The 135,865-nt window shown below is 33.8% G+C and overlaps 13 protein-coding genes and 1 long non-coding RNA gene across 24 annotated transcripts; 5 read left to right on the plus strand and 9 right to left on the minus strand.

Annotated features, from left to right (window-relative positions):
- Positions 1 to 21,188: 21,188 nt before the first annotated feature.
- Positions 21,189 to 25,742, minus strand: LOC118032950 (uncharacterized). Of its 2 annotated transcripts, none has more exons than XM_035037758.2 (5): positions 24,523 to 25,742; positions 23,730 to 24,026; positions 23,048 to 23,227; positions 22,074 to 22,292; positions 21,189 to 21,746 (listed from the first exon to the last, which is right to left on the minus strand). In XM_035037758.2, the coding sequence occupies exons 1-5, from the start codon at positions 24,979 to 24,981 to the stop codon at positions 21,345 to 21,347; spliced, it is 1,557 nt and encodes a 518-aa protein (XP_034893649.1). In that variant the 5' UTR covers positions 24,982 to 25,742; the 3' UTR covers positions 21,189 to 21,344. The 2 variants fall into 2 exon arrangements, with proteins under 2 accessions (XP_034893649.1, XP_034893648.1); XM_035037757.2 differs by having other exon boundaries at positions 23,048 to 23,230.
- Positions 25,743 to 35,306: 9,564 nt separating this feature from the next.
- Positions 35,307 to 35,869, plus strand: LOC118032884 (photosystem II 5 kDa protein, chloroplastic). Its single transcript, XM_035037669.2, has one exon. The coding sequence runs from the start codon at positions 35,397 to 35,399 to the stop codon at positions 35,715 to 35,717; it is 321 nt and encodes a 106-aa protein (XP_034893560.1). The 5' UTR covers positions 35,307 to 35,396; the 3' UTR covers positions 35,718 to 35,869.
- A 625-nt stretch (positions 35,870 to 36,494) lies between these two features.
- Positions 36,495 to 40,941, minus strand: LOC118032883 (sulfite reductase [ferredoxin], chloroplastic). Its single transcript, XM_035037668.2, has 8 exons — positions 40,615 to 40,941; positions 39,409 to 40,185; positions 39,025 to 39,321; positions 38,697 to 38,894; positions 37,532 to 37,666; positions 37,291 to 37,407; positions 37,039 to 37,197; positions 36,495 to 36,914 (listed from the first exon to the last, which is right to left on the minus strand). The coding sequence occupies exons 1-8, from the start codon at positions 40,798 to 40,800 to the stop codon at positions 36,708 to 36,710; spliced, it is 2,076 nt and encodes a 691-aa protein (XP_034893559.1). The 5' UTR covers positions 40,801 to 40,941; the 3' UTR covers positions 36,495 to 36,707.
- A 10,052-nt stretch (positions 40,942 to 50,993) lies between these two features.
- Positions 50,994 to 56,115, minus strand: LOC118032931 (calcium-dependent protein kinase 7). Its single transcript, XM_035037735.2, has 9 exons — positions 55,527 to 56,115; positions 54,496 to 55,068; positions 53,653 to 53,776; positions 53,387 to 53,530; positions 52,980 to 53,132; positions 52,775 to 52,890; positions 52,412 to 52,579; positions 52,052 to 52,282; positions 50,994 to 51,534 (listed from the first exon to the last, which is right to left on the minus strand). The coding sequence occupies exons 2-9, from the start codon at positions 55,015 to 55,017 to the stop codon at positions 51,388 to 51,390; spliced, it is 1,605 nt and encodes a 534-aa protein (XP_034893626.1). The 5' UTR covers positions 55,018 to 55,068; positions 55,527 to 56,115; the 3' UTR covers positions 50,994 to 51,387.
- A 4,731-nt stretch (positions 56,116 to 60,846) lies between these two features.
- Positions 60,847 to 61,818, plus strand: LOC118032935 (uncharacterized). Its single transcript, XM_035037745.1, has one exon. The coding sequence runs from the start codon at positions 60,847 to 60,849 to the stop codon at positions 61,816 to 61,818; it is 972 nt and encodes a 323-aa protein (XP_034893636.1).
- A 3,644-nt stretch (positions 61,819 to 65,462) lies between these two features.
- LOC118033009 (uncharacterized) lies at positions 65,463 to 67,223 on the minus strand. The gene is made up of 2 exons (XM_035037838.2): positions 66,772 to 67,223; positions 65,463 to 65,910 (listed from the first exon to the last, which is right to left on the minus strand). The coding sequence occupies exons 1-2, from the start codon at positions 67,115 to 67,117 to the stop codon at positions 65,615 to 65,617; spliced, it is 642 nt and encodes a 213-aa protein (XP_034893729.1). The 5' UTR covers positions 67,118 to 67,223; the 3' UTR covers positions 65,463 to 65,614.
- A 2,365-nt stretch (positions 67,224 to 69,588) lies between these two features.
- Positions 69,589 to 75,389, plus strand: LOC118032887 (translocation protein SEC62). Of its 2 annotated transcripts, XM_035037677.2 has the most exons (6): positions 69,685 to 69,838; positions 70,026 to 70,080; positions 70,826 to 71,140; positions 71,819 to 72,020; positions 74,305 to 74,533; positions 74,921 to 75,389. In XM_035037677.2, exons 2-6 carry the CDS (start codon positions 70,069 to 70,071, stop codon positions 75,183 to 75,185), a joined length of 1,023 nt encoding a protein of 340 aa, XP_034893568.1. In that variant the 5' UTR covers positions 69,685 to 69,838; positions 70,026 to 70,068; the 3' UTR covers positions 75,186 to 75,389. The 2 variants fall into 2 exon arrangements, with proteins under 2 accessions (XP_034893567.1, XP_034893568.1); XM_035037676.2 differs by lacking the exon at positions 70,026 to 70,080 and having other exon boundaries at positions 69,589 to 69,838.
- Positions 75,390 to 75,985: 596 nt separating this feature from the next.
- On the minus strand, positions 75,986 to 80,941 carry LOC118032934 (nuclear transcription factor Y subunit A-1). Of its 9 annotated transcripts, none has more exons than XM_073409710.1 (7): positions 80,625 to 80,941; positions 79,460 to 79,732; positions 78,917 to 79,008; positions 78,693 to 78,761; positions 78,210 to 78,344; positions 77,387 to 77,551; positions 75,986 to 76,811 (listed from the first exon to the last, which is right to left on the minus strand). In XM_073409710.1, exons 2-7 carry the CDS (start codon positions 79,608 to 79,610, stop codon positions 76,374 to 76,376), a joined length of 1,050 nt encoding a protein of 349 aa, XP_073265811.1. In that variant the 5' UTR covers positions 79,611 to 79,732; positions 80,625 to 80,941; the 3' UTR covers positions 75,986 to 76,373. The 9 variants fall into 9 exon arrangements, with proteins under 9 accessions (XP_073265811.1, XP_073265799.1, XP_073265878.1 ...); XM_073409698.1 differs by having other exon boundaries at positions 78,902 to 79,008; positions 80,625 to 80,940; XM_073409777.1 differs by lacking the exon at positions 80,625 to 80,941 and adding an exon at positions 79,140 to 79,251 and having other exon boundaries at positions 78,902 to 79,008; positions 79,460 to 79,598.
- Positions 80,942 to 91,457: 10,516 nt separating this feature from the next.
- Positions 91,458 to 92,685, minus strand: LOC118033010 (uncharacterized). Its single transcript, XR_004684757.2, has 2 exons — positions 92,547 to 92,685; positions 91,458 to 92,438 (listed from the first exon to the last, which is right to left on the minus strand). It is a non-coding gene; the product is annotated as an uncharacterized lncRNA (long non-coding RNA).
- A 3,579-nt stretch (positions 92,686 to 96,264) lies between these two features.
- Positions 96,265 to 99,767, minus strand: LOC118032932 (uncharacterized). Its single transcript, XM_035037736.2, has 2 exons — positions 99,593 to 99,767; positions 96,265 to 97,210 (listed from the first exon to the last, which is right to left on the minus strand). Exons 1-2 carry the CDS (start codon positions 99,604 to 99,606, stop codon positions 96,451 to 96,453), a joined length of 774 nt encoding a protein of 257 aa, XP_034893627.1. The 5' UTR covers positions 99,607 to 99,767; the 3' UTR covers positions 96,265 to 96,450.
- A 2,056-nt stretch (positions 99,768 to 101,823) lies between these two features.
- LOC118032960 (chaperonin-like RbcX protein 2, chloroplastic) lies at positions 101,824 to 104,746 on the plus strand. Its single transcript, XM_035037767.2, has 5 exons — positions 101,824 to 102,725; positions 103,369 to 103,460; positions 103,891 to 103,948; positions 104,258 to 104,323; positions 104,408 to 104,746. The coding sequence occupies exons 1-5, from the start codon at positions 102,387 to 102,389 to the stop codon at positions 104,528 to 104,530; spliced, it is 678 nt and encodes a 225-aa protein (XP_034893658.1). The 5' UTR covers positions 101,824 to 102,386; the 3' UTR covers positions 104,531 to 104,746.
- Positions 104,747 to 115,013: 10,267 nt separating this feature from the next.
- Positions 115,014 to 117,924, plus strand: LOC118033011 (zinc finger CCCH domain-containing protein 56). The gene has a single exon (XM_035037839.2). It carries the CDS (start codon positions 115,479 to 115,481, stop codon positions 117,543 to 117,545), a length of 2,067 nt encoding a protein of 688 aa, XP_034893730.1. The 5' UTR covers positions 115,014 to 115,478; the 3' UTR covers positions 117,546 to 117,924.
- Positions 117,925 to 120,715: 2,791 nt separating this feature from the next.
- LOC118033021 (putative pentatricopeptide repeat-containing protein At3g01580) lies at positions 120,716 to 124,072 on the minus strand. The gene has a single exon (XM_035037861.2). The coding sequence runs from the start codon at positions 123,959 to 123,961 to the stop codon at positions 121,376 to 121,378; it is 2,586 nt and encodes an 861-aa protein (XP_034893752.1). The 5' UTR covers positions 123,962 to 124,072; the 3' UTR covers positions 120,716 to 121,375.
- Positions 124,073 to 130,071: 5,999 nt separating this feature from the next.
- On the minus strand, positions 130,072 to 134,259 carry LOC118033020 (dicarboxylate transporter 1, chloroplastic). Its single transcript, XM_073405721.1, has 4 exons — positions 132,991 to 134,259; positions 131,201 to 131,422; positions 130,416 to 130,953; positions 130,072 to 130,328 (listed from the first exon to the last, which is right to left on the minus strand). The coding sequence occupies exons 1-3, from the start codon at positions 134,086 to 134,088 to the stop codon at positions 130,591 to 130,593; spliced, it is 1,683 nt and encodes a 560-aa protein (XP_073261822.1). The 5' UTR covers positions 134,089 to 134,259; the 3' UTR covers positions 130,072 to 130,328; positions 130,416 to 130,590.
- Between the last annotated feature and the right edge of the window lie 1,606 nt (positions 134,260 to 135,865).

The raw sequence follows: 135,865 nt of genomic DNA on the forward strand, positions 1-135,865 counted from the left end.
TTCACTATTCACACGACACTGTTCACACATGCAAAAAAAAAAAATCAAAAATATTTGTTTCAACATTTTATAGTTTTTCTGCGTAGTTTTTATGTTATTTTGATTAATATTGGGCAGTATTTTTATACAAATCCGGTATTAAAATACCGGGTTTTCGGCAACAACTTCTAAAAATACAAAAAAACAAATTAAAAAAAATATATTTTTGTGCATACGGCCAAGTGTTTCAAATCTAAAATATCATATCGTATTTTTCATATGTCAAAAAACAATATTTTAGCATGCATTTTGGCTTTAATAACCAGTTTATTAAAGTAAAGAGAACATTGACCAAAATCTCAAAAACAACAAAATATTTTATTTTGTTTGATTTTAGTATCAGGGATTATGAATTTATACGTAAATCATATTCCTGATATTAAAAAGATATTTTCTTTTAACGACTTCGAATAGTTAGTTTTTTTTACCCGATAAAGATAAGGATCTCCTTACAAAGGAGGACTTTTCTTAAACCATAAACGAACCAACAATTCAAAACCAAAACGCGATTTTAAATTTTATCAGACATCAAAACAATGCAGCCTACTTTAGGTAGGGCGTAGTTGGGGTGCTAATACCTTCCCTTTACGCAACCAGTCTCCGTACCCGATCTCTAAAAAGACCAGTTAAGGTTCCTAGTAACTAGAATACTAGGTGGCGACTCCTAGTCTATATTTTCACATATAGAGACAAGAATTCCTTGTCTCTCCCCATTTGCCAAGGAATAAATATTCCGATTTGTCCTTGAGGGTGGACGATCGCCACGCCGCCGCACACGTGCGACACTCCTGATGAAGGAGCCTATGCATACTCTACAATTGCGACACTATTGGAATATATTATGTCATATTTATTCTTCAAAGACGGTTCAATATCGTTATGTTTGAATTTTTTGACTTCTTTAATTTGCTGCATATAATAAATAAAATTAATTAATTAAGGATCATGTATTGAAATTTTTTTTGCAATTTGACAACAATAAAAGAAATTGTTAGGATGACAAGGAATTTACCTGAATTTTTTCTTTCCACCACTCATCACTAGCTGAAAATTGTTCCTAATTTAGTACTCCAACCGACACCAATTTCAGAAACCAGCATATTCCATATCCTCCAATGCTTTTTGCATCCATCTCATTTGTTTTTCAATTATGTTTTAGTGAATGCATGGCCAGTTTGTTCTTGGAATGATGTTATAAGAAATTTCCACCCTGTTTTATCAAAATAAGTATTAGCTCTCATTCCCATATCAATGACTTTAATACATATATCACAAAATATATGCAACATTTCCTTTGACCAAGCAACCTTATCCATAGATTCAACATCTTTCATGGTATCTTTTAAAACATTTAACAAAATAAAACAATCAATGATATAATTACTTAGAGGGACAAATATAACCGTGAATTCTACCAATACAGCAAAAGAATCAATGTTTTTTTTTTTTTTTATCATGCTTCTTGTTGGTGATTCCTCTCTTTAGCTGAAATTGCTCAAGTCAAAATTATAGCTGAAATATCTGTCGATTTAAGCTTTATGTTTTGAAAGAAGTTTGAAATTTTATAGTTCCAATAAATTAACAAATGAAACTTCTATTTTATCTTATTATGGTTATCTTAAACAAGTGAGATTGGATTCATTTATCAATGACATAAACTGAAGCACTTTAACAAATATTCTTTAATTTTCAATTAAAGGCAGCAAAATCAATTAGGCTTTGGAGGGAAAAAAACACGCAGGCTCATAAGGCAGTGGTAAACTATAATTGATCACCATAATAGGAAAATGGTTGTGGAGAGTTATTATAAAGTTCAGCATTACCTAGGCATTTTTGTCAAAAACAGAGGATGACAAAAACTAATTGCTCATTAAAGTAAAAGAATCAAGCAAAGCACATTATCATAATTACTTTTCCCCTCAACTAATCAGATCACTAATGGGACTACAACAATTTATAAACAAACACTTGTAAAGAACTCATGAAGCAGCAACAGAGTAAAACCTCATTCAACCAACTAGGAAACCGATTTCATCACAGAACACACATATAATTAATCATCGTAAACAGAATTCATGAAGTAGAAAACAAAATAAATTAAGAGCTAATTAAAATAAATCTCAATATGTAGATAAGTCAAATTGAACTTACGGTTCTCTCTCTTGTGTGTGTTTCCCCAACTGATGTTTTTCTGCAAACTAGAAAAATAGAATTAATAAAGCGGCACACAAATTAAATTAAACAAATTTTTCCAAAGACTAGTTGTTTATACAAAGACAGGTTGATTCAAGCATATATACTACTTCTATAAGACTCCACAAAGACAGTAATACCTCAATAGACCAACCAATCACAATAATATAGCATTGCTCACTCTCAAACACGAGCTACAATTCAGAATTGCATGCTGAAGTAGGGATTCTTTCAATTATTAAATTAACACAATTTATGTTGGTCATCCTTTACCTCCTATCCTAATATTATTGGGTGAAATATGAAATGGCTAGCCAATTCTCTAAGAGTTAATTTCATTAAATTTGAAGACAAAGAAAAGGTAAGAACTTACGGTTCTCTCTCTCCTATGAAGTTTCCCCTATTGGTTAATATCTTCTGATTTTTTCTACAAACCAGAACAATCAAGACCTCTCAGCACAATTTATAAGCATGAAGGTGATAGATCTTCTTTGAAAGAAGAAGGGAACAAAGGGGAACATGACAAATGATCTACTGTGGTTTTGGGAAAAAAATTTCCAGATATGAATAATGAAGCCTCTCGAGTTGTTTTGGGAAATATTTTTGCAATAGTTTCGAAGTCTTTTGGCAGGAGACAAGAGAAAGGAACAGAGGGGAACGAGTGCTTAGATTTTAAGAAATAAGGACATGATTTTTCTAGATCTAAAAATGGAGCCTTTGGATAATTTTTTCCGTGGTTGTCTTTTGGCAACATACAAGAGAAGGGAACAGAGGGGAACTCCTGAAAATTTCAGGAAATAGGCGAGATTTTTCAAGATCTAAAATGTGAAAATCCGCTAAATTATAATATGAGTAAAATAAATAAAGTATCGAATAAATTAAATAAAAAGATTTTAAGTATTGTAATTGGATACAATAGAATAAAATATAAGATGTTATGGTGTGAATTAAGTAAAAAGAAGAGTTGAGTGACAAAAATAGAAATAAGAAGAAATGAGGGCCAATGTGTAAATAGGTAAAAGTTAGACTATAAATGCTTCATCTTTTCCTCTTTTAGCCGCAAGCTTGAAACAAAGAAAGGGGGAAGAATTGTGTGATTTTCTACTTAAATGCTCATTGATTTCACTAATTAAAGTGAGTAATTAGAGTGATTAGCTTAATTAAACATCAAGAGAGGGTTGGTTTTAAGGTGGTGAGTGCATTGAAGGAAGGATTTCAAGCTAGGGTTTGAAGAGGGAGAATAAGAAAACTTGTTTTTTATTGCATTCTTTCCTTAAATCCTTATTAAAGTGAGGTAAATAACATGTTCTAAATGACTAATTCCTTTAATTTTATGTTTGATGAAGGATTATGCAAAATGATGATTATGTGAAGTTGTGGATTTATGTTATAATTTATAGGAATAATGCAAATTATGTTTGAACCATGTTAGAAAGCATGAATTATGATTGGGTAAGTGTTTAATTTTAAATAAAAGAAACAAAAATTAATTTTCCCCATTTTAATTGAATATTTGGCCAAGAGAGGAATAATTTAAGGGATTTGAGGTTTAATACAATTGTTTGGAAAATATGGGAAGATGAAAGTTTATAAGTATTGTTATATGAATGGAGTAGGAATTTTTCAAGGAGAAAAGAAAAATATTCACTTCCTTCCCTAGGTTGTTTTTGGCTAAATGGAGAAGAAAATTAGAGAATGGAGTTTAAATGATATTATTGAGGAGTGTTTGGCTAAATGGAGAAGAAAAAATTAGAGAATGGAGTTTAAATAATATTATTGAGGAATCTTACTAAATTTAAGACAATTGATGTTGATAAGTTAAATTGAATAGAGACTTTTGTGGAATAATAATAATAATAATAATAATAATAATAATAATAATAATAATAATAAGTAAATGTTTCAAAAAGGGGGGTTTATCCCCCTTGAATTAAAAGTCAATTAAACTTAATTAAGGGTATTGGATTTAATCAAAGAATATGTCATGTATATTAGAATTTTACCAGTTCAAATGAATGAACAATGATAAAGTAGTTTTTGTTGGTGCAGAGGAGGCCGCAGGACCTAATCAGCAACAAGGGACCTCTTTATTCGCACAGACACTAGGTAGGTGTTCAACACCTTTGAGTAATTAATCAGTTTATATTTTTTATTGTACAAGGAATTTTATAGATTATAAATATTAGTGCTGGTTACTAGAAATAATGTCCTGGTGAATGGGCAAGCCTTGAAAAATTATTTCCTGGTTACTGGAAATAATACCCTGGTGAATGGGTAGTTACTAAAAATAATGTCTTGGTGAATGGGCAAGCCTTGAAAATTATTTTCTAGTTACTGGAAATAATGCCCTAGTGAATGGGCGAGCCTTAAAGATCATTTCCTGATTATTGAAATTTATGCCTGGTAGAATGACCATGTTAAGAAAAATTAATTTTTCAAATTAATGGAATAATCACTCAATGTAAAATAAATAATAAAACTTTGAAGTTAAATATGCTGGGTTATGGGAGACACTCTTGATATTTTTATTTTAGTAGATTTATCCCTATGTCTAGAAGAGAATTTATGAAATTAGAAATTTTAAAAAGAAAATAAGACAATTAATTCTATGATAAGAAAATCACCTTAATGTATATAAATAATTAGTCCTTAATCAGTTACTTATTGAAATGTGCAATTGTTTTAATCATGTTTAATGCAATTATGTTTTTAGGTACATCGCAGCCTCGATCTGGAAAGTAGATGCTCGGATAAATAATTTTGTTATGTGATTAATATAATTGGAAGAACTAATATTTTGTTGTAATATACGTCCATATCTAAAATTGTAATGTTTAACTTATTATCTTGTGTATGATGTAATTTATAAGATTATTATTATTAAGTTGAATTATGGTTGGTTGTATATATATTTGAACAAAATATTAAAAAAAAAAGAAAAGACAGTGCATGTTAAGAATTTATTAGTTTTATTGTAGTGTTCTATAGAAAATAGAATCGAGATATTGAAATATACTTGAGTTTTTTTTTGAAGTCCAAATGATAGGACGAATATTGTGATTGATGTTACAGGTTGAGAAAAGGTTGAGAAATGATTGAGTCGATAACTTGATATCTAAAGAATACAAAGAAAACTTTGCTGAAATTTCAAGAAATATATATATATATATATATATATATATATATATATATATAATTAGTAACTACGAATATATATAATATATTTTTGAGTTTACAAATTGAGATTGTTACATAAAAATAGAGACTCTTGGATTATTTTGGATACTTTTTGTCGTGGGTGTCTTGCAACAGACGAGAGAAGGGAACATAGGGGAATAAGGATGAAAATTTAGGAAATGGATGGATTTTCCAGATCAATCTCAGTGGAGGCGAGAGCTCCTCGATGGAAACGATTGTGAGTGTTTTTTGGGAAATTATTTGCAATGCTAATCTGTTGTTGGTGAGAGAGAGAAGATGAGGAAAAAAGCAATTGGGAATTGCTTATCATAAATTGAGGTTGGACCTCAGTTTATGGTGGGACCCTTGAAAATTTAAAGTGTGGTTGATGTTAACCAAACAGGTGTAACCCATCTTTACAAGCAAACACAATCGTAGCTATAGAGCTAAACACACACAAAATATATAATGGAGGTTTTCTCCCAGCCTCTTCTGGTTCAGCTAATATGGAAAGTTCAATGTTAGCAAGAAATGGAGGGGAGCATTTTCCAATCACAACAAATATTTTGTAGCCGCCTGATGCTTATTTGGGTCTGAAAATGTCCAGCAGGAGTTGAGCACTCAGGATGTGTTTGAGAAGATAATATCATAGTTTTAAAACCCGGACCGGCCCGGCGGGTCAACCCGGGACCCGGCCGACCCGGGCATGGACCGGTCCGGGTGGAGGCCAAAACCCGCTTGGGAATTGGCCCGGCCGACTCGACAAGACCCGGTCAACACCCGCCCCAAACCCGTTGGCTTTTTTTTTTTGCTAAAACGACGTCGTTTTGATTTTTTAAAAAATAAATTTTGACCCGGCCGACCCGGCGACCCGGTCAAAACCCGGAACCCGAGCCTTGGACCGGGCCGGGTCTTAAAACTATGGATAATATTGGTTGTAGTTTAAAGTGTTTTTGTTTGAAAATTTATTAAAATAATATTTTTTTAAAAAATTATTTTTAATATTAACATAAAATATTAAAAAAATTGAATATAAAAAATTTAAATTTTCATAAAACATAATTTTAACCGCCATACCAAAAACTGTCTTCATCCTGAACTCTATACGAATCCGTTTCTGGTATTCCGTTAGTTAGTTATTGTCAGTACGGCTTCTTGTACTTAGCCGAAGAAAGCGAATCCTTTTTTCCAAGCAAGAGCGTAATGATTGAAAAAAATTAGCCTTTTAAAAAAAATAACAATAATTGGCTGGCTAGATTACTTTGCAACTCGTTAAATTCAATAAAAAATTAATTCAATTTATGTGATAGAATTTAATATTTAATAGTCGAATATAATTACTTTTTTTTTTCCTGATAGATAGTTGATTTTAAGTTGAATTACAGTAAAATCCAACACGTAAACGGACTAGTTTCGTATTTAAATCCATATGCACTCCGTAACCCTTCTGGAAAAGAATTTGAAACTGAGAAGGAATGTATATTACTAAACAAATACGGATAGGAATTTTTCATAAATACATACAAATTAACAACTAAGATGAAATTCATATAGAGATAGAGCCTATCAAGTTGCTAAGACGTTGGAGTATTAATGGATTTTAAATATATCCATATTATTAAATAAATAAATATATCTCAAAAATAAAAAAATCCATCTGCGTTCAAGGGATGTGTGTGTGTATATATACAGGTCCCAAAATCGATAAGAGTCAATATCCTTGTCTTGTTGAGAGTTAATGTCGTCGTCCGGAGAAGAAAATTGTTCGCAGAGTCCTACAATGCAGTTTCTTGAGGAACCAAAGCCACATGAGCAGCCTTCTGTTTCCACTCCATCGACATCAAACATCCCTTCAAACCCTCCTGCATCACCATCGCAACCCCTGATTGCTTCAAACCCATCACCACCCCAAGCCCTGATGGCTTCTAACTCATCACCACCACCAGTGCCGCAGCCACCTACCATGAATCCACTGTTTCAGGCACTTTCTACCCCTACTCCACGACCACCACCACCACAAAGATTTGCTAATTATCAAGATAACGATAGTTATTTCAATAGTTTCCCACCTGGATATAGATTTCGCCCTTATGATTATGAGCTGGTGTTGCATTACTTGTACAATAAAGTCAAGGGTCTGCCATTGCCTATGAACAGGATTATTAATGTTGATCTCTATCAATTCGATCCCGAAGATCTTGCAGGTTTTATTTTCAATATAAACCGACTGAAGTGTTGATTAAATTTATATATACATGTTTAACTTTGATACTATAATTACAAATATAATTTTTATCTGTTTATATGAACAGCTCAATATAGTCATCATGGAGAAAAAGAATGGTACTTTTTCACACCGAGGAACAGAAAGTATAGAAACGGAAATAGACCGAACCGAGCGGCAGGTGGTGGATATTGGAAAGCCACTGGAGCTGATAAGGGAATCACGTATGAAACACGTGTTATTGAAGCTGGTAAAAGAATCAAATATAAGAAAACGCTTGTTGGACACAGGAAGGCGCTCGTTTATTATACCGGAAAGCCTCCAAAGGGTGACAAAACCAACTGGATAATGCATGAGTTTAGATTGGATGACCCCCCTCTTCATGTCAGAAATAATAGTGACGACATGAGGGTACATGGATGTTCTTCTGTCTCCAATTGACATAACAGCATTTGCTTATTCTTAACATGGTTATTAATCAGATTTTTTTTTTTCTTTGTTTTGGTGCAGCTGGATGACTGCGTTCTGTGCAGGATTTACAAGAAAAGCCAGAAGAAATCTAATGCTGGTACCAATGTCAGAAATCCGCAAAGTAATGAGGAAATTCCTTTATTGACAATCGATGATGATGATGAAGATTACATAAACGATCATGATTATGATCCAAATCATCTCTCTGCTATAGAGGCTAGCTTTGCCGGGGAGATTTACGGCATGGTTACTAATTCTTTAGAGAATCCATTCCCGATACGTGATGAGTTAAGCCAACAACAGACTGGTACAAGCATAGTCCCAGATGCTAATAATTACTTCTTTATGCTTCAAGATTCACAGATCCCTGGTTTGGAGGAGACATTTGGAACTCCTACCCCGATGGACTCCATTAATCCTGAAGACCGGTCATCCGAGCAAATGGGACTCCAAGATGAATTTCTGAATCCTACATACTCTTCTTCTTTTAATATCCCTGACCCTTTTTCAAACCTCTATTCTATCATCCCAACTAATCTTCCATTGAATCCTTCTCCTCTTGTCAACATTTGTCCCGTGAACACTGCTCCTATTCGCAGCCTTCCTCCCATGAATATTGCCCCTTCCACTGGCGACCTTCCTCCCATAAATATTGATCCACTTGCTGCTCCCTTTCCTCCGGCAAATCCTGCAAATAGTCAGCCATCCTCGGAGATAATGAATGCTGCTCCCAATCATCCTGGAGAGCCACCTCAGCATCGATGATTAGTGTTAGGTTTTCTAGGATCTTGAGAAATTAGCTGATAGACAATGTATCCAATAGTTAAGATTTATGTAAACTAATGTTTTTGACAGATTCTCTATTTTTAGAGATTTATCGACATGGTTTAGGCGCATTGTCCAAAAAAATAAAATTTATCTTTCAGGTGCCCTGTTTATGGTGGTTACTTTGTGGTGGTTTTTATGATAGTTTTTTGTAAGATTATTTTTTTATATAAATCAGACCCGGAGCTTTTATCGAATACCTTGCGGTAATTTTTATGATAAATTTTTTTAATTATTCTTATATATAAAATCAGACCGGGAGCTTTTAGCAAAATTGTTTGTTTTCCATTTGCATGGTAATCAACAAGTAATCATTCTTATCAACAAGTAATCATTCTTATCATACATCATATATTAATCTAGGCGTGTCCAAAAGTTTCATAGTTCTGAATCATCAGGGCAGTAGATTGTAGAGCTAACTCAAAAGAAAAACAGGTTCACATCACATGAACAGCTTAATAAGAAAACTCCATAGCTTTTGAGCTCAAATTTCATTCGTATCAACAAGTAATCATTCTTATCATGCATCATATATTGATGTAAGCGTGTTCGAAGAATTTCATGTCTGAACAGTTAGGGTAGTGGATTGTAGAGCTAACTCTAAGGCAAAACCGGTTCGCGTCATATGAACAGTCTAACAAGAAAAACCATAACTTCTGGGCATAGATTTTGCCGCACAATCCTACACTTTTTGGATTTTTAACTTAATTTTGGTTTTTATAAAGATTGATTTTTGACAGGAGTAAACTACGGATTATTTACAGATAAAGTACGAATTCTTATGTGAAAACTCTTGTCAACAACAGTTCTAGTTTTTTGCTTTTTGTCTTCGTCCGCCTGATTAATTAGGCCGGAGGAAGGGCACAGATCGATCCCAACTCATATGGATTTTGTTAATGGTTTCAACGTTCAGACGAGCGTGCAAGAGTGAGTGATCAAAGTGTGCATGCATGATTACGTACCTTTGTCTGTTTGAATCTCAATTATTTTACGTAATAGTGGAATACTCCATGGGCGGACTTACAAGCTCGGTAATTTTTCAAAAACAAATCACAGTATCCCTCCTTAATTTTAATAATTAACTCGAATTTGCCTACTTATTTTTAAACATTTTCCCCCCATATTTCTTGAAACTTCTGAATCTGTCCCTGGTATATCTTGATGATAATTGTGCTTGAAATTATCATTAAATGAATTACTTGTTAAAGAAATAAGCTTGTGCTATGACACCTTTAAAAACACTGTTTTATCCTTTTGTTTTCCTTACCAAGTGATCATAAATAGTCATGGGCTCAAAACTTAGATCGATATCCAAAAAAATTGCACGAGCTTGCCCGCACCTCTTCGTGGACTCAGGTAGCCCGAGCCAAGATGTTGGGACGCACCCAATGGTGTGTGTTTGGTTCTCTTAGACCCTTATTTTCCTTTTTAGCCTGATAACATGGCCTGACATCTCGACACCAATGTATGTTTTAGGTCTATCTACTTCTCCCATTCATGCAAGTGGAAATGATTTTTTGTCTTATTAATATATATAAAAGATATTTTTCATTATTTATTAATATTCATTAATACATATATAAGAAATAATCTTCATCATTAATGCTTATTAATGCATGTATAAGAGATATTTATTTATTATATAAATGTTATTCTATTAAAATTACTCTTCAAACCCCTCAACTCAAGAAAGAGATAAAATTTAAGAGTTATAAATATCTAAGATAAAAAGTTCAAGCTTTTTACATTAAAAAATACATAGATTCAACATAAGAATAACCTTGTTTTAGAATTTAATACTCTTTAATATATTTATTTATCTATTTTTGTAAGATTATTGATTTTATTATTGGAGGATCCTCAAATTTTCTCAAAAAAAAAAAAAACCTTTTATAAATATCTAAAAACATTCATAAATATAGTTTTCTTTGGATTTTAGAAGAGAAGAGAAATATTTGAATGATCACTTAATTGGCCCATATTACAACCACTAACAAATGTTATTCCTTTAACATATCTTATTTTCAAAACACCATCACAAGCGATCCAAACATATGGAATAATTGATACATCAAGCGGTGGCAATGTGCATATATGCTTTGCTCAATTTTTAATATATATATATATATATTATATATATATATATATATATCTGATAGACCAAAAAAAAAAATGCAAGCTGTGAATCATTAGTATAAATGTGACAGTTTCCTTTCAGAACTCATACATCGCTAACTCTTAATTAAGTCGATGTCCTAGCTCCCAAGAAGAAAATGATTTGAGATTTAACTTACATTCTGTAGCAGCCATTTTTACACACTTGGACTTGTTTCCCTTCTCCTCCTCTGTATAAGAAGGCAAGGAAATCATCTCCAGCTGAAACCTTGAAAGTGCAGTTTTAGGCAATCAACATGAGGCCATGAAGAGGGTCTCTTTTGCAGTTGATGAAAGAATTACGGGAAACTCTAAATCTATCTATCTGAACGATTTTCCAGTGAGTTGGTGATCGATATTGTCTAGTCTAGCATAGTCCGTCTATCCATCTAAATGATCTCTCCCCCTAATCTTCCTTCTCTTCGAGCCATCGAGATTATCCAGTCTGTCAAAACGTTTTCCTCCTGATCTCCTTTCTATTTGTAGTTGTTTTAGAATAAAGAAAGAAGAAACAGAGTATTGCTGCAGACTACAGTAAAGAAAAATAGAAAATGAGAGCAATATATTTTTGAAGTTGAAAACTGAATATAATATTAACGTCTGAAGCATTACAATTTAAAGCTTGATTAATAACAACCCGTTAACATCATGGTCCTAAGATTGCGCCATGATCGCAACCATAGATAACATAAGAAATAACTGAAAACAAAGAAATAGAAACAGGTTTGAAATATTTTTCAAACCACTAAACAATGTTTATTACTCCAACAACAACAATTCTAAACACGTTTTCTAACACTCCTCCTTGCTTAAGTAACTTCAAACTTCAAGTTTTGTCCTCAAAAATTCAAACTTGCTAACTGGCAGAGGCTTGATGAAAATGTCTGCAGCCTGATTTTTTGTTTTGTAGTAGACAAGAACAATAGCTTCATCTTTCTGTACTTCCTTTAAGAAGAACAACTTAATTTTGAAATGCTTAGTTTTGCCATGAAATACAGGATTATAAGAGATAACAATAGCAACTTGGTTGTCAACAAGAATCTCCGTGCTTTCCTTCTGCTCCAACTTAAGATCAATTAAAAATTTTCTCAGCCATAAAGCTTGATTAACAGCAGTTGTTGTAACAACAAACTCTACTTCAACAGTGGATTAAGCTACAGTTTCTTGTTTTTTCGAGCACCATGAAAAAACACTAGAACCAAGTGTGAAACAGTAGCCTGGAGTGCTCTTTAAATCATTAATGGAACCTCCCTAATCACTGTAAAAGAAACCAACCAACTTGAACTCGTTGCTCCTTGTGAATTTAATGCCAAAATTACATGTGCCTTTGACATATCTAATCACCCTCTTTATAGCCATGAGATGCAATTCACTTACATAGTGCATAAACCGAGACAAAATGCTTACAACATTCAAAATGTTAGGCTGAATTGTTGTGAAGTACATTAAGCAACCAATTAGACTTCTAAAATGTGCTGGATCAATCTTATTTGTTTCATCTTCTTTATAGAGCTTTTCCTTTTGGTTCATAGGAGTGCTCATTTCTTTGCATTCTTCAAGTTTAAACTTCTTCAGAATCTCCTTGATGTATTTCTTCTAATAGATAAAAACTTCATGTTCATCCTGTATAATTTCCATTCCAAGAAAGAAAGTCATCAAACCGAGATCTGTCATCTCAAAAACCTCCATCATTTCTTGCTTAAACTTCTCCATAAGACTTGTGTCGTTTTCTATCATAAGCAAATCATCCACATACAGTGAGATGATAAGAATGTTAGTGCCATTTTGCTTGACATACAGTGTGATTCAGAGAAGCTTTTAGCAAATCCCAAGTTCTACAGATGTTTATCAATTGTACTGTACCAAGCTTTTGGAGCTTGCTTCAATCCGTAGAGAGCCTTCTTAAGAAGACAGACTTTGTCTTCTTCTTCTTCTCCTTCTTTTTCATAGCCTTCTGGTTGCTCTACATAAATCTCCTCCTACAAAAAACCATTTAAGAACATTAACTTGACATGTAACTTGTACACCTTCCAATTCTCTTGAGCTGCAACTACAAGTAAGAGCCTGATAATGTCGAGTCTAGCTACTAGTGCAAAGGTATCTGAGTAATCCACACTAAATATTTGAGCATATCCTTTGACCATGAGTCTGGCCTTATGTTTATTGATTGAACCATCAACATTAAGCTTGGTTCTATACACCTACTTAACTCTAATTACCTTTCTGTTTTGGGGTTGATCAACCAACTCCCATGTTTTGTTCCTTTCAATCATGAACAACTCCTCTTTCATTGCAACAATCCAATTTTGATTCATCTTGGCTTCTTCAAAATCTGCAGGTTCACACACACGACAATGTTGCATATTTGATAAACATCAAAAAGTAGTCTTGTGCCTATGATGGGAGTGTCATCTATCATAACATTCTACAAGTCTTCTATGTTTTGATCCTCTGTGTCCAAACCAAAAAAGTTGATCTTTTGCTCTTTTGAGATTGAATTCATCTTCTTTGCATTATCCTAGTTCCACTCTTCGTCCTCCATAAAGTGCACATCCCTGCTTATAACAATTTTTCTAGTTTATAGCTTGAAAAATTTATAAGCTTTTGTAACCAAGCTGTAGCCAATAAAGATGCATGGAAGTGCTCTTTTATCTAGTTTATCTCTTTTGATATGTGGAACAAGAATGAAGCATAAACATCCAAAAATTTTAAGGAAGTTCAAAGATGGTTTATAACAATACCATGCCTCAAAGGTTGTTTGATCCTTTACAGCTCTTGTTAGAAGTCAGTTTTTGCAAGAAAAAACAGCAATGTTTGTTGCTTATGCCCAAAACTTCTTTGGTAGATTTTTCTTATGTAGCATATATCTTGTCATCTTGAAAATGAATTTGTTCTGTCTCTCATTGACTCCATTTTATTGTGGAGTGTATGGAGCGGTTAATTGATATTGAATGCCTGCCTCCTCAAAAAAACTGTTGAATGAGTTAAAGGTGTACTCCTTGCCATTGTCTGGTCTAAGAATTCAAATTTTACAGCCACTCGTATTTTGAACTTTGGCTTTAAAGTTCCGGAAGACTTGAGTCACCTCTGACTTGTGTTTCAAAAAGAAAATCCAACACATACGAGAGAAATCATCAATGAATACAACATAATAAAGACTGCAAATTAGAGAAGGCGTTCTTTGTGGGCCTGCAATGTCCGTATGAATCAATTGTAGCTTCTTTGTTGCTCTCCATATTACTTTGGGAAATAGTTTCTTGCTTTGCTTTCCAGACTGACATGCTTTGCAATTTGGAATGTGATCATCAAGTTCTGGAAGATCATTTACCATCATCTTAGATTTCATTTGTAATAGCCTCCTATGATGATAGTGCTCGAGCCTCTTGTGCCAAACTTCTGTAATATTTTCTTTAATTATGAAGGCAGTTTACTCCTCCTATAATGGATTTAGAGCAAAGTTTTTCCCTTTCATTTTTACTTTGAAAATAGCACGACCATCTTCATCTTTAATTAAGCAACTTTTGTCTTCGAACATAACTTTATAACCTTTTTCAATTAGTTGTCAAACGCTAAACAAGTTTTGATCAATCTTACAGGTTACTCTCTTCACTCAAGCTGGTTCCTTGAGATCAATTATAATATGATATCAATTTGTTGTTTTTCAACAGAATAGAGACATAAAAAATAAAAAATAAAAAGCAGCAAATATAAAGGTTGTAATGTGACTGTAGAATCATAATGCTTTTTATTGATTGAATCACTCTCTTATACAAGAGTATTGATAACTAATTGCATAAAAACAATGACATGATTTAACAAAGAAAGAGATATTCTGCAACAACTTTATTTGCAACTAATTTCCTAACTTGTTGAAATTAATCTTGATTCAATCTTTTCAGCTCCAAAAACCATTTCTTTAGCAGCAAATGAGGTAATCTTCAACATACCACTCAAATAGCAGTATTAAGCGCGTGTTATAAAGCTCACTTTATTGTAAGAAGGTTCACATAAAAAAAAGAAAGCATTGACTATTTCAAGGCTAATTATTGTTATTTGCCTTCTCACCACTTCTTACCCGTAATTAAAGTCTCCATCAGATGAATGTCTAGAATGCTTTCCTTTATAGTGATCTTTTTAAGGTAATCTATATGAAACCTCTTTTAAATCTTGGTCAACAAGAGTAGAAGATTGTTTGTTGACTTAATAACTATCTATACGGTCTTAAACAAGCCTCACAAAATTGGTTTCGTAGATTCACCTATGAGGTCCAAAACTTTGGCTTCAAATAATCCAGGGCAGATTACTCACTGTTCACAAAAGTTCAAGATGATTCTTTTATTGCCATATTACTCTATATTGATGAAATGGTTAAAACAATAAATAATGAAAAGGCTATCAGAAATCTTAAGAGGTTTCTAAGCACTTGTTTTAAGATCAAAGATCTTGGGCCCTTAAAAGATTTTATTGGGGTAGAGGTCTCTCAATCCAAGGATGGTATTGCCATTAATCAATGAAAGTATGCCATAGATATAGTAGAGGAAATTGGTCTGCTTAGAGCCAAACCCGCCAAATTTATAATGGAACAAAATTTGAAATTAACCCCCTTATATCGTGATCTTCTCAAAGATCCAACTCATTATCGCATATTAGTTGGAAAACTGATTTACCTCTTCATCACAAGACCAAACATTATATACTCTATCTCCACCCTTAGCCAGTACATGCAACAGCCCAAAAAAACATACATTGATGTTGTACACCATCTTTTATGATACCTAAAATAAGCTCATAGTCAAGGACTATTCTTCCCTTTACTTTGACAGTAGAAACAAATCGGGTATTGTGATGCAAATTAGGCTAGATTCGCAATAATGAGATGATCAGTCACTAGATAACTACATGTTTCTTAGCAAAGCACTTGTATCCTAAAAAAGCAAGAAGAAATTAACAATAACAAGATCTTTAGAAGAGGTTGAAGTACAAGCTTATAGCAGCAGTACATGTGAGCTCACTTGGCTGAGATACTTGCTGAAAGATTTGTGTGTTGATAATCATGAGCTAGCAAGGTTGTTTTGTGACAATCAAGCAGCCTTGTATATTGTTGTAAACCTAGTATATCACAAGTGAACTAAGTAAATTGAGTTCGATTGCCATACAGTTCGTGAATGCATTCAAAATAGGGAAATTGAAAAAGTATATATACAAACAGGAAAACAAGTTGCAGGTATATTTACAGAACTTTGAGATAAATTGACAAAACTTTGAGATAAATTGACTTCCATTATCATCTAGGCACGTTAGGAGCTCTTGACATTTAGAAGTCAACTTGAGGGGAGGTGTTAAAGGAAGTAGAATTATCTCATTATAAAAAATAAAAAAAAAGGGGTCAATAGCATCGGAAATTAGGAACGGAATATTTCATATGCAAATTTAGCAACAGATTAGTAACGGATTACATATATACTAATTTTTTTAATATTAGCAACGGATTTAGCAATAGAAAATTGGTTGCTAAAAAATAAATTAATATATTAAAAATCAGTAACGAATTATCCATTGTTAATACGGTGGCACACGATTTACAGTCACTGTGCTGATAAAAGGTCATTATGCTGATAAAAATAGGAGAAAAAATTTGAATTATATAATAAAATAATAATAATAATAATAATGTGTCAATAATTAATTGGTACATGTATATCTTGCAAAAAATACAAAAGAACCTTCACCCCATTATTCTGTCCCTTTCTTCCTTTTCTAGAAACCCACCCCATCTTCTATCACTTTTTTTTAAATTATTCTCCATGAAAATGTAATTCCACAATGTCCTTTTCCAATACCCCCACTTTTGCTTTCTTTAACTTCTTTTGTGTTGTGCTCCCAAGAAATCCACTTGTAAAAAACAAATTTCATTTTGCAAGGAATACGGTACAACAAATTAAGATAGGTATAATTAGAAACCCATATTTGAGAGATTTTATTTGTAATTTAGATATAATATAATATATTTTTATTTTATTAACTAATTTCATCGACGAGGATAATAATTTTGTTTGATTTTTTGCAAATTATTTTGTTAAATATGGTTGTCATCACATGCTAATATTTTTAATTGTTAATGTAATGTATTTCATTTTAAATTTGTTAACTGGGTGAGGTATGAAAAACAAATATTCAAAGGGGGGGTTGAGCTTTGTGTTGAACAGGTATACAGAACAAAGCATTGAGAATGTTGCGGAAAATAAAGGAAATTGGGAATTCAATTGTATAGTTACATGCATTAAAGATAAATTTAGGCTTACAGACATTGTTTACATATAGAGAATAATAGTGGTATAGCGGGTTTTATTATAGTAGTTTAGGGTTTTGGTTTGAAATCATTGCCAACCTATTATGTTAAAAGCAGGGATTAATGATAAATATTTGTATTTCTTCGAACACAAAAAGGTTCAAATGATCAAGAAATTCAAATAAACTTTTGCATTTATGATTGCTTTATTTTGGTAGCCCTTTAAGCGATTTTCATCCTTTCTAGTGTTAAATTTCTAGATTTACGTTTGGTACTTCCAATAGAGTTAACATATTTTTAACTGGTTTTTTATGAAATTTTTAGTTTGTTTTTCAGTATATAGAATAACCCATTATATGACATCTAAAATGGTCAAATGTTTATTTATCTACTTAAGTGTAGGCTTAAAAACTTCATTTCAAGGAAAGAAAAAGGATTATATAACATATTTCTTAGCACTATTATTCTTATTCAGTTTTTATTTAATTTTAGATTGTTGAACCCATCATCACATCACATTACTTTTTTTATATATATCAAATGTAAGAAATATATAGATAAAAAAACAAAGCTAGAGAACTAGCAAGTTATAAAATATTTACAAATAAAACAAAGGAAAGGAACAGGCTCCCTTGAACGTAGAGGAAAAATTCCAACATAGGCTACATGTAGTCTAGGACAACAAAATGTGCAAGGGAACAAGCTCCCATGCACAACCATACATCCAAAAAAGCATCTAATAACAGCAGATCCTACTTAGCAAACAAAGGGAACAGCCTCCCTTGAGAAAACCCAAGCAAGCATGTCTATCTGGACAAAATATAAAACAAAGCCATGGAAGTAAAAGCCTTAAGCCAAGGATCAACCTTCCAAGAACAAGTAAGCCCCTAGTAATCATAGCAGGGACAGCCAGCAACCAACACCTTCTGAACCAAGCAAACATAAAGCCACAAAGGAAGCAGAAAGATCAAAACTAAAAACAAAGTCGCTTACTAAAGAGCAAAGGCATCACCATCAACAACAAACTGAGCACAACACCAAAGGAAATTCCAAATTACAACAACCAACTAAACCAAAAGCACGAGGAATTCTACCAAACTATAGAGAAGAAACAATAAGCCATAAATGAATAAAGCCAAGTGGGCAGATTATCTGCACCAATAAATAAAAAAACCAGGAGGTGGACCTGCTGCCCATAGATTTCCTAGTTTTTTCCTAGCAGATGTACCAATAGCAGCATCAGACAAGATAAAAGAAGTATCATGTGACAGTAACCCTATACGCTTAGGCGGATAACGTTCTTTGTTCATACTAGAGGAAGGACCAAGCTTCCTATTTCCAGAAGAATCAAACCCAGATGAATCTGCAGGATTGCTACGAGAGGGCATAACAAGCAGGTTAGATGTGACATCTCTAGGAAGTTTTGCCTTTTTCCTCCTTCTATCAGCTTTCCAAGTTCTAGTTGTAGCCCCAATGCAAGAGCCACCTAGGGAAAGGCATAAGACAGGTTTCACACTAGCTATTTCCTTCGAAAGGCTAGCTTTTGTTTGTTTTATATATATATATATAATATATATATATATATATATTCTGAGGATGATGAACCAATTATTTGTAAGATTTGGGAAGATAAGACTAGAATTGCTTTGAACCAGCAGTTGACACGAGCTCGTAAAAAAACTATGTCTGACAAAAATACCACAAATATTATGGATTGCATTAATAAAGGTCCGTTTGGATACACAATGACGATTGAAATAAAACGATTAAATAAATTTGGTCCACCCCAGAATTTCAAAGAAGATCAAAATCTGCAAGAAATAATCGGCTAACTAAAACAGATGGTAAATTAAGCACTCATTCTGGAGGTATGGTGTCATTTGCATCATATCGAGCTAACATGGTGAGGATTGTTTATATTTGTTATAATGGACTTCAAATTTTTTATATTTATATTTTCTAATATTTTTTATTTATTGATAGCAAGAAAAAGCAGGTGGAAAAAAAACCTCTATGGGATAATGTATTTTCGGTGTTGCATCAGAGTGTCAAGCAAGCCTGAAACATTCATATATAACAAGTCTAAAAAAGTTGTTGTAAGTATTTTTTTTTTAATGTAATTTAATATTATTTAAAATTTAAATGAATTTATTATTATATTTAATTTTATTGTAGGAGAATTACAAAAAAGAGATGATTTCAAGATATGGAGCTGATCGGGAAAATCATCCTTCATTTAATGGAGTAGCTTGGTGTGTGGCTATAGAAAGAGTTACAAAGGGTAGAATATATGGTGCATCTGGTATGCCAAAATCCATTGTGAGTATGAGTGCTTCATCACAATCCTATATGATGGAATTAACACCTCATAGCACATCAATTCAGGCATTGAAAGAGAAAATAAAGAAAAAAGATAGTCATATTTTATCATTACAGCAAGAGATGACCTCAATCAAAAAATTTCTTAGTAACATGGGATACCAAGCTTAGGCATCAAATATGGACCAAGGTATGTCGGCACCTATGGCTTCATCTATGCCGTTACATGTGGTTCTACATATGACGACACCTATGTATCCCCTATCTAATTCAGTATATCGACCTAAGTCTCAACCACCATATATCAATCCCACCTTATGATGGTCAACATTGTTTTGGTTTGTTTCCCCCACCACCCCAATCACCACCTTTATGATAGGATATATTTATTAAATTGTGACTTATCTATTTTGATGTAAGTTTAACGAGATTTAGAAATTTATTATGAAATTTATTTTTATTTGAGTTATTATTTTTTATAAAATAATTTATAGTATTAATTTATGGTCTTTATATGTTTATCTATAATTTTTGAAATGTCCACCAATAATTAAAAAAACAATTCAATAGATGGGAAAAATAATTTAAAAAATTCAAACAAATCAGCAACGAATCAACAACAAAGTTTCCATTGCTGATTTACAATGGATCAGCAGCATAATATCCGTTGCTGATCAGCAATGGTGATTAGCAATGGAATATTCGTTGTAGATTTATACAATCAATAACCGAATTTCAACAACGAATAATTTATTACTACACAATCAGCAATGGATAATCTGTTGCCAAAAAATTAGCATTTATTTTTTGCATCTGAAATTATCTGTTGCTAATTTCATTACTAAGTTTTACTAGCAACAGATTTGATATTTTCCGCAACAGGCTAGTTAGTTGCTAAATTGGCTCTCTTTTTTAGTAGTGTCTCTAATAAGGCAAGATATCACTGCACAATATGCAGGGCTAACATCTTAGGCAATAATCTGTCATTGTATATTAGCAGAGTGATAGGCATTTATGTTGTAGATTTCCTGATTTAGTTTTCTTCCCTGTATAAAACTCTTGTATTGCAGAGATGTAATAATATATAGAAACAATCTCTTGGCTCACTTATCAACACTATTATTCACAGTAGTTAAGGGAGGGGTTGAAGCTCATTAAATGAGTCTAAATTGGGGGGGGGGGGGGATCATATCATGCATCTCCATTTTTCTTTTCTTTTTTGGAACAATGTTTAATGCATATCATGGCATGAATTCTTCGAAAAAATTTCTGCCGATGTTGATGAAATGCTCCTATTTTTTGCTTGTTTTTGTGTCATTTGCAATGGCATAGCTATGATCATGCTATTGTCACGTTGAAAGCCTCGACTTCTGTTTTTGTATCATAAGTACACAAGCTGACGCACATGAACTTGTGTCAAGCTAGATTTGCATATGTTGGAATTCAAGTTATCATCTTAGCAAATGAACATAGTTGGCAAATGCATGAGAAATCCAATAACGAAAACCTAAAGGAGCTGCAATGGTAATTCATGGATCCCCACAGACTAGACATGGACTTCTTCTCTAATTCCGAGTGCTGAAGTTTCTGAAGTTTGGCTTTCTCTTACAGTCAATGTAGTTAGAAGGGGGGGGCGGGGGGGTTGTTGAATTTTCAGAAATTAAAGTTTTCCTGCGCAAGGTAGTGCAAAGGGAAAACTGCTCTACTATTTTGCCTCGCCAAGGGAGATGAATTTCCAATATCTCTGAAAGGAGAGCGTTTCGGGGCATCAGGTCCACCGGTGCAGGCGTGTGGTTTTCTTCTTCCATCACTAAAGGCCGCCTTCTGCTTGCGACAACCGTCATTGGGATTGCAGTTTTCTTTTAAGCGACAAACCAATACTCGCTTCTCCGTCTCATTGGGAGCCTCCACTGATGGTAAATTCTTAGACCTTGATGTTTCTTTAGCACTTGCCTTCCCCAGCCTCTCGAGCTCAACATGAAGCACAGCTACCTGATTTTGTAGCTCATTTTCCTTGGCTTCAGAAGAGAGGGCTTTCTGTCTCCACTCTTGCACCTGTAAAAAGCCACCTTGTTAATTTTTGCATAAATGCAAAATGAAAAATTGACAAGCCTAGGATCAAATGTTCTCGGATAAGCCTTTTACTCTCAACGAAAGGCTATTATTGGAGACTGTTCATATTTACTTTTGTAATCCAGACAATGATAGTTGGATCTTCCGAATGTTTGATGTTGTAGGAATGCAAACTTTGAGGGGGAAATGTGTTCTATAAGACATTTAGAAATATGCAAAATTGTTCCGTTGGGTGGACTCGCTGACTCAGAGATATATAAAGAAAGAAGCAAAAAGGAAAAACAGACGACATAGAGCTTGGTTTCTTACAGCAGAATTCAGGGATTGAATCTCAAAATCAGAATCAAGTGCTCGATCTTCCCAAAAATCTCTGGAAGCCTGCAGCTCTTCCATCTCTTTCCTGACTTGCCCAAGAATCCCTTGCATTTGGGACCATTGCTCTGTCTCAGCCCGAACTTGCTCGATGACTCTCCGCAATATAACCTTGCAGCGCCCAGAGCATGCTTTCTCCTCACCGGGCTTTGTCTCCTGCAGGAAAAAGTTTTCGTCAACTTTCAGACAACCACAATTCATAGAGCATTTCATATTAAAATCCTACGAAATCAGTGAGCTGACTCGGTCTTTTCTTGCCATTAAATAATCTACTTCACTATCTGACATGTGTTTCCCGGACTTTACTGAAATCGATAACTTTTGTGTAAGAGTGTGTTTATTTTTGTCTTTAAAAATGCTTTTGAAAATATATCAAGTAAATCGTTTTGATTTTAAAAACATTTAAAAAAAAGTATATTATTTTAATATCTTTTTAAATAAAAAAATATTTTAAAAAATAACACTTACTTTTAACTTACTATATACCTTTTAACCTGTAAGAAAATATGATTGGTTAGATATAATTTAAATAAAAATTTTATTATAAAATTGAGTCAAAATCTTGATTTAATTAAAAGTTAAGATTTTTAATTTCCAACTTAAACTACATATATTCTTGAAAAAAGTTGATTTGAATGATTTTTACCAAATATACCTCTAATTTAAATTCATTTTAACTTATTTTTATCATGAATTATTTATGAAAAAAAATTGAATTATAACTTAAAGTCAAAAATTACTTTCAATAATAAATGGGAAATGGACTAAAAGAGTGTTAATGTGTCACTTGATCTATTGCCTTTCACCGTGCTTGGTTTGCTCAAGAATAGGAAGAGAACAGAAAACTATTTCCCTTCTGTGTAATATCGTGGATTACGAGGAGGGTTTCAGATTTAACAGTGGAATTTTACCTTGCATGGTTGTCTTGTTGAAGATGAAGGCATGTCGGGAAACTCTTTTCTCTTGGAAGTGGAGGCAGAGTTGGTTGCAGAACTGCTGGCTGTAGAGAGCATCGACCCATACTCATCTTCCATTCTCTCTAACAAGCTTCCATTCGACAATCCCTCCATTTTCCTTCTCAGCATCTCCATCTGCTGCACATTGTTTTCTTCTAGAAATTAGCCATATGCACATGCAATGTTAATTGTGACATAATATAGGAAATTATAGCTGCATTTCTTAACCAAATAAATGGAGAGAAGACCGATAGCAAACCCACTAAAAGCGATCCAAAATAATAATTAAAAAAAAAAAGTAATTTGTGCTGTGTTCCTCTGTTTTCTTGGCAACTGAACAGGCATATGCTAGTCTCTTTGCTTCAAGAAAACCAGAGCCACATTGATCCGAGTAAAATTGAACTTTTGAGACAGGAAAAAACTCATCTCGGCTAACTATAACAAAACAAGTTGACTTCATACGAGTGAAGTGTTCATTCGGAATCTAAACAATGGAAGAACTATAGATTTATTTAGTTGGTCTTCTTCCAACAGAGAAGATAGTATGAGAGAAAAGGCCTTACGCAACTCAAACGCAGATGATTAGATGGTATAGTGATCAAATCTAATAGAAAAAAGAGGACAGATTAAACATTACATTGCAACTGTGATTTGAAGATGAAGTCTCGTAGACACTGCAATTTGTTTTGATGGACAAGCTTGCTTCTGCCATCTCTTGGATCTCCTTAACACATATCTCGTCCGATTCTCCTCCGAACTTCTCTAGCCGTCTTCGAAGAATAGATACTTGTCTATCTAAATTACTACATTTTCGACCCTCTAAATCCTTAACTCCTGATCTTCTTTGCAACCTCTCTAGCTTCTCAATCAATTCTTGAATCTCTTCGTCCAATACCATTCTCACATCCTTGCCATCACAAATCCCTTTTCTCACCTGCAAGCAAATCACCAAACAAAACTCAGAAGAACAAAGAAAACGGTCTTGTACATTTAAACAATTTGGTTAGCCCCTAAATTATGTCCTTCAGAAACAATTCATGTGTTTACTGTCGTTTGGCATCCGCCTTGCCCATGTTTTCTTGGCTTCCAGACAGAGCACTCTGTTTGGCTGCAGAGAGGCTGTCACAAAACTATCCAAACTAGATACAAGGCTTAGTCAACATTAATCAAGAACCTGACACGGGAAGAGAGAATAAAAAAAATCTAGACTAATAGCTGTGCCAGGCTTGCCAGAGTTGAGCAGACTTAGCCTCAGGTCTCAAGTCTTTTGCTAGAATTTGTCAAGAATCAAAATTATGAACTCTCATACCATTATGTATTGTTGTTTTCTTTACCTTTAATTTTTCAAGAACCAATCACATCATTAAAAATGTTAAGAATCCAAACGAAAGCAGCTACTAAGATTATGAGTTGATGAAAGAATTACTAACAGAAAGCAGAGCTCGAACTGCTGATCTTAGAATCCTCTCCATTTGAACCCTTCTTCTCTCCATCTTCTTGACAGCAATCTCCCTTTCCATCCTTAACAAATTACACTCTGCCCTCAACATCTCAGCTTGGAACCTCCACTTCTCCTCCTCCATCACCACGCTTTCCCTCTCCTCCACTCTCTCCCTCCTCTCCTCCTCGAGGCACTGATCACCCCTGATACCACCAACCATCACAATTGGCATAGCCACTCTTGCAAACCCTCTTTCTTGATCAAACAAAACTTCCAACTTCCCCTTCCTGTCTCTTTGTGAACTTGGCTTTGCAGCATTGGACTTTGGCGCTTGTTTCCTGCGAGGCCTGCGAGGTAAATGGAGGATTCTTGGTGTTGGTTGGGCCGGTGGGTATTGCCATTTTGGCCTTCTTGATGTCAATGTTGTTATTGTTGATACTTTATCCATGCAAGAAACAACGGCTACTTCAGTCTCTCTTCTTCTTCTTTTATTCCTTCTTGGTTTTGAGATACACCTTGGTTTATCGTCAAAGTAGATGGAGGAGTTTGAAGATTTGAACGCAAAGAGTACTCCTACAAGCTCATAACAACTTCGCGTTCTATTGGTGGATGCCGGGTAGTGAGTAGGAGAGAGAGTTTGGAGCTCTGAACAGAGATTTTTTAGACCAACAACTTTCCTTTTTGGTTTGAAAATTTACAGGTTGTTTGTTTGTTTTATTATGTAGGAACTGGCCTGCTGGGAAGTGGGTTCTAGTTAAAGTGATAGTCTGGGGCTAGAGAGAGAGAGAGAGAGAGAGAGAGAGAGGAGTCGGAGTTTGGACTCTTGTGACAGGGATATAGTACTCCTGCTAAGCCTTGATTTTGGTCGAGAATTTGAAAAATACTCTTAACAATGGTTCATATGAATTGTACCCAAAATGTACAGTTTGAGAATTGAAGAGTGTGATTATCGACTTTTCAGAGGAACAGAGGAAGCCAGAGAGATCCTGGATGATTATTGACTGCTTACACTAGAGGGATTTTCTATTTGAAAAGCAGAGGCTCATACTAAATGCTTTTTAACAGGCAGGCACCAAATCTGTATGATGCTAGCAACCATCCTGTGGGTTCAAACTTGAAAGGTGTTGAGAGAGAGAAGAGAGAAGTTAAGACTACAGGCGTGCACCCTCGTTTTGTGCAAGGAACAGAGATTTCAAATGAAAGCTGTGCTGTGAGTGTTTCTTTCTCGTCTGCTCCTCCTGCTGCCCGATTTATTTCGTTTTCTTTTAGAAAACTGAGATGTATCTCTAGTGGAGGTATGATGTTGTATTTTAAAAATATTTTTTTAAAAAATTATGTTTCTAGTATTTTTAGATATTTTGATGCGTTAATATTAAAAATAATTTTTAAAAAATAAAAATATTATTTTAATACATTTTCAAGTGAAAATCATTTTGAAAAACAACCTCAATCACACTTCCAAACAAGTTCTAAGTTAGTAATACGTGTCCGTGACAACGCGGTTATTTTTTAAAATATTTTAAAAACATATTAAAATAATTTTTTTTTATTTTTTTAAAAAAATATTTTTGATACCAATACATCAAAACAATTCAAAAACATTAAAAAAATAATATCAAGTAAAAAAAAAACAGATTTTTATAAAAACACCTAATTTTAAATGGGTAAACAAATGTTTACACTCCCTTTTCATTTTTTTTACTACTCTTGTCCTTCACGTTTTTTTTAGCAAATGTACCAGGACAGAGAAACCACAAAGTTAGTGGGTCAGTTTTTTATACAAAATAAATTATACAACAATCGACTCTTTTTTAATTATGAAAAAGAACAAAGAATAAATCATATATAACAAAATAAATGTTAAATAATGCCGCATGAATATATAAATCAGATTTGTGAGAAATAAATGGTAACGTTCAAAAACCTTCACAGAGAACAAGGGGGGGCATAGCAGTGTCTAGTTTAGCTTCACAGTGGAAGATGATTATATTAATCAAAATGCAATTAAAGCAGGGCGTGCCGTTAAAGTTCATGTGTTAGTTATTGTTTAATAATTAGACTGATTCTGTTGTTCGTATTTATTTATTAATTGTGGATTCTCTTCCTCAGGGATGATTTTCAAGACTGACAGCCTCATTCCTCCGCCCTCTCTCTCTCTCTCTCCTCGCTGCCTCCCTCCCGCAGTGCCCTGACCCATTGCGATTCTCTTGATCCTCGCGTCCCTCTCCATTTTCAAAGAAAAGCACACAGACCCGAAGAAGCTTTTGTCCTCGGAAATATTAATGCCTTTGCCATTGTAGAGAGACAGAGTGAGACATGCAGCCATGTTTGAATCATCCAAGGGACCCACCGTCGCTGCTCCTCCTTGAATTTTACCAAGTCTTCCTCTTATCTTATTGCTACTTGTGTTTCGACAACTGTTGGAAGCTTGGTGCTGTGCTCAGTAGGCTCACCTGGGGTTTGAAAAGATTATATCAGTTGGAATTTGAATTATTTTTTTACTTTAAAAAATCTATTTTTAAATTTTTATTATTTAAAAAATATAAAAAAATAAATTTTTAAAAAATATAATTTCAACTAAGTTCTCAAAATACTAACTTATTATTATTATTATTATGGTTGAAATTATAAGATTTATAAAAAAGAAACAGTACATTGCCATTGCCTGAATTGAATATGAATTATTTTCTTAAACTTGTCTTAAAAAAATAAAATTAATTTAGATAAGTAAAAATTATTTTAAAAAACACCAATAAAAAAATCAAATTACAAGTATATCCCTAGAGTAATTTGTTTATGTTCAAGAAACAAGTGAACAGTGGGGCTTAATTACCATTATTCAATTATTATTTTTAATTTTTTAGATACGTCACGTCTAGTTGGCATTTTACGTGGAAGGCAAGTACCTCTTATCAAGTGGTATTGTAATAAGTCACATGGTCATGCCAATTGGGATATATAATATATATATATATATATATATATATATATATAAAACCTTGTTGCTTAGAAGCACCACGATCATGTGGGGAGGAAGTAAAAAACAAGTAGAGAACACCAACTTACATATATTAATAAACATTTTTATTTCATAAATTTGTATTATGCATCGCATGTACTAAAAGTCTAGAGCAAGTAGCCAGAAAAAATCGTCCTTTCTCTTGAAAAATGCTACCAATGCTCTGCAATTAATCAGTAATTGCAAGCACATTTATCAAGTTGCAAACGGATTCAAAATCTGATACACTCGTAAAAGAAATTATTTGGTGTTTAGATGATATTTAATCAATGTTAAGTTAATATTTTCTTTTTCAAAGCTTAGAAAATATAAAATTAGTGGTAGATATCATAGCATTTGTGAAATAGTCTTTTTTAATTGAGGGTTTAGAGATTTTTTAATGATAAAGTTAATAATTTTAAATAAATAAATAAATTTAAATTCTAAGAATAAAAGTTTATATTCTTGTTTTGGTATAATAAATGCTATAGAAATTAAAATATGATGACTAGAGAAAAAAAATTATAAACTATTTACTTGAATGGTTTAGAGAAAGTTATAATTTCTGAACTCTGTCGTTTTGATACAATGAGGGGTTGGAGATTTATTTTCTTTAAATAGTATTAATAAGGTATAAATATCTCTTAAACATTATTAATAAGATAAAAATATAATAGCTTTTTGGAAAACCTTTTATACAAATGATTATTCCTGAATAGTTTATATTAAAAATTTTAAAAATGAATAAACAAAATCTTATAACCCTAACATGGGATTATAATGATCCTCATGACCAATTAGACTTGACAGAAGAGTTGAGTCTGATAATTTACTACACTTACTCATGCTTAAAGGTGACCAAATCTAAGTATGTTGGATCTGATAATTTGTTAAATTTATTTTTATTTGAGTTTCAAACATGGTTAAATTACTCAATTATATTAATTCTATCAATTCACCAATCCCACTTGTTAGTAAATTACCTTCCTCAAATCAATTTTTTTTTATAAAGTTTTAAGTGTTTTTTCACGAAGCATCAAGAATACCAATTCATATTGTAACTTCATATACAGTGTAAAATCTTGCCGTTGTGGGATTTACTATACATGCAGTGTTTCAATTCAAAACAAACCTCAGTGCAGAGTAATTTAAATCCAGCACAGTAAACAAAGCTAGGACATGGTTAATTTATTCTCTTAATTAAAGATTATAGTACTTTTAGTCTTTTAAGATGTTAATTGTCTGTAATCACTTGGTATTAATACAACAAACCTACAGCATATCTTGCATGTCTAAATACACTCAAGTCAATGTCGATTTAGAACGAAGCAAGTGGCAATAGTTTATTGGACACAAAGAACGATTCTGTCGTTTATCATGGAGCTCATGCTCTTGTCCTCTCTTCTTCTTGCTCATAGCCAAGGTAGCTGGGAATCTCCATCATCCCCTCGTTGATATATATATATATATTGGCCATCCACGCCAATCTCTGCATGATTGCCTTATAATTGGCTTTTGGATAACGATGCTCCCGCACAGCGAGAAGAGAGGAAAATCAGCAGTTTATGACCGCATGTCTTATGGAAAATCAACATTTTAGGAGGAAAAAAAGAAAAAGAAATTGATTCTCAGGCCGTGTTTGATTGCAGGAAATTGAATTTCTAGAATTCACTTTCCTACTTTTTCTATATTTGGCAACAAAGAAAAAAAAATAATCAAAGAAAAATGAATTCCAATCAACCTAAAATTAATAACGTTTCAAAGGAAAGTGTTTTCCTTTTTAAAAAAAAGAAAACACTTTCCTTTTGGCGTGCGTGCCCAATAAATTAATTCACTTGCTACAGTAACAAGTGATATAATTCACTTGCTACTGTAGCAGTGAATTAAAATGCAAAGGGGAGATTACCTATGCTCTGCTGCTTGAAGACGAATTATAATTCACTGCTACAGTAGCAAGTGATATAATTCATTTGCTACTGTAGCAGTGAATTAAAATGCAAAGGGGAGATTACCTGTGGTCTGCTGCTTGAAGATGAAGCCGGTTCTCTTGGTTTATTTGGTTTATTTTATTTAAGTCCTGGGTTTTTGATTAAATCAAAGTTTAATTGAGTCCTCAAACTCATTAATTCTTCAATTAAACTCTTGATTTTATTAATTAAAATAATCTAAATTTTAATTAAATCAATTCTCCAATTAAACCCTTGATTTAATTAATTAAACTAGTCAAGAGCTTAATTAAATCTTTAAACTTCCAATTATGTTGCCCTTAATCCAAATTTTAATTCATCCTTCATTTATTTTATTTTTATTTTTATTTTTCATCATCTTTTTTTTTAATAATAAAAATAAAAAATGTCAAAAATTGGGTTATGACAATTGTAAGTGATAAATATTTTATATATATTAGATAAACTTGAAAAAAAATTTAATTCATTAATAAATTATTTTCCAGTTCATTTTCCATAACACAACCAAACACTGGAAAGTATTTTCTAGTTTATTTTTCATAACACTACCAAATATCAGAAAATACTTTTCTGGAATTCACTTTCCAGAAATTCATTTTTCTACAAACAAACGGAGCCTCAAAGTACAATATCACAACTAATTGGATGTTAATTATTTATTTTGTATACCCATGAAGTATCTTCTCTGCTTCTAAAGTGATAAAAGCTACAAGCACAACACCACAAACTCGTTCCATACCCAACGCTAGCATAGACAACGTGAAAAAGTCATCCATCATAGACATTTGAGACAGCCTTGGCCAGAAAGTTTTTCTTTGTTAACTTGCATTTTTAAAAAAAATTAAAATCATATAAACTACCGTAATGTTTTTTTTTTACCGCAAGTCACCAAAAAAGCATTGTTTATATGCAAATTGATATATAAATTAGTTGTTCTCTTTAATAATTTAACATGCAACAATAATTTTAATCATAGTTTTTAAAAAAACATTTATTATTATTGTTTTAGAAGCATTTTCAATTATATTTTTAGTCAAATACCTATTTAAATTAAATACGCCACAATAAAAAATGCTTTTTTAAACATTAATTTTTTTAAATTATAACCACAAAAACTATTATAAAAAAAAAAAAAAAAAAAAAACATATAGCTGGTTGATTAGTTTGTACCGCCAAGTTGGCTAATCATTCTGGTGTATAGAAGCAACGCCACAATGAAAAGAGAGAAGTTGGATTTACATAGAATTATGGTCCATGAAAAGTTAAGCAACCAGTCCAAGATCATATGGTGACAACATGGTATTAAGATCTGGACCAAGCTCTCAATCCTTGGCAGAGCCTGGATAGATCTTGTAAAGCCCAAGAGGAGGGGTGAAAACGAAAGCTAATAGGGTCGAACATGAATATTAAGATTGCTAAAAAAAAAAAAATATAATACAAACTCGGATTATAAAAATAAATAATAAAATCATAAGTAAATTTTCTTTTTCTTTAATTAATTATATATAGACATTTTTAACAGAGTAGTAAATAATAATATAGCATATTTAAAATTCAAACACATTAGAGTACATGATTCAAATTAAAATTAATATAAAGTTTATGTAACTTAAAAATAAAATCCAATTCAATTATGTTAATAGATTTTTATTAACTAACAATCATGTCCATAGATTTTAATAGTTCAAAACATGAGACTTCATATAAACATCAGTTTTTTCTTAGCTTCAATAAAACTTGTTTGCTTATCAGTTGTCACAATGCCAGATTTTCAGTTGTATTTCAAATTTAGTGGATTAGAATGTTCAGTGTATTTCAAGTTTTAAATTCATTCTATTTAGTTTAACTTAATTAGAAACAAAACAACAAGTAATATTGGCATGCATTAACATCCAATGTCCAGATATACAAACTAGTTTTCTAAATAATTCATCCATGTAACTGGATCATTCAATTCATACTTGAAAGACCTTGCACCCTCCAATTAGATGTCTGCAGAGTAAATTCTTATTCTCATAATTCATGTTTTTTATTGGTTTGCAGGACCTTCCTAATCAATTAGCTAAAAATCTTTTACTCAATACAAAATGGAAAAGAAAAATATTAAAACAGTAGTAGAGCCCATAAACAAAATATAAAAATAAATTCTCAAGCTGATTAATAAGTTTAACCCAATTGAATACCAAATCCACACCTTTTCAATTCATTGAAATCTTCCTTAATCAGTGTACAACTCAATTGTTTGGAATAAACCATATAACTCATTTACTTCTTATAAAATACCCAACTTATCTTGTCTTTTTTGTTGATGTTTAAGTCATATTTTTATATATATATAGTAATGATAACAATAATATGAGGATTAAACTAATAATATATTGATTGAAAATAAGTTTTAAAGATATTTATACAAGCATTATATTAACAAGCATGAAGAATTTCATGAAGAAATCAAGAAGTCAAAAAAAAAAGCATATTGAAGACTTATAATTAAATGTTCATTTTAGTGTTTTATCTAAATCTTATATCTTATCTTAATAACACAAATTAAAATGAATGCACACACATTCATTATATATACATTTAAAAATTGATTAAAAATCTAATAAACAGTTATAAGAATTTATCTTGATAAAATTAAAATTTTCCATGAATCAATTAACCGTTTGGCCTGACCAAATAAACTGGTCAATAGTTTGTTCATCTATAGTGAACACCTGGGAATTATACAGGAACAGGTTGATTGATTAACTTGACTAATTTAAACCAATCAACCATTTTAGTCATCAATGGAGTTATAAGCATAGTTTTGAAACCCGGCCCGGCCCGGCCCGGCGGGTTGACCCGTGACCCGGCCGACCCGGGCCCAAGCCCGGGCCCGGTCTAAGTAAAAAACAGCCAAGGATTTGGCCCGGTGAAACCCGGAAGACCCGGTGGGTCAACCCGGAACCCGGCCAACCCGGGTAAACCCGGCTGAGACTCAACCTTATTTTTTTTTTTTTACAATTGTCTTGCTCTTCATCTCTCCTTCGAGCAAGCAAGCGGCACTAAAAGCAGGATGAAAGCAAGCAAGGAGTATAAGCCCCTTGCCCGATAGGGTAAGGAGAGGGAGCTGGGAATGAGCTTGATTAGCTGGGAGCAAGAAGGGATGGAGTTGAAAGAGAGGATTTGAAGTAGCTCGTCCATAGTCCAGAAGTGGGTCTTGACTGACTTTCCTTTAAGAAGGTGCAAGCAGTTACCATGAACTAGAATGATTGTGTGGCTGTAAAAGAAAAAAATGGGAAAAACAAGTGAAATTTGAGGGCTAATATCAGCAATAGAAGCCTCCTTTTTCTTTTTTCAATCAAATTTTGTTTCTTTTGCTTATGGCCCTTTTAGTTTCTCTCCTTTCTCTTCTTCAAACCCTTATCCTTCCCCTCAATCTTCTTCGCCTTCTTCTTCTGTACAATCTCATCCATCCACTTTGCCTCAATCAACGGCGCCGAGAAATCTAGAGCTCCTAGAAATGGCATCTACTGGGTTTGATCTTGCGGCTTTAGAGATAGGTGCTAAGGTTTTAAGAGAGTAATCATCTTCCTCTCATGCTAAAAAGGTTGAAACTTTTCAAGGTGTTCACATGTTTTGTGTTTTTGGTGGTGGGATTCATGGAAAAATTATGGAATTCATGGAAAAATTATAGAAATGGGTCTTCGTTGTTTTTGCTGGGTTTTTAAAATTGGAATTGGATTTTCTTCATTTAGTTTTTTTGTTGGGTTTTTAATTGGGGTATTTTTTAGGAGTTGGTGAAATGTTTTTTTTTTTTTTTTTTAGGTTGACCCGGGTTAACCCACCTGACCCGGGACCCGTTCATTAGACCGGGTCAATTACCGGGTCGGGTTTAAAAACTATGGTTATAACTGCTATAAATGACTAGTTTTTTGCTATATATATATATGAAAAAAAAAAAAAAAAAAAAAAAACACACACACACACCCCTTGCCTAATTATAAATTTAGTAAAAGAATGCAAACCTATATTATAAACAAGCTATTTTAAATATAAAAACACTACAAATTCACCAATCATTGATTATACTTTAATTGATGCTATTAACCTTCATATCATACTTAAACACCTTCAAATCCTTTAAGTATTATCTTGTAAGATTTGAGATATTAAAACTTTCAATTGTTTTATTCACTATATTAATAGAATTATTTGTAATAAACAAAAATCATACTTATAAACCTTTGAGCATTAGGTATAAACTCTTGGTATTAATAAAGTAATTTCACCAAGAAAAAAATTCTTGAAAATAACATATCTTCAAGTGATAAATTTTTTTATATGGATTCATCAAGTGGTGAAAAATCTTGAACATGAAATATCTTCAAGTGATATGAAATTTTGGTGTAAATTCATCAAGTGGCTATTGTACTCTTGAACAATTTGTTACTTGAGATGTTGGTCTAGACTGCCAAAACATGTTAAAAACGAATTTGCAAATTCTCTCTTTTTATCTCTTTACTTTAAGCACTTTAATTATGTTGTTGGTTATTGTGATTATTTGAATTAACTTGTATTGTTTGTTAATAAAAAGGATATACCTGATTCACCCCTTTTTATGTGTTATAGTTGATTTAATCCTATAAAAACTTCTTTGACACTGGAAAATCAAGAGATGGAGAACCAACAAAAACCCTTGTCCTTGAAGATGTGGAGAGAGTGGAGGCCTGATTGGAGATAGGAATTCTGAAAGATGAGGTCATATGTCCTAGAGTAGTATGAATTGCTTAATAGGTTGTCAGGGCTTCAAATATGTGCATCTTTTTTGTCATGAATTTTGGATTTTAAAAAAAGAATTATTTTTTTGACCAACTTGGATTGCTTTACTGTTAACATCAGTTTAATGCTATGTTTTTTCCTGAATGCACCCTATCTGTGTTGTGTTTTATTTAAATTTTGCTGCCTCTGGTGTTTATGTTGTCTCTCCAACCATAAGCAAAAAATCTCTACATAAAGATTAATGTGGTAAAGCGATGCAAACACAGGACCATTGCTTGCATGCTAGAATATTCGCTTCTGTGGTTGTAAACAGTTCATCTCTTATAATTTTGAGATTTTTGTTGCAGTAAAGTTTGATGTTGGGAGAACATTGAAGGCTGGAATTAGGTTTGAAAAGAAACATGAACAGAACAATAGAGCTGCTTCAAGAGTAGTGATTTCTAGGTTTCAAGTGAATTTTTTTTTTTTTTAATTTTCGAGTGCTGATGGAACACCGACAGATGCATTTGGGCGCGACAAAGAGTTATCAACAGCTCTAATATTGCTCTTGCTCTTGTTGGAAATAATGAACGAACTGGATCTCTAGGTGTTTCAATCCGTTCGACATGGAATTTTGTAAAAGGGTGAAACAATTCGCTTTTTTCTAGTTTCAGAGCGATGTATTGTGCGACTGTATCATACTGCTATTAAATTATGAGCAAGTCATTCGAGGCTACTGGACGTCTCTCTTTTTTTGTCCATTTTTATATAAATTTTGTTCGTAGTAGTATTATGATTTCTTTTCCAGGCCCTAAACTTGGTAAAAAATCCAAGCCTCAAGTGTTGTCCTGGGGAACGAATGTAGCGATTTACCAAAGAATACTTTTCCTTCCATGTTTTGAGTTCGAGATTAGCCTAATGATGTCCACTACTGACCACAGGGCCTCGTAACCACAGATTCTGGCAAAGATAAAGCAACACGTGGCATTAATCCATTCGTGCAAACACTCTTTGGGATAAGGAAATGGATGATGGTCTCCCATCAAGCCCTTTGAACTCCTAAACTAATAATAGATCATCCATTCTTTACGTGCCTGTGAGAGTGAGAAACAAACACTCAGCGACAGAGAAGAGCAAAGAACTTGCAGAGCAGAGATGGCATCCATGACCATGACAGCCTCATTCCTAGCTGGTTCAACCATGGCGAAACAGCCTTTGACAACCCCCCCACGCAGAGGGCTCGTTGTGGCCAAGGCCTCAAGAACCACAGAGGGAGTCAATGTGGAGACGAAGAACAAAGAAGAGAGTAGCAGTGGGAGGAGGGATTTGATGTTTGCAGCTGCGGCTGCTGCTGCCTGCTCCATTGCCAGAGTCGCCATCGCTGATGAAGAACCTGAGCGAGGGACCCCAGAAGCTAAGAAGAAGTATGCTCCTGTTTGTGTCACAATGCCAACTGCTCGCATCTGCCGCAAGTGACAATTTGATGTTTTATTTAATGCTCGTTGATGCTTGGATTATGAATGTAATGTAAAAGTCGCACTTACTTGTATGCTTTTATTGGAGAAGTCTCCTCCTTTCAAACCTCCTCTTCTCCATCTATGTTTCGTTTTATAGAACCCAATTCCTCAGACCCAATCTCCTCCTTGTCTTTTCAATTTAAGGTTGCTCAAAAGGACTTCAGGCGTTTACGAACCTTTTATTTTTCAAGGTACGGCGTAGGGTTACCTCCTACTACTCGGGAAACACCTTTTTTATATTTCATTTCAAGAATTAGATTGCAGCACCCAACCACATACTGATCGAACAGCTCGATTTTCCCTTCAATTTAGGTTGTCAAAATTATTACTACCAAATAAAACTTTGATACAAATTATCACAAAAAACTTCCATTTTTCTGTAGCTGAAATGGCTGCCTTAAGGTATGGCCTATGGAGGTTAACTTCACCTTCCAGAAACAGTTGATCCAAACTAGAAAGGAATATGACACTGCCGACCTCAATCATCCAGGAATTCAAAACACTATCCGATCCCAAGAGAGAGACACACAAAAATGGGAACATCAAATACTCGCAATTTCCAATTTTAATCCAAGAAGAGCTAGCTCTACTTCTGCAACTAAAAATAAAGAATCAAGAATTGCATTGCAACCAAGAAGGGTTGTGTCTAGCAGCAAGGGGCTAGTCCTCCCCGTAAGACGAACACTGTTCGAATGAAAAACAAATGAAAAGAGATTTTATCAGTTAAATGAAAAACACTCAACAAACATTCACTTCATAAAATTCAAGGCCGTGTAAAATACAGGTCTCGAAAAAATAAAGCCTAAGCAAGCAAAACTGGGATACAAAATGTGCATTACAGCTGTTACAGACCAGTAACAGCACAGAAGACTTAGAAAGAGAGATTGTTCCACATTCACCACAGCCATTTTGCCAGGCAATAAGATTGCGGAAGATACACATAGGTAATTCATTCTCCTTTCTCGTTTTGCTGAGTTGCAGCATAATTGCGAATAACTTCCATGGCCAACTGATGAGCAGTTTTGTTCTGCAATTTTGCAAGTTCATCCATTTTTTCATATGTATCCTTGTCAGCAAAGAGCCTCAGGTTGTATGTAGGTCGTGTAGCCACCACACCATCCCATTTATCAACCCACTCTTGAAGCATCTCAAATCCCTGATAAAAATAATCGAGTCAAATACTAAGGGAAATATTCAATGGGATTGGATAAATTTCACAAGCTAACTTCTCAAATGGGTCGAGAGATGCTAATTTGCAAGGTAGTAAACTCTATACTCACCACGCGGTTTGTGAAGTCACCAAATGATTCTTTGGATTGTCTTTTCCGTTTCCAATAATAAAACAGAGGTTCCAAAACCTTTTCAAGGTCATGAATCTTAACCTTATTCATGAAAGTTCTTGCTAATGAAGTTTGATTGGGCGTTCCCCCAAGCCAAATCTGTTTGAAAACAACGTGAATGGTTCATTATGTTTTCCTTTACTTACTGATAATAATAAAAAAAAAGCAAATGCGAAAGGAAGACATGTATACCTGGTAGCTATTAGGACCATCACCAACAAATCCAAGTTCAGCCATGTATGGTCTGGCACAGCCATTGGGACAGCCAGTTGCCCTTATTACCACAGATTCATTGTATTTAAGACCAACCTGAAATCACAAAGAACTACCTGTAAATGAGGTCTCGATTTCCATTTACATTGAATTGACAATTCAGCACTTTCATCTATAAATGCTTGGTACATTTCTCACGAACTTTTTTGAATGGACATACCTTCTCAAATACAGCTCTAACACGCTTGAGGATGTCAGGTATTCCCCGTTCAGCTTCAGTGATTGCCAATGGGCAAAGTGGAAAGGCTGGACAAGCCATTGCAGTCAAATTGAGGGGGTCCACATACTTGGGTTGCTGTGCAGGAGCGATATTAATCAAAACCACAAAAATGAAGAGAACAAAACAAAACTAAACTAAACAAATAGAATGAAAACCTAGCTAGCCAAATAGACATTGTAATAACCTCAAGAAATTCACTATTTGCCAACTAAACTGCAGCAGAACCATTCAGACAGTAGAAGATGAATGCGTGGAGCAAGAAACAGTCATGTTAAGTGGATCCTTTTAACAGACCATGCAAGGATGTTGTTACAGACTTTAAATGTCAATTACCATTGCAAAAGGTTTGCCTGACAGATCAACTGTTGACATGACATGTGATTATTATGTCCATTACATTGAATATTAATTCTGGAAAGTGTACACTGATAAATTGATACCAACGAGTGACTATAAAATAGTCTTTAGCAAACTTAACTATTAGTTAAATGAAGGCATCGTGAGATGTTAAAAAAAGACCTTTGCTCTGCCATTTGATTGGAAAAATAGATGAATAACGGGGAAAGAAATCCAGATATTGTGATGGCATGGTATTGATAACTGTTCAACTCCATGTTAGGTTTCCAATTGTGTGCTAATCCCATCTAAATCCCATGTTAAAAAAAGACCTTTGCTCTGCCATTTGATTGGAAAAATAGATGAATAACGGGGAAAGAAATCCAGATATTGTGATGGCATGGTATTGATAACTGTTCAACTCCATGTTAGGTTTCCAATTGTGTGCTAATCCCATCTAAATCATAATGGAACCATCTGATGAGACCTAACTAATTACAACCTTAAATGAAATTGTTTCTTTTAAATATGAAAGCACAATATCAAATCCTTGCTTTAGTTCACAAACAGTTTCATAATCGATCCACTTCGACAATTCACTAAGAATTAAGAAGTTCAATTATACAAATTCTAACACCCAGTCTCAAGGAACAAGAAAATGATATATGCATGGTCATATTTATCAATGAACTTAACTCTGAGAAAAATTTCACAGTTATGGAATACACAGACCGAAAATAATACAGACATCAAAAGAAAAAGGTCTTACCAGCAAACCAGCCTGTGCAAGAGCTGTGGTGATGGGGTGCTTCCAAGCTTTGCGAATACCACACAAGATGATGTTCTGGTTTGGTGTGAGACGTACATCCAAATTGTACTTCTCTATTATTTCCCTCAGCGTCGCCTTCATTTTACCCCCAATACGACCACTATCAACATGAAGCCCACAAAACAACCCGCCATCACCCTACCAATAAATTTCAATCCATCAGTAAGCAGAAAAGACAATAATAAGAAAATGTGTGATCCAAAACAGGATAGGGAAAACACTTTAATGTGATGAGACAGAACGCAACATGTCACTTATTAGGGCTAACCTGCTCATGCCATCCCAGGTAACTTTTAAACTCCCACTCCGGCAATTCACGGGAAGGCTCAAATTTCCTCCCATAGTATTGCTCCACAACACTTCTAAACTTCTCAATTCCCCACTCGCTTATCAAATATTTCATCCTGCTGTATTTACGATCATCTCTCCTCCCATTTTCTCGTTGAGTTACAACAATAGCTTTAACTGCATATAAAATGTCCTCCTTTGGTACATAACCCAATGGTTCTGCCAACCGAGGAAAAGTGGTCTCTAGTCTATGAGTTCTTCCCATACCACCACCAACCTGCATTGAAAATTGTAAAAAACAGAAAGCTGTAGGCAGTAAAGAAGAAAAAAGAGGACTGTTGAGTGTATATTAATCTAGTCTTACATATAAGTTAAACCCCTGAGGTTCGCCATCAGCATCAGTAACCACAACCACACCAATGTCATTTGTGAGAAGATCCACAGAGTTATCTGTTGGCACAGTGACAGCAATTTTAAACTTCCTAGGCAAGAATTGAGTTCCATAGATGGGCTCTGGTGAATCAGGGAAGTTTGTTCCATGAGAATTGTCATTGCGGGCCTTCACTACCTCTGGAGGTTCTGCTGACATGATTTTCTCTCCATCCACCCACATATCATAGTAGAAACCAGACTGGGGAGTTAGAAGCGCAGCAATGTTATCAGCGGTTTGCTGTGCAAATTGGTAATCTTTTCTCGCAAATGGAGCAGCAGGGGCCAAAACATTCCTGTTCAGATCACCACATGCACCAAGAGTTGAACCCATGCTCTCTACAATGCTGCTCATCACAGTCTTGAGGTTCTTCTTTAGAACACCATGGAGCTGAAATGTTTGTCTGGTTGTCAATCGGAGAGTTCCAATTCCAAACTGATCAGCAAGATCATCCATGGTCAAGTACAACTTGTTGGGGACTTTCCCGCATGGGTTCTTTGTACGAAGCATAAAGGAGTAGGATCTCCCCCCTCGTTCTTCTCTGTTATACTGCTGATAACTCCCATGGAACTTGATTAGTTGTACAGCAGACTCGTTAATGTTTGGGGCATCAGTGAGCAACTCCTCATTAAGAGGGTATCTGATAAAATTGCTGTGTTCTTTAATGATTTCAACCTTACTACGCTTCGTCTCCGTTTCCGGCTTTACTGGCTGCCCACAAAAAATCGTGCAAATTACCACAAAAAACAGGTACTTCAAAACTTTATCAATAACGATCAACAAAAGAAATTCAACAACATGACATGAGTCTGAAGATATTTCGATGTACGGCACCTGAAGTTTAGCTTTTATATATTTTAAATCGTAGAAAGGGCACCACCAGATTGAAAAGAGTAAAAAGGTGAAAACAAACAAGTCTTTTCTCCTTACTTTTGACGTTCTCTCTTTCCTCAGCATCAAACAGAGAGAAGCGAGATTCAAATAAGCAGCATTCGATAAGGGAAAAAAGAGACTCAATCCAAACAGATCAAAACTAAACAAATTAATTATCCTTTATTTTTTCTATATTTCCTTTTCACCATCAAATTCAGAAAACAAATCATAAATAAGAAGAAAAAAAGGCAGTGGGAGAAATCTCACCGTAGAGACAGCTTTAATAAGCGAATTAGGTCTGGAAGTTGAGGACGAAACTGGATAAAAATTGACACGTCTCCTACTCAAACCAACTGGATTCCAACTCCTCAGTCCATCAAAACTCCCTATCTCAATCTTCACCTCCTTCAACACTGCAGTATTAGCTGCACCTAGCGAAGCAGCCGCCGCCATCCGTCTCTCTCTCTCTCTCTCTCCAACAAAGAAACAAAACCCAAGATAACCAGAACCAAAAGAGTAGTAGAGAAGCAGAGAGGTTGATATTATGTGGAGACTGGTGAATGGAGAAGATAGTAATATAAGCGAAAGCTTTAAAACTGTGAGTGGCTGTATTTTTTATTTTTTATTCTATCAGGGTGGTGGTCTTTGCTATTATGCGCCGTCACGTGCCTGACATGGGTATCTTATAACTGGTGACTCTCCTGTATTCCACGCGCTTGTACACGCTCTCACGGAACATAACGGAATTTGCTATGTGGATGGACCGGGAGAGAGAAGCGTGGTTTGAGGCGCGTGGGGGGGGGGGTAGAAAGGACAGAAATGCGAAGCAAAACCAAAGTTGGATTCCATGGTTGATGAACGTGGACGGGATTACGTTGGTGATGCTAATAATAAAATGAAAAATAATAATAAAAAGGTGGTCAAATTAGAGAATAATGATAAACGGAGCCAAGCAAAGCAAATTGAAGTTTTGTTTCGCTAAGAATGGCAAACTCAAATTTTGATCTTCCTTGTAGGGCAGCAAGTAGTAGTATTACTGGATTGGGGCCGGCCGCTGCCCTCTCAAAAATGCTAACATGATGCAATGTTTTAAAAAAAAAGTTAAAAAGAAATCAAGATTTTGTATTTAATACTTTTGGTTAACTTAGATAATAAGAATAAAAAATTACGACTGCAAAAAAAGTGATAAAAAAAATTGATGAAGTAAAAAAGATTAAAAAAAAATAAAAAAACCTTGAATCAAGTCCGCTTGGATTAGCTTGTCAAATCTATGACCTGATCATATTATCGAAAGCATGTTCAAAGAAACTATAAGGTTAATTATCAAATAACTCAATATTTAAGGGTAAAATTGAAAAAAAAATATTTAGTTAAAAAAAAAAAAAAAAAATATATGAGTCAACTCAGGTTAATCCGTTAGAATTGTTAATGATGGATAAATATTTCTTACAAATGTATTAATATGGTATATCTCTAACACAAATATTATTGAGAAATAAATATATCTTACACATGTATTAATTTGAGATAAATATCGTTAACATAAATATCGATAAAGAACAAATATCTCTTACACGTGTATTAATAAGATTGAAATATGGTATGTCACGGGAGATTTTTTGCATACTTAAAGGTGTAGTAGAAGTAGGATCCAAGCTAAGAATGGCTTTGGTCGATGAAAAAAATCTTGAAAAGCCTACGCGAGGTCCTAAAAAATCAAGCTTATGGAGTTGGGCTCGGGTCATGCGGTTGAACCCGAGAGGGACCTAAATGGGCCTGGATGCGCTGGTTTGGTAGCTTATGGGCCCAAATGTGTCTTCTAAGCCCACAACACCTATGCTTAGGCGCTTGGCTCGAGAGAAGCCCCGATCCCATGGGTGGTTGGGCCCGTAGCTTTAGGCCCATTAAATTTGGTTTGAGCCGACACATATTTTTTAGGAAATATTGAGAAATTTTGATCCATAAATAGCCTCTCAATTCTTTGTGGTATTTTTATCGCAAAGACTTAAGAAATATTCATGTTTTCTTCAATAGAGTCCTTTATTTTTCTATGTTTTAGAAAAATAAGGAATATCTCGAGGCACATTGCTAGAGTACTTACATGTAAAGTACCATCACAAGTGAAAAAAATACTCAGCTGGAAAAACACCTAGAGAAACACTTTAATTTCATCCTTAAGGATTTTCAAAAAGTTATGACATATGTCACCAATCCGACAAAGTATCATGGAGACCTCCTATATATAATAACTTCCCTTCATTCCATTTCATTTCACATTTAAAGTTCCATTTTCTAAAACTTTTTTTAAAAAGTTATTTTGCTAAGGTGTTCTGACGTGTGAATTGTGTTCTTGGTGGAGAGTAATCGCGTAGAGTGTTTGGCCTTTGTGTGAAGCATGGTAACTTAGCGTGGAATGGAGTTTAGAGGGATTCATCTTGAGGTAACCTACTTATACTTAACATTTTTCATAGAAATAGATCCAAGGATAGGAAAATAGGTAGCCTCTAGTTATGATTCTATATTTAAACTAGGACCACAAAAAACTAGGGGTTCTAATAGGGGGTTGAGAATGATTAAAAACATGCCAAGGACTAGGGACCTAGCATCTATCCATTGGGGAACTTTATATTACTTAAAGCTTCTGAGGACATAAAAAAAAGTATCTTGACCACTGAACAAATAGTCAGGGCTAACAACAAATAGATAGAGGGGCATCTAGCTATAATCCCCCACGAGTCGGGGAGGATTGGCAAACAAACTAGGAGTTCCTATCAAGGTCTATGTGAGATCATTGCACCCTACTCCATATTTGACCTACGATATATCTTCTCTCAATAAGAGTTTATGAGGGATCTATTATTCCACTATAGCATTAGTGCTAGCCAGCTACATACTAATGGATGGGTTTTGCTGAAAGCTTTTGAGGAGTATTTTGCAATGATAGGGTTAGAGCCATCCACAAAAATATTTAGGAATTATTACACCCTAAATGGTTTCCCTCTAGATGGCCATGATGTTCGTTGGTTATTCACCTTCTCTAGTTAGCCTAAAAGCTCTATAAAAAACATATTAAAGGTTAAAACCACCCATGTGAAGGGGTAGTGTGGGAGATGGCTAATAATAAGGCATACTAGAAAGGTTCCCCAGGGTGGAGATTGGAGGTATAGGGTTATCCCTTTTTCTGACAAGTTTCTTAGGCAGATGCTAATATAAGACCAAGTTTAAGTAGCTTTGACAAGGATGTGTACATGAATATAGTAAGATCTTCCTTTCCTATAACGTGAATCTAATGGTGATGGGGTAATACCTGAAGAGTAAGAAGGGTGTTTTAACTTTGTTTTGAGGAAGATCTATCTTTGAAGAAAAAGTTCTAGGAAAAGATTGGAATGGAGAAAGTTAAGGCTAGAGAGGAAAGTGTAGAAGCCGATGAGGCATTTAACTCACAGATTGCAAAGATAAAAGGGGTCTATCATGAGATAGACAATAATTCTACTAATGAGCTCATGTCTGAGCCTGCCACTAATGGGGAAAGTTAATCCTCAGTCTTTAAAGGGAGGAGAGAAAGCATTTCCCTTGATATTTTAATTGAAGCTACCATGAGAGATAAAAAGAGAAGAGTGCCTTCCAAACAAGGGCCTAATGATGTTATTGGGGATATAACACCTATTTTTATGATTGTGTCTCCACCTACAAATATACTTAGCTAGTGACCACCATCATTAGGGCTCCCACCAAGAGCTTCACACCCCGAGCTATATTGTATGATATTAAGGCAAGCTTTTTTATGTTCGACTAAGGTTTGGCTTTGCAAATCCTCTTACACTACCTTTGTATGAGAAGGAGAGGAATATCTTATGAAATTTCATTAGAGTGAATGATATCATCTTGGGGGTTGATGGCTCGGTGATTGTGTACATAATAGAAAAACTATTAGATCACCTTCTTAGATGTCGATCAACTGTATGATCGAAGTTTTGCTCATAATTTTGGTTTTACTAAGCAATTTCTTTTTTATATGATAATTTTCTTAGTAAACACACTTAGATTTGTCATTGTTTTCTTACTAACATCTCTTTGTTTTGTTTTAAGGTTTTATGATGAATGTTTGTTCTTAAAGGCGGTGGACTGCCAAAAAAACCAAATAATGATGATTTTGGCTCAGCTAAAGGAAGATAAAAAAAAAAAAAGATTTAAGGCCTTAGAGAGGAAAAGACATAGTTGAAGGCTTAGTTAAAAAAGATTAAGTAGGCTTATGATCTCTATATTCACGATACCCAAGAAGTCTATAGCAGAGGATAGGGATCACCAAGCATCCAAGCTAAGTCCCATACTAGAAAAGGTTTGTTTGGCAGAGGACGAGGCATCCTCCCTTATACAATCCTACAAGGCTTCAAAGGAAAAATGGCAGCATTAAAGATAAAACTAGTGTTAGCCAAGAGGGCCTCTCGAAAGAAGTGTGTTTGGTTAAAGGCGCTGAGGGACTCATCTGATAAGTTCTTTACAGTATTTAAAGGATCTCAAGCCCTAGATATGTACATTGCAGATAAGGTATTTATGGTTATATCCAACATCCATTTTTATCATATGTCAATGGGGATAACAGTGGACTTCTTTGTTGTATTTGACCCTTACCCTTTTCTTGATTTTGCCAATATTTACCCAAGTCGAGTAATTATTGATGTCCGTGATGAGTACTTGGTAGATGAGCCTGAGGATTGATGGTAGACTTAGCCTTAGTGAGGAGTAGTAGTCTCTAGTGGGGAATGGTAGTCTTCTTAGGAATTATCCCTGGTCTTGTGGGGTTTTTTGTTTATATTAAGTACTTTCATTTCTATTGTTTAATTGTATCAAATACATTAATTTTATGAATGTATTAATATATGTCATCTAATTTTATCTTGCTAAGTATGTTTAAACTTTCTTCATACTTGTTTTTTATGATTTAGATTTATAAAGGTCTAAAGCCCCATATATATACCTAGGGTATAAAGCCTTTCAAAGTAGGGGAGTCAATGTCCTCCATCAAGCAACCCTTTTATTTAAGAGAATAGAACTACCAAATCTTGGTGGAACTTATACTTAGAACAACTTTAATGCTCAAGACTGGACTTGGGTCATACATAGAAAATCAAGGGTGGCTAGTAAACAATCTTAGCCCAAGAGGTGTTGGGCATGTATAGAACTTAGGCTTGTGAAGTGATAAGCCATATTGGAGAAAATTTATAATTAAATTTATTATCCTCTTAACTAAAACCTAGATACTCTTAGTTATAGTTAATACTTAAAATAGCCTAGAAATAAAGTGAAGCGCAGGAGTCCCTTAGAGAGTTTTATCTATTTGAGGTTATACTACCAAATGGGAGGTCTTTGGCCTTCCTAGTGATAGCGTGAGACCTGAAAGCCCCACTTAAAAGTTGTGTCAATCCTAGATTGCACTAACGAGTGAGAGGCTCGTGCCCTCCCTGGCAATAACATTAGGCCTGGAAACCCTACTAGAAAGTTGTGTAAATCCTAGATCACACTAATAAGTGAGAGGCTTGTAGCCTCCCTAACTATAGCATGAGGCCCAAAAGCCCTATTTGAGGGTTGAATAATAATGATAATGATATATTTTATTTATGAAAAAAAATTACATCCCTATCCACTATGATATGTTTTAAGATGATGTGAATGTCAAGTGTGAAGGAGATTCTTCCTTTTCATATCTTAAAGGTGGTAGGTGTTTGTTTTTACTACCCTGATCACTCTAAAAGGGTTATCCCATTTTTGGGCTAGTTTACCCTAGCTCTTCATATTGCTTGTCATTTCTAAATTTCAGAGTATCAAGTCTCTGAATGTAAACCTTATGTTTTTTACCTTGGCGTTGTGGTGCTAAGTAGTTCTATGTCAATAGGTTTCACTCTTCACTACCATAGTCATCAAGATTTTTCTAGTAGGTCTTAGTTGGTCTCGAGTCTCTGCTCATTTCTTTTTAAGGATAATGGGTGACCTTTGGACGTGGAAACACAATTTCAATTGGTATTGTGGCCTTAGTGGCATATGTGAGGAAGAATGGAGTTTTTTTTAATAAATGTTTTTTTAGTCATTTTATAGGCCCATAGAATCTTTTTAAATTTTCTCCCACTTTGACTTGGCTTTTTTCATCTTAGTTTTTAGCCCATTAAGTTAGACTTTATTGGTGAGCTTGACTTGACCATTGATTTGGGGATGTGACACTAAATAAAACTTTTGATCAATATGGAGTCTCTAACATTGCTATTTCATTTCATGGTTGTCAAATTGCATTCTATTAATGGTTATCAAGACTTTAGGAAGTCCAAATCGACATATAATATTTTTCCAAATGAAAAAGATCACTTTATTGGTGATTATGCCTGTTAAGGCCACAACCTTTATTTGTTTAATGAAGTAGTCAACAACTACAAGGAGAAATTATTTGTTACCTGTGATTTTAGGAAAAAACCTAAAATATCCATCTCTCATTAAGAGAAAAGCCAATAAAAGGCTATAATTGTCATCTCTGCAAAAGGCTAGCAAAAAACTGAGGCAAATCTTTGGTATTTGTCACATCTTCTAGTCAAGTTTATGGTATCACAAAGTATAGTTAGTAAGTAGAAACCTGCTCGTGTGGTAAGAGATGTAGGGCCTACATAGAGGTTATATATCCCTTTATTGATCTTTTTTAAAACATATATGCTTTCTTCGGGGATAAACACTTAATGAGTGGAGTTGAGATGGATCTTCAGTATAGGACATCATTGTCAAAAGATATCTTCTTGGTGAGCAGGTAATGTTTGATAAGTGTTCATCAATCCTTACTGTTAGAATTAGGGCAGTCATTAGTTTCTCTTCCCCTATACTTGGCTCTCTAAAGTTTCGTTCCACATGTTTAGAGGGGAGCTCTTCTAAATTAAAGCTTTCAAGTTTGGATAAAAGGTCTGCCCGATTATTATCTTCCCTTATTAATGGTGATGTATAGAGGAATGGGAAACCTTTTAAGATATACCGAACATTCATGAGCAAGTCCTTTCTTATTATTCCTTAAGCTCGGGTTCCTATTAAGGGAACGATTCCGCTTAGAAAGGCCTTCCAGGTGACTCTTTTTATTATAAAAACAAGGGGGTTCCATACCACAACACATTTGTCTCTTTTACCCATATATGATTCTTCATGACTTGCTTCATCTAAAACAAGCTTCTGTCTAGCAAGGCATAAAGCTTTAGAGCATATTTTCTTACATCGTTTATTAAGGCCACGGGCTCAAACAACTCTTTTACCTTGAATATCTCCTTATTGAATCTCTTTGAATATGTCGTGTAAACTCATTCTCTCACTGGGCAATCCTAAAGAGCTTCACTTAATGAGTGTACTTATACTAAAACGCCATATTAGTTTGGCGTATAAATCATTGAAACCTCTAATAAAGCTTGTCTATAAATTATTATATCAGGCACGCGTGGATCCACAAAAAGTTATAGGAATGATCTTGCAAATTATATTGTTGTCCTAGATGACTAACTCTAAGCTACTTCATATATTTTGCACATGTACCCTTAGGTCGGTGAGACCATTATAATTGTCCAGGTATATTTTTGTAAAGATGTAATCCCGAGGAATCCGGGTATTTAAAACTCATTTGGACAAGAGAGAGCCCCGTACTTAGTGGGGGTTGTAAGCATTTTTCATGATGCATTCAAAGACTAACCATCTCTCGATCCTTTGTCTACGAGTAATCTTGAGTAGAATGACAGGATTGATAACTACATTTATCCCACAATAATGAAAAGAATCACTCCTTGAATACATATTATGTACATGGGTATCATAATGACATGAGCAACCTCTTGTGGGGCTTGATGAATGCCGAGGCTAAACATTTTCTTGATGTAGTTTTGCCCTTGAAGTAGTGTAACTATCTACGGGTGTTGGGAATGACTGGTGACGGTGGTATTGATGCATCTAATGTCACTGAGTGTGCCAATACTTGCCGGGGGGTATCAAGACTTGATTTTTCCCCTGGTTTGCTAACACCACTTGAGTTAGGATTTGCATTTGATTAATGAGTTGTTGGAAGTCCAACTGGATAAAAGTGCCCGCGATAACAGGTAAATTCATTACGTGTTCAGATCCAAGTGTGTCTTGTTATCTGTTATGAAATGGCTTAGAAATATCAAAAAACAAGTTCTAAAAAGAAATTGATAGCTTTTTCTTCATTTTTCCTATAGACAACACTAATTGATGACATTTTAAAACCTAAGATTCTTCGGAATAGGGTTTTTTGGTGGTTGAATTATGGGTTAATCAAGTGTTCATTCAATTAAATCCATTATTCATAGTAAAAAGAAAGATATATCTTGATGAAAGTCTCTTGATAACTACAAAAAATCCTATTTGGGTGGGTGGATTAAGGGACCCTTGAATGTTTAAGTTAGTATTTTTGTAGAGAAAAAGTAATAAATATGCTAAAAAAATTCTAAGAACAATGTTTTTTGTTTTTATTTTGGTATGAAATGAATGTTCAGTGAGAAGATGATATTTGTATGTTCAGGAATAAAAATTATGAATCCCTTGCCTAGATGATTTAAGAGGTATTTATACCTCATAAACCTTGTTTTTTTGCTTGAGAGAGAGGGCTGGAAAGTAATTATACCGTTGTAATATTAATAAGAGATAAATATCTCTTATACATGTATTAATATGAGATAAATATCTATGACACAACTATTAATGAGAAAAAAAAAATCTCTTACACATGTATTAATGGGATATAAATGTGATGGGTTATAGAAGACTTTTGCACACTTATGGATATAGGAGGAGTAATATTTAATCAAAGAATAACTTGGGTCAATAAAAAAATCTCGAGGGGCCCGTAGAGGGTCTTGAAAAATCAAGATCGGAGGGTTGTGCTCGAGTTATGTGGTTGAGTCCAAAAGGCGGCCAAACATGTTTAGGTGCACTGGTTTAGCACCTTATGGGCCCAACATGTTGAATGGGCTCATAACATTCGGTATGAGCAACGGCCCAAGTATGCTGCTCAGCCCATGACTTTTTTAACCCATTAAACATGACTTTTTTAACCCATTAAATTTGGTTGGGCCAACAAAAATTTGTTTTTGGAAAATAATGAGAAATCTTGATCCATCACCTTCCATTCTCCCGGACTTGTTCTCCTTGGGCCAACAAATAATGACGAAGGCTGTGTGATGAGGATTATTCCAGGAAAAGACTTGGTAAAACAAAATTGAGGACACCGGCGGTTGAAGTTACAGAAAACAACAAAAAAATCAAATTAATCGGCCTTGAAATATGATCAAGTAAACATGAATGATTGATTAACAGAACAGTTACATACTCTACACAAAGTCCTTACGATTGTGATTAGATCGTTTTCTGCATTACATACAAGAGTAAGTTGTTGTTGTTGACTGCTGCTTGCCTGCTTATCTCAATCAGTGAGTGATATATAATAGGCATTTGAGGAACTTCTGCTGCTATATGATGTTTTTTTTTCTAAAGCAGCTGGATCAAAACAAGAGGTCCTGACCATTGATTTGGTAAGGATTCAAGTCTTCAGTCTATGGCAAGCTTTGAGAGGCTGAAGCTCCCTTCTTTCCTTTTCCGTTCTGCTATAACATTCCAGATATTGATCGGGGTGTTTTCTACACGGTGGGAGAAACGATTTTTCTTTTCTGATGCTACTTATCAGGGAATATTTAGTTCTCAGCAACAATGGTGAATTTCACATTTGTCTTGGTTTATGATATTTAGTGACTATGCATAAGAGAAATATGTGTAGATCATTTTTTGGAAAGACGGCAAATCCAAACATGCTTCTTTTCCAATTCCCTCTCCACCCCCCATATGTTTAGCATTGAAGTCTGAGGCTCAAGTGGTAAGTTATTATTTCGGATTTGAGTTCAAGAACAGCATGCTAAAAAGAGATCTCTAGCAGATACATTTCAGGTGTAGATAGTCTTGCTAAAGCACCATTAAAACCAAAAAGAAAAGGGCATAAAGAAAAACAAAACGTAGAGCTGACAGGCGTGGATAATAATCGGCAAATTTCAAGCTCGTAATTCTGGGCCATTACTGGTTCTTCTATCTCTGTCTTGTATCTTGCTTGTAAGAAAGGAGCTTCAATATCAAGGCAGAAGATGAACCCTTACTGGAAATTCGAAAATCACAAGCCATGAGGTTTATTTGGTAGGAGAGATGGGGTTCAACAAGTTGGGGTTTTAAAGAATCTTCTTCTTGTATTCAAAGGGATCCGGTCACCAAAGTACATAAAAACACAGGATATCTATCCTACTCTTGGTTTTTCTCCATGTTTGAAAGTTTAGAGAGTGAAAAAAAAAACAACAGTGAGTGAAAATCGTAGGGACCGAGCGAGCAAGAGGTTAATCTGGCGAGAGAGCAGTCATTCATTTAACTGGGCAGTTATTATTTGTGGAGATGTTTAGGTAATCACATTGCAAAGAATGCAACATCCTATCTTCCAAATCCTGCTGAAGATAGATATATGCCTTGGATGCACGCATATTTTCATAACTCAATAGGATCTCTTGACACTGCCATTAAGACTAGTTAAGGCAAAATAAACAAAAACCAAACATCAACTTTCTTAATCCAAATAAGATATTCAAAAAAAAAAAAAGTGTGAAACAATCCACGTAGTAATTGAAAGTGCTCGTTCCTGTCATTAACAGGACGTGAGCAAATGAACTGTAATTTAGACAGATATGTCTCCAATGAAAAAGGACCTGTAAGCCTAATTGATGACAGCATATTTACAAAAACATGTTGTGGTGCATCCTTGCCAACTTTTCTCTACCATTAGTGTATCTCTTCTCCTGCAACTATCCCATGAGAAACAAATTCTGATAATATTAAGGACAGTAAGACCATGACTCTAATCCTACCTATCCAAAAGGTCCTATGAAAATAGAAAGAAGGAAAAAATTAAGAACAACTCCATAGACCAAACAGCAACTGCTGTTTTTTTCTTCTCTGGTAACTGAATATTGGATTCGCCTACCCTTACATGGCTACCTGCAATGATCCATCCCGCCTTAATGTGATGCTCAGACTGTTAAATCTTTCCCGTGAATATTGCCTGGAGGCTTTTCTCCAGTCTGTACCAGCCTTCATCATCGTAGCAAACTCCTCATAACTTATGCGCCCATCCTGCAGGATGGGGTGGAAATAAGGTTATGCTTCCAATTTAGGAACAATATAGAATGATAATAGATGCCACCAAACTCAAAACATTCGGAGTATCATTCACAATAGTGATATAAAGAGACAAACATTGGTAATCGCTTCTGTCATTCACATTCTGTCAACCATAGCAGAAAGGGAAAAGCATTCACATCGTATGGAGTAAAGCTGAAGGGAGAGACTCCCATCAAGATGTGTGTGGCATGCATATGTTTACATCGAGCAAAGGCAATCAGCCCAAGCTAGTCAAGGGAATCATGCATATGTTTACACATGCTGTGAATTGACAATAAAACTAGTTGCTACTAACATTGACAACTTTCAGCACACCACTACCTTGGTGAAAATGCATCGTAATTTACCCATGGCATTTCTAGGCAACAGAATAAGACGAGCAAAATAACAAGAAGCATTCTTCAAACTGAAGGTTTCAATTTTGCAATTAATTATATCTATATACAATTAAACCTTGAATAAATCTTACCTTGTCAGTGTCAACATCATGCATAATAGCATTGATAACATCCTCAATGCTTGTGTCAATGTCATCATTCAAAGATTCCCGCAACTCTTCAATCTCAATGTAACCACTCTGGTTCTGATCAAAAAATGCGAAAGCCTTGTGCAGGTGCTCGTCATTCCCCATTTTTTTAATGTGAACTGAAATCGCTACGAACTCTCCATAATTCAGAGCTCCATCACCATCAACATCAGCCTGTAAAACTCAGAAAATTCAAGGGGGCAAATTTTGCATAAAATTCATTACGAAATTTTAATGGTATAACAGACTATCCTTTTCTCTCTCTATGGGAATTTTTTCAGCCAATTAAACAATTAAGCTTACAGCTTCCATAAGGATCTGAAGATCTGCATCAGCAATATGTTGGCCAAGCTTTTGCAACCCAACCCTAAGCTCCTCAAGATTAATGCTGCCTTTTTTTCCAGTGTCCATCGAATCAAAGGCCTCCTTTATGCCAGCTACTTCCTCCACTGACAAGTGTTCAGCTATCACCTACAGATGGACAACTCAAAAAATCACTCTTTTTTATTTCACAGAGAGCGTGCAGGATTATTAGGGAGGGAGGGTATAGATGGGCACCACATGGCCAAAATAATTTAGTGAATGATATGAGCTCCCATGGAAAAAAGGTTCCATAATAATCAAAGCTATAAATAGTTGTTGAGTGAACAAATTAAGAATCATTACCCTCAGAGCTCTTTTCTTGAGCTTATTCATCACAGAAAACTGTTTGAGCCTTGCTTTCACAGTCTCACCAAGTGGGACATTTGGAGCCTTCTTTGCATTTTGTATCCAAGGATGCTCTGAAACAAAGAGTTGGGATAATTTTGCATGTTAACAAATAAGCATGCACTTCTATAGCAGACATTGGACTAATAGAAGAATAAACTACCAAGCACTTGCTGAGCTGTAAGCCTTAGCTTAGGATCAGGATTAAGCATTTTCATCACAAGACCCTTCGCGTTATCAGAAACTCTAGGCCAAGGGTCCCTCTTGAAATCAATGACAGAGCGAATAATTGCCTGCGCTACCCCTTGCTCAGTTTCTGTGTAACCATGAAAATAAATTTTAGGCGAAGGAGGTTTTTAAAATAAGGAGCAAAAACTGCATGCTGATAACTTTCATCCCCATGAGGATCACAACAGAAGAAGGGTGAGAATTCACAACAGTTCCATGGGGTAGCTAGCTGTCTTCTATACTCTTTTCTTCCAACTTAAACTAAACTACAAAAAAGCCTCCAGTGATGCTCATGGAACAAAACAAAGCAAGTTATTTAAACAATCAAATTTGGAAAACAACCTGCCCAGAAAGGAGGGACACCGCAAAGTAAAATATAAAGAATGACTCCAGCACTCCAGACATCAACTTCAGGGCCATAATTGCGCTTTAAAACCTCTGGAGCCATGTAATAAGGACTTCCAACTATCTCATTAAATCTCTCACCTGTAGAGAAGAAAAGAATCTTCAGTAAGAATATATCGAGGCTGGAGATTAATTTCAAGAAACAATAAGAAAATGCCATAAAATAGGTTGAGGGAGGCACTGGCTCAGATACTATGCAATACCAGGTTTAAAGAAGACTGACAATCCAAAATCAATTGTCTTCAGTGCAGAGGTTTCCTTCTTATTCGCAAATAGGAAATTCTCCGGTTTGAGATCTCGATGGATGACTCCATGCTTATGGCACATCTACAAAGCAAAGTGTGTGCAAAAGAAATTTCAATTATTTCAAAAGACAAAATAGCCCCTAACATGAAGCATTATCAGCTAACAATGCAAAGATTATCATAATCATTTGAAGTAATTAAACCAAATATTAAATGATATGACGCTTTCTCGAAAATTGTATGATCCCAAGTATGATGCAGAAATAGAAAAGTCTCAATTGTAAATGATCCTGCATTCATATACATTTAAAAGTTGCAGGGAAAAGATGATCAAGTTATAGAAATGGAAAAGGAGAAAAAAAGATTGAAATGCATATAAAAAATGGAAAAGACACTGGCTGCTTAGGAAAACTTTTGCAGTAAAATAATAATGCGATCAACTGGTTTCCTAGCTGAGCCATTATCAGCATAAGGGCATTTAAAGCCTAACAATAAGAGGGGTAAAATTTAACAACAGTAGACACCAACATCCAACTAGCAAGGGGATCTAACATCATCATCATCATTTAATTTCAAAAGACTAACAAGAAAATCCTTAGTCTTCATCAAGCTTAAGTCTGGTAACCCATGCTGAAAATCTATTACAATACAATAAACTATCCTCATTTTAAAAAAAAAAAAAAAAGCACAGTGTGAGTTGAAACCATACGAGATATTAAATGAAAACTGGAAGCAATACTTTATCCATCAAGACTTCATAGGAACACCATTTCAACAACAATAAATAATCAGAACACAGACCTGGACAACTTCCACAATAGTACGCATAACTGCAGCAGCTGCTCTTTCTGTGTAATGCCCCCGTGCCACAATCCTATCAAACAACTCTCCTCCCTCACACAATTCCATCACAATGTGCACAGCAGAATCATCCTCATAACTAGCCTTTAAGGACACAATATTTGGATGAGCAGGCAAATGCTTCATTATCTCCACCTCCCTCCTCACGTCCTCGATATCCACAGCAGTCCTTAGCTTCTTCTTCGATATAGACTTACAGGCAAACTTCTCACCAGTGTTTATATCAGTACACAAATACGTAACACCAAACTCACCACGGCCAAGCTCACGACCCAGATCATAATGCGCCAAGATATCCCTGCCAGTAGGTTCTTTCAAGACCCCAAGCTTATCCGCATTTCCGGATTCATTGGTTACAGCATAATTATCACCAAAAAATGGATTTTTCTTCTCCTTCTTTTTCCCTTTGACTTTCTTCTCAGAGGAAGAAGCCCCAGTAGGGGTTACACAGCAATTACCCATGAATCAAGACCTCTCTCCACAACTTTCAATTTCTCCAAAAAAAATGAAGATCTGCAAAGATTTCAAGAATATCCAATTAAGCAAAAGAAACAACAGTTAACATTTTTATCTCCCTCCACAACAACCACAATTAACAATATCACATTTTTTACTTATAAACATTAATTTGCTTCCAAGAAAAAAAAAAGTAAATATTTTTTAAAGGAAGATAAACAACTCCGTGAAAGTTTGAGCCTTTTATACAAAGCTTTGATTCTGAAAGAAACCCAGAAAAAAAAAATTAAGAATAAATTTATGCTCAAACACAAAGAAAAGCAGATATATGCAGCAAGTATTCATGAAAGACTAACTATTATGGCATAAACCAAAACTGGCAAGAAGATAAAGCAAAAATATCTGCATGACATAAAATTAATACTAAAAGAATTCAACAAACTACAAAAATCAAGCAGATTTATAGCTCAAAATAGTGATATTATTGATTAAAAAAGTAGGAAAAAAGAATCCACCTTGAAATGCTGTTGATTTTAAGACTTGAAAAGAGAATCTGAAGAATACCCAGGTGAGCTTGAATAGCTAATAAATTATAAATTGATGTAATCCAAGTGGAAGAATGCGAGCAGGAAGACAAAAGGGTCTTAAAACGAGAGATAAGGGGAGGGAGGGATGGTGGTCAAAGAAGCTCTTTTTTTCTCTCTTGCAGAGAGGCTCTCTAACCTTTTTCTCTCTTTCTCTGCCTAAACGTTGGAGACAGAGAAACAACTACCCTTTTGCCTTTTCTTGCTTTTCTATTAAAAAATATGCCAACAAACCTTAGACCCACATTATGCCCAGGCAACAAAACACCAACTTAAACATTATCTTGCTATATTTCTGAAAGAAAAAAAAAAAAACAGAAAAAGCAACAGCTATTATATTTCTTGCTTTTCAAACATCCCCCTGAAGTCTCTGTTTTTTTCCTATTCTGGGTTAGTTTTAAAGTAATTTTCTTAAGTTTTTAGAACAATGCATTTCCAGATAAATAAAACACTCTTGATTTTCTACCAGCTAAAACACGCCACTTGTCCTTTTCGAAATCAAGAAGGAAAAAAAAAGGAAGAAGAAGCAACCCCTCTGGCTATTTTTAGGTGTTGTATACAAAAGAAAATCAATATGATTTTTGGTTTTCAAAGGGCAGAGAAGCAAAAGTCATGGTATAATAATAAAAAAAAGAAAGGCAGGTGAAAAAGGAAAAGGAAACATACCAACTTGGATTTGAGAGGTGTTGGTTGTGGAGAGGAGAGTGAAATTCTAAGCACATTTATGAAAGGTTTTGACCATAAGTTAATCTCTATCATTGATTTTGATCCAAAGCAAAGCATTTCTTGCACATTACACAATGGGCCCTGACCTAATCATATTTGAAATTTGATTATTGGTCAGTTTATCCTGTGATCTAGTTTGGATTTCTACTCTTTGTATCAAGCTCTGATGTTACTGTTTATATTCAAGACCTGCGTTGGAAAAGACCTTTTGGAGTTACCTTGTTTTGTATTCTAATTTGGAGTGCTAGTTTTCACTTTTTAGTTCCCTTTTTCTACTTTTTTTTATTATTATTTTTTAAAAGATTGTGTTAGTTATGCTTGGTTACTTTTTTCAGTTTCATGGAAAATAATTTTTTGAAAATTAGTTTTTATATTTTTATATTTATATACCATTAAAAAAATTGGTAGATGATTTTCAATTTAAAAAAAATAACCTAATTTTTAAAAAAGTCTTTTCCATTTATTTTTAGCCAAAAACAATTTTTTAAAAAGTTGTAAAAAAATAAAAAAATATATTTTTATTTATTAATTATATCAAATTTCATCATCAATTTTTTTTTTCAATTTTATCCTTTAGAATTTAATTTAATTTCATTTTTATACCAACTTTGATCCTTATTCTTTTTATTATAATTTTTTTTAATTATAATTTTTTATCTATTAGATTTAATTCTTATTCTTTTTATTTCTTTTTATTTTATTTGAAATAATTTATAACATTAATTTTTTTTCAATTTCATCCTCTTTTAATTTTATTTTTTATCTATCAAATTTGGTCTTTAGTCGTTTAATTAATTTTTATTTTAGATAATTTATGAAATTTGATTTTTTTTTTCAATTTCATTCTCCTTTAACTTTTTTATTTGTCTTATTTGGTCCTTGTTCTTTTAATAAACTTGAAAAAAAGATATTAATAAATTATTTTTCAGCTCATTTTTCGTGACATAGCTAAACAATAAAAAATATTTTTTAATTTATTTTTTATGACACTACTAAACATTAGAAAATAATTTATTTTCAAGAAATTCATTTTTTTTTCAAAATCTATTTTTCAAAATAAAACTACTTTTCAGCAAACAAACAAAGATTCAATTTCTTAGTATATCATAACTAGAATTTTTATTCAAAGAATCAAGCATAAAAACCATTATACTATCTTGACTGACATAGGAATTTGCTTTAAAAATATCTTTACAAATAACTTAAATGTAGGAAAAGATTTTTCACAAAAAAATATATATATATTATTTGATAAGTAACTAATGACATTTTACTAGTTATTTTCTGAGCTCGCAATGAAAAAAAAAGAAGATAAATACAAAGAGAAAAGAAAAAGAAAAAAACTCATGAATCATAAAAAAATATATATATAAGAATATCTCAACCAACAATTTTGTTTTATTTATATCTATTTTTTTAAAAATAAATTTTAAAAATAACCAATAATAAAATATAACTAGTTATTCTCCGTAAAAATTCTCATCAATAACTCCCTTATGTATCTCAATCAGATAGTTTTTTTTATTAATAAATATTTTCACCCCAGCTCCACCACATTAAAACTAAAAAATATATCTGATTAGTTAAATAAAAACAATACGTGATCAATTTTTATATAAAAACAAAATTCAATACCAACTTTGAAAAAAAAACAATTTTTTAAAGAGTTGTAAAAAAATAAAAAATATATTTTTATTTATTAATTATATCAAATTTGGTCATCAATTTTTTATTGCTATATATTTTATTTTGAATTTGTTTTTCAATTTGTCTTTTAGAATTTAATTTAATTTCATTTTTATACCAACTTTGATCCTTATTCTTTTTATTATTATTTATTTTTTTTATTTTTTTAATTATATTTTTTTATCTATTAGATTTAATCATTATTCTTTTTATTTCTTTTTATTTTATTTGAAATAATTTATGAAATTAATTTTTTTTAATTTCATCCTTTTTTAATTTTTTTTTTATCTATCAAATTTGATCTTTAGTCGTTTAATTAATTTTTATTTTAAATAATTTATGAAATTTGATTATTTTTTTTCAATTTCATTCTCCTTTAACTTTTTTATTTGTCTTATTTGGTCCTTGTTCTTTTAATAAACTTGAAAAAAAAGATATTAATAAATTATTTTTCAGCTCATTTTTCGTGACATAGCTAAACAATAAAAAATATTTTTTAATTTATTTTTTATGACACTACTAAACATTAGAAAATAATTTATTTTCAAGAAATTTATTTTAAAAAAAATCTATTTTTCAAGATAAAACTACTTTTCAGCAAACAAATAAAGATTCAATTTCTTAGTATATCATAACTAGAATTTTTATTCAAAGAATCAAGCATAAAAACCATTATACTATCTTGACTGACATAGGAATTTGCTTTAAAAAATATCTTTACAAATAACTTAAATGTAGGAAAAGATTTTTCACAAAAAATATATATATATATTATTTGATAAGTAACTAATGACATTTTATTAGTTATTTTCTGAGCTCACAATGAAAAAAAAAAAAAAGATAAATACAAAGAGAAGAAAAAGAAACAAACTCATGAATCATAAAAAATATATATATAAGAATATCTCAACCAACAATTTTGTTTTATTTATATCTATTTTTTTAAAAAATAAAGTTTAAAAATAACCAATAATAAAATATAACTAGTTATTTCTCCGTAAAAATTCTCATCAATAACTCCCCTATGTATCTCAATCAGATAGTTTTTTTTATTAATAAATATTTTCACCCCAGCTCTACCACATTAAAACTAAAAAATATATCTGATTAGTTAAATAAAAACAATACGTGATGAGATTGAAACTTGAGAATTTATGAAAACTTGACTTCTTATATTTAAATTATCAAAGAGCAGGAGAAAAAACCCTCGAGTTCAAATTCATAGATGGAGTAGGCAAATATGTGATGTGATCATGAGAATAGATCCAGATCCAGATCCATTAAATTAAAAATAATGAAACGTTATTATTGAAAGTCTTTCTTCGGGCAACATTATCCTGAATGATTTCAGTTTACCGCAAGCTCCATCTGTACCTGTCTCTCTCGTAAAACTAAAAAAAATGTCTGTCCAGTTGGCCATTCTTGGACTCTACCTGCAGGATCCATTTTAAATTAAATTTACAAATAATAAGTCGAGAAAGTGAATTATACAGGGGTTGCTTGTGATTTTTGAAAAAATATTGCTTGAAATTAATTATTATTTTTTTAATATTTTTGTATATGTTCTTGTATAAAAAACCTTAGCAGCATACAATCAATTAGCCGTTCTTTTGGTTGGTTCTGCGAGAGAGCTCACTGCTCACGCACCAACCAAATATGATGGCAGCGGGAAAAAGGGCGTTGTTGTCCATTTCCTAGCTAGCAGGTGAGCCCAAGAATGGTCCCTGTGTTGCTGTAATTCTCGCTTTTGAGCTACAGAGCGATCCATGTGAAGCTACTTTCGTTTTCACGGACCACTTTATTCTGCAAAATTTCCCAAGATCAATGGCATTTGTAGCTACTGGGAAGTGACTAGAGTTTAGCACTTTAGCCAGTAGATGCCCTACGTGCTCAGAGAAAAACAGGAAAAAAGAGACCACAAGGTCCACAACCATGGCTTTTGGCCATGCTCGAAAGCCTAAAGATGACTTGCCATCTTCCCTGAGTAAATAAACTGGTTTGGATTTCCTTTTTTCTTTTTTCCCTTCACTTGTCGACGAGCTGAGTGTTTCCAGCTGAGTTACAAGTCAATTAACCTGTACTGAATCATGGTATCAATCTGCACTCGAGCTGAGTGTATAGTGCAAGCCTCCTAGCTAAGTAGCAGCTCCCAAATCATCAAGAAATTACTTGAGAAATCGAACCTGGGCCTTGTGTCTGGCTACTCAGCTAGAACAATAATAATAACAATATAAAATTGGGCTAACATGGGACAAAAATCTAGCCCAATAAATTATCAGAGCCCAATAGATACAAACCGAAGCCACAACCCACAAAAGCTCCAAAGCACAGCAGTCCTTGCCGACAAGACAACAGGGGGAGGTCACTTGACTTTAAACCACTGTTTGAAAAACTTAGTGAGCATATTGATGAGGATGGGAAACTTGCTAATGCTACCTTTTTTTTTGTTAGCCATGCCAAAACGAAGTCGGTTTCGAGAATAGAAAAATAGTAAAATATAATGTGAAGCGGTTTTCTCTCTTTTTTTTTCTTTTTGAAAATTGAATTGAATTGAATCCGCTCCCAGCAAGGAGTTGATCTGGAAGTGGATTGAACCATGGTAGTAATCCGATTGGTATCACGAAAACACAAAACTCCTACAAGTCATCTATATAGACACAAACACACACACACCAAGTATAAATGAGTTCATATATTTTGCCCTAAATTCATAAGGTATCAGGAAACGCAAAACTCCTTCTCCAGCGGTACTCTTGTAGTTTTCTTTGTTCTCGTCTACGTCGTCTATGATCTCCTCCTTCCTTCGAGAATATATATTGCAAGATTCAAAGCCCCAATAATGGCCGTCACCAAGGAGGAGCTGGAGTTTCTTGAAACAAGAAAGCTGCTTAAAGAACAAATCCGAAAACGAAACTGTTCTCATCATCTCTCGGAGCTTTCTAATTCTGATCATCATAAAACTAAAACTTACGGATCATTCTTTGGCTCTTCTCAATCGAGTATCGCTCCAAGAGTTATTCAAGAAAGCAAAAGCAAGCTACAAACCCAGATTCCACAACATAGAGCAGTAAGTGCCGATACCCTTCTTTCTGCAATGGATAATCGGACCAAAGTCCAAAGGCTTCGACAGACAAGAGACTACTCTTTCCTGTTCTCTGACGACAATAATGATCTGACGCCACCAGTTTCTAGTGCCACTCCTGCACAAGCATCAGTGCCTTCAACAAAGCACTACGCAGATGTGAAGGGATTAAGAAAATTCAATGACCCTAAATTGAAGCCGAAACAGCCAGCCCTAGCATGTTCATTGAAGCCTCTCACAAACAAGGGGGTAATGGAGAAAATCACATCACGTATGTCCTTGCAATATCCATGTACCGATAAAAGAAAGCCTATCGTCAAAGCAGTTCATCCAACAAAGCAGTTCGCGGGTAGCAACGATAGCAAGGGACCCCAAAGACCCAACGATCCAACCTTGAATCCCAAACAGCCAGTGAAGCCACATGAGATGACAAACAAGCGAGCACGCGGCAATATTTCATCGCCTGTCTCTAATTTGCAAGATCATCGTCCCAAGAAAAGAAGACTTTCAGATGAAGTAGATGATTGTGAAGGTGAAAAGGCTCTTCTCATAATCAGAAAAATGTTCAACACCAAAAGGTTTGCTGGTCGTGACGATAGAGATATAAAAATGGAGGCAAGCTTTGGAGACATAACGAAGGAAGAGAAAAGAAGTGAAAGGCTTGGCAGGAAAGAAGATCGAGAGCAACTCCGCCTATTAGAAAAGAAAACGCGAGGCGTCAGAGGATGAGGAAGCATAATCAAGGAACAAAATTTTCGATATAGGCCTATGTTAGATATGGCTAGTTAATGGTTCTTGATTTTGAATCTGTACCTTTTTCTTCTTGTAACATGTTATTTATTAGTTAAAACAGCTAGATAGGTAGAGTGTATTATACCGCGGACCGAGTCAAAAAAAAAAATACAAAAAAAATTAAAACAACGATAACCTGAGCCAATTTAATTACCTTAATATAAGGGACAATAATTTAATATCAAAATAATAAAAGTTGAAAAATTCTTTCAAAAAAATAGTTAAGGAAAAAAACTAAGTCAACCTGAGTTAACTCGACTAACACACCACTGATAATATGAAATCGATATAAAAATAATTAGACTTTCAAAAGAAAAACCTACCAAAAAAGACTAAAGTTAAATAAAAAAAAATGCTGAAAAAAACTCTCGGATAACCAAGGTTAGCTTGACTAATTCATATTTAGAATAATCTCATATAAAAAAAAGCAAAAAAAATTATAAAGCTCAATGGTCAATAATGTAATGTCAAAGGATGAGGTTGCCCAAAAAAAAACTAAAATCGATTCGAGTTAAATTGATTAATCTATTACTCGGAATATAAGTTTAAGATAACCCAACAAAAAAAATAAAAATAACAACAACAAAGTTCAAGGTCTAATAACCAAAATGTGAAATGATGAATTATATATATATATATATATATATATATATATATATATATATATATATATATATATAAAAGGACCAAAAAGAACTCAATTTGCATCCAAGTCATGAGACTAGGATTACCTTGTAGAAAGGTGGATATTAAAACATAACAAAGTAAAATTTTCAATTATAAAATAATTTAAATCTAAACAATGAAAATCAAATATGGTATAAAAACTAAATGAAATAAAATAATTACAAATAAAATTTAAAAAGAAATTAAATACGGACCCAAATAATTAGAGATAAAATTGAAAATGATAAGAAAATAGTAATAAAAAAATAAGAACCCAAATTAGATTAAAAAAAATAAATAAAATAAGAAATTAAGGGAAATTTGAAAAATAAAAAAGATAAAAAAGAAATAGCAATCAAAAGAAAAGGAATCAAAATTGGATAAAAATAAATGTAATAAAATGATCAGAGATGAAATTGAAAAAATAATAAATTAATAATAAATGAGATGAAAAGGATAAAACACCAAATAAAAAAAGCAATCAAAAGAATAAAGATAAAATTGGATACAAAAATAAAATTAAATAAAATTCACATGGATGAAATTGAAAAAAAATCTAAAATCAAAAAGGCGTCTAAAGAAAAACTAATATTAATCTAAAAAATGAGGGTCAAAATTAATTGGAAGACACAATTATTTTTTGAATGATCGCTGGCATGAATTTCTATTCTAGTAGAAAAAAAACAGAGAAAAAAAGGGAAAAAAAAGAAAAAGAAAAAATGGGTCTGCTGAATGCCAACCATGCCTCTACTACAAGCACATGCTACATCACCAGAAAAAGAATGATGTGTTACTCCTAAGTCCTAACACCATCCTGAATGGTGAAATTTGATAATCAAACAGCTTAGCATGCACCTTCTGAATGACATGGGAATCATCGTGTGTTGCATGTATCAGTGTCTTTTTTTAAACAATATTTAATCTTTTAAAATGACTAAACAACCCCTAGATTAATCTAAAAATACCAAAAAATTATATAAGTAAAACCCAAAAACACCCTTGAAACCATGAGTATAATTTTTTTATTATTATTTTAAAAGCAATACCGTAAGTTCACTGTTTAAAAAAACTGAAAATACAAAAAAGCTCCCTTGTGCAAGTTTTATTGTTATTTGCTCTAAAAGGTAGAACTATGGTTTTACTAAACAAATAATAAAAAGACAAAAAAGCTCTTGAATTGAAGATATATACATTTTTTTATTTTTAAAGGTAACAAAGTAATTTAACCATGCAAAAAAAATTATGCTAACTAATTTGCCCCCAATCAATCTTGTAATGCCCAATGGATCCCTTGAAAAAAACAATTCTACCACAAGTAGTTAGGCTTTTGATTTATGTGGAGAAATGGACAATTCACTGTGGTAATCCATAACAAAAACATTCACACATATAAAAGACAACAAAGCAACAAAATCTCAAGTCAAGTTGTATGATTTTTCTTGTAATAGTACATCAAATTCTATAACACTTCTTTAGTAATGACATGTTTATTGGAATTGAAGTATTTGTTCTAACCCTTAACTTATTTTTGCTTGATGTAACAAAAAAAAATCTCCTCTTGTTTATCATATTTATTTATAAATGAGGTTATCTGATATTTGGATGGTGATTAATCATATGTTCAAGTCAATATACCCTTCTCTAGAGCTTAATAAATGTATAGTTAGTGATAGAAGTCCTAACACCTGTAAAAACAATCCTTTTTTTGTGGGGTTTTAGGGATCACTGACAAAGTTAGTGACTTTAAATAAAAAATTGTAATAAATGGAAAAAAAAAATAGGTTCTAAAAAAATGAGGTTGTTCTTATTTTAGTATGACAAATGTTATAGGAATTACAGTGTGAATGTCTCAAGAAAAAAAATTGTGAACCCTTTATTTGGATGATTCAATGGATATTTATAATCCCTGAACTTTGTTATTTTTTATGAAGTAAATGAGTTGAAGAGTTATTTTATTATAATGATATTAATGAGAGATAAAAATCTCTTACACATTATTAATAAGGGATAAATATTCATTACACATCATTAATAAAATGAAAAAGTGGTAGGGCTTTTAGAGATCTTTTATACACCTATAGATATAGAAAAATGATTATTCCTAACATAAAAATTTATATTAAAAGTTTTAAGAATGAATAAACGAAGCTCTATAACCCTAACATGAGTTTATAATGACTCTCAAACCAATTAGGCTTCACACATAGTCAAGCCCAAGAGAATTAAGTCTTGCAGCTTGCAAGACCCATGTTTACTCAGGCACAACATCTAGTCAAACCTAAGTGTTTTGAGTGTGGCAGCTCGCTAGACCTATGCTTACTCAAGTTCAGCGTGTGGCTAAACCCAAGTATGTTGAGCCTAGCAGCTCGCTAGACTCATGCTTACTTGGGTTCAGCATGTGGCCAAACTCAAGTATGTTGAGTCTAGTAGCTCTCTAAACCCACATTTACTTGGTCTCAACTCGTGACCGAACCCAAGTTTGTTAAATCTTACACGTTGCTAGGTTTATGCTTATTTGGACTCAGTGCATGGCTGTTGTCAAATTTGTTAGGTTTGGTATGTTGACAGATCTGTGTTTATTTGGGCTTAACTCGTGGCTGAACTCAAGTATATTAAGTCTAACAACTTTCTAGACTCATGTTTAATTGGGCTTGAAACATCGAACTCGAGTATGTGGGGTCTGACAGCTCACCAGACCCAATTAAGGGTGGGTTGCCTTCCTATTATTGGTTTTTTAGACAAGATTTTAGGCTTTATCAAGGGGCTTCAAAAATACTGATTCATCAGCAATGTTTATGCTGAACAACAAATAATACAGGCTGATCTTTAAAAAGAATGGAGAGAAGTAGAGTGCCCCGTTCTTTCTCAATATTATCCTGTTGGCTCATACATTTTCTTAACATGACAAGCAGGAAAAAAAAAAACCGCACTTCTCTTTACATTTTCTGAAAAGTTGAAACATTTCAAGCCAAAACTTGACTTACAGCATATCTGATAGATTCATATCCAAAAGAGGTTGAAAATAAGTTCTTTTAGAATTGAATATTTGCTCCTCTGTTTTTGCTTCTTAATTATTGCCACCTCCAGAGCTATGTAGAAGAACTTCAGACATTAATGGCAGCAGCTGCAAAATAGCTTCTTTGGGAGGTTTTCTTTCCATTGTAGTAGCAGTGATTGCTTGAATTGTTTCAGGTTCTGGCTTGGGTAGTGGCCCGTCTACGTATGGTTGTAGCACTGTAAGGAAGAATATGTTGTAGAAAATTGTGAAAAGAAAGAGAGCTGCAGCTGTATATACCAGGACAGACCCTGAAACTTCCGGCACTTCTTCTGTCATTTCATCTCTTGTAAGTTTCACGTCAGAAGCTGAAATCAGGTTGAAGAAAACATGTTTCAGCGTAGACGGTATTATCAAACCATTAGGCATTGCCTTCTGATCATATTCATAATTACTCATCCCTAAAGCTCGTAATTGGTAGCTTGAATGTTAATACTGATTAATTTGGAGAAGGAAATTCAGAAATTTTATTTATTTGATCAGTGATTACAGATAATAATGCATCATGCTCTGGAAATTCATATTATCTTGTTAATTAGCACCCATGTTAATATCATCTAGAGAGCAGAACTATACTGCCCTGGAATTCATTGTTTGCAAGTTAGACTAACCTGTAGCTAGTTTTCCTCTTAAACGCAATGAATGTCAGTATTTGCTTATTTACTGGAATCTATCCATCTCTGATTATCTACTCGTGAGGACAACTTTCCAGAGAATTGACAAATTCAACGCCAAAAAAAAAAAAAACTATCCAGATTTGTCAAGAAATGTTTGCGCAACTTGATGAAATACTATGATTTTCAAAAAAGAAAAAAAAAAAGCTGATAGGTAATGTGACATGTTGGAACTGCTTGATAATATGATATTTTGGACCAAAGAACAAAGGAAGTTCAGATTCTTCTTCGAACAAATTGATTGAAATTTGAACTTAAACTGATTGCAGCTTATCAAATTGATTATTTATACCAGAGACACCACACTCATGATGCATGTACAAGTCAGCAAATCTCAAACAATAATTATTATTTTTTTGAATCAATCCTAATAAAATATATTGTAAATGACTAGAAAATTAAGAATTCTTGACGAAAGCAGCATTATTAAAGAAAAGGAATTCCTGGGATGTCAGAGCATAAACTGTCATTGCAGTGACAGAAAGAGAGAGGTACCTCTTATCTTTGGAGAGCTGATTTGTTTCTCAGAGAAGGCTTGGAGCTGCTGGTCAAGTTTTTGAAGGGCTTCTTTGGCCTTGTCCGAGTCTATCTCATATTTTTCCGAGTCTTTCTCTACAGCGTGGACAATAAAAGAAGGTACAAAATAAGATTGGTCTTTGCTTGTTCTCTTGAAGCCATGACCATATACAGGTGCCAGCCACAGAGAAACTACTGGTGTCGTCTTCTTGCTGGTGAGCCAGGAGAGTCGAGGAAGTGGTGATGGCTGCCTGATATAGCAGAGGGAGAGACAGCAGAAAGAAAGCATCTGAATGTGCAAGAAAATGAAACAGAGCCACTTCATCAACAGCTAACGATAAGGAGTTAGCTAGAGTGCAAGCATGGTGTATGGCAATTGAAGCTGGGGGTAATCTGAGCTCAGCTGTTCAGGATAGGATTTGGTTATTCTATTTCTTGGCTAGATGATAAGCGAGGAGCTGATTTCTTTGGGACATAAGGCAGGCCTGGGCTTTCCAATTGGGCTTTCATCATCCGATAAATCATGGGCGAGTCTTGTCCTCTGAAAACTAACAAATGGGCTTAACCTTGTTCTATTCAAATCTTTTGCCCCCTCACATGTTTCCTACCAAGTGTAGATTAATCTTATTTATGGAGGTCAAATATACACTAATGTTTCAAGTGGGGGTATAACACGCTGTAATTATTATTTTTTAAAATATTTTTTATTTGAAAATATATTAAAATAATATTTTTTAAAAAATATATATTTTTAATATTAGTACGTCAAAATAATTTAAAAATATAAAGAAAAATCATTTGAAGTAAAAGAATAATTTTCTTAAAAATACTTTTAAAATGCAAAAAATAAACACACTATAAGGTAGCATTCAGTATAGTGGTGGTAACTATTTTTTTCAAAGTGTTTTCGCTCGGAAATACATCAAATTAATATTTTTAAAAAGTTTCTATAACATCAATATATTAAAACAATTTTTTTGTCAATTGATGTTTAGGTAGCATTCTCAAACACTACTTAAGCCCATTACAATAAAGGATTGTTTGTTTTTGTTATTATTTTATATAGAGAATATTATACTTTGATTTTATTATATGTTTACCTTGATCGAGGTAACGAAAAGATAGATATTGGGTATAACATAAATTATACGAAGTACTTGAGTGATTAAGAAATGATTCATCATCCTATGTAAATTAGAAAAAATATCTCATCTATTCACAAATAGTATTGATTGAGAAATCATTGGCCAAGATGAAATTCGATTTAAAAATGGTTTTAAATCTTATTCAAACAATTAATTACCATTAGAAAGAAAACATAATTTAACATGGTAGATATAATCCATACTTTAATGTTAAAGCAAAACATTATTGATGAAAAGATATTAATTACATTGAGAAACTGGTCACTAAAATGTTAATTCAAACCACTTATGATTTTTATAATATCTGGAAGATCATAACACATTGTTAAACGATACATCTGATCTTCAAATATAAATTAATCAATTATTGAATTGATAATAAATTAAATTGTTTAATTTATTTAATTGAAATTATACTTTATATCTAAGCCAACATATTATGAACCTAATGGGTCATACACATTAAAAAGCACTAGTAAAAAATAAAACTGTGATGATTTAATTAAATATGAGTTGATTAAAATATATTTTAGAAATTAAAAGCCATGATATAAGATGTACATGGATTATATTTCCATACCTAGAAAAATCAAGTAAAGACTTGATTGAGTTAATTTCTAAAATTATCCTTAATTAATATATAAATATTATTCAAGGGCAAATTGATACTTTTTTTTAATTTATAGAGTTTTTCATATTCCTTTATAAATTATTAAATTATGCCTCCTATTGTGAGGAGGTTATCTGTTAGATAAAAAAAACTATGCAAACATAAATATGGCTATTGTTTCGGCTAGATCTAACTAGATTATTTGAATTTGTCTAGAATTTAGTATTTTGGCCAACTTCTGGCAAAAAAAAAAATTTATAAAAAAATTTCTTGACTGCTACCTTACCAGTGCCTCCCCAGCAACAACAATGAGTTGCTGTTATGGCCTTCACCCCAATAATGTCAGGCGCTGCTAGAAGCCTAGTGTGAGGCAGCTCCTTATTGTAATGGGCTTAGGTAGAATTTGAGAATGCTGTCTAATCTGTTTTAAAAATTTTAAAATAAACATATTTTAAGATAGCACTTAATATTGTTTTTTAATATATTTTTCATTCAAAAATATATCAAAATATTATTATTATTTTTTAATTTTTTTTCCTGACATTAACATATTAAAATGATTAAAAAAAATATAAAAAATTATTTCAAATATAAAAAGTTATTTTTTTATCAAATGATGTTTAGGTAGTGTCCCAAACGCTATCTAAATCTATTATAATAATGAGTTGTTTGTTTTTAGATTGACAACGTATTTTGTGGCTTTTTTAAAATTTAATGTTGTTTGAAATTATTTATATATATATATTTAAATTTTTTTAATGTGTTTATATTAAAAATAATTTTTAAAAAATAAAAAATATATTATTTTTTATATTTTAAAATAAAAAACATTTTATAAAATAAATACTAGAATCCAAACAAGATCTAAAACCAATAAAATATCTACAATATCACGGAGTTTTTCTTTTGATAGGACATGTCACTCAGACTTTTTAACATAATAATAAAATAAACATCTCAACCCATTGAATTTGCATCTTCGTTGAGTAAGTAGAAAGAAAGGACTCTTTTTGTGGTTCCGAACTTGATTATGATGACGTGGCGTCATTCAACTGGGTTAGGTTAGAAAAGAAAGACAGAAACATGTCGAGAGCCAAGTGAATAAAAAATAAAAAATAAATACAGAGAGAGACAGAGCCGACAATAAATAAAACAGAAAAATAAAACACAAACGTGAAGGCACACAAAGATGAAGAAATCAGGAGGGGGAGCAGACAAGAAAAGGGTTCGAAGATCATCAGGAGCTGTACCAAATGGCACCAGAGATCCAAACACTGATACCCCCCCCAGGGTTTGTCTTCTCTTTCTCTCTGATCTTGGTTTCCTTTGTTTTCTTTTCTTTTAAATGAAGTTATTATCTTTATGTTACAATTCATGTAATTGAAACTAGCGTTGCAATTGTAGAGTTCTCCTGTGCTTGTTTAAAGACGTATGCGAAAAAATTGACTTTTTTCCCTTCAATATTCATGTGTGTTTAGGGAATATGAATAAGGTGTTTTCTTGTAAAATGGGACCTGAAAGATGCAAACTTTGGTAAGGGCCTGATACTTTTGTCTGTGTTTTTCCATTCCCTGGACACCCATGTCAAGAAACGAATTTATGGTCTTTAGAGATTCATTTTGGTTGTCAAAACAAAAGGGGAAGTTAGTCCTGTGAGAAAACAACCCATTGTACAATTTTTCAGTAATTTCATTTTGTTTGGAAAAATAAACGGGGAAGTTAAATTGTTAGTCCTGTGAGAAAATAACCCATTGTACAAATTTTCAGTCACATTGCAGTACCTGATTCAGGAAATCGTAGTGTTTTCATTGGTATACATTAGTGATCATTGTTTGAATTCTTAAAAAAAAATTAAATGTTCTTATCTTTCTCCATCATTGTATTACATTTCCAGGAGCTTCCATGTGTTGTACTCTTATGATCCTGAGCCTTGACAGCGTTTAGTGGCAGTAAAGTTCTTGCAAAAACCTTATGTTAAAAACCGCAGCTAGCTTGTTAAAACTTCCATGAACTGCTTTCACAAGGAATTTGCTTTTAATGTATATCAACCTTTTAAAATCTGTGAAAAGGTTGCATGTGTTATTCACTTGTACATTTTAAGTCCATGTAACTAGTAATGGTGGTTTATGCTTTTTAAGTTATTGCTTGACATTCATCCATATTTGGTGAATGGTTGGTGTGACTAACTTTGGGCCAATCATTTTTATGCATAATAATGGTTCTCAACTTGATTCCTTTTATAATGCTTTCTGACTTCTATGGTTGTTTCTCTCTTCAGAGACAGGCTGCAAAAAAAGATGTGTTTCAGTTGTTTGCCGAGAAGGTAAGAGATCACAAGGGTTTGGTTTCTCGTTGGGCCGTCTTACAAGAGACACGTGTTGAATATTTTAGAGGAAAGGATTTTGTAGGCTTTCTGAAAAATCATCCAGAGATTAAAGATATATTAGAGTCAAATAAGAATTTAGAGGTTGAAGAAATTGTTGATACTTTATTAAGTAAGAACCTTTTAGTGCGTTGTGATCGCGTGGTGAAAACTGTTCGTCCTGGGAAGAAAAAGTTGTCTACCTGGCCAGCACATCTAGAGATCTTTCCTGTAAGTTGTTTCCTTTTGCACTTGGATGTTTAATATGAAAAGTGATATTTTAATTGATTTTCTAACCTACTGGAATTTCTGACTTCTCTATGCAAATTGTCAATTATCATGTATTTAACGTATCCTTGTTTATTATGAAATGTTAATTCTAACAACTATTTTCTATATGATTGGGTTAATTGACTTCTTAGAGACCAGGACTTATATGAATTCTCTTGATCATCTATTACTCTCTTTTGCATTTAGTAAGCATGCCGTGTCAATGATATGTTGTCCCTTGCATTCTTCCAAGAATGGATGTGCTTTGTGCTTGTATTATGTTGCCCAAGCACATTCTGCATCTCTGTATCATTTATGTCAGAATGTTATTTACTTTCTGTGGTCAGACCAGGCCTTCATATCCTTTCAATAACAGGACAAATTTGAGTTCCAGGGATGAATATGGTAAGTCGCTAGATTGTGCTCACTAAAACGTTGAGTCTATGTGGAAAAGGTAAAAGAAGTTGGAGTGGGAATTATAATTAGAAGAATAGGGAAATTAGAGAACCAGTCACCCTTGCATCTCTATCCATGTCAGTTGCATTTTTCTTTTTCTTTTTTTGTAGTCAAAGAAATTAAGATCCTTGTATTATATTGCCTCTGAAGCTCAATTTATTAACATTATTTTGTCCTTTGCAGGATCAAGTGTTTTCAGAAAATGATTCCTTTTTTGCATGGACGTTCGTAAAACAGAGGCCGTTATGGCAGACACTCCTCTCACTTTCTTGGCCTGTGCTGACTCTTGCAATTTGCTTGTTTCCTGTATACCCACATGGGTGCAAGCTATTAATCCTCTACTCTTGTGCTGGACTTCTTTTGCTTATTTTCTCACTTCTTTCATGTAAGTACTCCTGGGCTCATTTTTTATTGCTTCATATATTTTTTACCGCGTTATCAAACCCTAGTTTAGAGTTGCCTGATTATGTTTGCTAAATCAGTATCATCACGCATGGAACAACATTTGACCAAATTTTTATGAAGTTTATTGATTGAAAATCTATATTTCTTTTGTAAACTTCTTATAATTTTCATATTTGAAAACCAGAACCTGCTGCTTATGTTGAACTCCATTTTGTGTTTCTTTGTTTTGTTGGTTTCTACCTCTAATTTCCTCTGTGAGAGAAATTATTGTACTGATGTTATGAGAGAAATATTGTTATCAAGCCCAGAGAAACTTGTCAGCTATGGGTGTAAATGCATACATGGACATTCTTATTAATTTGTTATAGTTATTAGCATCTGGAGTTAATGTAAGGAGATAGCCCTTTGCGTGCTAGTTTCAGGACATGTGGGAGTACTTTTATTTTTGGGGATCGGTAGATACTTGTAGAAACATGGTTTCCTGGCACTCTATTATCATGAAAAGGCCACCATCCTAATGCTTTTTTAATTGCTGTTTTCCCGCCTTTTTTGCAAAATTAACAACATAACATTTTAAACTTTACGATTGATGGGAGATATGATTTGCAGACAGTATTTTTGGCCACATTAACAGATACAGCAGTTGTTGGGGATGGTACAGAGGCCTTTATGTGTGTATTTATTAGGCATTTATTTCTGTTGATTATTCTCCTCTACTACAATCTATTTGCCATTTGGCTTCGGTTCTTTTTCTGCTCTTTGAAGTTGTTGTTTTACCTGGCTGCAAGGGGCACGGTGTGTTTTGTTGGCAGTGGATCTTTATTGTGTGTGTGTTGGGGGGGTTGCCTGCTTGCCAATTACTGTCTCTATGCTGCATAACATTTGTTAATGAGAGTGGGTCTATGGTGCAAAGCCATGATCCTGTTCAAGAGCTTACTCTTTCATACAAAATCTATGAAAAAATGTCATCTTTTTAGCCAATACTCATAACCTCTTTTGTTTTTGTTTTATTCTGTTTTCCTTTTTAACTTCTAAATTTGTTTTAACACATTTGGTTTCTCTGAGGCCTAAGAATCTGCTTGGGAAAATTCTAAAATAAGTTGTTCATGAACAAATCCCTTCTCGGTCTATAGCAGTCAATTCCACTGCCTTGTCTTTAATCCAGTTCAAATTGAATTATTTAAGAACTAGTGTTCTTTCTGATTTCCATAACATATAACTGCATTCTTAATTTAGATTATTATGCATAACTAGGCTAGAGATGAGTGATGAATAGCATGTGGCTCAAAATAACAACAGAAAGAGGCCAAAGATAACATTCCCCCTCCAACTTGGTTTATCTTATGAATAATGAGCTCAATATTTAATGATCTTTAGAATGATCCATGATGATTACACTTGTATGAGACTTGTGCAATGACGGTGGAAGCTTGAAAATGATGGTGGGTTCTGGCAGACAGACAATCACATGGAAATATGGGTTTGAGAGAAGAAGGATGGACTTGAGTGGTGGTGTTTGCTTTTAGGAACCGGTTCCCCAATTCGGTTGCAAAATGGATTGTTGTTGATGTTTTTGTGAATGACATTTCTGTCATAAAGCTCCTTATCTATGGTATGACCAAATTGTTTTTGTGAGGCAATTAATAGAGGCATCATTGACCTTTTGAGATCGGAATGTAAGGTTTGCATGCTCCTGTTTTTTATAAACCTCTAGGTGTGCTTTTGTTTTCTAGTGGAATTTGGGGCTTCTGTGTTTGTTGGGACATCAGGAATGGTTTTCTTTTGATGTCACCTTTGCAGATCATTACGGAATTTTCCATAACTAAACTCTTCATGGAATTTTCATCATCATCAAATCAACTTCAGTAGTCTTAAATGACATTCATCCATATTAATTAATCATCTTTTCAAGAAGGGCAATCATGATTGCTCAAGTCAGCTTCAATATTTGATATATTTGATTTAGTGCTCTGTAACTGGTATGTGAGAAACCACTGGCATGATGATCTTTCTCACTGAGGTGGTAATGAGAATGGGAATGAAGGTAAACAATTTCCACCTAAAGTTTCTGCATTTTCCTCAGTAATTTTCTAGAGTGCTAAATTCTGTATGTGGATGGTTTTTCATTCTTTATACTAGTCTCGTGAGTCTACATTATGGTTTTTATTTTACCATTATTCTCATTTATTTGACAGTGATAACTAGTGCTGAATTATTTCTTAACTGCCTTTAGGGGTTATTGAGGTTTTCTGTTCATTTTGCAGTGAGAGCAACAGTATTCGGTGCTTTATACATCATTCTTGGAAAGCGTGTTTGGTTATTCCCTAACATCCTTGCTGAAGAAGCTACCTTGGGAGAATTATTCCGTTTATGGCCAAACAAGGATGAGGAGGAGAGGCCCAAGTGGACAACGAGGCTTTTCTATGCATTACTAGCTGTGCTCGTTATATTACTGCTGAGGCACCATGCCCCCGATGAAGCTGCCAGAGCAAGGTGAGTACACCTGTTGCTAAATTTAGTGGACTGAAAAAAACTGTCTTTCCCATTTTGCCCTAAATATGGTTACTCAAGGAACAAAGATGATTGTGGAAAACTTGAATTACAGCGAAATTGTTTCACTATCTTTTACATGTCTGTTTTACTTGTTACCAAGCTAAGACTGCAGAATCAAGTGGTCCATGTATTTTTTTCTAGAACTATCAAGTTGCCATCTTGCTTTGTCGGTGTAGTGTATGCTATTCTTTTGGGGGTATAATATAATTTCACTTAGTGCCTTGATTGGGAACTTCTTGATGGCATTCTCATAAAAAATTGCAACAATGAACCCTCTTAAATATTTGTTTCCATGCTTGAGTCTGAAGTTCAATCTATGTCCTGCAGGTATCAGAAGCGGATGTCCAACATAATTGACGACGTTCTTGAGTGGTCTCCAAGTTTGGCGCTGTCTGGAATGATGGAGAAGCAGCCAACTGTGGTGAATGCCACAGAACCCAACGATTTTACAGATTCTGGTCAAACAGACTCGAGGAAGGTGCCTCCAGCAGGTGATGAAGGTGGAGAAACCATCTTAGAACAACACGAGGATGAAGAAATTAAAAACACAGAGGATGCCGCTGATCAACATCAGCATCAAGATCATATATGACAGTAGATCAGAGGCCATACCAAGCAGGAGACAGATATACTACCTACTTTGGATTCCATCTTAAATTTTAAGTGTAAAACTGTGTAATCAAACAGTGAAATAAAACAGTTTTTGATCGTTCCCTCATTAATAGTGAGAATAGATAGGGGAATTTCTGTAATGAAGAGCCATTTAACTATATCATATTGGCTATGCTTTATGCTTGCTCCAAGAGTGCCGGCCCTTTTTTTAGACGGGTAAAATGGATTCATGTTACTTCCAAGTTTTAAAAATTAGTTGTATCTGCCCTTCTAGATCAATTTTGAGAAACTGACTAATAGTTTTAATTTTGTGAGATAGAGTGTTTTGTTTGAGCCATGTGATTAGAGAAAATAAATAACCAAAAACTCAAAAAGAGAGTAGTAGAGAGATGAATTCTTCAACTTATTTTTCTCATAAGTTTATTTTTGAAGCATTTTCGTGTTTTGGGAATTTTAGATTTTTATTTTTTTAATCAAAATTTAATTTTCATCTCGGTTCTTGTTTTGATTCTTTTATCAAGTTCCGATTCTTTTTCTTTTTTTTTCCTACATTAATCTTATCCATCCACGCGGCATAATTAAAATAGTTGGTTTCTCGAAATAAACATCGCTGATAGTGACAGATTTGGATGGAAGGACGACGCATAACCATTAATCAAAATGCAATGCCAACTGACCGGAATTGGCGCGGCGCAGACAGGGATTTCAAGGCGGAAGAACTCGACTTCAGATTGTGGTTGGAGAAATCATGCGCATAGTAAAAGAATTGCAAAACCTCAATCAAATGAAACAACCAGTGCCACATTGAATTGCAAGTGATCGAACAAGAGTTTCTACGTTAAACTAAAGAGCTGATAAGACTAAAATCTATCCAGACAACTTCTAGTTGAGTTTCCTTGACAGTTGTGTGTACACAGGAAAAAGAAAAAAGTGCGAGAACGAGAATAGTGATGCAAGCAACGCGTTGGCCGACAAAAGAAGCCAACCACAGATTCGCCATCTCTTCCCTCTGTTCAAGCCACAAGCAAGAAGATGAAAAAAGCCAAGGATGATTTGCCGCCTGGCAAAATATTGTCAGGTGCGTGGTTGCCGGATAAGGAAAGGATTCAAGTTTCTCTACTTGTGTGAATCAACCCTCCAGTCCTGGCATCCACTTAGCATGCACGGTTCACTGGTGGGCAGAAGACGTTTTGGCCTGCTTCCTCAGTTGCCGGCCTGGATAATCTAAATCCTCGTTTTCACGTGAACGGTCTCCGTCCTTGTTTTCACCCAAGTACAAGCCATATGTAGAGGATTGCAAGCCATGGTGGTTCTGATAATGACCATTTCTATTTGCATACCCATAAGCTTCAAAAGTGGCATGCACTTGGGACGCCCTTGCTTCTTTTTGAGCATCAGAGGATTTCAAAGTTTCAACAGGGTCAGAGGAGAATGGTTCAGAACCTGATGAACTCCCTGAGTGAGATGCACGAAGTGGACCAGAACCATTGAGCTTTCTTTCAGATGTGTTCTTGGAAGCATCATCACCACTTTTCTTCGCAAAACGTCCTCCAGAGCTCCTTTCCCTTCTCACAGCATGCTGGTGCCGAGATTCATGAAGGTATGGCTGAAGAGTGTGTGTGCGTGCGTGTGTGTAGAGAGAGAGAGAGAAAGTATCACCAGTTTGCCAACCAAAATGTTAAATATCAAACAATACAGAAGCTAGCAAATATCTCATTATCTAATCCAGAAAACACCATTCCAGGATTTCTATAGGATCATATGCCAAAGAAGAGTAAAATCTCATCCACTTACCAAGAAGCTTGCTTGTATGGTCACTACCAATTACATGAATTAGTATGACATACTGGATTCTTACAGTTCTTGGTCAACATTAAAAATAACTTGAAGCCCCCTCAGGACAATTCTTAAAAACACAAATGATTGCTGGAACATTATCACGATGCCTAGCTTGATGTTACTAAAGAGAGGAGTTTTACATAGACCTTGTTAACTAAATGATACAAAATGCAAGCTATATAATTGCTTGAGACTCAATACAGAAGCAATAAACAAGAGGAAGTTAATGAGTACATCTGCATTATGTGTGCAGTATAAAATATCAGCATATCATCTCACAGTGGAAGACAAACTGAGGGAGGAAATGAGACAGAATATCCCAACTTGGCTATTTGAATGTACCTTTCTAGATTTTATCAGCTTCTTCTCAACCTCAGCTTTTGCACGTTGCTGTCTTCGCCTAATAATCCCTGGGTATTGTTTGGCATTCACATAAACCGCTTCCTGAGCCACCTCAAGGGGCAAGAGCATTCTGGCACGTGGCATTCCAACAAAATGAGGGTAACCCTGACCATAGAATGATTATATCTGTTCAGACAGATGCCTATAACAGTCCAAGTTCTGAACACATGGAACAAATTAAGAAGAAGACAAAAATTAAAACACAGCTATTGATTTCTGTTTGTAGGCAGCAAGTGGTAAGCATATTGGATAAATATCCCAGCAGATTCCCAGGGAGCACAGCTTCATCCTTACTGTAGGCAGATAAGGAGCATGTCATAATTATGATTTATTAAGGTCTTGTTCTGTAAGTATCTAGAATTGGGTGACAAATTTGCTTTCCCCCCCCCTTCTTTAGAACATCAAATGTATGTCAACAGCAAAACTTTGTCGATTAGGCAAAAAAGTCAATCCATCCTCACCCACTTCCTATCAAGAAAGAAAATACATTTACAACTTCCCAGAAAGAAGCAATCTGGTAGAACAAGTTGCCCTTCCAAGAATTTAATATGAATTGAAAGTCTCCAAAAGCATTCCCTTTTCTTATAGATAATGGTAAGAGCCAAACCACTGGAATAGGTCATGTTAAACTTTTCCCTTTTTGTTAACTTCTAATAATATATCCAATGTTGACAAAATGAAAAATAAAAAAGGAAGGACAGGTCAGGCCACAGCCTCCAAATCAAAAGAACTAAAATCTAATCAGCTGCTCAAAGAAGCAGACATTGGAAAGGATATGTGCAGAGCGATGCTTGATCCTTTGAATTTTCGAGGACACACAGAGTGCACTGTCAAAGAATCTTTTGGCCTTCATTTTTTGCATTCCAAACACAATAAAACTCACATCTCTCCTTTTCATCTAAATAAGATTTATAAATTAAAACTTCTTTCTCTCTGACAAGGACATGATTACTCTAGAACAATCAAAAAGATCAAAATTTTCCAAAACCAACGGAGATACCAAAACTGTAATGAGCTAAATGAATTCAGAATTCTTTCATTAATGGAAGTTTATGATGTAAGATCTCTATACGATTTTGACTTGCGAAGAAAATTACCATTTTTACAAGAACCTATGGATAAAAGTCTTGGACTTCTAGTAATGAATAAACAGAGAATATCGTCAGCATACAGATCCAAATGTCATTCCACAAAGTATCAAGATATGACTGCAGGGGTATGGGAACAAAGTGTTAAGGTTACATACCAGAGGCTGATGTCCATAAGCCATCATTCCGCTGTAATACGCATCCTGGTATGGATTCGATGCACATGCCTGCAGAAAAATAGAAATCCCTTACAATGCTATGCAAGGATGATTTCATCAAATATACAGTGTCGACTGTCTACATATGAATCAGTTACAACAAGCTCAAAAAACAATAAACTTTTCATATGGAAGGAACAAGAACTAACAATAGAGTGACTAACAAGCTCAAATTGTGGAGACTGGGAGAGGCCATCATGCGTTCTAGTCATACTTGACACAACACTCTGAAGATTTTGGTAATGTAAACCATTCCCTGTTAGAATTAAGGAAAAACTGTCTGAGTAGCATTGAACCAAGATGCCGCATCTTTCCAAGCAAAAGAGAAGAAACATTGCATTGACAAAACATGGCCCAATTATCATTATTTGTCTAAGAACATAGTACCTGTGGCCTATGCTACATATGTTTAAGTCATGTTTAGTATCCGTAGAAATAGATTGCACCTGATCCAGTTATACAGTTGATTCAGACACATTGGAGAACAGAAGGTATTCATCTACCATGTTGAAAGAAAAACAATTTCAGAAAATGAGAAGGTCAAAATTAGAAAATTTAAAGTGAAAAGAGCTGGCCACAAAAGAAGCAAACAAAAAATGAGTTGAAATATGTAGGAACCAAGTATTTCCTAAAGGATTAGGCAAAGAGTTGATGCAATAGAAAATATTCCTTGTATGCATTTTCTGCAACAAAATAGTTAGCAGCACCTAATTGAGACGATGCAGTGGCTTGGGAATCTTTGTTAGCATTAGCATCTTCCTCGTTCAATGTACCACTTGACAGAGACTGATCATCATTTGATTCTGAACCATTATGTCCTTCTGATGAGTTTAAGTTGGATGCATTTCCCCCAGTCATGGCAGGAGGTATGGAACTATAACCGATATTGCGCCACCAGGGTTCAGAGTTAACGGTGTATTCTTGAATGTCCTTCAGATCAGCATCTAGACCATTTGTGTTCTCAGGCTTTGACCGCAGGCCTTCAAAAAATTAGTTTATTAGTTCTCGGTTTCCTGCCTAGGAACAGGAAGAATGTAGCAGTAACAAGTGAGATGACATTTTAAACGTGCTAGAGGAAACAGAACTTGGTATAAAAAATAAACAGAAAAAACAAGCATATTTTTCGAGTGTGGTGGAGAATAAATTCTGTGCAGATCACGTCCCAAAGGCTAGCTTCTGTTCATTCTACAAAGTAAAACATTCACTGTCTAGTGTCGATCTAACAGCACGAGGAGAGAAAAATAGAGTGGTGGTTTGCTACCAGATTAGCAATAAAGCTTTCCCTAAAAAAAGGATGAAGCAGAAACAATTAATTACATGAACATGACGAGCTTATGTCACCAAACTGAAAACACAGAATCATTTCAACAATTTCGCATATTCAAATTATGCCGTAGTGATATTAATTCAAGAGAGAGATATCCACAGCAGGCAGCAGCCATGAGCAAAAACCAAAAAAAAAAAAAAAAAAAACCATGGAGTCAGCAGACTGATAATGTGGACATCCTCTTTGTTTCTCGACATGTCAACTAATTTAATCACATCAAACTCTCTCTTGGATTAATCATAAATCAATTCATCAAGTTCGTCAAAACCTCCACGTAGCCAAAAAAGACCACAAACTTAGTTCTGCCAAATTTCTCAATTTCAATTTAATGATCAAAAGTCCCAAACTTTCTTAGCAACCAAAGACGAAGAAGCCCAAATTCAAGTTCCCTTAATAAAATAAAATAAAAAACTCTCAAGGAAACAAATCAAAGAAGTGGTGAATTGAGGAAAGAGAAAATCAGTTAAATTCAAGAAACGAACTATTCAACTAACTGCAAGATAGGAGAAGAGAATCTAAAATGAGAAAGTGAAAAGGACACTTACCGGTACAGAGAGAGCGACGATACAGGACCCTAGATTTTGAGGGGTTTTAATCAAATGGTCTGATGCAGTTGCGATTCTCCAGGAAGGAAGGAGCTATTTTTAAGTGCAGTGGTTGTAGAAGAGTAAGAGAGGAAGGAAGGCAGGGCTGTTTCTTCGTTTTCCTTTGCCTACTTGACCTCTGACTCTAAGAGGAGGACGGGACGGGACAGGACAGGTGACATTACATAGTTCCTCACTTCCTCAGCTTGCGGTGGTGGTCTTCCTCTACTCTGATATGTTCACTTTCCTTCTTTCCATGTTGCCTCTTTTTCTGGGACACCTGCCCGACCAGTCTACTGGCCACCGGCACCCCCTTTTTTCCAGTTTTTGTCTCTTTCTTTTGACTACTATAAAGTTTATAGTTTTTTCGTTTTTTTCTTTGATTTACTTTTTTTATATATACAATTTGTTTTTTTTTTTCATCTTCAATATACTTTTCTATATACATTTAAATGTTGAAACCTCTTCACCCTTATATTTTTCACATGATATAACCACTCTTTAATGGTTAAACACTTGAGAAACAAGGAATGAACAAATTTGATGACCAAGTTTATGAAATTTTTAGGCTATTATATTCTTTTTTTTATCCCCCGTTTATATTTTGCTTGAGAGTGTTGTGCAATTTGCTTTCAAAAAATATTATTTATTTAAAAATACATTAAAATTATTTTTTCAGATTTTTTTTAATATTAACATATTAAAATCATAAAAAACTCTAAAATAAAGCATCAATTTAATATATTTTTAAATAAAACACATTTTTAAAACACATAGAAAAACAAAAGTTATTACACTACAAATATTAACATTTATATTTTTCATTCATTCATTGATTTCCAATTGTAATTCACTCGGTATTCACCAATATAAATATTATGCTGGTAAATGTTACCATAATTTACCGGCGATATTTTTTTCTTCAGTATTTTCATTTGTATTTAAGAATTTTCTAGTACTAATTATATATAATAATTCTTAACAATAAACATATTCTATAAGATGAATTACATTTTCAATATTATCATATATTTTTAAAAATACTGTAATTAAATTATACTATAACTTAAAACACGTGGGGTTTTTTTACTATAAAGGTAATTAATGTTCATGCACACACAAAACAAAGTGGATGACTTTGTGTTTCAATGTTCAGTTCTCATAAATTTATTTTGGTCCTTAAAGTTTTTTTTTGACGATTTAGTTTTGATTGAAGGCCAATTGATTGTGATTTCTTGGGAAAAGATGGGGTTAAAAGAAGAGGGACTGAATGAAAATAAATCAAACATGGATGGCGTGCCATAAGTTTCAGCAACAAATACACTTTGGTCCCAGACTTTAAAAATAACATAAATTATACAATTTTAGTATCTCAATATTTTTCAAGTTCAATTTTGATATAAAAGTTTATTTTTGTTATTTTTTAGTCATTGAATAAAGAAAAGAGAGAAAGAGGTTACCAGATTCCGATAGTAGAGATAGAAAAAATATCATTGACACCGATTTAGGCCATCAAAACGGTTGATATTTTGTGTCAAATGGGTCCATTTAACGAGGAGAGTTCATTTTTTGTTTCAGGTTGATTTTTTATTTTTATGGTGTTTTTTTAGGCTCTAGATAGATTTGTCATGGTTTTTAAGGTAGTTTTTTTAGGTGTTTTGGATTGAAAATGGGTTGCAAAACAAATTTCTGGGTCAAAAAAAATTAAAGCCTGATTTTCAAGGCCCTATTATTATTGAAATCTAGACAGCATTGGACAAAGAGTCGTCTGATTTGTTTTTTTCAAAACAATTTGCAGCGGGCAACATACAACAAAAAAATTAAACGCTCGATTGCCATGACTTGATAAGCAAGCACGAGCACGGGCCCTAAATAAATGGGCCAAGCTGACTGACTTAGATTGTCAAGCTCAACAACGCCTGATCTTTTCTTTTCGTTTTCTTTTCAATTAATATTTTTTATATTTTGTTTTTGAATTTTTACTTTATTTGTATTTAGATTAATATCATTATCTATTTTATTTTGTTTAGAGAGCCTCTTTTAAATGACATTTATTTTTTGGTTATGTATTTAATTTTTAAAAAGATTTTTCTTATTCATCTATAATTTTTTTTTTTTATCTTTTTTATAAATAAACTTTGTTTTGGATAGGATAAAAAAATTATTTGCAAATAATATTTCTAATATGTATATACTTGCATAATAATTTATTTTATTTTATTTTATTCAATTAATTAGTATATTTTTATTTTTATTATTATTTAATTAAATAAAAAAATTATTTTAATAAATAAATATAGTAAATACAATTAAATAAATATTTTATTTCGTAAGATGTCCACCTAAATGTTCTGTTCTGTTCTGTGACATTTTTTTTTATTATTATTCCACGATGAGGTATATATTTAGATTTGAAAGGTGATGAAATTCGAAGGGTTTGCAAAAGCAAGTGCAGTTTAGAGGAGCTGAAAACCGGTGCCATAGGTTCCCGGTTGCTAAGTGAGTGCATGCAGGTAGAGATTTCGCCGATTTGTAAGGTTACGAGACTGCCAAACAAGATAAAATAAAAGGAATTAAAGTCCCACGGGACCCACACTTGACAGGCAAAGTACAAGAGACTCGTAGGCCGTAGCCATAGTTTTAAGATCTGGCCGATCTAAGACCCAGATTTTATATCTTAATAAGGTTAACCGGGTCAATTTTATTTTTTTTTAAAATAAAAATAAAATAATTTTAGTAAAAAGAATAAAAAAAAATAAAAATCAATAGGTTTAAGGCCGGGTCACGCCGAATTTTTCCTTTCTTTATTTTTTTTCAACCTGGCTTGGTTCTAATCTCGGGTTAGCGGGGTCAACCCACAATAATAAACCGGGTTTCAAAATTATGCTTGTAGCACAAACCATGGGGCCTCGTTGGACGAGAAGCAGCCATGTGGCATATCACTGTTGTTTCATATTATGGTCAAACCATGTTTTAATTTGTTTTTAGCTCTAAATTTATTTTTTTTAATTTTTTAATTTTTTTATATATTAATATCAAAATAAAATTTTTAAAAATATATATTATTTTAATGTATTTTTAAATAAAAATATTTTAAAAAATCACTTTTCACCCATACCAAAAAAAAGCCACTGAACTATATAAAAAAACAGATTCATTGATAAATCACTCAATAAATTAATTATAGTTTACACACGTGGCACCTCAGAGTCAATGAAGAATGGGTCTGGAAGGGAAAAAAAAACTTCGAATCTGTGCGGCTCCACTGCACAAATAATTAAAGAATCTATTTTAGCTAATTATCAAAGAAATAAAGAATATATTCTACTCTCGTACTGTGTTTTTATGTTCTTTTTTTTTTACATAACGTGCCTATTTTTTCCTTCTAAAAGACTGTTTGGTGAACATTTTTATTTTTAAAATTAAATAAAAAATGTTTAATTTGTAATTAAATAACTGTTTCAGCTTCCCAAAAAGTTAAACAGAGCTTCGCCAGGTCTAGTATGTGTCAAGCTTAGAATGATTTTTTTTTTGTAATTTGTTGGAAAACAAATGAAATCGTGTTTTTTAAAAATATATATTTTTAATATTTTTAAATTATTATAATACATTAATGTTAAAAGTAATTTTAAAAATAAAAAAATAATTTATAAAATAATCATTAGATTCAATTGTTTACTTTCTAGGAAACGCCAAAATAACTACTCTTGGTCAATCAATGATATAAAAGAAATGGAATTTAACTTTGATCCACACTTATTTTATTTTTTTATTAATATAGATATTCAGACTAATTTATGTGTACCTATACTAATTCTACTGGCCCTAAAGTTAATGATTATGTAAATCATCGGTGGTCATTATATTAGTAACCACAGGGCTTAAACTTAAAATCACAAGAAAAGTAAATTTCTTGATTCCAAACTCTTATTATTATGCCACCTAATATATGGTTTATCTAATCTTTTCTTAACACTTGCTTCATTTACAATAATCTATTATTTTTCATTTTTAATCACCCATCTCAATTGCAAGGGAAATTTCTAAATTTAGATTCATTAAAACATTCAAGGTTTTGTTTACTAGTGGGGAATTTTTCAAATTTTTAGTATTTTTTGAGCACAAACTAAAGAAAAAATGATTATTGAATGAATGTGAAAATTGTTTTTATTATATTAAAAAAATTAATCCGACCTGGTTATTTTCTAAATCTCTTAAATCTTGTGCAATTATATGAGCATTAATATATAAAAAACCAATTTATAAAATATTTGTAAGCAAAATAAAATTTTCATTTAAAACTATTGGCATGCATATGTTGATCAAGTGGAATAATAAACAGGTCTTTCATGTAAGTTTTTTGCTCGTGTAAATGTTCAATGATATGAAGTGGATGACGTAAGGATGGAGAGACGTGGTTTGAAGTTGTCCAACGGCTTTCTAGATCCTAGACCCAAGAAGTGCGTTCCTTACAAAGCAGGCCCCTAATCTGGTCCAAACAGAACTTCCCTCTTCCAAGAATATGGGCCAGAAAAATAGGGCCCTAGTTATTTTTCTGTCGGCCTTCCAAATCTCGGCCCAATTCCAGTCAGAAACTGGATCCGACCCTACTTCTTCGGAGCATAAAACTCTGGCCCAGCCTAATTCTACCTTTTACCAATGTTTATTTATGTATTTATTTATTATTATTATTATTCGAAGTTTAGTACAATTGTTTTTTTTTTTCCGGGAATATTTGAAAAAAAAAAAACGCATGTAAAGAGCCCTAATAAAAAAGAAAAACAGAGAGGGGTCTAGGAGATGCATTGGAGTGATGCTTTAAAATATAGTATAAAATTGAATCTGCTCCGGTCTAAAGATCCATGTATGAGAAATGCTTTTGAATGTACGTTAAAATACAATACCCGGCTTGTCGATCTTTGCTTTCTTTATTTTATAGCCAAAGCAAAATTTCATCGATCCGAATATTTTTGCAATCAACTTTAGGGTTTGTGATTCTGCATCTATACATTTTATGTGCGTCTGTGTATGAAGGGTGGGGATTAAAGATACTAGTTAATGCCTTTGATCTTTAACAATTCTCGTTGACTGCAAGGTCATAGTAAGCCGAGGATAGTATATATATTAGCTATTTAACCCCTGTTGTGACACAATTTTTTTTTAGATATTTAGATACCGTTTGGCATTGTGTTTGTACCTTTGTTTTATCAAATCTTAATTTTTTTTTGTTGCTAAAATTGAGTGCGATTTGTACCTTTTGGATCGTTTTGATGTGCTGATGTCAAAAATGATTTTTTAAAAATAAAAAAAATCATTAGCATGTATTTCGGCACGAAAAAGCTATTTGAAAAGCAACCGCTACCACACTGCCAAACACGCTCTTAACCCGTGTTTTGACGCAGTTTTTCACAATAAATTAATCTAGAATTTGAAGAGGAATGATATTTTTAACTAATAGATAACTAAAAAAATAAAAATATACATAAATTGAACCGGACACTTATATTAATAAAACAAATAAAAAAAACAGAGCATACACAAAAAAAAACATTAGCATTTAGTTATATGCTAACAAGGGGATTGAGAGTTTTTTCATACACAACAAAACAAAAAAAAAGTGGATTTAAAAGAGTTGGTGGATCGGAGGTTTGAGAAGAAGTAAAGTCCTATAAATCTAAACAGAAAGCATAAGTCTTCCAAAACATAAATTATAATACGTTTGAAAGCAAAACAGTTCAAGTGGGCATGAGAAAATAGCTTTGCAGGCTTGAAAAACAGAGCAAGGATTGCTGATGTGAACCACTGATTAGCCTGTGCCCCTGCAAAATTCTACACATGTAGATGGAATGCCAGTTCCCCTGCAAAGTCCTATAATTTTAGAACAATTTTATTTTTAGATTTAATAATAATACTAAATTTTTTGCTAAAACTTGTGTATTTTTTTTATATTTAAAAAACCGAGTCTCCCACATTGTAGAGCGGACATGTATACATATAGCAACATGAATTTTAGGTTGTCATTATCGTGTTCTGTGCTCCATGTAATTAAGCTATAAAAACCATTATAGTTTTATAAAAGCTCGACCGACTCACCGACTTACCGGCCAGGGATTCCGTGGGCCTGATCTGAACACAAAGAACTATTAATATTTGACGAATCTCTTAATACATAGGATTCTTCCTAGAGAGCCTATGGATAAGGTCAATGAATGTTTATTGTTTTCCTTGCATATATTAAATTGATATAAAAGGTTCATTTAAAACCGTTCGAAAAAAAAAAAGAATACGTTTTTACAATTAAATTAAAAAATACAAAGATCTCTTCAATGGTATATTTTCTTGTAACATTGGGTTTTTTGAGTTAAAATCGTAATTTTATTATGAGATGAACTAGGAGCGAGTAAAAACTAAAAAAAAATGATTAAACTAAGAAAATTAAAAAAAATATAACCGAAAAAACTAAACTGTGAAAAAAAATCAATTAAAATTTTAAAGAAATCGACCAGTTCAGTTTGATTTCGGTTTTATAAGCCTGAAACTTAAAAAAACAAAATTAAATAAAAAAAACTCGAAAAAAACTGAGCCAAACCAGAAAAAACCGAGCCAAAATAAAAAAAATAAGTCAAACCGAAAAAACCGAGCCAAACCAATTTGAACTGGTTTTGTTCTAAAAACCCAAACTGAACCAAAACCGGTTTCGAGGTTTTTTTTTTAAATTCGATTTGGTTATTTTATTTTAATAAAAATTAAATCAAACAAAAAATAATCATATGTAACACGAACCATACATCCTAAGAATTTTTTTACATGAAATTTTTGTTATATATATATATATATATTCGCTTATAAAAATATTTTTGGATTAGTTGGTACGTACAAACAGTCTTAAGATGCATTTCTTATATTTTTGTTGGACAAGACATCGAGCATTATTACTAATCAACAACGGATCAATTAATTGGACTCTTTGATTAGAAATATAAAATAACAATTATGGCAGGACATGCAACTATAATTTGTATATTTAGAAAAGTAAATATATAATTGTTTTTATCATGAAAACCAGGATTTAAATTTTAAATTAAATAATTTATTTTATTTGACAATAAGAGATATCTTAGATATCTTCAGATCAACATGTACTTTAATTAACCAAAATAAAAATTTCACTCAAAGCAATCTTAATAATGTATCTTCTATATTATCTTGATATATTCAAAGGAATAAATTCCAGAATTTAAACTCAAGAAATAAAAAAAAAACCGAGCATATCTCAGTAAACCATCTAACCAAAACATTAACAAATAAATTAACCATAATATATAACTTTAAAAGTGGCATTATTTTTTTAAAAAATATATTCTACAACATGTTAGGGAGGTATTCAATTTTTAAAATTAAAAAAAATTATAATACTTATCAAATTAAATGTAAGCTCACCAGGCATGAATTATAAACTATTAGATATTTAGAGGTGTTTAATAGTGTAATAAAGATTTTATTTTAAATTGTTTTTTTGCTTGATAATGAATAAAATAATATTGTTTTATTTTTAATATCAACACGTTAAAATGATAAAAAAATTGAAAAATTAATTTTAATGTTTTTTTAAATTGTTTAATGAAAAATAGGATCCATTTGGTTATAGAGGGCTTTAGGCGCATGAATATTATGTGACATTGAGGAATGGAAGCGAGGTAGGAGGAGCTACAAGATTGAGGAGGTACTAGCTAGTTTGACCTAAAAGCTAAAGAAGATTATTATCCTTTTCTGTTATTTGTGAAAGAGGGAAGGGGCAACCTCGGATTCTAGAAAAAACACATAACATAACCTTGGTACTAATCAAAAGTAAAAGCAGTGAAAATCCTGTGCTTGTTAAGATATTTAAAATAATAAAATAAAAAAACATCGATCAGTGGACCTACTTTAGGGGAGACATGCACGTCTATTTCTTTCTTTTAACAGTGGCTCCTTAAAAGGACGATCCAATCAAATCTATTTTGTCACTCCTCATTCCAATGTTTCCATGCTCTCCCCACACACACTTGTGCATTTATTTCTCATGCCTTCACCCTTTGGAAAATACCCCTTCTACACACGCACCTCTCCCTTCTACCTCACTGTGTTCTTTAAGCTGTGTCCTTGTCTTGCCGTCCACGCCTCTGTTGTCTTCAAAAATATTTTACGTTTTTATTTCTACATGTAAAGATTCACAGCTTATTTTTTATTGATGACAGTTCTCCAGGTCCATCGCTAGGGTGCTCTGGCAAGTTAAATATTGTAGGGTACTATTGAGTTGTTGATTGTTAAGAGTTACGATACTTCCTCCAAGTAAATTAATATGTGATTTCTCCCCAATAATTGTTCTCATCAAATGATCGAGGGCTGGTCAATCATGGAAAGGAAAAATTGGAGCACTTTCTGAAAAACAAGAGGCAAATTAGGGAAAGAATTGAGCAAGAGTATGGGCAAAAGAAATTATTAACAGTTGATGGGACCTTTTTTGGATCCTTGGTCCATCCCTTGCCTGCTTGTCGACACAGCGGTAGTCCAAAAAACAATGAATCCTTCTCTTCTATATCACCCATCATATATATATATATATAGATATTACTGGGAAACAAGCTTCGCCATGAAACTTGCTTGGTGTCTGTGCTTTGCAACAATGTAACATTAAACCATGGAAAAAGAGATCATGTACTTGCTACCGCCAGGTTGTGGCGAGATTCACATAAATAACTGGAGCACATGGTTATAAAAGACGATCCACAGACGACCTTCATCATGCTCGGAAAGATTAGGATGCATGCCCATGATCAATCACAGATCGAAAATGAATGGACATGGAGGTATCATCATGCCAAACAAAGAAGGGAACGCGTTGATGTGGAAAAAGGGTTTCTCCGAGGGAAAGGGACCTAATCATTTAAAGAAGATGGGGCTTCTAATGAATGCGAACCGTCCTTTCACATATTCCTTCTGCATTATTTATCCCCGAAAGCTCCGACATCTGCATATGTTCAATGCCAAAGCCTTACCCACTAGCTAGTGTCTTTTTTTTATTATTATTATTAATACTCCCATGATCATATATATCATGGATTTAAGGCAAGTGATACCCCTCACACGTACCTTCTCCAAGATTATCCATGGAGCATATGCACTGGTGAAAAAACTGAAAGCACACACATATACTTTGGAACAAAAGGTTAACTTTGGCCATGACTTTGAAACCGACATATCATCAACATAAAAGATCTCAACAGTACTGTTTACTTAATATCACGACAGAGAAGAGGTCTTACTGATATCTAAAAATAAAATAAAAAGCAATGGCATAATCTTTATTTTTTTTGCAAAAACCTTCCATATGTCAATACCAGCCTGGTAAAAAGATAGCGGGAGCTCTAAATGATAATTTGATCTAAATTTCAGCTAAAATTCTTCCCTTCAAAGTCACAGTTCCAAAGCCACTAAAACAAGGACAAAAAATAAAAGCAATAATTAAGGATGGGAATATTGTAAGGATCGATGGGGATATTAGAAATGACTCTTAACTTCACGTACGCTCCCATACAAAAGGAATATTGATTTCCCTGTAATTCTATGAATATTTGTGATTAATTGTTACCATATGATCATATATCTATGATCACAAGTTTCATCAAAGAAAACCATTAATTGATGGCGTTGTAATTTATCAACAGGAAAAAAAATGATGAAAGGAAATAGTTTTTTTGGGTTTTAATGAAAGGAAATAGTTGAAGTTTAAAAATGGAACCATAATAAATGCAAATGCATAGGTGGCCACATCAATTTTGTCGCGAATAAAAAAGTTGACAAAAGAAAAAACAAAGAGAAATTTCTTGAGATTCTCTACCACGACAATCATCACGACCCGCACGAGTCTACTTCATTGGATTCTCTTGCGGATGCGGGGCTAAGCTGAGACACACAGACACCCCACAATCTGACAACACGATCCCACCCTTGCAATAGTAAAAGAAACAACACCCTTCAATCACTTCTGGGTTCCCATTCTGTAACAAATGTCTGAATCTCTAGCTTCCCTTGTGTTTTTGCTGCTTCCCCTAAAAAAAGTTACCTTGCTGCTGGAATCTCAAAGAGAATTTGAGAGTTTTTACTGCCGTCACCAACCCTCCATGTGAAGCCCTCTCTACCCTTGAAAATCATATTCTTGCTCTGGTTCGGATCCAAAAGTAGAATATGGGAATTATACCTTTTGTGCAAGTCTTTTTCGGATTCAACAAGTGTGAAGATACATCGCTTCACGTCACAAGGGGGTGTGCCTATAGTCAGGAATTTGGTGGACCCTGAATTATATTGCGATTGCAGCCATTAATTGAGTGTAATTGGTAATTACATTAGACAAGCAGTAGTGGTCAATATAATCAGTGGAGCGTTGGGGCCTGGGGGAACCCACAGCAACAAACAAGAAGACATTAGAATGTGCCCGGGAACCATAATATTCAACTGAAGTGGTGGAATGGACTTCTTTTCATGTAGTTTGTACAACCAGTTGATTGATTTATGACCCATTAATCTGTTAACAGTGATCACTTAGCAATAACATGAGGAAAAGAAGAGTGGATCAGGGAGGGACTTTGAACATAAAAGCGGGAGTCACTCGTGCTTTTACATTCCCAGGTTGACCAAACAAACAAAAACTTATAATTTCACGCTCAGGAGCCTTAATTCAAGCCATTGATTTGCACTCTCCAAACTCCAAAAGTCAGCAATACACCTAAAAAAGATATAAAAACTCAAGGAACAGGATGCGTAAGACTAAATTCAGCTGGACAGCCCCAGCTAAATTTAGTATATTAGTGTACCCTGCAAATTGAAAACCCGGGCTAAAATTAGCAAGCAAACAGAATAAAAAAGCTAGAGCTAATTAACAACTGCCTCCTGAGAGCACTCAATCAAAAATCTCAAACTATCACACTATACTTCAGCCATAAAATTTAAAAGGCACTAGCTAAGACTACATGAAAGTAATAAATATTAAGGATCACCTCTTAAGACTATTGAAATGATCTTGATCATATCCTATAAACAAACATTCAAACTGATACATCGTGAATTGCATAGAAGAAGAAGAGCTCCAAATCCGGAGGAGCAAAGAAAGCAATCGGTCTCCTTTGCAAAGAGCAGTTTGATATTATCCTTTCCTTCCTCGGTGCAGGTGGACATGTTTGAATCTCTGGTATCCGAAACCTCTCAGCTTTTGGAGTAGAGCATGCACTTGCAGAGATATCAACACCCTCAAAATCTAAGCCATCAATCTTTGAACAGCCATTGCAGCTTGTGGTGGTGGTGGTGGAGGAAGAGTTAGAAGGCAAATCCTCAATTATTGAAGCTTCTTTAATGCTCTTGGGCTTCACAACCCGCTTCTTGTACTGGGTTCTTCTTGTTGTTTTTGCTCTTGTTCTTTTTCTACCATTTGGAGCCATATTCGAGAGCAAGGAGTGTAAGAGCTTTGGTATCTAGATGTGTGTGGCAAATTAACTGGTAGGGATATAGAGTAGAAGTACAGAAGAAACAGGTAGTACTTAAAACTGGCAAGAACAAACTGAAAAACCTTTTCCCGTCAACTCTTTTCAAACAGCTTTTTTTCAAGATCACTACAACTGTCAGCTACTTCTAAACATAAAAACCCCACTAGTTATGGAGATCACTGCCTTGCTCAATCTTTCAAAACCCAAATGGAGATTTTCTTCAACAAGATACCATCTAGAGATCATTTAGCAGAACCTAGTTTTAATGAAGAAACAAACCCAAAGCAGGTACTGCTAATTAGTATTAGAAAATGATCTATATATACTTATTCAAACCATCGTTAATGGAAAGAAAAACACTTACCTTGTACTCTATGAAACACCAAGGACTCTATGTTGAGAAACCAGGCCACTAGAAAGAAAATACTAGCTGGCTCGGTGTTAAGAGGGTGTAAAAGCCCAAATCAAAACCCTAGAGAGACTGGAAGAGGGGGCCGAGGGAGGGAGAGAGCTTTAACCCTTCGAAAGAGATCAAGGATTTATATTCTCTCACTCAAGTGCTCAGGGTACTTCGGTCAGTCTGTCCGCTGCCCGAGTTTTGATAATGAGGAGTCGACTTGTTTCAAAAAATTCATGAATCTAGGGGCAGGATTGCTCATTGCCCGAAACATATTAATACGTGAAGACGATTTATTTTTTTATCACAAAACGATTTTTGTTTTAAAACAAGCCTTCTATTAGTTTCTTTGTAGTTAACTTAATTTTACAGCCTTCATTTTACGTCCGTGATAAATGAATTTTTCTTTTAGTAAAAGATCAAATATTTAATATTTACATCTATAACATGGGTTCGGTAGATTTTTGAGTCCAGTTATAAGCTAAACTTAAAACAACATGAATCTAATAATGTATCAAATTCAGTATACTTAGTCTAAAATATAACTAAATTTAAAACAACATGGGTTTGATAAATTACCATATCTTAAAGAATTAATCCTACAAAAACAAGAACAAAAACCTTAATTTATTTTTAAAATTTAAAGTTTTTTTTATTTATTATCATTTTTAATTAAAATTATTAATTTTATCATAAAATATTCTTCAATCTCACTAAAAGAAACTGTTCTTACAGGTATCAAAACTCTTACGAATGATTTATATTTTCTAAACTGAGACAAAGAAAATATAAACATAAATATTTGATTAATCAATATTTAAACGTCAAAATTTTAGAATATCACCCCAACAATCTATTTTTTTTTTCAGGATTCTTAAAATTAATTATAAAAAACAATTAAGAATAAATATAAACATGAATATTTGATTAATCAATATTTAAACGTCAAAATTTTAGAATATCACCCCAACAATCTATTTTTTTTTTCAGGATTCTTAAAATTAATTATACAAAAACAATTAAGAATAAATATTTTTGCTCTTAAAATTTAAAATTTTTATTTATTTATTGTTATTTTTATTTAAAGTTACAAATTTTATCATTAAATGATTTCTAAATCTTATTAATAAAAAATGTTTTATAGGTATCAAAACTTCTAGCAATGATTTGTATTTTCTGGGCTAAAGAAAAGAAAGTATCAACATGAATGTTTAATTAATCACTATTTAAACATGGAATTTTAGGATATCACCTTAATAATCTAAAACTTCTTGTTTTTTTTTTCCATGATTCTTACCCTACATTGATTAAATCCGGTGACCGCCCCTGCCCTTGATAATTAGAAACATTAACAGAGGGAGAAAGGAGTAGTTGGAAACTTTCGTGCATCCTAGGATTGCACAGCAACAAGAACAACAAGGGCAAGACATGAACAGTTGATAGTTAAGATTCCTGAATTTAGTTTATTTAGTCCCATTTTGTCTGCTAGGAAAAGACATCTTGTGGCCTCCTCCTGCCTTCACTTGACAAAGATTTCATATGTGAAAGTCAAGAGAGGACAAAGCCGAGGCACTGCTCAGTAGTGTGACCTCCTACTCACAGCCCTACCTAGCTAACTCACCTGGCTCAGACCTTTTTTTATATTCACTGATTCTCTCTTTTTTTGGCGTTTTGTAGGGAGAAAAAAAAACATTTCCAGACCCTCTCCAGGGGATCCTAAAAAAGAGTTTACCGATTGTTGTGCACGTGGCAATCTTATCCATATTTTCCAAAGTTTTATGTTTTGTTTGAAAGTGTTTTTTTTTTTTTATTGAAATATATATTTTTTATTTTTTTACATTTATTTTTAATATTAGTATATTAAAAACAATTTAAAATTATAAAAAAATTAAAAATACTTTTTAAAAACAAAAATAAAATACACTTGAAAAATTAATAAACATATCTTAAATTCCGATCTACAAATTGATTGGAAGAGGTATTTTCTGAGATACATGGTTGTAAAATATGTAGTGTCGTCCATGTGATCAACCCACGATCTGTTCACCGATTTATTATATCAAACATTTTTTTTTTCTGCTTCTTTTAATTAATTAAGCAGGAGTAGATTAGTTTAGAACATGATTCAAGTAAAAGTTTTTGTTTGTATATTCAGATACACGCACGCACACAACAACTCCTTGACAATAGAATCCTATGTAAGTTTTACTGCTCCCTGTCCGGATCACAGGCCAACGGCACTTGAATACAAAATGCAGAATCAGTGAAATGTACCAATGAGAAATTGTTGAGCCTCGTCCTCTGCTCATTGTCGGTGAAAAGACAAGTTTTCTCGCAGGAAATGAAACAGTGAAAATCTGATAAAAACAAGGACAGACATTTAGGGCAATTCCCGTAATTTCCCCTCATCAACTACAGACAATCGAATTTATGAAGCTTGAATTCATGATTCTCACCTCCATTGTCAGGTGTTTCATTAGCTTCTTAGTTAGTTTTACCAGAAAAGAATAAAAACTAGCCTTTGAGCTTGATTCTGCTCAAAACAAAAGGAGGATAAGTTCTATTAACTTCCAAGATGTGGATAAATTAAAGATGGGGAAGAACACACGAATAATGGAGCTCACGCATTGGTTTAAACAAACTAGTACTTGGTTTTATATCGAGAATGCATCGGGTCCACAATTAGGTAACAAATACTACTTTAGATTAAGAATTTGCTTTGAATATAGCCAGGACGAGGAGCTTGTTTCCACATTTCTGTCATCTTCTCTGCATGGCATTCTCTCCTGGCTGCCCAAGTTTCAATACACGAATCTTTTGGAGCCTGATTGGACGTTGGCCATATATTTTTGCCTGTCAAGGAGGATTACTCGGTTGAGCACCAAGAAAGTACCCTTTTAGCGTCGAAATCCAGGTTTTGCTTTATCCTTCATATCCCCTCAAAAGCAGCAAAAATTATTGCCGTGAATCGCTCAGCCAAAAGCGGCGCCTCTGTCTCTGTGCATGTCCCTTTCCAGTTCCTAGCTCACACAAGTTAAAGGAGTAGGTGCTCAGAATTAATCAGCGGGGTTAGAAAGGAGTGGAAATAAACGATGCAAGTTTGGATGGTTAAGAGAAAAGGGAGTTTTAGTTTTATCTGTCACGGAACAAATAAATATATCTTGATCCAAAGAGGTCCATGCAGTCCAGAGTCTGGACGTGCTACTATGTGTGTTGAAATCTCGGGTTAGAGATCAGGAAACCGGTAGTTCAAGTCAAATCGACGAGAGAAAAACCTATTCATCAACTAGAGTATTTGCTACAAGAAACAGGAGCAAGAAATCAAATACATTACTTGACATGGAGCAATTATGACAGTAAAAGCAACAGTTGAATTCTCCAGTGACAATGATATGCTGCCTTTCTTCAATTCTACAAGACATGCAATAAGAAAAAGGAAACTTGTACCGAGAATCACAGCACTGAAATGCGTGCACGTAAATGCAATTGATGTAGCCATATTCCAACAAATTGCACAATCCACACCGTTTTGGAATAGCCAATCACACTCTGGAAGAATAGTCTTCAGACCTTCAAAATAGCACCTATATTTTCTTAGGAAACCTCCTTTAAACCAGTCTTCTTCAAAGGTGGTATCAAAAGCCTTGAAAACCAATGAAGTTACACGCTAGACCAATACACAATATTAGAATACCAATCTGACTGGATATGAATATATTCATAAGTGGAATCCTAAGATAAAAAGCTCAAAACAACAAACAAGTAGTCTTATTAGGGAAAAACTAGTAAAGCAAAATTTAAAACAGCAAGGCAAGGTTAAAGATTTCTGGTACAAAATACTGGATATAAGCAGATGTATAATAAGAACGAGTCACCGGCCTCTTGAAACCGCTTCATCCAACTCCTCGATTGATGAGGGAAACAGCTCTATATAACGACTCCCAAGAGTCATCCTATCTTTGGCCATCGCTGCTTTAGAATCTTCTGCATTTGCAAACTCCACAAAGGCTTCCCCAGTTGGCCTGCCCTCTGAATTCATTGTAATATGAATCGAATCTTCAGATAAAACAAAATCTTTAAAGAATTCCATTATGTCATCCTTGCCAGCTGAAAATGGCAGCCCCCTCAATCGTAATACCCCTGTATGTTCGGCTAAGTCCTTTCCCTCATCGTAAGATTTAGCCCTAGAGATATTTCGTCGTGGTGAACCACGAGATTCTGAAACTTCATTTGCTATTGCCTTGTAATAATCCTGCCTCTTACTCCGAAAAACCTCAACATATCTCCTGCCCATGTTCTGCCTGTTCTTTTGAAGTGCAAAATCAACTTGAAGAGGATACCCCAAAACACAAAAAGCTTCACCAGTGAACTTACCACCCTTGTGAACAAAAAGAACATCAACTATGTCCAAACCACGAAAGAACTCAGCCACATCAGTTTCTGTGCAGTCAAAAGGAAGACCACGAAGGCGGACAACAGGGAAAGGCGGAGGTGGCTGGCTAACATATCCATAGGGAGGTGTGTTGTACATAAAACTTGAACCAGGGGAATTACCATAGAATGAAGGACCCTGATCAACCATCCGTTGACGTTTTGCACCCATTTCACGTCCATCAGGACCGTCAGGATATCTACTTCAATTTTAAAAAAATAAATCAAATAGGCAAATCACATAGGAAGCTCCCCAATACTCTATGCACAGAATCATGCAAAATTATATGCAACTACATCCAAGAATATCACCAGAAATTTATGCTCTTGTTCCTTGAAGGTTGGTATTCTTTTATCAGTTAAGAAAAATTAAAAACATTTATATAAAAAAAATTCCAAGGCAAGAAATAAAATTGGCATCCCAGAGCCTTGAATGAACACAAGAATTCCAGATGCTAAAAAGTTCAAAGTTATTTCTGTCATCTCAGTGTAACTGAATGATTTGTTTGCTGGTCTGAATGCATTCAGAACATCTCTAGTGCTTATCAACTCGGTCAGCCTCAGTTTAAATTTTCTTCAAGAAAATCAATTAGAATTTTTAACTGGAACATGCTTATTAATGTTATTGTTTTACTAATGGGCATATTACCAATTTGGGCTGTCTGAGGATTGAGGAAACAATGTGATGCATGAACAATTAGAAGAGCTTGGTTTAGCTTCTTGAGAAGTGAGTGAGATCAAGTCACTGGACTATAAAATCATTGGAAACCTTCAATAAGAACTCTGAAATTACAACTTTTAGGACCTAAACTTACCTTAGAAACCACATGATTGGTTTCAAATTCATGTTTCCACTAAAAGATACTCCACTTCCAAATCTTACTCATTTCCTTACATGTTTAACATTTATTCTATTCATAAGCTTAGACTACTGCCCCCAAATAAACTAACTGGATTCTCATACTTAAGCTGTCCGGGATTCCAAAATTACTATATGATTGAACTATGTTCTCCCTGACCGACCAAAAGAATAAGAGATCAAGCAAGATCAGCAATAAAAAAAAAGTATGGTCTACAACCTCCCTTTAAATAGAGGAATGCACCTAAATTAGAATCATATGTCCATTGGAAATGCACCAGCACGTTGTATGTGCTAGGTTGAACTTGCATGATTTGTAGATTTAAATTGTCAAGCAAACACATTCATCCTCATTTTTTTTTTAAAAAAATCATGTTTTACATCCTTGATGGTGAATACTCAGCAAATTAAAACGGACAAGTAAATGCCTGTTTAGTATTGTTGTTCTTTAAAAGCACAACTGTTTTCTTCTTCTTCTTTCTTTCTTTCTTTCTTTCTTTCTTTCTTTCTTTTTTTTTGGGGGGGGGGGGTGTTCTAAAAGCAATATTTGCTTAAAATATGTTTTTCTTTAAAAACAAAGCTTGGTCACCCCTTGTGTGTATTGAAATTCTTTTGCATAAAGCTCTTGTTCCCCCCCACTCTCCCTTTTTTTAGTTTCTTCAGGCAGGTAAGATCCCGTGGTTGGTTGAGGCAACACACCATGATGTAGTTGCCCCGTGGGTATTCCATCAAGTTGAGCTAAGTCACACTCTGTCCTCATTCCCATGAAAAGGACCAGTGGAAATGAGCCTTCCAATCATAGATACAGACTCACAACCTCTCCCCAGCAAATCACTTCAAAGTAGGAAGTGAACTCTTAACCCCAGGCCACCAGCTTTCAGTGATTTCATAATTGGCGTCTCACAAATATTAAAACATCACAATAACTAACATCAATATGTAACTTTAGGATATCATGAGATAATGCTATTTCGCAGTTCTAATATCACTTCCTTTTGTTTACAACAGCCTGCATAAGTCTATATATTCATTTAATCCATTTCAATCTCACTGATCAAAATAATAAATTTGTAAGACACCATCTTAGCCTACTTGTAGTTAAATCCCTTCCCTCTCGAAAGCATCAAATGAGCAAAACTAGCACAAGTAACGGCATGTTATAAATTACAGCGGCCCTCAATATTTCACAAGAATCGATAGGTGGATTTATTCACCCATTTTAATAGTAGAAAATATATCTGAGCAAAGTATTTCCAAAATACTAAGAGGTCAACCATTTCAATAAGACACCGCCTTCTGCCCCAACATCAATCACTAAATCATAGATTAATAATAAAAACCAGCTCTTTGCGTTCCTAATATAATCATTTTCTTTCTGTAAACATCTCTAAAGAGCTATAGTTACTGAATGGTTAATTTTTTAAGAGCTCGAGATCAAATTAAACAAGAACAAAGCACACCCAGATAATATAATCAAAGATACAGCAAGCTAGGCAACAAAACAAAAAGCACCATCATAGCCTCTGGATATAAGCAAAAGATTAACAGCCTCTTACGCAGATAAATTAAGAAATTAGAGGCATAAAGAAAATAAATAACAAAAACCCAATTACGAGAACCAATTAACAAACCAGAAGAAATAGAAGGAAATCGTTTAGAAGAAAGATTGGATTGGAGAGAAAAAGAAAAAAAAGGTTTTGAATTGGGAAAATCACGCACGTACCCTCTATAGAACATTTCCTTTTCGATTCTTTTGAATAAGCGCGTGCGTGCGTGCTTAGCTTGCAAGTGTGAAATTGCTTCTTTTGTTCGGGTTGTCCTTTCTTCTTGCTGGAAACTGAAGCTCTCTAGGCCCCGAAAGGCTTTTTCAGTTTTGCTAGGGGAACTGATGTTGGAATGATGGTGTACCATTACCCACTGCTAACGGCGTCGTTTTATTATTTATCAAAAATAAGATTTTTTATAGAATAAATTTAGTCGTGATCCTCCTGATGGATTTCGACTCCAAATAATCTCAGATCCAATTTATAAAATTAATTTGCTCAGCACCTTCATATATTTCTGGTTAGAAAAATTAATTTTTTTTTAATATAAATTGATTGGTCATGACCTAAATTCAAATACTAGAAAAGAAAATTGATGTGATCCAATTAAAGGAGACATTTTATTTACAGACTATATATTTTTATTTTATTTATCAACATTATTATTGATTATATGAAGATTTTAACTTGATTATGGCATAAAATTTCTTCCTATGTTTATGGAACTCAAATAGAAGGGATGCAAATGATTTTCAAACATATTATAAAGTTAATTTTTCATGAATATAATGTTAATATAAATTAAAAAAATTTAATTAAAAATAAAATATAAAAAATAACCAAAGAGTTCTACTTAGATTTAACTATTTAAACCCTATTTCTAAACTATAAGATTAAAATAACATAATAAAGTAAACAAAAATAAGTTATGAAATCTAATCTCAATCAATGCAATATTAAATTGAAAGTTTTAAAAAATAATTAAAAACTTACCAAGTCAACCAATTAATTTATCAAATTAAATTAACTTGTTAAATCTGTAATTTATGTTATGAGATCATTGATAAAAAATAAAAAATAAAAAGAAAAAGCAAAAAGAAAAAAGAAAAAAGTACAGCACCTATTCTAATAAATAGTAAGAGGGTTAGTTTATAGTTAATTAATTATATACTTGAGCTGCTCGCTGCTTGCATCTGGGCTTAACAAGTGAGCTTGGGTTGAGAGCCCAGTTTGAACCAAAGGCTAAGAAATCAAGCCCAACCAATCTCACGCGCAGACCGTAGGGTGGTATGGTATAGCACTCGCGTGGACGGTGGACGGTGGACGTGTGCATACGATTTACGGATCTAGGACTTTACGTCTGCTTGACCATGTACGCCACAGACATGGATGAGCTATAGCTTAGCTTTTAGCTTTATTACCAAGACAGAGTTGCAAGTTTAAGACAGAACAGAACAGACTCTTTTTATTGCTTACGTAATGAATTTTTAAAAGCGTTTTTTTAATTTTTTTTTATTTTAAATTAATATTTTTTTTGATGTTTTTTAAATATTTTGATATGAATATTAAAAATAAATTTTAAAAAATAAAAAAAAATTATATTTTAATAGATCCATTTTAAATAAAAATACTTAAAAATTTCAAGAACAAGAGCATTTTTCAGGCTCTGAGCAGTGTTTTTCAGATCATAGAAAAGTGCACCAAGTCTAGCTGCGTCCTTAACAGGTTAAACCATGTGAAATGCCCCATTTAAATTTTATTTCTCTGTCATTTTCTCTCTCGCCTCCCCAAACATGAGCACCGCTTTGGACTAATTCCTTCTGTATAAATTCTATAAATTTTTTATTTATCTTTTACTAAAATATCTATGAGACTTCATAAGTTTATGTCCATGTATCGACTGCGTTTCATGTATATAAAGAATTCTTGATAGTTGCATGGTGGATTTCGCACATTGAAAAAAACTATTTTAACCCAACAATTGACCAAACACGCTTCATGTTAGTTTAATCACACAATAGGGTTTTTCTTTCGTGTGCTAATAAAACCGCAAGGCATCATTATTTTCTGTCAAGCCCTATTCTATATTCCGTTTATGGATGGACTGGCCTTGTTCATAGTTCATACAAGAAAACAAGCAGCCATATTTTTCACACAAAGTTGATGAATTGAATTGAAAGATATTTTGCCCGTAACTTCTGCTAGCTCTTGTTAAGAGTGTGACTGTTCAAGCGCGGAGCATCTCACAAGCATACACACGCTAACTCTATCCTTTCACTGTCCACAAGTCTATGGCTTGGTCGAGACCACGTAATTCTCGAAAATAACACCTGTCTCCCGCTAGTTTCCAATTTCCATCGGTGACTCGGAGTGTCCGGCGACTCACTTCCACTTTGTAATGTTGAGCGTGGGCATAGATAGAGTTGCCGTTCGAAACTCTCTAGCCTAAACGGAATGGACTGTGCAAGGCTTCTTGTTCACTTCAACACGTTCATATACACCATACAACACGTGGAACAGGGGAGCCACCAAATTAGAGAAAATCTGTCCAGGTACTTTGGTTAGACTCAGGAAATCAAGAAAAGAAGCTGTAAAACTTTGATTTTTAAACGTGTTAACCCCTCGCCCCTTCTGGCTTGGAGAATTTTGGACCTCAAAATTTTGTCTGGTCAAGACTTGTCACACCTTCTAAAGAACACACCTTTTACATCCCTCACACTTTCCTTTCTCCATTATACCTCCCTCTCTCTCTTCAAGCACCCTCCTAATTCTCTTTCCGTTCATGAATCTTTGACCACAAACGTGTATCTCCCATTTTATTGGATACCCATTTGCACTTACTTGATTTCTGTTATTGGGTATCTTTGTATTTATTCATTAACACCAAACAAACATCAAGCTCAGCCATAATCTTGACTAGGGTATTGATATACTTCTGAAGGATTCCCTTGAGCTGAAATTTGGCGGAGAGAAATGGTGGGAGCTTTATCAGTAATGGGCTCATCTGTGGTGGATCCACACACTAGTCCATGTTTGTGTTTGGATTCGCTGCCCACAACTAATATTGGTCTTAAGAACAGTGGAGACTTGGCTTTGCAAAGGAGTTCAATAAAGAGAAAGCAGTTAACAAGGCCAGGATCATTGGAACTGGGGAGTTCTTTCGTGGACTCATGGCATGATTGGAGGCTCTCATCAAAAGCTATTTCAGGAATCGTTAGTAAGAGCTCAAGGAAACAGAGAAAGGATAGGGGACTTGTGATTGTCAGCGAGTTGGCGGGGCAATATGAGGATAGTTTTGAGGATGTCAAAGCGGTAAGCTTTTATTGTTGTTTGATGCATTTATTAGCCCTATATTTATTAGCTCCTCCTCCCCCTCCTCCTCTATTTTGGCCTGTAGATGATGAAACTCAGATGTCAATCATCATGAATTCATGTCTGTGTTCCAAATATGCTGCTGTTACAATGTCTTGAAGCGTAAAGCCTACTTAAAATAAAACTCATCAAGTTAAATTCGGAAAAGGGATGCAACTCAAAGGAAATTAATATGCTGAATGTAGAAGACGATGGCTGCATAAATTGTTAGCTAATTAAACATGGTGTCACAAACATTTCCTTTTGCTAGTAGTTGCTACTATAAAAATAATAAACTTAGCTATCAACTGAATAACATGATGGATATCAAATCAAATGATCGTTTATAAACCATAAGCTTAGATTGATAAATTTTTACAGAACCGTAGTGCGTATCTCAATTCCCTCTTTGATTTGCTTCTGGAAGCATGAGATATACATTTACAGTTACTGCTGGATTGTGTGATATAAAATTTCCCTGTTCTTTGAAATAAAAGTTTTATGTCCATGAATTTCAAGAACATTGATAACTATTGACATGCCTATGTTAATGATAGTGCTTTGTAATCTTCTCTTATGCTGACCAAGATGCTCCTGCCTGCAGCAACTACTCAATTATTTCACATACAAAGCTGTAAGGACTGTACTTAACCAGCTCTACGAGATGAATCCAACGCAATATACATGGTTTTATAAGTAAGTGGAGTCTTCACTGGGCCAAGACTAATGCTTCTCCTAGAAACTTTCTTATTTATTTACGCTTTGTTTTCCTTTTATTTCTCCAACCAAACACCTTTTCGCACATTTGGTTATTTTTAAATGGAATGGATGCGATTTAGCTTTTAAGCTCTGTAAGTTGAGAATCTCACGTCAAAAAGGCAGCACCCATGTTTCTCATCGATGAAAACTTAAGCACTGAAAATAATACACAAGAGACATATAGATTTATCAACACTGGTACTTCAAGATATCCTAACTGTGGATGCAGGTTGTCTGTTAACATGAAACCATTAAAACATGAACATTTTCATCAAGTGAATTTGCTGGACTATCTATCAACTATTCTGATTAGTGATTGTTCTATTCCTTTTTCCTATTGAGTTTGCTTATTTCTATATTTTTGCAGTTTTGTTGCGCATAATAAGCCAGGAGATGGCAAGCGTTTCCTTCGTACTCTCGTGAAGGTAGTCCTTTTGTAAGCCTTTATGTGTAACTTGATTACCTTGAAACTGCTTCAATGGTTTCCCCAGATTTTGACGCTACGCGGATTTTCCCTTAACTAGCTTAATTGATTGCTTGCCTTACTTATGACATCCTTTTAGGGCACAAGATGCAAGATACATGTGCTTTTTTCGCTCAATTTTTCTCAGCAAACAAGTGTAATTTTCACATGGTCATTAAAACGAACAATGTATTTTAGCAAAGACAGGTAGATAGAGGTTAGAGTTGTAAGAGTAACAACATTTGAATGGATTCATCCTTTTTACTGGCAGGAGAAGCAGGACCTTGCAGAAAGAGTGATGGTCACACGCCTTCACTTGTATGGGAAATGGATTAAGGTAATTGACTCCCGCTTTTGCTTTGACATGTAAATTAAAAGCACATAATTATGTAAAATGTATTTTCTTGTTATTGTGATGTAGAAATGTGATCATGCTGAGATATATAAAGAAATCTCTGATGACAACTTGGAGCTGATGCGTGAACGGCTCAAAGAGACTGTGATATGGCCGTCAGATGACACAAACACGGAGAAGATTGGCTGAAGGGATGCAGATTTATATTGATTCTCTCTTTCTGTCTGTTTTCATGTTTTTTAGTGCAGGTTTATCTTGGGTTCAATATCAACCCATTTGGTTCCAAAGATTGTCTTCTTTATACTACTATTTTTCTCCTGTTAACAAGACATGATAAATATATTGTATATAGACATTACTCATCAGTCTGGACACCATTAAAAAGAAGGATTTAAATTAATTGAAGGGTTTTCGTGTACCATACTCCATGACATGGTTTCGAAACATGGATTTTTAGGGACTTACAGAGTAAGTCATTATGTTTCAGAAGAAGAGTCGAGGAACAAGCATATATCCTTAATTTACAAAAAATATGTATGTATGTCGTGGTTTAATTTACAAGTTGATACCATGTGCTACAACAAGGATCATCGATTACATTAAAAAATTAATACATAATGTAGGCATCACGGAGAGGGATCTGCTGCCCCCACAAATCGAGAACCACACCGCTCTCTAACTGGAAAAACTGAAAGCAATGTAATGTGATCCCTACAAGAGAAAGAATTGAACAAAAGAAGGAAATATGGCTCAGATAACTAGCAATCACCATCTCCAATTTAAAACTCGAAGGGAAATTGACCAATATGTAGCAAAATAGTTTATGGTTAAGGCCAGAATCTTCACCTACTAAATGAAAAGGTAGAAAATACAGTGTGTATATCCATGCCAATATGATGCTATATTATTCGAGTAATTGACACCGGTCCAACCAATTTGCTGGAAGTAAATTTTATAGCAGAGCTACGTGTGTGCCAAGGAAAATAAATTAACTATTTTAAACAAATAAAAGATTTTGTCCGATGACAAAATCCATCGAAAAGGAGAGAAATTTGCCAATTAAATATACCATCACAACCCAGTCAAAATTTAAATGAGCACCAACCTTCACTACAGCATAATGTTTCAAGCTTCCAGAGAAATGCTGGACATATCTTACAAAATAAGGTCAAGACCAAAGATTGTTCTGCATTTATCTCTCCTCTTTGTGCTAGATTCAAGGGATGCATACAGATGATCATGTGAGGCCATCACCAAAAGTCATAGACTGAGTCATCACTGTTCTTACACGAAGCTGCAAAAAATATAGTATTGGAACATTAGTAAAACAGTTAAAACGAGTAAAAGGGTAGTGTTCCAAACTCAGGTATAAGTTCAGTGACCTTCACGTCAAGGCAGGAATCATTAACCATGTTCCTTATTTGAGATACTATGCCCGCATTCTTAAGTTGTACTAGCCGACCAAATGCACCAGGACAAGGGAATGTGAGATTTACCATCATCCAGACAGCAGCTGCACGTAACCTGCTATCTCTACACTGCAAGAACTTGATCATGAAAGATTGGGCTCAATTATCTGCTCGGACAAGAAGTTGCTGCATAACTATTTCCTTATGAAACTCATTTCCACGTTGCCAAGAAGATACATTCCTTACATGATAAGAATTTTAATTATCTATTAGCAGTCTATAAACAGCAGTACACTGTGAATTCCCCCGAGACCCACTTTTTTCTTGCATGGTTTCAATCATGATTGGCAGAAGTTCATCTGGATGATAGAGCTGAGATTTGCCCTCATCCCAGAGTTCACAGATTAATACCCGCTGGCCATAAAAGACAACCAACCATCACACAGCAAGATAACTAACCTCCTTATGTTTAATAACTAATGCACCATGGTGTCTCTGAGATTTCTTCTTCTTCTTTTTTTTTGATAACGCGGGTGTCCGGGCCAGCTTACACGCACCACGACTAATTCCACGGCCCACTGAACATCCTGCAAGCCCTAGTGAGCAGGTAAGACACCGCGGGGGTGACACATACCGCACAAGGAGGACCCAGTAAAGACATGAAAGGAGCAAACTTTTCAGCCCACTCCACTGGACTCGAACCTAGGTTAGAAGGAAGGAAAGTTTGCTCCCAACACCACTGAGCCACACGCCTGTTGGTGCGTGTCTCTGAGATTTCTTGCTAATATTAGGAGAGGTGTATCTTCATGCGGCCATGTTTTTATCAATGATGTCAAGACTTTCTTATAAATAACAAATTCCATGTAGAATGCAAGTTGTTTGTGTCCCTGTATGTTCATTATCCTTCAACAATACACTAGCTTGTATTGTTTAATTTCTAAATATGCATGTCTCAATTTTCAATGTGGAACTTGCAATCTTCAAGCTTGTCAGCCTCTACCTTCAATGGAAAATAATTGATGGGCCTTAAAATATGAAACAACTATGATGATTAGCAAAGTGAGCAAGAAGATCAACAGTTTGAATACGTGACAGTCCTGCGAGAAGTTCCTTTTCATGATCAATGCTAAGGTTATGAAAAGAGCACCTCAATTTAACATCAAGTTACTGTTTTCTTTTCTTATAAATCAGATGCCGTGGTGACAATCTCAAGTGAACATCAAGTTACAGTTTTATTTTTGATAATCAGAAACAGTGATGACATTTAAAAAAAAACAAAAAACGAAGAAGAAACCTTTTGGAATGAATACATATAATGATGAATGTAAGAACACATAATAATACATGTGGTGGCTGTACACGCAAGAATCTCCTTACAATTTTCAATCGATGTTCTGTTATAATGCATGTGCATGATTTGCAATTTTTTCCTCTTTCATTTCCATTAGTTTTTTCTAAAAAAGTTAATAAAAATCATTCAGCACTCATGGGATCAATTGAACATAACAAAAACAGCTTAGGCTACACCCTGTATTGGGTGTGGCAGCAATCCACTATCGCTTCTGCTGGTACATAGGATGTTGCATCCACAGCAGGATCTCCCTCTAATTCTCTATGTTCTGTCACAATTTTCTGATCACCCCTCACAGGCGACGGATCACTCCTAACTCCCTGTCGTACGCACCATCCTGAAATAAATGTTCATTTCACATATTGATAAGTTTTTACTAAATCTATAACCTTGCTCTGATATTAAATTATAACATTTTCAAATTATAATGTCATGAAATCTCAAACATTTCTTTATGAATATCAAGTATTGAATAATATGTTTAAGATAATGAATTTTTTTTTTTTAAATTTTAGCAAAAGTTTCCTCTATTTTTGTTGGTACCAAGTTATCAACAATACTTCTATTATATGTCATTGCAACTTCCATCTTGATCTAGGATCATATCCCATTCATCAATCAATCTCTCAATACTTAAACTTATCAATATATTCAAGTCTACTAATATCAATTAATAAGTCAACATAAAAGAATTACTAAAACAAATTGAAAAATAAACAATTTCATCACTAAAAAGTAATAACCGCTAACTAACTATGTATATGCGTTTAGACTAAATGAATACAATATTAAGATTAAGAGTCATATTGTCTTAAAACATCTAATGTATTCTACTAATTTTTAGGGTTTTAACTTAGACGACGCGTCATTCGGGCACTGTTTATCTTATTCTTTGATAATTTTAGTTGGTCGAATAGGTATCTTCAGGCGAATAAATTTGATGTCTCCAACCATCTTAATGGTTGTAACGACCATAATTCGACTGAGAAACACCCCCTATATACAAAGATCAATTACTCTCATCAAACATTTGCATCCCATTTTCTTCAATGATTTCAACACCATCTTGCCCTTGATTAGTCATCACTACATTTTCAGATTATAAGTTGATCGAGTTGACACCTTCAAATGAATGGATGTGAAGTTACATACCTTCAAATTGAGCAAAGTTGGATCCAAATAAAAGGTGTGCATCCCCTCTACTAACTTAATTAAGGTGATAGTAAATGACAATGACATTGAAGTTGCTTCGACAATACTTCGAAAGTGGATAACTTAGCCGTTGATGACTGTATACCTATTATGCAAAAACCACTCATTTATTTCATGTGTTTACACTTCAAGCCTTCTAAGTGGGTTCTTATCAAAGGTTGACAACGTTTTTCTCAAGATCAAAAGGTCAGAAACAACTCTTTGGTCTTTAAGTTTAGCAAAACCACCATTAGTAAAACCAACAAGGTACAAAGCTCATAACTGTAAAAACATTCCAAAAACTCTCTCATTTCGATGAAAGGGCCAAGCATAAATCAATTATTGATGGAATCCATAAAAAAAACCAAACAAAATGCTATAAATATATTGGATAATCAAAAAAAAAAAAAAGAGATGAGGAAAAATACTAAAAAAAGATCTAGTTATGAAGTTTCATGAGCCGAACATAAGGTTTTCTTTAGCATTGGAAGGTTTGAAATTGCTGGAGGTAAAATTTTGTAAAAGAGAGAAAAAGCAACAACACTGTTTTGAAGCTTCGAAGGTATAAATATTTTATGAACTAGTAGGTGATATCTACGAGGCACACCTTTATCTTTTTCATTGCATGTTTCAATAATGTTTTGAACTTGTTTTGGTGATATGTACATCGTATTAAATTTGTATCTTGATTAATGGATGAAAATGTTGTTTTTTATTTGCCTAATCCTACTTTGAGTTGGTTGTTACTGTTCATTAGATGTTTACGAAATGTTTTGATGTTTGTTTTACTAAAATAGAATAGTTTGTGGAATCAACCAAATATGATAGTTAGCTTTTCTTGTTTTTTCAGGACTTGCTGATGCATGTTTTTGGCTTTAAGGTTTTGTTTGAGTCTTGTGAAATGATAAATGTCAATTTTGAATCCCACATTGTTGAATATGCTTGCTGTTTAGCTTTGATAATTTTGAAGATTGGAACCTCTAACATGGTTTTGATGGGTTTTAATAATATGATTTTAGCTTTAAACTGAAACTCATTTTTATAAAATCATGGTGTTTGAGAGATAATCAAAGTGAATGAGTGCCAAATTATTAATCATTGCATGATTTTCAATATGTACGTATATTTTTTTTGATCATATCTGGTCTGATTTGAGATCTATGTTACTGGGTTCATGGTTGAATGTTCCTCGTGTTCTTTAATTTTTTGTGTTTGGTCCGTTTTATCTAAGAAATTGAGTTTTTGTGTTTTTTCAATGTTAATATGTTTTTTTAGCTTTGGTTTTCTTTTTGGGTTGTTATGGGGTCAAACCAGGTCTTTGGTTTGATTTACAATCGAATCAAAGATTTCAGGTCAATATAGTCAGGTTAAGGGTTAAGACCTTGTTTGGTTTGCAATGTTTTTTCTAAATGTTTTATTTTTATTTTTATTTAAGGGTGTGTTTTGACAAACATCCCTAGATCTATTTTGACAATTTTAGTTTTAAGAAAAATAAGTTTTTGTCAAATAAAGCCTAAAAAATAATTAAAAAAAATAATAGAAAGATATTTTCTTTTTTCCTTACATATGACCAAAAATCCTAAAAATTATTTGAGCATTTTTTTAATAATATCTAAAATATTTTGGCATGTTTTTAAAAATGTTGCATGGATTTACAACAAGGTTGTAAAATTTCAAAGGATTTTAACTTATATTTCAAAAATATTAAAAATTTATTTTTGGACAAGAAAATATATTATTCAATTTTAATACAAGGATAAAAAACCTACAAAAAGATTAATATCCAAAATATTATTAGGGATAATAATTATTATTACTTATTTTTAATATAAGGATAAAAATACTTATTAAGGTTAATATCCAAAATATTATTAAAAGTAATACAACTCATTCATTTATAATATAAGGCAAAAAATTGCAAGATATTTTATCCGAAATATTATTTGGAATGGCATAATAGCAAAAAATTCTAAGTTTATCCTAAAAAAAGCCTCAATGATAATTGATGATATTTTACCTTTACAGACCAAGTTCTTGACTTAGAAAACTAAAATTTATTCATCGTAGCAAACCCGTTATAATAAGCTAGAAATAAAAATATCATCAAATTATAACAAACAAAGAACAAACAATGTAATTTATCTAAGGTAAAACATTCTAGAAGTGTTCAATATCTTTTTTCTTTACTTAACCAGTATTTATTTTAAGAATATTTGAAAAACCAGATTATGAATTTCTAATATTGATAATATTATATTAGATAACAATTCCTTAATAAAAACTTTCCGAACATGCTTGGAAAAGCAGTCATCGCAACATCACGGAGGGTACTGCAATGTTAATCCTACGTTTTGAACCTAATAAATCAAGAAAAGAAACTCAACTCTACCATAAAATCGATTTTTTAAATTATAAGCTTGCGAAATCATGCTATTTGATCATTAACGTGACTTTTTTTTTCCTCGACAACCATAAATATGACTTAATTTATTGTTTTATTCTAAAATATCTCATTTTAGAATAAAATAATTAAAAAAAAAAATAAAAACAAAGAATGAGTTGAAGAATCACAGTTAAATCCTCTACAATTGATGGAGAATCAAAACATGCAGCCAGATCGCAAGGGCGGGGTTGCTCGATTCACCTTGGAATTGGTAAATTGAGCTTAGGTTCCAATTAAGACGTTTTATTTTATTTTATTTGTTTAATAATTTTAAATAAAATATCAATTTCAACAGGAATCAGATACTGCAACCGATTATAACAAACTACTCATTTTAGCATGCGTATAAATCATTTCAAATAAATATAATTTCATATGTAACTTCAGTAATAACTTCACTTAAAATTGAAAGAGAATACCCTTCTTTTTCTAACAAATAAGCTTATAATGGGGATTTTTGTTGGTTTTATAAAAAATATTATTGATTAATACAAATAAAATAAAATGGACCCAAAATTTTCCTCTAAAATAAACCTAATAAGAACATGTCTTGGGTTCGGGCTCGGTATCCTAAGCCCAAAGTACAACATGAGACCTAAGGAGAGTGAGCCCAACACCCAAGAAGCCTAGGCTTTGGGCTACTGCCCAAGTCCAACTCCCTAGAGGGTATGAGATGGGGCTTCCACGCTCGAGCCCAACGTGCTCGGGTTTGAGAGCGTGTCTTGAGCCCAACATGTTTGGGTGTAGACATCGTGCCCAAACTCATTTCTTATATCTAATATGTTTGGGTCACGTGTTTAGGTTCAAGCAGCGCGTCCAAACCCACTTTCACCCCTTTGTGGACTCTGATTGTAATGCCCGAGCTCACCACTCTCAAGAGAATTTTTTCGAGACCCCATACAAGTCTCTTAATATTTTATATTAATCTAATAAGTATTATTTTGAGTAGAATACAATTAAAAAAATCACAAAAGTAAAATTACATTTCAGACCCTCCTCTTCAAAAAATGACAAGATTCATGAGCTATAAATACACAATGAGACATTCAGAACAAAAGGTTCACAATATTCATTCTCTACTATATATATATATTTTTTTTTTCCAGAGCATCTCTTTTGAAATATTATTGTATCTTCTCTCTCTAAAAATATATTTAATTAAGTATCGAAGAGTCCCTACCTTAAAAAAAAAAATTTTTGCAGGTATTAACTATAAGCACATTAACATACCAAGTATCAAGTATAAAGCTACCAATCATCTTGGTCATAGAGAATATATGAGATTGCTAGAACCAATGAATAACGATAATCTAACTTGGAAGCTCTTTTTTAGGCTACTTGAATTTTTTAGGATATCAATTAATTATTATTTTGTTAGTTGAAGATTTGTTATACTTCTTTAATTAATACCAAAATTTTAAAAATTAGTATTCTTTAAGATAACTTAAGAGATATGATGATGGATTTCTAGAGTTGTTAGATTTAGAATTATTTTTGTTTTTTTATTTTTAATTTATTTTTAACTAGATAAAATATTTGTTTGTATATTATATGTGATTTAAGTAACTTATCATATATTATAATATTGTTTTAATCTTTTGGTTTTATTAATTTACAAACACATACACACTTTTTTTATATATAAAAAACACCACAAACATCATAAGATTTGAGTTCACTAAATTATTTAGAAATTAGGTTAGATTTACCAAATATTAAATGTCATAACCCAAATTTTAACTCTTTTATTTTAATTACTATTACTACTACTATTACTACTACTATTATTTTATTTATTGAAAAATGATAAAAAAAAATGATGAATGAGAAATGATGATGAAAAACAAATAAAAAATAAAATAAATAAAGAATGAATTAAAATTTGGGTTAAAGGCAACATGATTGGAAGTTTAGAGATTTAATTAAACTCTTGACTAGTTTAATTAATCAAATTAAGGGTTTAATTGGAGAATTGATAAGTTTTGAGACTTAATTGGACTTGGATTTGGTTTAATTAATGAAATCAGAGGCTTAATTGAAACAATACCAAAATTTTGGGTTGATTTGTGTCAAAATTGCAAGAAATTAAAATCCAATGATCAAATTGAAAAGGCGGTGGTACTGAAAGGAGTTTAATTGATTTTTTCAGGGGTAATTTTGAAAGAATTAAAAATTTAAAGAGTCAATTAAGTGCTGAAATGAGACATTCGGAAACCAGGGACTGTTTTGTAAAATGCACTAAAATACAGGGGTCCAAATAAAATTTATCCAGGAGCTTGATTACAAAACTATCAAAAAATCAAGGACCAAAACACAAATGACCATCAACACTGTTCATCTTCTTCACCCGACCCAAAAAAAAAAAGGATGCATCGCCATTACTCCTATAATAACAGTTGATTTATTACCTTGGTAGCGGTGGCATTCTCTGCTATAAAGCCAAGAGAAAGAAAGAGCAGGCAGGAAGATGGGATAGAGAGAAGAAGAAAGGAGAGAAGGGACGAGGGGGTGAAGAACGAATAACACAGGGGAAGAGTGGACCGAACAAGAAAAAAACACGAACAGAGACAAAACGAATAACACAAAAAAATAACAAAGAAATAGAGAAGGAGAGAAAAGCAGAGGAACGACACAGAGACGAGGATCAGCCTCACCATCGTCTTTGTCCCTTCATCTCAAAATTAAAGGTGACAGAATATAAAACCAGGAGCAAATGAGATGCAAACTCAACCCAGCGGATGAAAGCGCAGAGACGAGAACCAGCATTGACCATCGTCTTCACAATCTTTAGCAACCAGCCTCCAGAATCAAAGCAGAACAAAGAATCACAAAATAAAGGGGACGACACCGAGAACGTGGTAGAACCAGAGATAAAGGACGAAAGACAAAGAAGAAGAAGCAGAGGACAAAGAGATAAGTAGATATAGAGAGGGACAGAAGGAGAGACAGGTAGAAGGAGAAGGAAACCAGAAATAATAATAAAAAAAGGCAGAGAGAAAGTAGACCAGAAAAAGGAACAAAACAAACGCACGAGGAGAAAGTAGCATTAACCGGCCGGCCCTCGATCCATTACCGTCTCACATCTTCAAGTGCAGCAATAGGTAAGCTGCGTTTCCCTCCCCTTTGATTTTAATTACCATGTTTCCGTAGCAGGCATGTGTGAGCAGTTCATGCATGCTTGTGGGTAAAAAAAAAGGGCCAGCCATGTCACTGGCTTGGCCAGTGATCGGCCGAGCTGTTGGGTCCAGCCTAGCCCTCATGAGTTGAGCTGAGCTCAGTCTAAAAAAATAAAAAATAAAAAATAAAATAAAAAAATAGAAAGTGTAGAAATAAAAATTTTGCATGTTTTAAAAAAATATATTTTTGTCAATTTATTCACTGATATCAGGATCAAGAATTAAAAAAAATATATAATATATACTGATTTTTTCTTAGCTATGAATTTTTATCAATGCCAAAGTTGGAATTATTAGTGGTTGGAATTTTTACTAACACCAGAGTTGGAATTATCCATGGTTGGAATTTTTTGAGAAATTATTTAAAATCGAATATTCACTAGTCGCCAGAGTCAAGAATATTATAAACAAATCATAATAGCATAAGCGAATAAATATTTAGTAATTTAAGACAAAACCAGCAAATACAGTCTGTCTCAGGTAGAACATTTAAGGGGTGATAATATTTATTTAGTCCTGTACCATAGAATCTCTGTTGACCAATTAAGGTTTCTAGTAATCATAATACTAGGTGATGACTCCTTAAATAAGACCATTTTTCCCATAAAAGAATAAGATGTCAGAAATCTGTTTTTTTCCTTGTAAATTTTTAAGACCACCGTTGCGGTGTCGGGTGCGACATTAAAAGTACAAAATATATTAAAAGTCCTAGTCCATTAAAATCCCCATTATAAGCTTTTATCTGTTAGAGTGAGTTCATGTGCTCCTTACTTTTATGCTTATGATTTTAATCGTCTTGATAATACGTTACTTAGTAAGTTTTTTATGTTTTAGATTCTGTTTGGTTGGTGAGAAAATATAGGAAAAAGGAAAGAAAAATAATAGAAAAAGAAAGCTTTAAAGATCATGGTTTCGTTTTAAATTTCAATAACCGAAGTACCAAGAAATGGTAATATACAAGAGCCAAAATTGGAAGGAAGAAAATGAGTTTCCATTTGAATATTATTGAGATTATATTTTCCTTATGAGATTAATTATACATCATCTTTGAAGCCAGAAAGTTCTTTCTTGTCTATCTTTTCTCCGGTTTCTGCTACGTTAGGTATTTCATCAAAGAAAAAATATTTATTCTTTTCTGGTTCCTGAAAGGATCTGTATTACTATTAAAAACCAGAATTCAGGACAGTCCCTTGTTAGTTCGATACTAATTTAAAGATTAATCATAGAAAGTTTTTATGTAGAAAATCCGGAGTTGTCTGAGACTTCCTTGGTAGCTTTTCAAAATCTCCGGAACAGATTCTTTTTCTTTATCTGTTAGGATTTTTAGCTTTCTTTTCTTATATTTATACACACCATACCAAGTTCTCCTAACGCTCACTGACATCTCTTGTCATTTTTTTGGTCTTACAATTCTCTTCCCAATTGAAAGTTCATCTTTTCTTTGTCATAAAATTCAAAAACTTGAGGTGGGCATCCTTTCGTTTTCTGTAAGAAGAAAATTATTCTATTCAATTTTGTGTTTCTTACAGAATTGTATTGTGAAAATTGGTTTTCGGTTTGTTGAATTATGTGTGAATGGCCTAATCAGTCAAAAAAATCGCAGACTATGACTCCATTGTCTCCCATGGAAAGCAATTCTTTTACTGAAGATATGAGCTACTGGATTGACACCGAGCATTCTTTTTCCTCGTTGCTTGAGTTTGCGGCAGATAATGACGTTGAGGGTTTCAGGCGATCAGTGTTTGATGAATCCGAGGTTAAGCAGGTTGGACTCTGGTACGGTCGCCATGGGGGATCGAGGAAGATGGTTCTCGAGCAGAGAACCCCTTTAATGATTGCTGCTAAATATGGCAGTGTTGACATTGTGAAACTAATTCTTTCTCTACCTGAGGTAGATATAAATTTCTGTTGTGGCCCGGATAAGAGCACTGCTCTTCATTGTGCTGTTTCTGGAGGATCTGTTAATGCCATCTATGTTGTCAAGTTGCTATTACTTGCAGGTGCTGATACTAATGCCTTTGATGCCAATGGTTGTCGCCCAATTGATGTTATCGTTGCTCCCTCAAAATTTCCTCACCTGAAAATTGCACTTGAAGAGCTCTTGAAAAATGGTTCTGTTTTTCATATGATGCCAGTTTCATGTCCTAGTTTGAGATCCAGTTCTCCTTCTCTGTCATCATTGACTGATGAAGGTTCCTTGTCCTCTCCCTCGGGCTCTATATTGTCGCCAGTTACCCGTATGCCTAACGATGTACATTCTTCTGCTAAGAAAGGATACCCTGTTGATCCAGCTATTCCTGATATTAAGAACAGTGTTTACGCTAGCGATGAGTTTAGGATGTTCACCTTCAAGATCCAACGTTGTTCCAGGGCATATGCCCATGATTGGACCGAGTGTCCTTTTGTTCATCCAGGTGAGAATGCAAGGAGAAGGGACCCAAGGAAGTTCCATTACAGTTGTGCACCATGTCCAGACCACAGGAATGGGACATGTAGGCGTGGGGATTTGTGTGAATATGCTCACGGGATTTTCGAGAGCTGGCTACACCCTACCCAATACAAGACTCGACTTTGCAAGGAAGGCACGAATTGCATGCGTCGAGTGTGTTTCTTTGCTCACACATCAAATGAACTGAGATTTCTGAATATGTCTACTGGAGCTGCATCCTCTAAAGTAGATGTTATGGATTTCACCACGGCCTCGAAGTTGCTGCCTAGCTCCCCTTCGGCAGTTTCCTCGACGTCACCTTCTACATTTAATCCACTGAAGCATCTTTCAGGCAACAGTTCATACCCATCTGTGCCTTGGCCTCAGCAAACTATCCCAAATTTGCATAGCAGTCTCCAAGCAAGCCGTCTGAGAACTTCTCTCAATGCAAGAGACATTTCATCCGAGGAGCTTAATGGATTGCGGGATTCTGCATTCCAGCAACATCTGCCCCTAAACGGGCAATCCTGTTTCTCTCAGCAACAGTACAGTGGTTCCTATACCGATCTTTTTTCTCCTTCAAACACCCTAAACCACTCAAATGTAGACAAGATTTCCTATGCAAATGTCTCATCTCCTCAGCATCCTGAGCAACTGGGAGGTGCTGCATCTGTTTTCTCTCCCGCATATTCGTCAGCAGCTCTTAATCAACAGCAGCAGCATCAGAAAAGCAAGGCATCTCGAATTCAGGGGATATCATCTTATATAAATGATCCTGTGTCCTCTTTGGGCTTTCAACTATCTGCTCATGTTCGCCGGGAGAAGATGTTGCAACAATCACAAAGCAGCCTACTCTCACAGAAGTTTAGTTCTAAGCCATCATATGACCTTGGATCCAATGATACAAATTCATGGTCAATATGGAAATCTGAGAACAGGAATGTAGACAGGTTTATTCAGGCGGACGAAATGGGTCAGCCACGCACATCATGTTCAATTGAGCACGTTGGAGAGGAACCCGATGTGTCATGGGTTCATTCAATGTTGAAGGACTCACCATCTGAGACAAACGAGGCAACTGCTATTCCAGTCTCGGCCACCGTCGATGGCTCTACTTCAAATCCTCACATTGAATCCAGTGATTACGTGGCTTTGCAAGCCTGGCTTGAGGGGTTGCAGTTGCAGCTTGATCAGAACGTTGCTTAGGGAAAAAACAAATAAATACATATATAGTCATAGCTGAATTTCAGATTTATTAGTCGGTGCAATCAGATTTAAATAAGGTAGTCGTAACGATACGAGCTCAAAGGAAGAAAAAGTTCACAGAAGAACTTCTCCATTCATTCTTTCATTTTGTTTCTGAAATTATTACAGAGGTAATCATGATGTTTAAATTATTGCAGGGGTTTTTCCGTTGAATTACTTTGTTAAGAGTATAGGATATGTGTTCTTCTTTTTGGGCAGGGATGAAGCGTTGCTCTCCCATTTTACATAATTTATTTGTTCTTGTTGCTGTCATCTGAGGTTGATTTGTATTGGAGTTCAACAAATCCTGAGGATGTAATAAATTGCATTTACACTAACACTAAATCAATAAGCAATCTTTCTGGTCCTTTTCATTCCATCTTTGGTTCCTTAAGCGTTTGCTTTCCATCTGCTTCATCAGAATCAATGATGAGGTGGGTCCAAGTGGGGTGGTGGGTAGGGGATATTGGATCGGAAGGTGAATGGTATTTTCGTTGTTATTCTTTCCATCTTTATTAGAAGATGAGATATATGCATGAGGAAATTCTTATCCCATAAAACTGATGTGATGTGGAACCTACTTTTACACACTATGGAGCACCGAGGGATCATATACCAACCGTGATGGCTGATGCCTCCTTTAGTTGATGATCAGTCTTTGTTGCATCGGGAATTCTCGGAACTTTGATGTTTCTAGTGGAGCAACTTTGGATTGATCTTGACGGGTTGCTTAATGTTGCTAGCTAGGTTTTAAGGTTAGATCTTGTTAGGGGTTTCAGGGCAGGGATTCGTGATAGTTTATGTGCCTTTGATGGGGTCGAGTTTGGTGTTGTTTTTGGTATATTGATCCAAAGATTTCTAAACATGGAAGGATTTTAGCTCAAGTTTAGAATGATCAACTTTGGGAAACAGTGTTAACCCACGGATGCTGGTTTTTGGTGGCTGGTAGAACGTCTTTATAACTTTGGATTTCCAAGGCAATCGATCAACCATGCCTAACCACACCCTCTTTCCCCCCTGTTGTTAAATTGTTAGATGATCAGTAAGTTTGACATGTTAGCAGTGGAAAACGGAGCTGAGAAAGTGTTTTAGGTTTGATTTTGGTGTAAACACCATGCTCGGAGCAAATTCTAAAAAATCTTCTTACAAGTTACAACCACCATTTCCCCAGATGAAATGTGTTTGAATATGGTAATGTATTCATGGAAGACGTAGAGAACCATCATCTACTGATTACAGAGCAAAGAAACCTGTATAAAAAAATTATCTCACTATACACGACATTAAAATTTGATCCTTTCATCCCCAGTTTTTAGCCTCGAAAATGGAGGAGGGATGGATTCCAGTAATTGGTAAACTATTAGAAAACAAATTTTCATATCCATGGCATCTGATTAATTAGTCATTAATCAGTAAAACACGCAAAGTAAATAGGTCACAGAAGCTTGCTAAAAGCATATGCACAAAATTCATAAATTATAAAGAATGGTGAGATATATACACACTATTTTTTTACCCGCACTACACCAAATGCTGGAATATTTTACTTATATCCTTAAAAACAAAAACGTAAAGATGTTAGAACATTAAGAATTTGATGTATAATGCGCGGCGATGACATGCTAGATCACACTTTTTTTTATAGAATGGATTAACTTGGATTAACTCGGGCTAGCCATATTTAATCCGTGATTTGAGGCTTGAGCTTGTGTTAACATTATGAAATCTGAATTAAAATAAATTAAAAAGTTAAATTCTAATAAATCAAATATTCAAAGCCTAAAATTAAAAAAAAATCAATTAAAGAAAAGACTGAAAAAAATGACTCGAGCAAACCTACATTGGCGGTCTGTGCTATATTATGACCTGGACCGAATTGGTTCTAACATAAAACAAATTCTCGAGCGATGCCAATGTATTTAAAGAAAAAAAATAAAATTTAAGACTTAGGGCATTGACCTGATTGGATCAATTAAATCAAGTTAATTTAATAATATAATTATAAAAATTAGTAAAGAAAAAAAAAGACCCGAGATAACCCGAGTTATTTTTAAAATTAGTAAAAAAATCCTATAGAAATCCAATTTTTTTTTTTATAAATCCCAATATTCAAATAAATTAAATATTGAAAGATAAAATTGAATAAACATAAGTTTAAATAAAAAAAACAAGTGAATTTTTGCCAAAATGCTACACTGCTGGCTAAATATTCTTGTTTAACCTTTAAGAAAATGTAAAAAAAAAATGGAGATGGTGACATACTGGAAAATATTTTTTTAAAAAAGAATATTGAAAAATCAATTTAATTTAATTAAAATAAAATATTTTTTAAAAGGATAAATCTAACAAAGAAAAACAAATTAAAAAACCAGGATAACCCATGTAATTTTTAAAATCAATGAAAAATCCTTTATAAAAAAAATTACAGAGCCCAATATCCATTCAAATCGAATACTTAATGATGAAACTGAAGAATATGAATTTTAAAATAAATAAAATAGGGTGAATATTCTAAAAATGGATTAAGTTTTTAAATTCACAACCTTTTAAATCCTAGACTCAAGGTTAACCAATAAATTCAGTTTAATATTTAAGAATGAAATTAGAAAAAAAAAAAACATCAATTTAAAAAAACTTGTCAAGGCAAAAAATATAGCAATAAAAAAAGAGAGGATGAAATCATGAAAAAATCAATTTTAAAAACCATCCTAAATAAAATAAATAGAAATCAAAATAATTAAGGTCAAATTTGAAAATTTAAAAAATAATGGAAGATAAAATTGAAAAACAAACTAAAGGGCTGATGTGAAATGTTGCAACACCAAACACGAAATCCAAAAAAAAAATAAAAAAATAAAAAAAGAAGTCAATTACCGCCAAACTGGAGGTCATATAATAACAACGTGCCGTTCATAAAGGTTTTAACCATTGTTATAAATTAAAAAAACACTAAGAAAACCTATTTTCCATCTCCGTGAGCCACCGTACGCACCATCCAAAAACAGCAGAGTGACTCACTTGTTTGAACATGCCTACAACTATTTTTTAAATTTCTATGAATTAAATTACCAAATTACTCCTAAAATGCCAAAAAAAATCAATATGAAATAACTAATATGCACCTAAAATCAAGCCTAAGAAAAAGTTCCTAAGCCAAAGTTATATTTCTTTTTACTTTTAAAAGTAATAAAGTGATTTAATTATTTAAAAAATCACAAAAAAACCGGATAGTCATAGACCATTCTAGAATGATAAATGTACTCTATTACAAAGACTCTTTTAGCCTTTAAGACCACTTCTTAGTATTTTTTAGTTGAGGACAAAATTATAATTTAACTATTATAATCCACCACGTAAACAAAGACAAGTGTACGGTACTTTTCTCACATGAAATAGTTCTGTTAATACACACACGTGCACACACAGCAAAAACTATATGCACATGTCATGTCCCTACAAGTGAATACACAGTTATCTTTCAGGCTTTTCAGGAATTCTATAATCTTATAAGATATTCCACCTCTTAACAGATTAACAGTGAATCAGAATTGTCTTCCCCATCACTCGTGCCTCAACATTTTTTTTTTTGCATGAGCAGATGCAATAATTAGATAGTAACAACAGAATCGTTCCTGATATATTCACAGTTATTTGAAAAATGTACTAAATTCATGACAATCATTAGAACGCCCCAAGTTGTAAGTGTCACCATAGAGAATCTCTCTTCAAGCTGATCATTCCACACGCAAAACTGAGCTTCTAATTCTGGCACCACATAACCCGATTTTACTCTAATCCTCTTCATCATGAAATACCAAAGAAAAACCAGTAACATATCCAGATTCTCTAATCAAGGTCACCAAAGAATTCAAATTTGCATAAATTTTGTCAGATTGAGGGTGTGATGTATCTGCAGCGGTAAAAGAGTGACTCTGATCCCTTACGTTGATCCAACTAGTTCCTGGTGGCTTTCTTAAACGCTTCTCTTTGAGAAATGTTCTTAATTGTCTTACCTCTGACCAATGACCTGCTTCAGCATATATATTGGATAGCAAAACATAATTTCCTGCATTTGTTGGTTCTAATTTGACGAGGTTTTCAAAAATGGCAGAAGCTAATTTTGGGTTAGAATGAAATCGACAAGCACTGAGCAGTGCTCTCCACACTGATGCATCTGGTTCAATAGGCATAGAATTGATAAATTCTCTAGCTTCATCCAAGCATCCGCCACGACCAAGTAGATCAACTACACAGCCATAATGTTCAAGCGCAGGAATCATCTTGAAATCCTGAACCATGGAATAAAAGAGCTCCAAACCCTGCTCTATCATGCCAGCATGACGACAAGCAGATAGTACAGACAAGAAAGTCACCTCATTTGGCTGGAAACCTTCTTCTAACATCTGCTTGAAGGCAATGATGGCATCATAACCACGACCATGTGTACCATAGCCGGTTATCATGGCATTCCAAGAGATGATGTTTCTCTTTGGTAAGCTTTTAAAGATCTTTTCAGCAGTTAGCATGCTACCACATCTTGTGTACATTGTTATTATAGCATTTGCAAGAGACAAATTTGAACCAGAAGGGGAAAACCTCCGTATGGCATAACCATGCAGGCACCGGCCTTGAGGCAGATTGGCGAGGTCAGTACATGTTGAGAGAACATTTAAGATTGTGATCAAGTTAGGTTCCACCTCTGAAATCATACGATTGAAAAATAACAAAGCTTCATTGCTTTGGTTGATTTTAATGTAACCGGAAATCATAGCATTCCACGATATCAAATCTCTAGCGAGACAGGCCTCAAAAAGACTTCTAGCTTTCGGTTCATCACAACAGTTCATGTACATATCAGTGAGCGCAGTGTTCAAGGATAGATTTATTTCAAAACCATGCTTTATAGCAAAACCATGGACGGACCGTCCTATTTTTAGACATGTTTCATCTCCACAAGCAGCAAGAAGAGAGATCATTGTGTGAGAGTTTGGTTCCACTTGAGATGCTTGCATGATTTGAAATAATTCCCAAGCCTCACCCCTCAAATGGGCACTGGCCAGTGCCAAGATCAAAGTATTATATGAGATGACATCTACATCACTCATCACACTGAAAACCTTCCGTGCAGCTTCAACACAATTTAGATCTGTGTACATGATCAAAAACGCATTTCCAATAGAAACATCCATCCTCATTCCACTCTTGCATGCATGAGCATGTAAGCTTTTACCCTTTTTCAAGCCATCATCTAACTCTCTACACACAGAAAGCATAACAACAATAGTTCTTTCATCCGGGCTTATTTCTTCTCGCATTCTATTAAAAACATCACTAGCTTCTTCATAGCATCCATATTCAATGTATGCAGAAATCATAGAATTCCACAGGGCAGCATCGCGAACTGTAGTGATATCAAATAACTTGCGTGCTAATTCTGAACTTGATATCTTACTATACATGTTCAGCAATGCATTTAGTATGAACAAATCATTATTATAGCTAAATTTAATAGCCATTTGATGAATTTGCATCCCCAGTTTGAGATATCCAAATTCTGCACACGCCTGAACCACGACCAGTATGGTAACCAAATCAGTCATAACCCCATCCTCTAGCATCCGAACAAAAAGCTCCAAAGCTTTCACCGAATCCCCTGAATCAAGATACCCAGTAATCATTGCATTCCAACTCACTTCACTTCTCATAACCATCAAATCAAAGACAAGACTCGAAACTCTCACATCAAAATTCAAATAGAACCCAATCAAAGCAGTACCCACATGAGGATGACAATCAAAATATCCATTCCTCAACAAATACCCATGTATCTCCTTCCCTAACCTCAATTCTAATAACCCCTCACACGCCAAAATCAATGCAACCAAAGTACGTGAATTTAGTTCAAAACCCTCACTTTTCATCTTTCTGAACAATCCAATTGCCTCCCCATAAAAACCACAGCCCACGAACCCAGATATCATTGCATTCCACAAAACCAAATCTCTCTGAGTCATTTTACCAAACAGTTGGTTAGCTTCTTCAAGCAACCCACATTTACAATAGAAATCAATAACAGCTGTCCCAACTCGAACATCTTTGATCAAATTAGTACCCTGAATACTAGAATGCACCCTTCTGCCTCTCTCAACGTCATTGAGCCTCGAACAGGCCTTGAAAATGAGAGGCAGGGTTGTGTTATTTGGTGCAATGCCAAAAGATTCCATTTGGGTATATGTAGAAAGGATGGCATGGTCATTTTTGAGCCTGGCGTGGTTTTTCATGATAGCATTCCAGTCCCTTTTAGGCTCTGTGTTGATGTTGGTTTGTTTGGGTATAAGAGAAGGGCTTTGAGGTTTAAAACAGAGAGAAATGTCCATTATCAATAACAGGGCCGCGGTAGTTTACTTTTGGCGGCTAAAAGAGGAGGGTAACGGATATCGTGTTTTAAATGGGTCGTTACTGACCGTTAAATATTCGTGTTATCTCTAGGTGCATGACTAGTCGCTCAAGCTGAAACGACTGCCGTTTAAATAGAAAGATGTTAGATGACCATCCATCACCCTCAACTGGGCTGCTTGCTCTACCTCCTAACCTGCCATGGAGCTTTGAGTGAGATTTGACATTTTTAGTGTCTTCCAATATGTCATCATTCATTTAACCTCAAATTGTTAGAAATTTATTTAGAGAACTTGATTGAAAGATATATTTAAGGCTAAGTTAAAACAATTAGAGAACATGGTTGATTGATATATTTGAAAGCAAGTTAGGTCCACTTATTTTTACCGTTAAAACTTTTTTGGAATTTAATCTCTAATAGATGCTTTTTAATACAAAATATTAACATGATTTAAATAAATTATGGATAAATGAGAAATTAATTTCAAAGAACCATGAACCCAAAACCTTTTGAAGTAATATGTTTTGATGAAACCTAAAATTCTTTAAAGAATTCTAACCCAAATCGGAGAGAATCAAAATTTTATTATTATTTATATAATGAACAGTTAAAGAGTTAAAATTGACCAACATGACATCCAAGTTTTTAGAGGGGAAAAGTACCAAGTAAAATGAGTTTTGAACTTAAACTCACACCTGTGTCGGGTCTACCCAGCTTAGGCCAGATTTTGGGTTCGAGTTCATTGTAAAATAAGTTTTTGGATCACAAAATATTTTTTTTAACTTAAATTCGGGCTTGAATTTGGTCCAAAAAATTTTATTTATTCTAGCCTAGCCCACTGTTTTGTCCAACATATGAAAGGAAGAATTTGATAAGTTTTGTTTTGTGACGTCAAGTTTTATTATGGATTTATGATGGTTAATAAAAAAATGATAATATAGAAATTAATTTTGGTTAATACCATAATTAATTCTTCAAATTTTTAGCTTAATAAATTAACTATAAAAAGGAGATGAAGGAAGAGTTCAAGAGAAGATTTTTCATGATTTTACATACTCTTCCTTACCTCAAATTTTAGTGTTTTTCTTTTCATTTTTTAAGTTTTTATATTCCTCCCAAATCTAGAATTTATGTTCATTTTGACAAGAGATTATCACTACCATATTTAATAGTTTTACTGATCAAAATCTCTTTCAGCAATTATACCACCAGTCCGTCAATACATATATTACCGAATGACTCATGGACATAAATAGTTCATCGGAAAAACTCTTATTGGTAATTTATGGAGTGTCAGTGAGTTCATTGGTAATAAATATACTAATGGATTTACAAACAGACAAAGCATGCCAAAAAAACTTACTGCTTTATTCCATCGGTAAATATAATATATCACTAGCAAAATAGTAGTAGTGGTATTTGTAGTAATTTTTCTCAAACTCTTTAGAATATACCGACGGTCTAGTTATGTCGGTAACCCCACCAGTAATAGTGATATTTGTTGTAATTCTTTTTCAACTCTTTAGAATATACCAACAGAGTTGTGCCATCGATAACCTCGTTAGTAATATTTTAAAAATATATATATTTTAAAAATATATTGAATAAAAGTAGAAAAATAATTAAAGTAATATTTTATAATTTTAAAATAAATTAGTATAAAAATCAAATATTATTACAAAGTTTAAAAAAGTATACATTCAAATACAATAAATCTAAAATAGAGGTGGCGTTGAAGGAGGCTAGTCGTCGTCGGGATCGTAAAGCCAATTAGGTGCACATGAACCACCCATCTATGATCTCATCTCCATTACCAATCGACATAATTCTTCATAATCAGCAGTGAGTTATACATACTTATCATTAAGATAGGTCGTTTGATCTTGTACTTGTTGGTCTAATATCATCGTGAACTGTGGAGTTTGAACGCTTGGAATCGATTGCGAGCATCCAACTATCAAAGCACTACAGGTTGTTCGCAAGTTCTCAACTGTAGTGTTAGAGAGTCCATAAACCTGATTTCTATTAGGCCTACTAGAAGATCATGCCTCCAACCACAAATTCAAATTGATATTTGGATGGGTCGAAGGATTGTCTCCATATTTCTCCTTCAACTGGTTGTTATATGTATCCTAAAAAGAAAAAAATAAATTTAACAAATTCAAGGAAATAATAACTTAAGCAAAAAAATGATTGAAAATCAACATTTTACAAAGTCCTAAGCTCAGCTATCAATAAATTGTTGCACCTCTTTTTGACAATTATCACTCAGCACATTCATTTCATTAAAAAGGTCCAAGAACCGTAGCCTACAATAAAAAAAATATTGTCATTTAAATATATTTATAAAAAAACAACTAAAAAAAAATGGTTGTAATAAAAAAAAAATCCTACCATCCACTTTATATGTGAAACAAATATAACAAAGTTATCGGTGCGTATAATAATAGAACTGTGAAAATGCTGGTTTCGGTTATCCATACCGAACTATGACCTTCAAGTGAAATGCATAGACGTCAATGTTAAGTGTATTCTGCCCATACAGCCTCTGAGATGTACAATGATTTGAAATCCCTACAAACCACCATGTCATTACAGTCTGCAAGCTCTTTTTTTCGCATATTTTTTTTTGCTTTCTTTTGCAACTCGTACAAAAAATCACGTAACCTATATGGTACAAATTAATTATCTGTTAACAAATGAAAAATAAGATTTTAATATTTGTAATAGAAAAATTATCCTAAATTCAATCTTATCTAATTGTAGAGTGATTCTCTCAATCTTTCATCACAACATTATCATCAACTCTTTTCCATTTAAATTTTCCCTTGAAGTAAAAAATTATATATAAAAAAAAATCAGTAATTTCAATAAATGATCCAAATTAACATAAAAAATATTTAATTTAATACTAATATTGAACCTTGAAAACCATGCATCGACCTCTAATTTTCATTCAGAATGTTTGGAAACATGCTTTTATTGAAACAATAGAATTTTCATCGATGTTATTGTTTTAGTAGCCTTAATGTTTGTAAACCTGAAATTGCCTCAATAGACTTTCCTTTAGGCATATACACAAATTAACGAATAAAAAAATTAAACAATTCCTACTTTTTTTAAAAAAAAATTGCAACATCATATAGGAGACTACCTGAAATTTTTAAACTTGCAAATAAACAATATATATGCCTACACATTTAATTGAAATTGAACAACAGAATTGGAAAAAAAGACAACTAAAATTCCATAAAATAATGCATTGGAGGATTTGGTTTTATATATTTGGTTTTAATTTATTTTAATTATTTTTCTATTTTTGTTCAATATATGTTTTTTAAAAATATTTTAAAATATTATTGAAGGATTACTGACGGACCACATCCATTGGTATATTCTAGAGAGTTGGAAAGCATTACTGCAAATGTCATTGCTACTGTTAACTCTCCGACAGAATTACAGATAGTATTTTATCGATGATATGTTATATTTACCGACGGATATACTGATGGACAAATAAAAACACCGATGGAATTACATACAGTATTCCATCAGTTATATGGCAAACTTTCCAAGGAAAATACCGATAGAATGAAATGGGTATTTTTTTTAGCACACTTTGTCTGTTTATAAATCCATCATTAAATTTATTATTGACAAATCAAAAATTACTGATGAGAGTTTCTCTGAAGGACTGTTTCCATTCATGAGCTCGTTGATGAAATATATACTGAAAAACTAGAAGTGCAAATATCAACAAAAAATTCCATCAATAAAACTGTTAAATACGGTAATATCCACAACCAATCAAGGATAAGGTTTGTGCTTTCGTAGATTGCTGATTTTAACTTGGGCGGATCCCAACTTTCACTTACCAAAACCTTCCATTAAAGGATCTTGCACCTCACTAGCTAAATGATCTTCAGTTTTTAAGATACGCATATATCCGTGAAAATCTAATCCAGCATTCTAACCAAAGTCAATTTGCTGAAGGAGATATCCTCAGAGTCTTAAAACATCATCTTGCGGGTGGCTAGTGGGGATTTGCATTTCTTTTCTTACTCGTTGGGAAAGACGATGAACATCCTTCTAGACTGTTATTTTCTTTTCCTTTACTTTTAATTATAGTAGATTGCAGATCATTTATCCCTTCAGCTGGACAAAATGTTTTGCTACACCATGGAATGAATTTTACCTATAGATGTGTAGTCTTGGCAATGGTCCATGGAAAACAACATTCATTCCGAACCCAATTGAATGTAAGAATGATGACTAGAAAAGAGAGAAGAACAAGCCCTTTACTTGAGGGTGCCCAGACATCAAATCAGCTGCTGATTGCTTTTGGACCCAAATATTACCCGCAGGGAAAGAAACCTGTACCAATAAGAAAGGTGAATCTATAACCTGGAATCAGCAGATGGAAATATGATATATTGATCAGGTGATGCCGTGATGGAATTAAGTATATATATGAAGCGTGTTGCGTTTTTACTGTATATAAATCACTATTTATTCTCTCACAAATCACTACCGAGTGAAGTAGGGTTTTTCAAAAAAAAATTTGACTTTATGTTGAAACTTTTTCGTTACACAATTAAGTTATTTTGAGCCCAAATTAGCATTTAATTGCATTTTTTTAGAAGAAAAAGTTGAATTGAAAAACAAGAATTGAAGTAAAAATTACGAGTAACATAGGTAATGTTTTTAAATTTGTTTGTAAAATACATTTTAGTCCCCTATCTTTTTTGTTATAAGACGACCAATCCCTTTAATTTTAAAAATTACATTTTTATACTAAAATTTATTTTCCTCATTTTTTGGTTCTTTTTCATGGGAGGGAAGAAAGGAGTCATCGGATTCCGACGAAGAGAAAAAAGGTTCTTAGTTGGTGATGATTTCAACCACCAAATAGATTAAAATTGATGTCAACGAATTCCACTAGGTGAGAGGAGTCTTATGGTGATTGTTTTAAGTCTAAAAATAGCCTTAAAAACCAAATATAAGTCAAGGAAGCAATATTTTTTCCAGTTTGTTTTAGTGTTTTGGACCATTTTGGGGATTTAATAGGTTGGTTTCTTGATGTTTAAGAGTGTTTGTATGATGTTTTGTAGTTGAAATAAATTGAAAAATAAGTTTTTTGGATTTAAAAAAACTCATTGGCTTGATTTTTTTTTTTTTTTTAGAAAAATAGGGCAGCCCCTTAAAAAAAAATTTACAGGCCTTGGCATACAGGCTTTAAGACCCAAGTGCCTAGGTTTTTTTTTTTTTTTTCCCTAATAGTTTTTTTTTTCAATTAATACATTTTTTTAAAAAATATTTTTTGAGTTTGTTTTTTAATTAATACCCAACCTATGTTATTGTTTTGGCTTATTTATTTATTTTAAAATAATAATTATTTTTCAATGTTTTTAAATTTTTTCATGAGGTTTATATGATTCAACTATATATATATTTTTTTTATGTATTTCAAATAAATTAAATTTATTTTTATAAATTAAAAATATTTATTTTCTTATGATATTTTTTAATGTGTGCAACATCTCATAATATTTTGTTTCTTTTATTATATTCAATATAAATTTTATGTCTGTAATTTCTATTATAAATTAATTTTAATAAATATATTTATTAAACACAACCAGTTAAATAACCCATATTATACTATTAAATATTTTGATTTATATTTATATTTTAATTTTTATAATTTTAATTTTATTTATCATCAATTTCTTATTATTCCTCCCTCCCTCCCTCGTAATCTAATCTAGATCACACAATAAACAAGTAAACATTATTTCATGTTGATATCATAAATTTCACATGTTAACTCAATTTTGTACATTATAATATTTTTTTTCATTTACTTTTTATTATTGTTGTCTATTTTTTACTAGATTATCAAACTAATTAAAATTTAACTCAATTATCAAATGTTTTTTTTTTTTTTTTTTCAAATTTAGTCTAGCCGTGAAGCTGCATTGGCCAGTTATAACCATACATGTTGAGCAATTGTCAATGAAAACATTGACGTACATAATGTTTTACGGTAAATTCCACTGCAATAGACATGAATCTATGAGTCATGGGTCATGGAAACAAATAACATGCAATTATGGAAAACCAACACATTTATGGGAAATAAAGAGGTTGAAATGGGATTCAACACCTCCACGGCAATCATAGTCTTGAAGTAAAATTCCAACCACTATGCCAAAAAATGAAAAAAGAAATACGAAAGAAGGTAAATTACCAAGCGAACGAGCACGTCTCCATGATCATCCCTTCCTCATGCCACCAAGAAACTATGTATAGAGACGGAGAGAAGATATTCTGGCATCAGGATTGCTCTGTAATGAATTCCAGGCAGTTGTCACGCCTTGTCAAAATTTCAGGTACAGGTTATAATTTATGCTATAATAAGACTAAGCGTATACCATCTTTCTAGCAGAGGTCTCTACCAAGGCCACCAAAAGATTATTTCTATGAAAAAGATTCAGAACAAAAACTAAAAGCCTTTCACCAGACAGCAAATCAAGATGTGAGAGTCGCTTCTGAGGAGTTGGGATACCACAAGTTTTGGGTCGGAAAATTTTCATGATCAGCTCCCTACTACCACAAGCCAATGGCCTTCCACCAAACTCCTCCAACCCCAAGCCAGATAATAATGTTGACAACAGATATGAGGAACCCATAGCCCCACCATTTGGCCAGAGGTACATAGTTGGCACCATAGAAAATAGGTGCGGATCCAATTCCATAGTGTGTAAGGCCGCCCATGAGGTTAGAAAGGAAGGCAAGAACTATGGCTCCAAAATATGGAGGAGTACCCAGAGCACTGGCAACAGACAGGAATGCTGTAAACATGGCACCAATGTGAGCTGCTCCACTGGCAAAGAAGTAGTGGGAGTAGAAGTAGAGAAGGACCAAAATGCCAAAAGATAGCTGCCACGATAGACCAAGTCCACCAACGAACTGTAACAAGTGCAAATAGTTAACAGCGAGTACTTCATGGTCCACATACTTAAATTCTAGTGTTTGTTGCAATTCACAAGTTCACAAATGCATTCATTTTTCAGAAAAAAAGTTGCTTAAAATTTATTTTTTGCCTTCTGTGGGAGTCAGCATGCAGGAGGGCACTGAAAAATATGATAAATATAATCTCACTGATAATTGGAAATAACCATGCGCAATGAAAAACCAGTAAACAGGAAAACACGACCTTAACTACAGTTTGGCTGAACCAGGAGATGAGACCATATTTGTTGAGATACCCAGCCATGGCAATGAGGGCCGCAAACCATGTGAGGGTATCCCAGGCAACTGCCTCGGCTAAGCACTCCTTCCATGTCACTACACCAGTGATAAGGAGGACAGACAATCCAAGAATAGCAGCAGTAACAGCATCCACATTCAGCATCCCTCCAAGAATCCAAAGTCCCACCTAAATTGAGAAGAAATAAAGAAATCTTTATTATTGGAGGCAGAATGCAGGATCAATAAACTACAAAGCACCATGTAGAATTCAAGACAGCACAAAAACAAGTACATCAGCTAAATTATGAGCGTGGCACCAAAAAAAAAAAAAAAAACTCTACAGCACAGACTTTTAGTAATCATAGTAGTGATTAGATTACTATAGAGCAAAAGAGAAAAAGAGAGAAAAAAAAAAAAAAAAAAGGTAATTCACATGATATAACGCTCACTCAATTGCCAAATTTTTGTTGTGAGAGAGCATCAAATTTGGATGAAAACACTTAAAATCCAAGATACATGAATAAAAGATTATTTAGTGTTTGGGATAGTGGTTAATCAATATGTTCACGTGCTTGAACCTCTTCTCAATCTAATTTCAGGCTTACAATAGAAGTTTTGAATATCTGCAAAAAAAGTCCCAATCGAGGAGATTTAAAAATCTTCCGATGATAAAGTCAGTATCAATATGTTTACTGCTGACATACTTGTTTTCTACCCAAACAATGGCCACAGAACTAGTAACATCACTACATTTAAACCAAGAAACAAACTCAACTATCCATAAGCATCAACAGAAGTTGGATTACACTTGAGGTAGAAATGTGCTACACGCACAACACCAGTAAAAGCAAAAACCATGCCATTTAACAACAACATTATCAAGCAGATCCTACAATATATATCATAGTCATATTTATTCCAAACGTAATAAAATTAAGAAGGCAGATTTAAAAACAAAATACAAGCAGATTTGAACACAAAAGGCAAACTATACTGTGAGAAGCAAGGTGCCAGTCATAATAATCTCATTTTCCAAGATAGCAACCCATCCGAACTCTTCAGTTCAAATGTCAGACTCATGAAAATGCTGATATGCCTCTAAATGAAAAAATCACCTAAGCTCTAAGGAAAGAACAAGCAAGTGCTAAGACAATCTCCCTGAGCCCTGAACTGGCTATCAAGTTGTATAGATTTACAACTCCAAAACACAGATGTCCGTTCCTCCAAAAAAAAATAAAAAATCCTCAACCATCTGTTACCTTTGGAGCCTTTTGCATCTAACAAATGAGGTGATATGAGAACCCAAAACCAGAATTGTTGTGTTACTTTAGCAGCTAAGAACAGAATTCCTTTACATCTAAGACACAAAATAACTTCTCAGAAAGCAAACTAGCAGGACTAGACTAATGGGACATAAGATTTTATCATCAATAATGCAGACAAAATATAGCTAAAATTTCTCCAGTCTCTAAAAAAGCATCTTTCCCCTAAACGTTATTGCATACTACCAAGAATGACCCAATTGCTAAAATGTCCAAAGAACAATACGACTCAGCTAAAAATAAATGAAAGCAGAGAAGAATGATCGCTAACTAACAACTGATGATCCAACCGGCTATTCCTAAAAAACAGAGTAAAATGAGCATCAGCATCAACAAATTGGATTTGAGGAGGCATGCAATATAAACCATTGCACCAAATTCAGCAGAATGACATAAGCAAAAGACAGATTTAAAACAGAAACGTTAACTATACCGTGAGAAACAGAGTGCCAGCCATAATAATCTCATTAGTAGTCATGGGTCCCATCTTCTCCAACTTCTCCCTAGCCAATTTAGGAGCATCAGGACTGGACTTCACGGTTGGCGGATAAATTAAATACAAAATCAACGGAACAACAATCAATGAAATCAACCCAGGCACAATTGCAGCCTTAGCCCAGTCCGTCCACCCAATAGTCTGCTGAATCGTATTGAATGTCAAAGTAGCACTCAGAGGGTTCGCAGCCATAGCTGTCAAAAACATGGAAGACGAAATCACTGATGTCTGGAAACAAGTTAACATTAACCATGAACCAAGCTTATGCTCTGTTCCATCACCAACATTGCTGCCACAAGCAACACAAAGCGACTTCACCAACGGCAAAAAAATCCCTCCTGCTCGAGCAGAAACAGAAGGAATCGCCGGTGCTAATAAAGCTTCACTAAAAACAAGACTATAACCTAACCCTAACGAAGAAGACCCGAACAGAGACACGAATTGATACGCAATTCGGTTACCAAGTCCGGTTTTGATAAATCCACGCGCGAAAAAGAACGCGAGTGCGATTAACCAAGGGATTGGATCACCAAATGCGGAAAAAGCGGCGGAGAAAGGGAGGGTTTTTGTTAGTACTGAAGCGCCTAAACCCATCAAAGCTACCGCGCCGAGCGGTAAAGGTTGCGTGATGATTCCGACTATCGTAGCAAGAAAAATCGCGAGTAGTTGCCAGGCTGGTTTCGTAACTCCAGAAGGAACCGGAACGAACCAGAGAATGACACCTGTCGCGATTGATGCTAGTAGCGGTTTCATTGCAGCTCCTTGCCATGGCGGCGAGGCTGGTGTAATTGATGTAGGTGCGGATGATGCTGACGAGGCTTTTACTGCGAAGTTAGAGATTCTCCGCGTCGTCGATGTGACGCTAGATTTGGATAATTTTGGAAGTAAGGAAGAGACAGCAGAGAGTTTAGGGAGATTTGGACGAGAAGGGAGGGGGTTTTGTGAGGTGGACCTTAGGTGGGGGAGAGAGCGGGATTTGAGACAAGGGAGGGAATTGAAACAAAGAGAACATGATGTGAGAGCAAACGATGACATTTTACGTATCTATGGCGTTCAGGGAAGTGAAGTGGGTTTTCAGTCTTCCCTTCCGTACAGTACAGTGGTTTTGAAGGGAAGAGAAGTTCAGTTCTAGGGGGTGATCGATTGGCGTTGATTTTTATGGGAAGTAGAGAGGGTTGGGTGGAAACCATGGATGCAATATACCGAGCATGTGAGCTTCGTTAGTATCGGCCTGAAGTGAAACGCGGGCGTTTTTAAAAAATTTAATTCTTTTTATTAAAAATTAATTTGTTTTTATATTTTGATATATTAATTTTAAAAATAAAAAATATTATTTTAATATATTTTAAAATAAAAAATACTGAAGGAAAAATCGTCCGTAAGATCTCGTGTCCACCGAGAGTAGTTGCTAACATGCACCGGGGGACTAGAGTGTCTCGGTGCTGCGTGGCAGATTATGAGTGGATTGGGTTTCCGAAGGAGCAATGCTTTTTGGTGATGTGTACCAATGAAGTGACCGAGCTTACGCGTGGCTGTTTGTAATTGGATGACATGGCTTCAGTCAGCATTTTTGGCTTGTAACTAATATTTCCACGCTGAAAGGGATTGAGTGGCCAAGAGTTAGAAAACGAGAGGCCTGATGAGTGAAAGAGTGACCACAGGAATGCACATGCAAAGATTGTAAACAAGGCAAGTTGGCTTGTAACTAATAAATTTTTAATTTTTTAAAATTCTTTTAATATTAGTATATTAAAATAATTTAATTTTTATTTATTTATTTTTATTTGAAATGCAAAATCAAGGAGGAGGACACCGAATATAAAGTCAGAAACAGTATAAGGATGAACGTGAGTACAGACAGATGCAGGTTTGGGGATGATGCTTGCTTGTTGCTGATTGATGACAGCAATGGAAGAAAATTCTGACTCTTTTTTGGAGCCAAGAGGTGAATTTTCATCGTATCATCAAAAGATGCCCAAGCGAAGCACTCGGGGGACCATTTATCTTCTTTCTTTTTGTTTTTGCACATGAATTTGGATTCTTTGAGTATTATTTTGTTTAATTCTATATGCATGAGATTACTTTTTGGAATAACTTGTTAGATGAACAGAATTCAGGAAAAAAAAAATCCACAATGTTCATCTTTCATCTCCTATTTAAAATTATTTAATTGGATCCCTTTTAAAAAAAATATGGCTAGTTAAAATTCACAAAGTTGAAACTTTTATTATTTGGATGAGCTTCGTTTGCTAATTGAATTCATGGATCATCCTTATATGTTAATGTGGGACTGAGGAAGTTTCATTAAGAAGCCATGTTGATTGTTTTTAAAGAAACCATTAACAACTATGATTATTAAAAAAATTATATTTTTTATTAATATGCAAGAGAAAATTGTTTTCATTTTTTGATATAGCTAAATAATCCTTATGATTTTTTAAACTATAGTTATTTTTTGTTTTCATTAAAATTAATTATATAGTTAAATAGGATGCTCTATTTTTATTTTTATTTTTTGTGACAGATTGATTTCTAATCTCAAGTGATAAAATCAGATTTATATGATAATTTCTCCATCAATAATCTCTCGATGCAAATGTCCTTTAATATAGCCAAACAATTTTTTTTTTGCATAGAAAATGAAGTTCAAGTGTCACAAATGTGTTTTCTTCAAAGGAAGAAAAATAAGTGGTTGATGCTATAATAAGTGGTTCGTGCTATAAATTTGATTAAATTAAATAAGTTGATTTTATTTTAATTAGATGAAAAAATAATAATAGATAAATCAATTTTAAAAAGAAACGTAATTAGA

The sequence above is a fragment of the Populus alba genome, chromosome 1 (assembly GCF_005239225.2).
Source record: "Populus alba chromosome 1, ASM523922v2, whole genome shotgun sequence".
Lineage (NCBI taxonomy): Eukaryota > Viridiplantae > Streptophyta > Magnoliopsida > Malpighiales > Salicaceae > Populus > Populus alba.

Excerpts from the sequence above, each read along its gene's own strand:
- LOC118032950 (XM_035037757.2), bottom strand. The coding sequence starts at position 24,981 with ATGGATAAAGTATCAACAATAACAACATTGACATCAAGAAGGCCAAAA. Across the intron at positions 23,231-23,729 it reads CTTCAAATCACAGTTGCAAT|CAGATGGAGATGCTGAGAAG; the intron begins GTAATGTTTAAT and ends AACAATGTGCAG. Across the intron at positions 22,293-23,047 it reads CAACAAGACAACCATGCAAG|GAGACAAAGCCCGGTGAGGA; the intron begins GTAAAATTCCAC and ends TTTTTCCTGCAG.
- LOC118032884 (XM_035037669.2), top strand. The coding sequence starts at position 35,397 with ATGGCATCCATGACCATGACAGCCTCATTCCTAGCTGGTTCAACCATG.
- LOC118032883 (XM_035037668.2), bottom strand. The coding sequence starts at position 40,800 with ATGGCGGCGGCTGCTTCGCTAGGTGCAGCTAATACTGCAGTGTTGAAG. Across the intron at positions 40,186-40,614 it reads TTATTAAAGCTGTCTCTACG|CCAGTAAAGCCGGAAACGGA; the intron begins GTGAGATTTCTC and ends TTTTGTGGGCAG. Across the intron at positions 37,408-37,531 it reads TTAGAGCTGTATTTGAGAAG|GTTGGTCTTAAATACAATGA; the intron begins GTATGTCCATTC and ends TTGTGATTTCAG.
- LOC118032931 (XM_035037735.2), bottom strand. The coding sequence starts at position 55,017 with ATGGGTAATTGCTGTGTAACCCCTACTGGGGCTTCTTCCTCTGAGAAG. Across the intron at positions 53,777-54,495 it reads CTATTGTGGAAGTTGTCCAG|ATGTGCCATAAGCATGGAGT; the intron begins GTCTGTGTTCTG and ends TTTGCTTTGTAG. Across the intron at positions 52,283-52,411 it reads TTCAGATCCTTATGGAAGCT|GCTGATGTTGATGGTGATGG; the intron begins GTAAGCTTAATT and ends TGAGTTTTACAG.
- LOC118032935 (XM_035037745.1), top strand. The coding sequence starts at position 60,847 with ATGGCCGTCACCAAGGAGGAGCTGGAGTTTCTTGAAACAAGAAAGCTG.
- LOC118033009 (XM_035037838.2), bottom strand. The coding sequence starts at position 67,117 with ATGAAGTGGCTCTGTTTCATTTTCTTGCACATTCAGATGCTTTCTTTC. Across the intron at positions 65,911-66,771 it reads CAGCTCTCCAAAGATAAGAG|CTTCTGACGTGAAACTTACA; the intron begins GTACCTCTCTCT and ends ACCTGATTTCAG.
- LOC118032887 (XM_035037676.2), top strand. The coding sequence starts at position 69,737 with ATGAAGAAATCAGGAGGGGGAGCAGACAAGAAAAGGGTTCGAAGATCA. Across the intron at positions 71,141-71,818 it reads CACATCTAGAGATCTTTCCT|GATCAAGTGTTTTCAGAAAA; the intron begins GTAAGTTGTTTC and ends TGTCCTTTGCAG. Across the intron at positions 74,534-74,920 it reads GATGAAGCTGCCAGAGCAAG|GTATCAGAAGCGGATGTCCA; the intron begins GTGAGTACACCT and ends TATGTCCTGCAG.
- LOC118032934 (XM_073409698.1), bottom strand. The coding sequence starts at position 79,610 with ATGACTGGGGGAAATGCATCCAACTTAAACTCATCAGAAGGACATAAT. Across the intron at positions 79,009-79,459 it reads CACTGCATCGTCTCAATTAG|GGAATGGTTTACATTACCAA; the intron begins GTGCTGCTAACT and ends TAATTCTAACAG. Across the intron at positions 78,345-78,692 it reads CTTATGGACATCAGCCTCTG|ATGAAAAGGAGAGATGTGAG; the intron begins GTATGTAACCTT and ends AATCTTATTTAG.
- LOC118032960 (XM_035037767.2), top strand. The coding sequence starts at position 102,387 with ATGGTGGGAGCTTTATCAGTAATGGGCTCATCTGTGGTGGATCCACAC. Across the intron at positions 103,461-103,890 it reads CAATATACATGGTTTTATAA|TTTTGTTGCGCATAATAAGC; the intron begins GTAAGTGGAGTC and ends ATATTTTTGCAG. Across the intron at positions 103,949-104,257 it reads TCCTTCGTACTCTCGTGAAG|GAGAAGCAGGACCTTGCAGA; the intron begins GTAGTCCTTTTG and ends TTTTACTGGCAG.
- LOC118033011 (XM_035037839.2), top strand. The coding sequence starts at position 115,479 with ATGTGTGAATGGCCTAATCAGTCAAAAAAATCGCAGACTATGACTCCA.
- LOC118033021 (XM_035037861.2), bottom strand. The coding sequence starts at position 123,961 with ATGGACATTTCTCTCTGTTTTAAACCTCAAAGCCCTTCTCTTATACCC.
- LOC118033020 (XM_073405721.1), bottom strand. The coding sequence starts at position 134,088 with ATGTCATCGTTTGCTCTCACATCATGTTCTCTTTGTTTCAATTCCCTC. Across the intron at positions 131,423-132,990 it reads CTGGCACTCTGTTTCTCACG|GTGGGACTTTGGATTCTTGG; the intron begins GTATAGTTAACG and ends TTCTCAATTTAG. Across the intron at positions 130,954-131,200 it reads TCAGCCAAACTGTAGTTAAG|TTCGTTGGTGGACTTGGTCT; the intron begins GTCGTGTTTTCC and ends CACTTGTTACAG.